The sequence below is a fragment of the Artibeus jamaicensis genome, unplaced genomic scaffold (assembly GCF_021234435.1).
Source record: "Artibeus jamaicensis isolate MK-2021 breed Jamaican fruit bat unplaced genomic scaffold, CSHL_Jam_final contig_3152, whole genome shotgun sequence".
Classification (NCBI taxonomy): domain Eukaryota; kingdom Metazoa; phylum Chordata; class Mammalia; order Chiroptera; family Phyllostomidae; genus Artibeus; species Artibeus jamaicensis.
The window spans coordinates 3,056,905-3,199,524 of NW_026521729.1; the positions used below are offsets into that span (position 1 = coordinate 3,056,905).

Here is a 142,620-nt window from a genome sequence, read left to right on the forward strand (position 1 = left end):
TAGGATCATGCGGATCATGCAAGGTGACGGCTGACCCAGCCACTTTCTGTAATTGGGATCAAGTGCCCTCTTGGTGTCTGGAGAGGAGGCGCTGGGGCACAGAGCGCCTGCTGAGGCCTGGCCTCTCAACTCCCCAGGAGGCTCCCCCCCCCCCCGTGTAGCCTCCTGCCTCAGCTGCCAGGCCCACGGGCTGGAGAGGAGGGGGTGGGGGCGAACTGGGAGCCCACTCCTCCCCGCACGAGGCAGTCCTCCCTCTTCCTCGGGCATCTCCTTCCACCTCTGGCACCGTTGGCACAGACACCTGCAGGAATCCGACGTGCCTGGGGCGCTGACCCCGCTGTGCCACTCACTGGCGAAAGGCAAGTCCCAGGCCTCCCTGAGCCTCAACATCAGCATCTGAAAAATGGGCGTCTTTAGATCCCCCAGCCAGTGTGGCTGAGAAGATTAAAAGAGATGACGGGCCCTGGCTGGTGTGGGTTGGTCGGTTAGAGCTCATCCTGTACACCCAAAGGTTTCGGGTTCAATCCCCAGTCAGGGCGCCTGGCTAGGTTGTAAGTTCCATCTGTGGGCGGGGCGTGAAAGGGAGAAAACCAATTCGTGTTTTCTTCTCACATCACTGTTTCTTTCTCTGTGTCTTTCTCCTTCTCCCTCCTCCCGCCTTCCTGTAGCTCTAAAACCAGTAAACATATTTTAAAACTAAAAAAAAAAGAGTCAATAAATGTTCCTACTCCTCATTCCCCACCCCCACCCCTGCATAACATGGGAAGAAAAATGCCAACCCCCCCCACCCTAATGTAGCAACCAGAGCGCATGCTCTCTGTCAGCTCTAAAATGCTGTGCGAATTTTCTTATCACAGCAACAGTGGACGTCGACATGGATAACAACGGTCGAGTCCTGTGAGGGTTGGACTCTGTGTCCCGAGTGTCCCGCACTGTGCGAAGTCAACACCTTTCCTCCCGTCGTCTGCCTGGACCCTCATATCAGCTCCATCCGTGGGTGCCGTGGTCGTTAGGAAGTGGAGCCAGAGACAGGTTGCGGAACCTGTTAAGATCATGGAGGGAGGAGGGAGCGGGCTAGAAGTGAGGCTGGATCTGACCCAGCCCAGGGTTTGCACACCGCACGGCCGAGTCCCCCTGCCCTCGTTAGCAGTACGCTATTTTTTATGGAGGCTCTAGGTCCCAGCCTCACGCCCTGCCCTCTGCCCTGCCCCTGGGGGTCTAGTTCTGCCCAGGAGCCAACCACCATCCCCCCATGATGCCCATCTCAGGGCCAGTGCACCGAGGTGCTGGCAGAGGCCCAGATGGCCAGTCCTGGGAAGGCCACAGTGACCCTGATCCCATTGGTCCCAGCAAACGCTCACTGGCAGCCCGCCATTGGGTGGAGAGCCAGCCACAGCCCCCTGCTTCCTGCCTCTCCCCATCACATTGGGTACTGCTGGACCCAACAGTGCTGGACGAGGTCTGGGGGAATGTGTCTCGTTCCCGCGATGACCACGCCATCTCTGCCTGGCATCCACTGTGCCTGAAAGGATGGGAAGACTTCCAGCATTTTCCAGATGCTGAAAACTTAGTGGGGGGAGAGAGGGAAAGTCAGGTGAGTGAGAAAGCCCAGGGCATTGCTGGAATCGGTGAAGTCTGGAGAGAGATGTAATATGGATGAGGCTGGTACCTAACAGCTCTGAATGCTAAACGGCTCACCTGCTCCACAGAGGCATCTCGACTTCACTCCATGCAGGACCGTGGGGACCGTGCCACAGGAGACTGACACTCGAAGTGATGACTTTTAGGAAGGGAACGTGAGGTGCCGTGACAGGGATTCATTCACCCCTTGCACAGACATTTATCGAGTGCCCACTATGTTTGTGAAGACCGACAGTGTCTTCACCCCGGTGGAGCTTACCTTCCAAGGGGAAAGCGCACCCCACACTGGGCCGGCTGGGAGGGTCAGAAGAGCTCTCAAGGGGGTTCGATTCTCCTCTTCCCACATTCCTATTCCTCCTCTCCAGCTCATGCAACCTCATCTTCCACCTGGCCCTGAGATTGCAGACCCCGCCCTGGAAACAGGTCGCCTTCTACCTGGGCAGCTCCCAGAGACCCGGAGCCACAGGGGACCCCAGCCTCCTTCCGGGAACTCTGAGCCCCTCCCTGTGCCCCAGACTCCTCTGCCAACACGCTGGCTTCTCGCTGGTCCGTGACCAGGTCCTACTGGCCCGTATCTTAGATTTCAATTGTGGTAAAATCCGTGTACCATAAAATTGATCATTTTAACCATTTTTTAAGGATACGCGCCTCATTGTGCAGCCAGTCTCCAAACCTTTTCATACCCTCTAACCCACAACTCTCCACTCCCTCCCCCTGCAGGCCCCTGGCAACCACCATTCCCCTTTCCGTCTCTATGAGTTTGATGGCTCTGGGAACCTCATAGTGGTGGAGTTGTACAGTATTTGCCTTCGCGTGACTGGGCGAGGTTCACCCATGCTGTAGCACGTGTCAGAATTCCCTTGCTTTTTAAGAGCATGTAACATAATTCCACGTATGGAAACACTACATTCTGTCTATCCATTCCTCCATCACTAGACACTTGCGTGGTTCACACCCATTGGCTGCCGTCGCTTTGAGTGTCTGCTTTCGGTTCTTTTGGACACGTACCTAGAAGTGGTGTTTGTATTTCTAATTTTTTGGTGAATGCTTGCCAGTGTTTTATGTTGAACCAGTTAGTGTAAAAAATGCACACTTGGCCATCTCCAAAGAGCACGCACAACAGGTCAAAAATCCATCTCTCGCCCGTGAACCATGCAAACAGGTCGCACACATCTCAGGAGGCTTTGCTTTTCAGGCTGAAGCCCCCAGGAGCAGCTGCTGCCTGCCCCTCCCCTGGAAGGAGAATTTTCAAACAGTGGTTCAAGTCTGCTCTCTTGGCCAGGGACAGGGACAATCATTTGTTGCTTCAGGTGGCCCTGACTGGTGATGTCTGTGTGTGAAGCCTGGGGAAGTCCCAGGAGCCATTCAAACCCATGGGCCTGCATCAAAGTTAAATGGCTCTAACCAGCAGCAAACAGATAAAGCGCCATTAACCTCTTCTAGACCATGTGGCCCAGAGTTTCCCCACTATTGACATTTGGGGGCCAGAGAGTTTTGCTGGGTGGCGGGTGGAACGTGCCCTCTGGATTGTGTGAGGCTGAGCGGCGTTCTTGGCCCCTACCTTTTAGATTCCAGCAAATGTGACAACCAAAAATGTCTCCCTGGGGGCGGCAGCGCAGAATCACCCCTGGTTGAGACGCATTGCTGTGGCCAGAGCACCCTTCGTCAGGGGCCACAGTGGACACTGGTGGTTAGGCGACAGTGAAAGTGTGTACATCTGAGCTAAAGCCAGCTGGGGGTCACCAGGTCAAGCACATTTGCAGAGAGAAGCACTGACCAGGACCATTGCGGTCCAGCAGGCAGCTCTGCAGAAGTTTCCTCTGAGGTTGCACTTGAAAATGGACTTGAGATCCAAACCCATGCACGAGACTGCAGGGGGCAGATTTGGCCTTCAGAACAAAACCGGCTTTTCTGGGCCGTGCATGCAAATTGTTGCTGCTAAGTGCTGGTTATAAATGATTGTGAATTCTTCTTCGCTGCTCTCGAAAGCAGGCTTTCATCACAGCCTCCGTTGCTCCCTATGTGAGTTGAAATGCGTGAGCCTGGATTTCAGTTACACCTCAGGAATGGGGCTGTCTGTGACGTGGGGTGCAGGTGGCCCTGTCGACTCTCCCATTGACCAACCCTGCCCTCAGCACACGTGCTAAGTGGGGAGGAACGGGGATCTCAGAGGGGCCTCTGGGTTCTCACTTCAGCCCATGGTTTCAGCATTCAGAAATCCATGCAGCTGTTCAGACGCATTACCTGAAGTGTAGCTGCATCAGGTCCCAGGCTTGGTCTGCTCTGTACAGACCATGGGGCCCCCCCACTTTACACTGAGCCCTGTGCCACCAAATTGCCAGAGCTGGATGCCACCACCACTGATGGTAGCATTGCATCAGTCCCAGCAGGGGACAGCACAGAGAGTCCTGTCTCACAGTCACATCAGCCAACAGGTTCACGGGCCAGCAGTAGGTCTCCAGTAGATTAAGCCAGGAGAGTCAGGTACAGTCTCCCCCTTGGGACATGGAGCAGAATGGAAGGGGCATTGGGGTGGAGAGGCTGAAGCTGAACGCCAAGTTTGTCAAACTTCCATCTAGCACAGGAGTTTAGAGCACAGACTCTGCCCTGCCAGGGTCCACGTTCCAAACCTAGTATGGCCATCGTGTTCCCCTGGGCTGGTCACTTCCCCCTCTGCACCTCAGATTCTCCACTGTAAGTGGAGCTAATGGCAGACCCACCCCCAGAGGATTTTGCGAGCACTCAATTTGCATATGGGAAGCACGAGAAAGCTCCCTCCGCATTCCAGACGCAGTGTGTAAGCCTGTCTTCCAGCGGTGCAGCCTCCAGCAAGGCATCCGAGGTTCTTGGAGCCTCGGTTTCCCGCTGTGTAAGGCGGAACCAGCCCTGCCTTCTGAAGAGGGGGAATCAGATAAGAAAACAGATGTGACGCGTGGGGTCCAGCACCTGGCACGTAGCAGGTGTTCGGTAATTGGCAGGAGCGATTTTTATTGACAACATCATGTCCCCGGCTTCTAATGCCTCTTCCTTGTCACTACGTTGCTTCCTCTGGCTGTTTTGTGCTTTCAGCCACTGTAGGTCCTTTCCATCAGAGAGGCCAGGCTAGGGGACAGCTGTCTGCCAGATCAGTGCCCTGTGTGAGCCCAGAGGTTGCTGATACTCCCCGCCCCCATCTCCTTGGCATTTCCTCTCCGGTGACAATTTCCATGAAAAGCAATTATGGCCGCTGAGCAGTTAATTAGAGAATGGCTCCATTTTCCTCTTCCAGCTGTGCAAATGTCGCAGCTGGTTTCCCATCCCTGAACACAGCGAATCCTCAGGAGGCACTCTGCCCATTGCTGGGGCAGAGATAGCGCCTCCTGTCAGTACGGAGAGGCTTCCAGCCGCTCCCTCCGGGGGCATGGCTCGGTCCCTAACTTGCCGGGTGACCCTGGGCCAATACTTCATCTCTCTGGGCTTCGTCTTCATCAGAAAACAACTAATAATAGGAGATCCCCAACCCTGTGTTAGGACTTGCAGGAGCCAAGACAAAGCGAGGGCATGGCCCCTCTGCTGTTATTCAGAGGAGGGTGAACGGGGTTGGAATTCAAGGGCTGTGGCTTCTCACCCAGGCAGGGTGACCTCAGACAAGCCACCCCACCTGCCCAGAACTTGTACTGCACGTCTATAAAGTAGACATGACACACATGAATCAGTTGTTTGTGTTCCTAGCTATTTATACCCCGCCTGCTTCCAAAAAGGATTCGAGACAGCTTGTAATCAGAGGCTGTGAAAATAGACATGGAAAATCAAAGACCAGGAGGACAGAGAGGAAGAGGCCAATATACCAGCCACATGGACCAACATAGTTTCTGTGGTTAATCTGACCCTTTTTGCCTTGGGTCCCAGGAAGCTCGGGGCTAAATTTATTATTCCGGAATTGCACAATCCAGACAATTACCTGTTTAAAAGAAAGGCCACGCTTACCCGTTGTTCAAGGGACACAAGCCTTTTTCCTGGAATTAAATTCTGAAAATAATCAGCAAAGATACCAAGCCTCGGAAAGTGGTCTATAAATGTTAGTCTTTATATCGATTCACTCAGTAACTATTTATCGTGCAGGTGTTGAGAATGTTGGGGACAAGGGGTGAACAAGCTCACCAAGTAGCTGCCCTCACAGAGTATATTTCGGTGAATGAAAACACACGAAATGTAATAAACAACACCAAGTAAGTAAACAAGAAAAGACGAGAAAATGTGAGGCTCTGGAAATGGTAGGGTAGGGAGGAGAGCGGGGATGCTACCTTGGAAGGTCAAAAAAGCATCTTTGTGAAAGTCGCTTTGGAGCTGAGAGCTGAATGGCCCACCAACAGAAGCCTTGACTGCATTTGAGGAGAGAGAATATTGCAAGCAGAACAAGCAAGTGCAAACGTCCTGGGGACGGAGGGAGAACTTGGCACTTCAGAGAAAGGGAAAGAAGCTTGATGAGGCATAAAATGAGAAGGAATAAGACAAGGTTATGGGATGAGAGCTGAGAAGCTAGGTTATGGAAGTCAGAAGTTTTCACTCCGGGCTTTGCACTCGAATCATGGGGGGAGCTCTCCAAACCACACCACACTCGAGCCCCGTCCTAGAGGTTCTGAAGCAACTGGTCTAAGGTAGGCTCCAGGTGACGGCATGTTTCAAAAGCACCCTGAGTGATTCTACAGAGCACCAGGGTGAGACCAGTGATGACAGACCTTGTGCACCCTTCTGAGGAATCTACCCAATGCAATAGAATCCACAGAAGGAATTTGAAAGTCTTCTTTGCTGTGGGGTGGACTCTGGATCGAAAATAGGGCAAGAGTGGAAGGAAAGGCAGGGCATGTCCAGGGAGCCCAGAGTATGCAGGGCAAATATTTTTCCAGGGTCTTCGTTTATGTAACTAATTTGAGCCATGCCGAATCAATGAGTCAGCCCCATTCGGGTGGCCAGAATTTACAGGATCCTGGGACAGAAACACTGCACTGGCCAGTGTGAGTGACCTGCTTGCCACATAGGCCTCCTGGGTCCATGGCCAGGCCGTGGGCCCCAGGACAACCATAGGTGTGATTTCAGGAAGTCCTTGGGGCATCTGGTCTACCCAATGCGTGTGATGGATAAGAATGGAGGATTTGGATCTAGCATCTAAAAAAGTCCCTGTCTGGATTCAGGGTGCCCAGTGGCACTGCTAGGCCCAGTTGCTTCCAGGCATTAGGAGGGGACTTAGACTTCACAAAGAGACAACAAAAAGACTCCAAAGCATGGGACTCCCCGAGGCCCAGGGCCCAGGACGGGTGTTAAGGATGGCATCAGGAGGGGAGGGGTGAAAGCAGACTGGGTTAGGGTAGTTGCAGAGCATGGAGAAAAGCGGACTCACCCAGGGATCTAGAATAGGCTAAGGGGGCAGAGCCGTTCTCAGGAGCAGAATTTATGACAACAGTAGTCATCAGGGCTGCTGAGAAATACTTGGCTTGCTTGTTCGGGGGCAAGTGATAGAACCACATTTCTTCACCTACCTGAACTTGTGCACAGTGAGTGGCTTTGGCCAGTGTAACAGGAGGGAAGTGATGTGTCACTTTGAACAGACATGTTGAGGCAACTCATAGTTTGCAATGCTTTCCTATCTACCTCTGTGAGATGGAGCCTCCATGAATGGGGGTCCCCAGAGTGGCTATGTTGAACAGAAGTGTCCCCACCCCCTGTGGACATGGTCCATGAGTGAAAACTCAGCTTTGCTCTTGGAAGCCTCTGAGATCAGGGGCTGGGTAGGTATTTGTTACTGCAGCATAACCAAGCCCATCCTGACTAATGCTGTGACTTTTGAGTGACTGAGGCTGGGATTTCTCTCATAGTTTCCTCTTATCCTTGGCCTTTCCAGCCTTACCTGGGACAAAGATAAGGATACTGGGGGGGCCATATTCTGGGCCTTCAGTGGTCCCCGGAATGGGAACAGGCTGGTAGAGAACACGTGCATGGCCCCCTGCAAGCTGGCCAGCCCCAGGCTCCCGAGCCCCACCCTGACTGTGGGTTCGTTAGATGAAAGTGCTATCACCTGTCAGACAAACTGCTAGAACTGTGATAAATTAATGATCAAATGGTACAGTCGGCGCAGCTACTGTACCGGCTCGGCTAGTTACAAGCCCTTAAAAAATGCAGCCAGCATTAAAAAAAAATCAGGTGTTAAAGGAAAATGTCACCCAGCTTTTCAAAAGGGTTTCTTTTAAAATGACCACAGACGGCTTGGTTTCAGGGTCTTTATTTGATTTCTGCAGCTTATATTTTGTTTTGTTGTTCACAAGGTGTAAAAGGGGGGGGGGTTGGTGCAGAGAGAACAGAGGGAAGGTTGGAATTTCTGGCAATTTTCACCAGCCTCCGGCCCTGCGGAGCGTTTGACAGGGAATTTGCCTGTTTTGATAAACACGGGGGAGATTCTTTCCGGGGCCTGGCCGGAATGATGTCTGACCAGTAATTACGATACAAACATAACAGTGTCCGTTATTTTGAACCAAGATCTTTGCTTTTCTTCTTTCATTTACTCATCCTCATGGCTGCAGAAGATGGATGTCAATATCCCCATCCATCAGACAAGAAAACTGACCCTCAGAAACTTGCTGTGGTTAATATTCTTTGAGTGCCACCTATGTATACGTTATATGCACCACCTCACACAAACGCCACCAGAGCCCTGACTAGACTCCCAGGTGACTGCCCTTTTAGGGGAGAAAAAAGGCAGGACCAGAGAGGTTAAGCGACTTGCCCACAGTCACACAGCCAATAAGTGGTAAAAGGAGGGATTCCACAGTGGCTTCTGGCTCCTGGGACTCCAGAATCTCATTCCTGGGGGTCTCTGTTGAGGGGGCAATTTCCAAAAAAGAGAGAGGGGGCACACTGCTCTTGACTGAAGGTGCAAAGCTGGACTCCCAGGCGTGGTAGGTTCTCAAGACATAAATGTACAGGTTTCCTCTGTGAGGGAGTCAGCCCCCCCTGGCCCTTCCACCTACATTTTTATGAGCTTAATTTATTCTTTTTAATATAAAATCTCATTACCTGAACATGATACCAGCACTTCCACTTTATCTTTGATATAAGAACAGAGAGAAACCTAAATCAAACCTTTAAATAAAGTCTATAATCATGCTGCATTTCCACTTGCTTTTCAAATTTCTAAACAAAATTAAGTCGAAATACCTTGAGGAGAGTAGCGTGGAGAGGGAAGTGGAGCAGGAGGGGTGGGGGGACCACGCACGTGGCTTCCCTGGGCGGCCACGGGGGATGTGGTTACTCGGGAAGAGGAACTCGGTCTGCCTGGCGCTCGGCTGCTGCTATATTCCGGCTCCCTGACCCCAGGTTTGGAGAGGAAATCAGAGGACGTGGGCCTCAGACCTGTGCGTGCCTGGGATTGATCTCAAAACGCCATTCGCCTCACCTTGATGTAGTTTTCAAGGCATTTCCTATCCAGCCATTAATTTTCATAAAGGGGAAATCGACGATTAGTTTAAAAAGACACAGTCAGGGGTTTTTATTCCCCAAGAGCCTGGGGTGGGCAAGTCGAGGTTGGGGGGCAGGGGGAGGGGTGTCTTGGCAGCTAAAGGTGGAAGGGGTTCCTGGGAGGAGGCAGGTTGGTCTGGGCTAGGAAGGAGCTGGTTGCCTAACTGAGGAAGGTTCATTCTGCAAAGAGCCGTAGTCTGAGCATCTGAGGGATAGAAGTGAAGAGACAGCAAGGCCCCCCGAGGCCACAGCTGCTTGGACAGGCCAGTGGGCACAGGCCAGCCCCTTGAAGGACAGAGGTGCTGCTCAGCAGGTCACCAGGCTCACTTTACTGGGAGGAGGGCCCAGGCTCCCGAAAGTTGGCCTCTTGTCTAAGGTCACACAGATTCCACCTGTGTTGGTCACAGGCGCAGAACAATGTCACAGAGGGGGAAGCAGCTCGGACTGGCGGTCGGCCTGGGTACCAGGACAACTGTGCCGCTTGCCTGTCAGGTAACCCTGGGCAAGGCAAGTCAGTGCTCGGGGTCTCCCTCAGTGTTCCTGCTTGTGAAATGGGAATGAATACTCCCCACTGCACGTACAATTATAATCACCTACGGAAGAGTGCCCGGCCCTGTTAAATCTGAGCACAGAAGAGCTGGGTCCCTTCTTTTCTTTCTTTAGAACATCCCTTATCCTTACACCAAGTCTGACCTCTTCCAGGAAGCCTTTCTCGATTACTGATGATGGATCTAAAATGTTCCAGGTTGGAATTTCTTCAGACCTTAGGTAAACAGCGTGCAGCATGGTGGAGTGAAGGGAACAGGCAGGCTGTGGTCCCAGCCTGCCCGGTCCCACACTCCAGCTCTGCATGTGCCCAGTCATGACCTTGGGGAAATCATGTAACCTCTGGTGCCTCTGTTTCTGTCCTATAAAATGGGGGAGGGCAGATTTTAATTCCTACTTTACAGATATGGTTCAGATTAAATTAGTTCATTGCTGTTAAACAGCTTAGAAAAGTGCCTGATACATAGCAAACTACAATAAGGGTAACTAAGAATATTACCGATATTATTGGTGTCATTCTCAAAGCAGCTCAGACGCCTATGCCTGGGTGTTTGTGTGTGTGCACATGTGTGCGTGTTAGTCTCACGCCTATTACTGTGTGTGTGTTAGTTTTGCACAGGTGATGTTTTTATTGAAGTATCTTATACAAACAGAAATTTAAACATGTCAAAATGCACAGCTCCAAGAATTTCCCCACAGCAAACACCTGTGTAGCCAGCTTCCAGATCAGACACAGAACAGTGCTGACCCCTCGGAAGAGCCCCCTGGGCATACACCCCGCCCCCCAGCACCCCCAAGAATCAGCATCTCCTGGAAGTCGCACCAGAGTAGACGAAACACAGGAAGAAGCCAGTAGGACGGTCAGTTGTAAACAAATACTTTCAAGTGTGTAGTAGCAGTTCCCGGCTGGAGGGACTGCAGTGACAGTCCGCACGGATGTTCCCCAGGGTCACACCCACATGCCGCGGCTGTCAGACTCCCCCTTCCTGTCCCCTGGACTTCCCCTTCCACACAGGGTGCGGGGGGAAGGCAGTTGGCTGAGATAGCCTCTCACAGCTCTGAGGGTAAATTTGGTCATTCGCTGACTTAAATATTCATTGAGTGCCTACCATGTGCCAGGCGCTGTTCTAGGGACTTGAGAGACAACGATACACAGAACAGATCCCCGTCCATGTTCTCGCAAATTCTACGTTCCAGCAGGAGGAAATGGACAAGAAGTAATCAGAAGAATAAATAAGTGATTACATGTGATTCTAGGAGAGTGCCCCAGCCAGAAAAGACACAGCAGCTGCCCCGTATCACGATAACCTTCCTTCTCCACGGCCCACTGCTCTGTGTCAGGCCAGGCACAGGGGGCTTCCACACTGATTTTCCTGAACCCTGTTCCCTGGAACGTGAGTGTCAGAGCATCTCCCAAAGGAGAGAAGGGTGCCGATAGGGGTTTGGCCACCTGTATCCTTTTTTCCAACTTGTTTTAATGAGGACAAAATACTTCAGACACACAAAAGGGAGAGAAATAGAAACAAGCAAGCCGAGCTAGCGGGGTGGTGTTGGAGCTCTCTGACCCCCATCCCCGACTGCCCGGAGGTTGATTTCTCCTCCTGGGAGCTCTGCCCCCCACCCCATGCTCTGTGGATTTGAAGGAACCAGTTCCCATAGCCCCTCGCACCTATCATTTTCCTGAAAATGAGCTCTTTGCCTTAGGGGTCTCCTGCTTTCTGCCCAGAGAACCATCTCATCAAATGCACGGAGGCCTTAGAGGGGTTCTCTCTGCAGGAGGAAAATCCCACTGCCTGCCTCTCCTGCAGGTAGGAGGCCGCGCTAGGCAGATGCGGCCTCGGCCCCGACCCAGTCTGGGTGGAGGAGGAGAGGAGAGGGTGGTGGGCGGTGGACTAAGTCAGGGGGACCCAGGAAAGGGCTGACCTGCACTATCTTAGAGGGGAGCCAGCTGACAAAAATGGTCCTTGCGTAACAGCATCAGGTGATAGTCTGAATATAATGAGCACACCTCTTGGGCCCCTACCAGCCTTCAGGAGCAAACTCTGGGTGGCCCACGCTGGGTTCAGCTTTCCCCTTTCATGGCTCCAACTGTGGCAAACCAGGGGTCCTAAGCATGGCCTGGGGCTGTGAGGTCGGGGGGTGGGGTGCTCAGAGCCTTCAGATAACAAGAAATCGCCAGCTGGCTGACACATTTTACTATCGTAACAAACAATGTGACCTGAGCTAGGACCGCGGAAGGAGACATGGGCCTTGATTGCAAAGAGCCAACAATGGCCCTGGAGGAAGAACTTTCATGCAGGACGCATACTTGAGTCCAGAAACTTCCAGCCCATCCTGAGTTTTGAGGGTCCAGCTTTACTCAAAGAACAGGTAAAAAGGCAGTTTGTCCACCTACCAGGCGATGTCCGGTGTGCAGTGGGCATTGGTTATATGATGGCCACCGTACTCCACAAACGGATTTGTTAAAAACATAGGGTGTTTTCCTAAAACGCTGTCGTGGGTTGTTAAGATTTCTAACTGGGGGAGTTGCCCGTAGAAATGTGAGCTCCCGGGTTCTTTTAGAACAGCAGACTATGGTGTAGCGGGGAGCCCAGCGCCAGCCCTCCGTGGTGCCTGTAGCAGGGTGGGGGCTTCTCCTCCCGATGACGTGTGCCCTCGGGTCCCCCTGGGGCCTCCGCCACCCACATTCTTCACTTATGTTTCCTGCCTGACCTTGAGTTTGCCACTTGCAAAAATTTGTAAACAGCAGAGCATTTGCAGCCAGAAGATCTCGGCTAATATCCTAATCCTGCCCTTCCCAAACTCCTGTAATTTCTCGGAATTTCAGCTACTCCACCTGTGAAACGCTGCTCATAATCATTTCTTCTTCAAGGGATGGTGCAAATCCCTGAGAGTCAGGGCCACAGGAGGGTAAAGAGCAGAGGCATCGGAATCAGAATGCATTTAAATCCTGAATGTGTCACTGCCCGACTGCATGACCTTGGACAAATCCCCTCACCTCCCCGTGCCTCATTTTCCTCCTCTGTAAAATGGACACAATAAAAGGTTGACCTGACAGGCAGCTGAGAGGATTCTGCCACAGCATGGATGGACCTGGAGAGTATTGTGCTAAGTGAAAAGAGCCAGTCAGAGAATGACAAGCACCCTCAGATCTCACTTGTACATGTGGAATCTAATGAACAAAATAAACTAACAAACAAAATAGAAACAGACCCACAGATAGAAAGAACAGACTGATGGTTGCCAGAGGGGAGGGGCGTTGGGGGGCTGGGTGAAAATGGTGAAGGGATTAAGAAGTACAGATTGGTGGTTACGGAATAGTCATGAGGATGCAGAGTACAGCACGGGAATACAGTCAGTAATACCCTAATAACTATGTGTGGTGCCAGGCGGGCGCTTGAAATATGGGGGAGATCACTTTGTAAAGGATACGATTGTCTAACCACTTGGCTAGGCCCCTGAAACTAATACAAAATGGTATTGAATGTAAACAGTAATTGGAAAATGAAATTAAAAAAATAAAATAGCGTGGCGGGTACCTGAATACTCAGTATTTACTGTGTCTTTGCTTGTGGGTGTGTTACTCGGAGACAGGGGCCCCGCCCTGGGCATCCACAAGTCTCACAGAGGCTGGCTCTCTGCAAGACATCCGTCTGCTCCTCCGGAGGCCTCCTCACCCAGACTGGGGGTTCTCTAAGGGCGGAAGAGTCTGCATCTTCTTGCCTACCGTAGTGACAAGTCCGGTGCCGGGGACTGCTTGTTGGCTTTCCCTGGTCGAGGTCACTCACTCCTCACCCCACTTGCTCTGTGGACAGCTGGGAGGGGCCTTCTCTGAAGGAGCTGTGTGAGAATGGGGGTCCCACATAGCCTTCCCCAGCAGGTCTCCCCGTGTGGGTCTGGGGGCTCTGGGACTTGAGGCCTGGGGGCAGCAAGCAGCCTTTTCCTGCGGTGCTTTGCCAGATCTGCCCTGTCTGATGGCCGCCACTCCAGGTCCACACAGGGTGCCTCAGAGTCATCTAGGAACCCGGAGCAGCGTCCAGATGGGACGGAAGCCTGTTTTTACCCGCTATTGATTTCCCTCACCCAGAAACCGTCATTACCCTGGTGTAAAATGGCAGTTCCCCACGGCAAAAGCCTTCTGGCTGCTCTGGCCGATGGGTGCCAAACAAACTGCTCCAAGCCACCAGGCGGGAAAACCAGAATAACTTTACAAGACAGCCGTCGGGCTCAGCCCTACTGGGGCTCTTGGAAAAAAAGCTAACTTTGAGTCTTTCTAACATTATCCGTAGCTTTTCTTGACTTGTCTTTTTTGAAACAAAGATGAAGCTAGTCTCTAATTGATCTGTGTCTGCGTTTCTTGGCTCTGCCTGGCAGCTGGACAGAAACACGGGGCCTTTGCCAGGGTTTAAGCCCAGCAGATGCTCTTTGTCATGGGGCTCTTGGTGACCCGGGGCTCTGGGCTCACAAAGGAGCCACAGGGGTTTCTCTAGACCAGACACTCCTCCTGGTAGACCAGGCGGGGACCAAGGAATAGGGGTAAGCCTTATTCCCTTGCACGTTAAAGCCAAACTCCTTCGCCCTGTCTAACTCCCTGAAATCAACCGTGCTCTTCTGCATGGGTAGAGGAGCAAGCTCACCCCTCACACATCCAGCCCTGCCCTGCACTGTGGGAGTCAGCAGGGGGGATGTGCAAACCCCTCTCACAATGGCACAGGCTAGGTAGCTGGGCAGCGTGAGTCCAGTCCCGTGGTGTGGTGCTGGTAAATGATCGACAACCCATTTTCTGGGGGAGGGCAGTAACCCTCATTCCTCGCATTTGCTGATTCCCGTGGTGTAAATATTACTGCTGTGGCTGATCTCAAGGCAGCAGCCAGACTCAATGCCGCGTTGGGCAGAGATACACGATGCGTGCGCTCAGCTCACGGGCTGGTGTGCACCGGCTCCGGCTCACCGCTGGCTCCAGCTCCCCCACGGGCTGCTCTGTCGCCTCGGACAAGTTACTTAACCTCTCTGTGTCTCAGTTTCCTCAAGTGTGAAACGGGAATAAGGATAGTGCCAACTTCTTAAGATTAATGTAAGATTTAAAAGGTAAGTTCCTGGAACACTCTTGGAGCTGTGCCTGGTACCTGGTAAGCAGTCAGTAAGTGTTGGGCGTGACTATTATTATGGGGTTATTATTATTGTGAAGGTCGTAACTGAGTTGGCAGGGTGACACTTGTGTGTGCACATAATGGACATGCACGCAGAGAGAGGTACAACACAGGGCATCACTAACCTGGGAAAGGCCAGGCAGGGAGAGATAAGCATTGGGTGGAGCAGTCCCCGGAGGCTTCTTGGAGGAGGTGAGAAGAAGAAAAGAAGTGAGCAGAAGGCTGGGGACCAGAACACAGAGAGAGGGGCACGTGAGGGCTCAGAGGCAGATGGTGGGAGTCCAGGAGACAAGGGGTCAGCACAGAACGCAGGCCCAAGCCCATCATACATGTGGGCACTGATGCATGAGGGCTGAGCCTCCTGAAACTCCCAACAGCCGGGTCTGGAGTGGAAGTCCAGACCAGGGGGAGTCTGGACAAAGCATCCACACCCTTGGGCGCCTCAGGTAGGCGATGTCCCAGAGAACTGGCCTCAGGAGCAGACACTGTAGCCCCGATGCCCAGACTCTGCTGCTCCGGCACAGCCGGCTGCCCTGACTCGGTAATTGCGAGTGATAATTATTGAGTGTGCACAAAGGCCTGGCTTGTTTGCTCTCGGGGGTGGGGGCCCGGGTGGCTTTGTTTGGGCCGGGAATTGTCGTGGGGCCTCTGTTTAGCCAGCGCTGTCTCCTCTTTGTTAACATTCCTCCCAGACTGTGGCTCCTCTGGGGCTGGAGAAGAGGGAGGGGAGGCGGCACCGGTGTCCTCTGGCTTCCGTGCCCGCTCCCAGCCCCTCCCACCCCTGGGAAACCTTGGCCTTGCTTTCTCCTCCCCAGCCCGCCCCACCGGGGACAGGAACGTGAAGCAGGCGATGGACAGGCCCAGAAATAACCCTGCTCACCTGGCAGGTGCAAGCCCCACATCTCAGGCAATTGCCTTAAACACGGGGCCTTTCCCGTTAGCCATTGTGGGCTGAAAACAGTCATTAGCTGTCACTTTCTATGGAGGCCTTCCCTCTCTTTTGGGGGGTAGGGGCGATAATTACATACCTGGGCCATTCACCACCTTGCACAGCCCCCAGGACAAATGCTACCTAGGTCCTCTCGGCACTGGAGCCCATTCCCACCCAGCACTTACACGGCCGACAAATGAATGTTTTTGCCTGTCCTCGGTTCACATAAATAGCCACAAATTCCTATAATTAACTACAGTAAGCTAGGCTGGGATTAAAACAAAGACGGGCTTGTTTATGGGATGTTCTGAAACAAGCAATTTTCAACATTACAGTGTTAACTGCTGTCTCGGTCTTTGTTAAGCAAGGCACGGGCTGAGGGGGGGTGGGCAGGCCTAGTGGTGAGGGGCCCCAGCTGGGACCTGGGAAGGGGGTAGGGGTGATCGCTTCTGATGTTTCAGCCAAAAGCCCTTTGTCCGTGGGTCACTGGACCCCTAAGCCCCCAAGGCCCCCGGAACCTGCAGGGAAAGGCAGTGGCGCTGGACCATAGCCCAGGAGACGCTGCGTGCTCTTCCCAGATGAGAGGGTGCGAGGGTCCCCACAGGGCTACCTCTCTCGTTCCTGGCAAAAGTGTCTCCTTCCACCCACCCAGCAAAATTCCTGAAATCTCCACCATAAGGTGGTGAAGTGCGTTAAAGCTCTGGAGACCGACCGCCTGGCCCAGGCCTTTCTTTCCCAGCTGGGGAAACTGAGCTCCAACCTCACCAGTGCCGCTCTTATCTCCTCGGGGAGCCAATGAACAAGCAGGGCCTGGAACCCGAGGGCCAGCGAGCTCGGGCTGGTCCCGCCTGCTGTCTGGTTTTTGTTGTTTTTTTTTCCTTAAGGCTGATGAGCCAAAAATAGTGTTTACATTTTTAAACGGTTGAAAAAATTAAGAATAACATGACATGGCTTGTGAAAATTAAGTGAAATTTGCGTCCATAAAAAAAAAAAAGAAGGAAAGAGAAAGGTTTGCTGGAACGCGCCTCCCGTCCATTTCCCTGCTCTCTCCAGCCGCTTCCAGCTACGAAGGCAGAGAGGAGTGAGTGCCGGCTGGTCTCCCAGGGCCCGCAGAGCACAGACTGGCCCCTCCCGGAGAAAGTCTGCCGATCCCTGTCCTAGGACCTTCTATGCTGCTTTCTTTTTAAAAATGTTAAAGAGCAGAGTTTGTTTCAAGTTTGTTTTCTGTTCTGCGAGATCCTTTCTTCACACCAAATCTTGGGCAGACACTCAGTGTGCAACCCTTCACGGCGCCTACTCCGTCAAGCTCAGAGCGGGGAGTGACTGAGAACCTGGAGGAGACCTTGAGGACTCCCCGTGTAGGTGGATGAGTGTCTGAAACCCCCAGGTGCAAACAGCGTCTCCTGCCAAGGCCTCCTCGTCACCCCAGCTGTGGGGTGTCCACGTGGCCTATGTTTCAGCCCTCAGAGGAGAAGCCCCCTGGCAGACCCCAAGGGAGGAAATTGCCAAGAGACCTTTCTGACAGGGTGGCCTCACTGTGCATGGGTTGGGCAAGTAAATTGAACATTCAAGAAACATGCCCTGAGACCCCTCTGTGCCAGGAGTGGGCTGAGCTTGGGGGGTACAGATGAGACAAGGTCACAGCCCTTGAGGGGCTGACAGTCTAGCAGAGAGACAGAGGGTGAAGACATTACATAATTAAGGTCAAGTAGCTACTCATTATAAGGAAGGAAAATAACGTAGAGTAAGGGTGCAATACTAGATAAAGGAGTGAAGTAAGGACTCTAAAGAGTAACATTTGAGCAGGGAATTGAATGAATTATAAAAGAGTAGAGAAAAAATCCAGAGTTTGGACAAGGCTGGAGCAACCTGGCCCACGTAAGTCACCCAATAGAAGCTTCAGGTAACCCTGGAGAGAGGTAGATCGGACACTGAAAAATGACCTTGAGAATCTAGAAATTTGTGCTGGGGAGGTAGGAGGTGGTCTCTGCTGCAGACACAACCTTAAAACCCTGGTCATCCAAACCAGAGCCCTGGAGAAGAACCCCAAACACAGATGCTGGTCCCCACTGGCAAGATCCAACACCCTGAGGCACCGAGAAGCGAGAGAAGTGAGGAAAGGTCCCCAGCTCCCTGGGGGGCCCTCCAGGGAGGTGGCTGCTGCAGGCCATGGGCAGTGATTCCGGCTCACGCCTTGCCCCTGTGCCCCAGGTCTGCGGCCTGTGCACCTGTGTGGAATTCTCCACTGTTCTGCCCCTTCTACCCGTACTTGTTGATCTCGATGACTTGCCACTGTGGTGCTGCCATAAAGGCCGCTTGGTGTGCATGTGGCAGAGTGGCAGCACTCGTAAAAAGCCAAGAAGGAATTTAACAGCCACCCAGGGGGGACGAGGGCTCTCGCCAGGGCTGCCTGCTGGCCGAGAGGCACAGTGGCTGCAAACACATTCGTCCAGGCCCGATTCAGAACCCAGGGTAGGCTCAGAGCGGGCACGCTCTGGGAAGGCCGGGGAAGTCGGGCAGTTCCACATAAGGTGGCCTCTCTGGGTCTCTGCTGTCACCTCTGAAAAATGGGGCTGGGTGTAGTGATGACAATACAGCCTCTCAGGGTTGTCAGGAAGGGTGGAGGAGGTGACATGCATGGTTGTCACCTCTTTACGGGATGTGCAGGTGCTGACCGTGAAACTGGTGGCAGAGGCAGGGCAGCGAGAGTCGTCTGGCTACAGGACGGCCACGGGCTGTCTGAGCACCAAGGGTCTTGTCAGACAACAGGCTGCATGTGCAGAATGAAGACATGGCCACTGGAGCCAGGCGGCCAGAGTTCCAGGCCCAGGCTGGGCTCAAACTGCAGCCCTGAACCCCAGGAGCCTCGCAATTGGGGCCAAGTGGCTTCATTTCTCAGGCTCTCAGTTTCATCACCTATAATGTGGAGATAATAATGGGACTGACCAGGATTTCTGCCAGAATCACCTGGGTTAGTTACATAAATAAAGCAGTTAGAAAGTGCTCAGTTCAAGGTCATTCACAGGGACCATCTTGGCTGTGGGTTCCGAAATCAGGAGATAGCTGGGCACATGGGAGGGCTGTTCTCACTGGTGTCCAAAGCTGTTTGGGGAACCGGGGGCTGCTGGGGGCTTTGCTTCTTGCTTTTCCCCCTTCTGGCTTTTCCCCACCAGCAGAAGCTGAAAACTGGCCAGGTCTGCTTTATGTCATGGTTTGCTTCTTCACCCGGTTGTTTGCTAATGTTGTGTTTCTCCAGCTCCAGGTACAAGTCTAGACACAGAGGATCCGGTGGGGACAAACAGACCAGGACCCCTGCCTGGGGAGCTGACTTGTAGTGGGACGGGTAACAAGAAGTACATCTGCAGACAGATACATAATGTTATGCCGGGCAGTGAGTGACAGGCACTATGAAGGAAAGGAAAGCAGGTAAGGGGCTCGTGGTGGGGCAGGGTGGTCAGTGGAGGTTTCCCTGAGGAGGTGATGTCCGGGGATGTCTGGCCCTCAGTCTCCCAATAGGCAAGGCCTGTGTGACAGAGAGACCTGGGTGAGATGTTCTCTTTGGTCACTTTACCCACTGTGCTGCTTGCTGCCCTCTTGGGGACAGTGCTACTCCAGACCCTGAGGTGTGGGTCCCTCTCGAGCCCAGGGGCCGGTGAGACGCAGGCACCTGGCTCCTCTGAACCACGGCTGCAATCAGCCCTGAGGAGAAGTATTTTTTTATTCGGACCAAAGGTGCAATTAACGGCCTCCGCTTGGGCCTCGCCCAGCCCCGGGGCCTCTGCTCACGCCTGACCGACCGGCAGGAGGGAGGGAGGGAGGGGGCCCTCCCAATACCCCTCAGTCCACTGCCAGGGCTATTTTGGTGACTGTTATTTGGGCAAGGAGTGGGCTAGTGGCTTGTGGGAAGGAGGAAAGGAGGGAAGATGCTAAAAATACTGAGGCCAGACTGAGGTGACCAGCCTCTACCCTGTCCGGGGCCCAGCCTCCCTTCCTGGGTGAGAAGAGCCTCATTCTTGCCTCCCAGGACAGGCCACTGAGGGCTCAAACCCACCCTGGAGCCCTTGCGTTTTGGCTAATGCGAGTCATGGCCACCATTAGTTGGAAGGTCCAGGGGGTTAAGTGGCCTGCCAAGGTCACGCAGGTGATAGGTGAAGGACAAATGCCAGGGATGTTGAGAAGCGGCTGTAAGTGAAACAAAGCCCAGCCCAGTCCGTGTGGCATCCTCTCAGGATACAGTCCGGGGAGAAAGCTGCCTGATGACGTCACCACCCATGCCCACCAGCCTTTCCCCACCTCTGCCTCTTCTCCACACCTCGAAATCCCCTAAGCCAAGGTCTCGATCTCCAGTCATCCATGGTCTCTCTCCACTCCCTGTTCACTCCTCTGCTAAGCAAGGGAGGCTCAGGGGACCAGGGGACTTTTCTGAACCTTCCATCCCACCTTGATCTTGGGCGATCTCAGACGTCTCACCCAACTTCCAGGTCTCGGCTCTTTGCTCTGACCCCCTTGGAGACAGCCCTGTGGCTCCAACTGAAAGGGTCTGTGGTGGAAGGTCCAAGTCCAGGGCCCACCTCTACCGGAGAAGATGGGGAACACAAGGGGAGGGAAGCTAAGAGGCCCTTAACCTTGGGGTCCCGTCATTCATTCACTCACTCGCTGGTTCCTCTGGTCGGTCGTCCCTTAAACCCTCCCTGAGGGCACACCGTCTGCATCTAGGGCATCCTTCCAGGCACTGGCAATGCAGGGCCGACCCAACCAAATCCCCACCTGGGCATGGAACCGACATTGCAGGAGGAATAGACAGACAGGCAGGAATAAGGGAAGCCACGTGGTTGGAGAAGACAGGTGCCATGCAAGTACATGAAGCCGGGTGAAAGAAGGAGGGGTGTGTTATGTAGGCATGTGTGTGTGCATGTGTGTGTGCATGTGTGTGTGAGATTGTGCAGGGGGCTGGGAGTCGAGATCTGGGAAGGTCATATTTGAACCAGGATGCCAAGGAAGTAAGAGTATTGAGCCATTTAAACACGGTGGAAGAGCATTCTGGGAGCAGGTATGAGGTACAGTGTGCTGAGGGAACAGAAGGGAAGGAGAGAGAAGGGAAGATCTCAGCCCCCCTAGGTCCTGAGGGCCGAGGCAGCCCCTGCCCTCTCTGTCACCCATCGCAGCCCCCCGTCCCCAGGGCAGTCTTCTCTGTTGTCTGAGCTCCTGGTGAACCTTCACCCTACAATTACCATCCTCTGCCCAGGGCTATTTCCTGAAGCCTTGTAAATAGAACCTCTTTCAGCTCCACACACATTATGGTTTGTCTAAAACGGTGTCAAAGGAGCCAATTTTCCTGAACGGGGACCATTGACAGAGGTAAAGTTTACAGAGGATTCCCGCAGGACCTGGGCCTGCAGCAGTGCAAAACAAGGGCCCGGGTGATGCCAGCGAGGGGCCCAGCCAGCTCGACAGAGGGGCAGGCCCCGCGCTTCACTCCGGTGGCTTTTGTTTGGGACATGGCAATAAATAAGGGGGTGGGGCCCCAGCCAGGCCAGCGTTATCAGGCAGGGGCCCCTGCTCGGGCTCAGGGAGGGGCAGAACCCAGTGCCAGGCCGGCTTCCAAGCTCTCTCCCTCTCCCTGGACCTCTGTAAGCAGGCAGCAGCCACACCTGACCTGGCAGCCATCTTGCAGAAGTGAAGGAAGTTTATAATCCAAAAGGCGAAAGAGGTGGGAAGAAAAGTTGAGGTGGTCCCAAGTCTTCCCCATCCGTGGCTGCTGGGCCTGTGTGATGTTTGTTAATAGAGAAAGTGGCGCAGGGAGTGGCTGAGTGGGAGGTGGGCTGGATTGGGGTCCCCCTGTGAGGTTGAGGTTACTATCTCCATCCTACAGATGAAGAAACTGAAGCCCAGAGTGATGTCACCCATGCAATCAATCCTCAAGGTCACACATTTGATGAGGGGCAGAGGGAAGATCTGGGCCACTTCTGCCCGACCCCAAAGCCCATGAGTCTTCCACACTCAGGAGGCCTCCCTGTCCTGCCCCTGCTTTGCCTTTGCAAGTTCTGGGCAGGGCTCTCTGGGCAGGAACCTCTGTGACCTTGACCCTCCAGTGGCCCCAGAGGAGCATCTGGGCCAGCTCCGCAGCCCTGGCCCTTTGCAGGGACCGGGCCTGAAGCCTACAAGACAGATGCTGCCCGCTTTGGCTCAGGTTCCCGCCTCACTTACGCTTCTATGAATAAAGGCTCAGAGAGCATTTTAGGAACCAAAACCACCTAGTAATCTTCCCTGCTTTTTTTTTTCTAACGAGACAAAAAGCTAGAACAGATGTTCGTGGAATAAACCTTCAAGCTAGAAAAGTGCACTCGGTGGGATTATATAAAGATGACCCAGGAAAGAGAGGCCCAGGATTAGGCTCTGGATCCGTATTCACCTCAAGGTCATTTAATTCTCTCCACCTCAGTTGTACCGATTACCAGATGGGATGGGTGTGGCTATCTGCCCTGTTAATATCCCATTTGCCTCCAGGAAGAGTCGGGTGGAAAGAGGACACGGTGGTCAAGGCCATGGTTTGAGGACCCAACAGACCTGGGTTCAGGGTTGAACTCTCAGCTCCATCACCTCCAGGCGTGTGATCCTTGGAGTCTGAGAGCCAGTCCCCTCTCCAGGGTCCGGCCTCCTTGGCTGCAAAACGGAACCTACAACCTTGCCCTGCCTCTCTGCCAGGATCCCGGTGAGGGGCCTGAGGAGAGTGTACCCGGCCGTAGGGTTTTCCTCCTCCCTCTGGGGACTTTTAGTCGTTAAAGATCTTTTTTATACAAATAACAAAATCATGTCAGATGATTGAATCAAATCAAAACAAATAACAAAATGCTTTGTCCTCTGCTAATGAGAGCACTAGTAAGATGTGACTACTGTTCTAAGGAGAATTCAAAGAACCCACATACATGGGCGATTGAGAAGCTCAAATAAATTTACAAACAGATGCAAAATAATCTATGCCCATGGCCTGAATCAACTGCACTCCCACCCAGCAAAATTCATTTGATTCTTACAAACAAGAACTGCTTGGATTATTATTAGTCTTCTACAACGTTCTGAGATGTTACCTGGTTCAAAGACGTAGCAACATGGAAGGAATCCAGGAGGGTGAGTTAGGAACCAGGGCAATTTTTTTTCCTGCCCATTTCAAAATCATTCTCGATTTTTCCTGACACAGTTATGGTGTGTCCCTTCACCCCCACTTCCCCAAAAGTCACGCAGACACATGTGCTGTTTGAGCCACTCAAGTCAAGGTGGCCAAGAAAGTTCATGTCAGACACCACTTCAGTTCACCAGTGGTGACTGCCATCCAGCTGGGGATGGGGGTGGCGCAAAGGTTCCATAGCGGCTCAGCTTCAAAGGGAATGGCTGTGGCCTGGGGGTGAATGGGGCACAGAGTTCTCTCGGAAACTCCTGACGCTGCGTGACGGTCCATACTCTTTCCTCCTCTGACTGACTGGCCCACAAAGGACCCCAGGCTGGCCTTGAAGTCAAAGGCTTCAAAGGAGAGCACCTCCCTTCCCCCTCACTCCCTTTTGGGGTGTGCCTTGGCTGAGCTGGGAGTGCCCTATGGGAGAAATAGCTGGGGTGACAGGAAGCATGCCGTGGTGGAAGCAGGGTTCTTTGAGGGTCACCATCTTGCAGAACTTGAAAATGCCCACGTTGGAGAAGTGTGGAAATGCGGTGTTGGGGGGAGGGGAGCCATCAGGAGGAGGAAGGTCATCCAGGGAGGTGTGGGGAGGGAGGATCAGGGAGCCACCCCAGTGAAGGTCTGAATTTGCTAGGGCTTCCCTGGAGCAAGGGAATGACCAAGTTGCTTATCGTTCCCCATCTTTATATCTGCCTCCTTGTCCTTTCTGAGAAGGAGCTGACCCTTCACTAAGGAACTCCAGATGTTTCCTTGGAAGCCTTGAGCCTTTGATCCGGCGGAGACCAGCTGCAGAGGTGGCATTCGAGTGGCAGGCAAGTGGCCAACGTCTCCATGTCTCTTCCTTTGGGGGCTGCAGCAGAGAGGAGCCTGGGGGAGAATCGCCCTTCCTGGTGGATCACAAGTGGTCACCACTCATTATCAGCAACAAGTGAGACTCACGGCCCCCAACTGCAGGCAGACAAGACCCTGGGGCGTAAAAGAACAAGCCTAGTTCCCCTATCGCCACCCTGCCATGGCCGAGGAGGGACATGGAAGGGCCTGGCTCGTGGTGGCGGGGGCTGACACATGTTTGCAGTTGTGGAGGCTCAAGGGCTGGCCCGACCATAAAATGAACACGTGGCAGGACACCAGTTCCCCTGGATGTGAGCACAGGATGCTTAGACAGATGCGGGATAGCTAGGGCAGGGGAGGGCTGGCCTTGCCCTGAGCAGACCCCTTCCGGGATGCTGGGGTGTCACGGGGGCAACAGCAAGCCTAGAATGAACAACCTCAACCCCAGAGCATGGGCGTTTTTGGCCCCACCGTGTACAGAATAAAATAGCAACTCCCTCCATGGTGAATGGTAGGGATGTAACGAGGGAAAGCAGAACAAAGATGAGAAAAATCTGGGTTCTGGTTCTTACCGCTATGAACTTTCTTTCTCTGTATCTCAGTTTCTATTTCTGTAAAATGAGACAGCAAAATTCCTCTTTCACAAGACTATTCCAACAGTGAAATGTGCACACGGAAAGCAGAGGCCTGAGAAGATGCTTGCTGCTATCATTATTGTTATGCCTATCAAATACTGTGACTCATCAGAGAAGCCATGAACTAGAATTGGAGTGAGGAGCTTGGAGACTTCAGAAGTGGGAATCTTTGTGCGTGGTCATGGCCCAGAGGACCCTTCTCTATTGTCCACGGACATGCCTCTCCCAGTGCCTGTTCTTGAGAGTGATCCTGGCGTGGTGGTTAATTTCATGTGCCCATTTGACTAGACTATGGTGACCAGCTGTTAGGTCAAATGCTTACCTAGTTGTTGCTGTAAAGATGTCTTTTACTCGACTGACTTTAACTAAAGCAGATTTGACCCATCATAATGCAATGGGCTTCATCAAGTCAGTTGAAGACCTTCAGAACAAAGACTGACATTCCTAAAGGAAGGACTTCTACCTCCAGAATGTAACACAGAAATTCTGTCTGTGTTGTCAGCCTCTGAATTCAAGGCAGCAACATCATCTTTTACCCGAATCCCCAGCCTACCAGCTTAGCCTCTGAATTTGGGGCTTGTCACCCCCCACGTTACAGGAGACAATTCCATAGAATAAAGCTCTTTGTGGATAGATATATAGATAGATCTTCATAAAACAAGGGATATAGATAGATATAAATGATGTAGATATATATAGACTAATATGTATAGTATTAGTATATACAGTGATATATTTGTGTACTTATATACCCGATTTCAGCCTAGATGTCTTGGCAAGCAGCCCCAAGTTGGAAATGTTCGGAGACCTGTAGCAAACACCTGTTTCTCAAATGTGAGTCTAGACTTGAGCTTTGAGAGCCCGATGAATGCAGCTTCACGTGGAAAAAATACTGGTTACACAGCCTCTGTCTGCTTCTAATCACATCCCCTAATATCATCCTCTGCCGAGCAACAGTGCGCCTGGCGGATCACCCTGCTGTTTTCCAGAGCCACCTGTCTGACAAGCCACATTATCTGCCTCCAGATGAGACGCTTGCTTCTCAAGGGAAGGTAGGTGGAGCCCACAAGCGTAGAGTCCCTCGCCTGCAGACTGAGTGGCCACCCACAGACGCAGGGACACACATCACTCTTGTAAACAGGTTTACAGCCTGAGACTGCTTCTTGGAATGGAAGCTCAATAGCTCCCAACACATCTATCATCTTGTCGACCTCCCTGGCTGTTGGAGGGAATTCGAGAACTGTGACTTTTTCAATTTACATATTCAGAATGCTTCCCTGTTAAAGTGGGGAAACTCTGAAGTGGAAATGCACTTGGCTCTCAGAACAGTCTCTTTCTTAGGTGGCTCTGCAAACTTGTACTCCAGCCACGGAGACATGCTGCGTTTTCCCTTAGCCTTGCTTGCTGGGTGCAGAGCCTCTGTCTTCTCAGCTGTATGAGTCACTGGGCAAGTGCGGGATTTGGGATGACTACACTGGGATTTGAGTTCCATGTCTGAGATTTTCTATCTGTCTGGCTTTGAGTAAGACCCTCGAACCCTCTGTGCCAGAGTTCTTTGTTGTGTAAAAAGGAGGTAACAGCAATCGTGACTCCTCCCTTACTAAGTCTATCAGTCAGCACAGGCTGGGTCATGCTGTGTAACAAACAACTTCAGAAGTGTGGGGATCGGAAGCAGTGCAGGCTCACTTGCTCATTCATACCACATGCCCATCAAATATTGGCTCAGAGCTCTGTTCCGTGCCATCTCCAGTCACAGAGGCTGACAGAGGCCCTGTCTGGAATGCCACTGGTTGTCGTGACGGGGGAAGGGAAAGTGACGAAGTGTGAATTAACTCTGAAGTGCTTCCACCCAGAAGTGGAAGACCATTCATTGGTCTGGGCAAGTCATAAAGTCATACCTAACCTTAAAGGGAGAAGGAAGTCTCTCACCTCCATGAGTCTGGAAGACAGGGAAGGGTGGACCTAAAACTTTGTCAAACAAGCGGGACTAGGATTGACCACACCGAAGTCGGAGCATCGGCCTTAGATCAGACTGGGAAAATCCCTTTGGTTGTGGCAGACCTTGGAGGCTGCAGTCTTCAATTGTGTAGCTGTGCTCAGGCTACTCTGGCCCCTGGGATGACCACCTGATAAGTAAGAATGGTCACGCATTCCGACGTCATGTCTACTTTTGTGTTTATAGTCACACTGGTGTCAAGAAGTCCAGCAGTGATCAAAGAGAAACAAAGAGAAAAGAAACAGAGCTAAACAACATAAAAGAAATGGAGGTAAACTTAAGATTAAAAGATGCATTAGTGCCAAATGAGAGCCAGTTGACAAATGCATCATGGACTCTTTCCAGAACTCAGGAGAGCATTGGGGTAGCCATCAGAACCATATGCTTATTTCAAGCAGTGATGTGGTTTTGGTAAAACAATATTATTCTTCATCGTAAATACTTTTACATTTTTGATTATTAATATTTTAAAATTTGAATGTTACTATTTTTTAGCTAAGTTTATATTTGATTCATTCATGTGTTTGCATTATATGGCTATATAAGAGCTATAAGCTAGTTTTATATTTATATTTTGCCAGGGACAGTTGATACCCTCTTTGTCAGCCAGCATTAGGATCCTCTTCCTATGACAGTGGAATCCCCATTTTATGACTCAAGGTCTACTTCCAAATGGAGAAGCTGAAAATGCTAGCAATTTGCATTCCTAGCCTCCCTTGCAGCTAGAGAAAAATCACATGATGTGGGCCCACCAATCACATGCCCTCTCACCCGACTGATCAGAAGATTGTGATGGGAAAAAGGAAACAGACTCTGTAGAAACCTTTCAGCAGAGGCTGGTGGCTGTGGTGGCTGCTACGCCTGAGTAGTGCCTAGGTGGTGTCGGCAGAGGAAACTCGGACCTCCGCACCAGCTGTGGCCCCACATCAGGCTGTGCAGTACCGGCTCTGTCATTCGATTTGGTGTTACGGGGACTCCATCCTTGTTCTCTAGTCTTCAGGGAGAGTCTGTTAGCCACTCTATAGCCTTTCATGAATGTTTTCCGCTTATACTAGCCACCGTTGTGGTGAAGTCACATTACAATAAAAATGATCTGTGTTAAACCTCAGCATCCACGAGAAGCACCCCCTCCCCAAAGAATTGAGTGTGTAATCTAAATTTGATAAGCGCTCATCTGGTGGGACTTATTTTAAAATGGAAAGACTGAGGATGTGACGGGGGAAAAACCCTGCCAGGATCCCACCCTGGGTGAATAATGGAGTCCGTTCCACACCCCAGATGTCTTGCCTTCGGTCTCCAAGTGCCTTTCAATGAAGCGGACCAGCTGGGGCACTGCTGGCCTTCTTAGGCCTTGGCAGGTGGAGAGGACTTGAGGCATGAACTGGGAACTGGGAATGAACTCTAGTGAAGGGTCTGCACCCCAGCAGCCGTTCCTCCAAGCATCCTGGCAAAGGCCCCCGAGGACTGAGCATTAGGATAGCGGCCACGGGCCCAAGAGCAAGTGGGGGGAGGCACCAGACCATCAGCCTGCAGCCCACAGCCCTCCTGTAAACAAGCCGCCGTGCCTGGGAGTACGTGATAATAGCAGGCCCTGCCATCCTGCCCTCTCCCTGTGTCGGGGACAGTCTGACAGTCTGACAGTCTGCAATTACCGTCTTAACTGACACAGATATGCCTCACAAAGGGCATACATTTGGTGAGGCTGCAGACAATTTCTGCAAACTCTCTCCTCCTCTCCCTATTCAAGGGCTGGGGCTTGGGCTCTCTCTCCCCAGGCCCGCCCCTCAAACTTCTCCTGTGAGGTCACTGGTGAGGCGTGCTTAGGGGACCGCAACCGCTGAGTGTCCTCAGCTGTAACCGACATCCGTGGCTGCCAACGTCATTAGGCTGGGGGCTCGGAGGGGTGGTGGCAGGGAGGTGGTGCAGAAAGGTCCCTGGCAAATGGTCCCTGCCAGACTGTCACTGTGCCCGGAATTTTTCCATCCAAGAACCAGTTTTTTGGTCAGTTGTGGCTCTCATCAAGTACCTGCTTGACAGTGATTATCTCTGGGGACACCAGAGACAACGTTTATCTTGGGGGACTTCTTCAGATGCCTAAATAAGAAGCATATTATACAGTATATCTGCACAGGCGTACGCTGGCTGTAGGGGGTGGTGAGTAGTCTCATCAGGCCAACTCTGGGTCTTGAAAAGCAGTCCTTGGCACCGACCACTCACTGTGACTGGAAGGCCCAGAAACTGGTATCGGGGAGTTGCCATGAAGAGGCTGGGAAGGAGAAAGAGCAGAAGCTGAGGGGACATCTGGGCCACAGAGGAATCTGCTGAGAGTGACTGAAGGGGACACAGCACGAGCCCCTTCATCTCTGTGTGCTTTAGCTTCCTCATCTGTATAACGGGGTGATGATTCCACCAATCTGGACAAGCTAGGTTACGCTGCAGTAACAAACAGCCCCGAAGCTCAATGGCTTCTGACAACACAGGATAATCTCTCCCTCAGGTGGCAAGACTCCTGTGGGTTGGCCAGAAGTTTCTACTCATTGACTTCAGAGCAGCTACTGACTCAAGTGTTGCTGGTTGATGAACCAGAAGGGAAAAGAATGATGGAGATCTTGATCCAATTATTATGCCCTGGCCTATAAGTAAAGTAACTACATCCTTTCTGTCCACACTCATTGGCCAGAATTAGTCTCCTGATCCATTCACCACAGGGGCCAGGAAGTGCAGTCCTACTGTGTGTTCTGGGAGAACAGAGCCAGAAATACTTGGTGAACAGCGTCAGTGCCTTCCACAATAATCATGGAATGTACTTCTAAGGTTGTTGAGGCAGATAAATGAATTAAATGTGTCATGACTTTTATGCTAAGTATAGGTTTTTCTTATTACAAAGACAATGATGATGGTGATGTTCATTATTGGTAAGAATATTAAAATATGGCCCTGGTAACCTATCAGTGGAGGGATAGTCACTGTTTTAAATTGCTAATAAAATAATAGAAAACTTGATGTCGTGTTAAGAAGGGCCGACAGATCCTAGCTCTGCCTCTCCTTGCTGTGTGACCTTAAGAAAGAGGCTGTCTGCCTCTGAGCTTACAGGTGCTCTTTTGTACAATAGAAAGCCTGAGCTCAATATCTGGGAAAGAACTTGAGGGGATAGATAGAGTATAAATCAAAGGAGTCAAGGGGCTGCCTTTGGCTCACCCCCACTCGTTGCGGTAGCACGCACCCCTTGATGCTGAGCCCAGGGAAATCTTTGACATCAGAGCTGTCTGCACTGGGCTTATGAATCTCAATCCCTAAATTATGGGTGACAGTGGCTTCTTAAAGAGGAAATGAATTGTTGCAACACAATCCATCCATGTTGTATCAATATGATTAGCTAGTTATCCATGGAGTGCAGTAATTTGCTTTGATTTTTAAGTATCCGTTAGCAGCCAAGTCCTAATGAGGCGGCTCTAAATTGATTAGATACTCCAAGATACAGCACAGCTCAGAGATTGTTTCAGAAAACTGTCAAGATCTCGAGACTGGCATTTCATTGGATTTAATGATTGCTGGAGAAGGTGTGCATCCCAGCCAGATACAATCACATTTGTCAGCATGATCCTTTTAAGCACAATTCAATTAAAGTGTTATTCTCTAATTTTATTAGAACCGGAGCCCAGAGCTAATGCAAGCTCCCGATATTGCGTCAGGAGGGAAGTGTGCACAATTTAATTTCCCTAATTGGAGTTTAGTGATCTAACATGCTTTTCATATCTTAATTCTTGGGATAATCTCCGGTTTTTGCACCTGCGACAATTCCTTTAATGGAAATAAGGGATCTGATGCAACCCTTACTACGCCGGGCATGGAATCACTGGGTCACATCAGCCTCATTGAAGGGAATTTGCACATCTGGATCCTTTGCTTTGACCTGATCGTTTGCCACTAATCTTGGCCTTGACTTGGATAAGCAACATCTCAAGCCCGGATCTGATCAGCCTTGCCAACCAGGCAGGTGGTCTGGGAAGGAAGGTGGTGGAAAGAACTTGGGCTAGTTTTGGGTCTCAGCTCCCTCATGTGTCCACCCATCCACTCAATCAATACTGAGTGGGGGACCACTATGTGCCAGGGGACCACTATGTGTTAGGGATGGAGTGTGCAAATGTGAGCAAATCAGATGTGGCCTCCAGCAACATGGGGCTTAGAGAGTGCTGGGGGAGAGGGTCATAAAATCATGCAAATAGTAGAAAAATCACCATTGCAATAGAAGACATGAAGGGAAAAACTATGTAGAAGAATTATACTCCAGGGCTGGCTGGTGTGGCTCAATGGATTGAGCGCCGGCCTATGGACCAAAGAGTTGCTGGTTCGATTCACAATCAGGGCACAAACCTGGATTGTGGACCAAGTTCCCACCCAGTAGGGGGTACATGAGAGGCAACCACATACGGATGTTCCTCTCCCTCTCTTTCTCCCTTCCTTCCCCTTTGTCAATAAATAAATAAATAAATAAAATATTTTAAAAAATATATACTCCAGTTTTAGGGAGGAGCTCTGAGGCTTTAGGCCAAGGCTCTAAGGAGTGCTGACGGCCTGAAGACCCTGGATGAGGACCACAGGAAGCCCTCAGACAGGACTCAGCCCCCCAGTCCCAGACAAGTTCCCTTCTCCAGGTCTTGGGCAGACCCCCAAGGTTTGGACAAGCCTCTCATTTTTTCAGAAAAATAAGCTGAAGTTCTAAGACCAGAACATACTCATCTAAGTCAGGAGAGCTGGGTTATAGGATTGCCTTTGACCATGAACAAAACAACAACAAAGAAATGCTACGTGACTAGAGGAGGCCAAACTGGTCAAGAGGGAAGAGACCTGGTCTGGGAGTCCAGCCGTTCTGCCAAACGGACTCTCGTGCCCATTCAGATATCCAGCCTCATGCTCCTTAATCGACTTGGTTCTGCCCCCGGTGGCCATTCCTGACCATGGCCGCTTGGTCATAGGAAGGCACCTGCCCCCAAAGTAGTGAACCCACTGAGTTGTCAGTGACGTGGTTTAAAGACGGAATCTGACCAATCCTATCCCCTGTCTTAGGGCCCAGGAAACACCAAGGGGAGGGGCAATGGCAGAAATACTGAGTGATGACAAAGAACAGAGGTGGGCACTGGGGCCTGTGGACTTGCTCTATTCAGACTTCAGAATAAAAGCTTAAAGCTCGCCCTGGCTGGTGTGGCTCACTGGACTGAGCGCGGGGCCTACAAACCAGAGGACTGCGGTTCGATTCCCAGTCAGGGCACATGCCTTGGTTGCAGGCCAGTTCCCAGTGGGAGACACACAGAGGCAACCATACATTGATTTCTCTCCCTCTCTCCTTCTCTTCCCCTCTAAAGATAAATGAATAAAATCTTATTTTTAAAAAAAGCTTAAAGATTGAATTAGTTGTTAGCATCACATGAAAACCCAGGTAGCTGCCTTTGCTTGAGAGATTGGATCAGGCAATGCGGGGCCTACACGTCTCCTGGCTCAGAGTGAAAACAAAACCCACTCCAGGAATCCAATGGGAAGGATTTAACGCAGCTAGTTAGCTACCAAGTTGTCATTAGAGGGGAGAATCATCCGAGGCACAAGGAGTAGCTTGTCCAAGGTCACACAGCTGATAGGTGGCAGTGCCTGGATTTGAACACACAAGACCTAGCTTTAGAATCTCTGCTCTTAACCTGCATTAGCTCCTTCAGCTTCCCAACCTGCTTGTGACGGAAGTACTGTCAGCACCTGCACTGTAGAGATAGGACAACTGAGCTTTAAGGAGGAAAAGTCATGTGCTCATGGTTTCAGCCTTTTCTTGTTGCTATCAGCTCATGGGCTTGTCCATTTTGGGTCCAGGACACAGCTCCCATGCACACCACCAGGATAAACACAGGAGATGACAGATACTGGTGACAACTGACATGGAATGTATCCTTGTAATGTGTCAGCCACTCTTCCAGATGCTTTGCAAGTAGTAACACATCCTTATATAAACCCTATAAAAGATAAAACTTACCCCTGTTACACATGTGAAGAACCAGAGGCCCAAATACCATATGATCTCACCTTTAACAGGAAGCTAAACAACAAAACAAACAAGCAAGCAGGATAAAAACAAAGACACTGAAATAGAGAACAAGGGGACAGTGACCAGAGGGGAAAGGGAAGGGAATTTAAGGGGGAACAAGGGGAGGGATTTGGAGGAACAAATAGGAAGGACACAGGGACGAGAACTAAGGGGGGTGGAAATGGGAGGGAGGTGGGAGCACAGGGCGGGGGGGGGCTGGGATGGGAGAAATAGGCAAAAAACTGTACTTGAAAAATAACTAAATAAAATTATTTTTAAAAAAAGAATGAAAAAAAAAGAAAAGAAAAAAAAAAAAAGAAACAGAGGCCCAGAGAGGTTAGGTAATTTGCCCAAGGTCACAGTGCTGGCTGCTGGCACAGTCTGGCTGCAGAGCCATTCTGCTTTTCTGCCTTGTCTCCTAGGCAGGGGCCCTCCACGGTCCGGGGGCCACTGAACACTGGGCACACGCAGCATTGAGGTAAGGGAAAAGGTACCAGGGCAACAATGGCCTTCCTGACTCCAAAAGGCCCCAATGAATAGTGGAGGCGGCGGGCACCCTCCACTGGGACGGCCGGGGATCTGAGAAGCAGACGCTCCTGTCCGAGGCTCCCCGGGGCTGGGCCTCTAATGGACACCCACAGGGTGTGCCCAAGGAAAGACACTGCTGATGGGGAAGGTGGGCACGGGGGTGATCGCACTGTCAGAAACGATTAGGGGTCAAGTTTGTCTGGGAGCCTGGCTCCAGGCCAAGGAGGGGGTGGTGGGGAATGGGAGTGGGAAGAGAAGAGAGGGAGGCTATTAAAACCGAAAGAGAGGCAGACAGAGAGGAGGGCAGGGGGAGGGGAGCGAGCGAGATTGAGGGAGAGGGGAAAGGAGGAGAGAGACATATTGAAGCAATTGGAAAAAAAGTAAAAGGAGAGAGAATCATTCCGAGCAAGCACTTTTCAATCTCCCCTCCCTAGCCAGTATCCCCGGCTCCATCCTCGTTTCCCGCCTTCCTCCAAGTTGGTGATTAAGTTATCCTGTAAATAACAAATAGGACGAGACCGGGGGCTTGGGAAATGATTTAGGAAAACAGTGAAATCATTGTCTTGGTGAACACTGGCCAGATGAAATGATTCTCTCCAACCTTTTCTTTCCCAGATCGGGCGGGGTGGTGGGGGGAAGGGAAGGGGACCAGGTCACCGGCCTGCTGGTGGAATTACCTCTCTGTCTCTCTCACGGCTGGTGAAGATTCATTTCATCTCATCATTGTGCCTGACTGTCCTGGCCAGGTAAGTGTTTGCGACAGTGAAAAATGACACGTGGCTCAGAAAGGGCACCAGAGAAGCAAAAGCGGACTCCATCCCCAAGTGAGAGCCCAAAAGCCAGCACCCAGGGCCATCCTGAGACTCCGGCGAAATCTGCAGCCTTAGGCTCCACAGTGTTAGGACAGGAGCCTCTGCTACCACCCTCCTGGCCCCTGGGAAAGAGAGGTTCACCTGCAGTTATGCCTCACCCCCAAAGAGTCGGGTAGGCTTCCGATGCTGCTGCTTGCATTTCATTAATTCAGGCAGAAAGGTTGCTTGTCTCCTAAAAGTGCTCTTTTGATAACACGATTTTCTCAATGAGTCTAAGTCCTAGTTTCCAGATAGAAGGCCTAGTTGGGGATGCGCCGCCTGTGAAAGTCTTCGCAGGTCACAGCCGGTGAGTTTCCTTTTTGTGGTTGTGTTTCACAGCAACATCACGAAGTAGCGGCCTCCCTCTTGGGTGGGGCTCTTGCCTTCCTCACCCTCTACCCCTTTCCTTCCTTCCTTTGCTCCTACCTTCCTTCCCTCCCTCTCTAGCTCCCTATTTCCCTTATTTGAACAAATGTTTACTGAGCACCTACTCTATGCCAAACCTTAAGCTCTGAGACTATAGCAGTAAGCAAGACAAACAAGGCCCCTGCCCTTGCGCCCTTCACATTCCATAAAACAGTTACAGACGATACACAAACAAACCCAAACAGCAATACTATAAATAGTGCTGAGCGCTATGGAAAAAAGTGTGCGTGCAAGAATCATGGGGTGGGCTGCCTGGAGGTCGAACAGCAGGGTTGGGATGGGGGTGGCTCTGAGGGGCGTCTGTGAGCAAACGGAAGAGTGGGGGGAGGGGAGGTCAGGACAGAGGATGGGTCAGATCACCCACGACCCAAATTTACTCTGGATGAGATGGGAGGCTACAGTCCAGGGGAGAGCCGGGCCAGGTGCAAGCAGTGCAAATGGTAAAACTGGGGGGGATCCTGGATGCATTTTGCAGGAGGGGCTGGTTGGAACTGCCCAGGGCTAAGAGGAAGAGTGGAACCATCCCTGGCTGAGGACAAGACAACCCCCCAGCTACCCTGAGCGGCTCAGAAGCTGTGGCAGGCCCCTCAGTGGTCCTCCCGCAGTGCCGGTGGCCGTCTGAGCAGGCACAGCTCACAGAACATGCACTCCCGTCACCCCTGCCGGATGCCTCTCTGCAAAGTGTTATTACCCTCTTTCGCACGGGGGAAAAAATACATATGCCTCGATTTCCATTGATCCATTCTGAATCAATGCTTTTAAAAAATCTCACGCACATTTGGCTTAAGAGCCAAAGCATGCATTTTATGTTTTGACACGGTGTCATCGATCGAGAGCACGCGTGCCTGCCCCACCTGCCGGAGCCCCCTGCCCACCCCGGCGGCCAGCCTGGTTGTACTGCGTCCTTAATGGCCTCACCCCCGCCTGCACCTCCAATGCCTCCCCTGGCCCTCGGCACCAGGCCGTTTCTTGGGTTTTTTGAAAAGATCGATAAGGTGCTGAGGCCTCCCACTGCTGCCTGTCACTCATACTCCGCCATACCATAAATTATGAATCCGCCTCTCTCTCTTTCTCTCTCTCTCTGGCTCTAATTTCTATAGTGGTCATCAGTGTCTCTGCGATGGCTGCTGCTTCTCAGCCTCAGAGGCAGGGGGCCGCTGAACTTTAGTGAGGACACTGTGAGGTCGGGGCGGCAGGCTTAGGAAGAGGGGCTGTGCTGTGCTGCTGTGAATGGAGAGGGAGGAGAGAGGAGCAGGTTGGGGCCGGGGCCGGGGCCGGGGCCGGGGCTGGGGCTGGGCCTCGGCAGGGCTGAGAGCTTCCTGTGGTCCTGGGGCCTTCTCAGTGGGTGGGTTTGGATCAGAACCCGCCTTCTCGGCCTCGGAAGAAAGAACCTATTTCTGGGCTAGAAGAGAGAGACTGAAGACGGCATAAAATGTCATCTCCTGCTGCGTCTCCCACTCTGGCTTTTAGGCCCCCCGGGGGTTTTGCTAAGGCTGGGGCAAGCCAAGGGTGCCAAAGACAGTGGGCGCAGCGTCGGTCTGGTGGGGCGTGGGCTCTCCTCATGCAGAAGCCTTCAGGCCACCCACCCAGAGTGATGCGTTAGAAGAGCAGGGGGCCCTGTCTCTCCTCCTTGCCTCCGGTGTGCCGAGGGACCAGCCTGCTCCCAGCTGCGGACGGCCAGGAGATCAGAGTAGCTGAGGCCAAAACTACCGGTTACTGAGAACTTATTTTGTACTGTCCCAGTTTGTCCTCACAACCACCCGGGGACAATCACATTTCCTATTTGCAGATGAGCACACTGATGCTGGAGAAGTTAAGTCAGTTGCCCAAGATCACACAGCTGGGAGGGAAGGAGACTCGAACCCAGGCCTACCCAGCTCCAGGGCCTGGGTTCCAGTCACTCCGTCTCCCTCCTCTCGTGGTTCCCAAGGCCCTTTCCTGCCAGCTTTCTCTCTGATTCTCTTAGAATCTGTCTCCATGGTCTCTGTCCTCTCGTCTCCCCTGCAATCACTCTCACCTCTCCAGCCCTTAGGGTCTTCCTCAGTGGCACAGGAGCCAGGCCTCACCTCCCTGCACCTTCTTTCCCCCACCCCCAATCCACATAACCCCCGTGGCCTCTGTTCTGTTGCTATGACAATGGTGGCTAATAGATTGGTATGTTTTCTCCACCTAGCATATTTTTGCAATGAAAAATAGAAAAAGACTTGAGCCAGAAGTCCAAGTTACAATCTCCACCTTGCCGTATGACCCAGAGAAAATCCATTCCTCCATTTTGCCCTTGGTTTTCTCATCTGTAAAATGGGTACAGGATAACGCATGTTTCACGTACTTTATAATGGAGATGGGAGGCGGGAGACACATGGGATCATTCTTCAAGATCAAAGTAGAATGTGAAACAGATTGGTGCAAATAGTTGTGCAAACATGAAGAGGGTTTTATTTTCACCCTAGGGAATAAGACTCTGACAGATGTTCTGGGTGACCTTGGAGGGGGAACTAGGAAGATAATCTAGTTTTGCAGCTACAACAACCTCTGTCTACTCATCTTGGGGTCCAACTGAGGCCTAGGGCAGCTCTTTGGACAATGAACAGTTTCCAGGTTGGGGACAATCACAATCTGCCCTAATCCGTGTTCCAGTGATATGAGTGGGTCTCGGTTAGACCAAGGTTAGCACTGGAACAGAGCACCCACACTTACCAGTCCCACAGCTGGTCTCCCAGGGAGGAGGGGCCTCCAACCCTGAGCTGGGAGCCAAGCAGAGGGACCCATTCCTTTGCCATTCATTCATCTATAGATCTTCATTCACGTGATGATCAAGTCAGTATCTATAAAGTACTCGGTGCAGTGCCTGGCACAGGGTAGTTGCTGTGGAAGTGCAGGACTCCGTCCTTCATTCATCCTTTCACTCAATCACAGGGCTGGTTTGCACACCTCTGGGTGTGCCACTCACATGTACGTGGGCCCCTCCTTGTTCCCTCCAGGAAACCAGGCCCTGGGCCGAGGGCTTCTGGCTTCACAGATAAATAAAGGAGTGTCCCCCCTCCCCAAGAACTTCACAGTCTGCAGCAGAGGAGATGAAGATGTTCATAGACATTAACAATCCCAACATAAGATAGAAGGTGAGAAATGGTCCCTCCAAGAAAAAAAAATAAAAAGAGGAGGAAGAGGAGTGTGAGGAAGAAGGGGAGGAGGAAAAGGAGGGCGAAGAAGGGGAGGGACAGAGGGAGGAGGAGGATGACCTGGAGGCTCAGGCAGGCAAAGTCCTTCAGGGAAGCACCAGAAGTAGAGAAATCTAGAAACGCCTGCCCCACCTGCAGGGGGCAGCAGTGACCTATCTCCAGATAATTGCTTTTGTTCGGGAATGTGGGGCCAGAATCAGCAGGTCTTCTGATTTATTTTAGAGAAGCAGGAAATTCCAAAACTTCTGGCAGTATTTTCTGACTTTTAAAAATAGGGTGCGGGTCAATCCGAAGAGCCTCTGGCTTGCAGCTCTGGTTGGAGGTTCACAAGAAGAAATCACTTTCTTCCCAGAAAAGGCTTCATGGTTGTGACTGAGCTTGCTCTTGAGGACTTGGTAAAACCGACATTCAAGTTGGGAAGAAAGAATGGATAATAGCTGAAACAAGTTCAGCTATTCCACGTCACCGATTAGGGAACTAAGGCCTAGGTGACTGAGTCCTTTTGGTCGCCAGTTAATAGGAGACATGAAAATGGGGAAGAGTTTGGAAAAGTAGGCTGGGGACAAGCAGTGGAGGACCTTGACTGTTGGGCTAAGGAATTAAATGTTTACTGTGTGCCAGGCTCCATGCACCGTCTTACTTAATCTTTATAATACAATCTCTATAGTTCCCATTTTACAGATGAGGAAGCTGAGGCTTAGCAAGTTTCAGAAGCCTGCCAAGTCCACACAGCTGGTGGATGGCAGAGCAGGTTCTCAGACGTAGGGCTTTCTGACTCCCAAATCGAGCACCAGGTCATGCTGCAAGAGGCAAACAAAGCAGAGGATTTTCGAGAGGTGTTCCATATTTTTAAATTCCTGAACTCATTGACTCTTGTTTTGTTTTTGTTTTTTTTTTGACCTGAAGATTAGGTTTCCACATTTCCTGAGAAGTCTCTCCCCTGCCCCTTTTTAAACACAGCTGTCTTTGAGGGTAGGGAGGAGGAGTGTTTTAAACAGGAGTTGTTTAACTAATTGCCAATTATCTCTGAATAGGGTATGGTTTCCAACAGCTGTAAGGGATTTTGGTCCCCGTCCATTGCCTACTGTTGCTGGTACTCGGAGTGTGTTGAGATATTCTTGGCCTCTTGCTTCAAAGAGACGAACCAGTGCCTCGCCCCCTCCTCTGCTCTCACAGACTGTGTCATCGCTGCTGACTGGCTGGCACAGGGGGAAACTGGCTGCTTCTGACTCTGAGAAGGTGGGTAAAGACCCTCTCTCTCTCTCTCTCAGGGAGTGGTTTGTGGCTTGGTCTTTGTGGGGGCAGAATCCTCCCCCAGGACTGGGTACCCGTGCTCTCATTTCCCAGCGTGTTTTCACATCCCCCTTGTATGTGGAAGGTGCTCGTTCAAATATGAGACCAGACTTTGCCTCTTGCATCCCAAATCCAGCAGAAAGCTCAAGTATGAGATGCCAGAAGACCACAGTGCAGATGGGTAATGTTAATTGTCCCTCCTGGCTCTGTCTGCTGGATTCCTGGGAACAGGCCGAGGGGTAAACCTTTGTAAATGTTAATCTCCTTATGTTTAAGATATCACACTGTCTTTGATGTTCCCAAACATGTTGACTCCTATCTTGGTTGAGGGTGTGTGGCCCAGACAGGCCAAATGCTTGTTTTGTCTTTTGTCTTTTTCCAGGAGGGCTGGATGATAATATGTTCACCTCCAGCTGAAATATGAATAAGTCCCTCTTCAAAGCCAGGTTTGGGGTGGGGGTGGGGGGACAAGATGCAGTGGCCCTCAGGGCCAATCAACCCCCAGCCCCAGAAACCAAACTTAACATGACTTATTTTCTCATCCAAGTCCCACTGGATTCAGGCAAATGACCCTGTGTACCAGGAGCTCCTCCCCCTGAAAGAGAAAGGGGCAGGGGGAGGAAAGATTTTTTAAAGGTCCATTCATATTTCTATAACCAAGGTAGCGCTAGTTGTAACAAAACCAAAAATGTATAATGGCTCAAATGCAATGCAAATTTGTTTCTCCCTGATGGCCAGTCCAGAATGAATGCTCCTGATTGGGGGTGAATTTCCTCCAGATGATGATTCAGAAACCCAGGTTCATTGCCTTGTGTTCCTGTTATCTTCAACAATGTTTGCCAAGGTTGTTGTGTTCATTTGTGACAAATGGTGGAAGGAGAAAGAGTGGGTAGAGAAGGTATACCATTTCTTAACTGCTTGTGCACTTTCTATCAGAGTCCATTGGCAAGAACTAGTCACATGACTTCACCTAGAGAGGAGGCTGGGAAATGTAGTCCTGGCAGCAGCTTCCCATGGAAAACCTATTGTACAGAAGAGGAAGCAGGAATCTGGAGTGGACGGTTAGCTTCTCTGCCACATACTTGAGGGTCAGGAGACAGCTGGGATACAGAGGAAGAGAAACCAGCAGAGCTGGAGTCTGAGGGTATGAGTTTGAGTTTCAGAGTCTGACTGCATCTGGTGGATGCATCCCTTCACTTTTCTGAGCCTCGGTTTCCTAATCTGTGAAATGGAGATAATGCGGAGAGCAAAGAGATAATGAGGATGACCCCAGGATAGACTATCAAAAATTCTGTCTGTGGCTGCTAAGTTTGGACATTACAGTATTTTAGGGGAAATGTGATATAGGACATTCATAGAAATGTGACAATTTCTATGAATTTTAACTCTTCCTGGAAAAAAAATTTGAAAGAACTAGCAACATACTCCTGGCTGGTGTGGCTCAGTGGATTGAGCACCAGCCTGCAAACCAAAGGGTCGCCAGTTCAATTCCCAGTCAGGGCATAGGCCTGGGTTGTCCCCCTGGCCAGGTCCCCAGTAGGAGGTATATGAGAGGCAACCACACATGGATGTTTCTCTCCCTCTCCTTCTCCGTCCCTCCCCCTCTCTCTAAAAATAAATAAGTACAATATTTAAAAAACAAAAAAAACTAGCAACACTGGGCCTGCGTTTCTGTCCGGTGACTATGAGCAAGAGTAGACTGTAGGGAGGCAGCACGGTGAGGTTCACTGCAGTCCCCGCCACTCCCATAAGGCCTGCCATGTGCCTGTTGACGTGGCCAGCCCGGCTTTGTCAGCAGTCAAGTTTGAGACACCAGAGCTATACGAGTGTCCTGTATGTTAACGATGATGATCGCATCCGGGCTTCAGAAGTGTTTGAGTTCTACTTTTCTGCTTTCCAAAGAACTCAGCCATGGCCAAGCCTCCACCCCAGCTGCAGAATCTTGAGCATTGGTCTAATTAACTGATCAGCTCTAGAAATTGCTTATTACACTGTAGGCCAACAGGGCCATTTTTTTAATGGTCAATTTTTTTCTTGGAAGAGCACTATGTTATGAATACCATAGCATAACCTTTGGGATCTTGTTAATTTTCATACAATAATGAATGGGAATTCCTGAAGAAGGTTTTATTCCAGAACTCAGAGCCCTGTGGGTCCAGTAATATGATTAGGAAGTTGGCCTGCTGAAGCCAGGGCTGGGAAGGATGACTGACTGACTGTTGGTATTGATTGGCATCGGTGGTGATGCCAGGGGCGTGGCTTTATAGGGGGTGGGTCATTATCTCGGCCAGTGTCCACTTGGAGGGGATGGAGGAGGAAGAGGAGGAGTGGGAAGAGGAAACGAATAATTCTGAGTATATTATTCGAGGTAGACTAAGGTTTGCTGTTATAACAAAGGACCCAGAATCTCAATGACTTGAAACAACAAAGATTTATTTCTTGCTCACAGTACATATCCATCGAGGGTCAGCAGGGGTCTCGGCTCCACGTTGTCCTCAGTCTGGGACACAGGCTGACGGAACCTCCACCTCCACCATCTGGAACATCGTTAAGGGAGGGAAAGAGAGAGAGTGGTGAATCACGCACTGACTTTTAAAGGGCCCACCCAGAAGTGGCATACCGTTTCCACTCACATTTCATTGTCAAAGAAATGCCACGCCTCACTTCCAATGAGTGGGAAGTACAATGTCAGCCTACCACGTGCCCAGGAGGAGAACAACTGGAAAGGCTGGGAACAGCCTTCCTATCTACCTCTCAGAAGATCCCAGGATTCTGGGTCTGGAAAGGATCTGTACTAATTGGGACTCTTTGGGTTGCAAAAGTAGAAGGTAAAACTCAAACTACTGAAACCAAAAGGAATTTATTGCCTCACAAAACCAAAAATCCAGCGGTAGCGCTGTCTGTCTTCAGACAAAACTTAATCCAAGGGCTCAAAGTCTCTAAGGTCTGGCCTCTTTCCATCTCTCAGCTCTGTTCCCTTCCATGTGGACTTTGTTCTCAGGTTTCATAGTCCTAGGGTTCAAGTTCAATGGAAAAAGAAGGCTTCTATCTTTCTTCAAAGTCAATAACATTTTAGATCTCAATTTTACTGAACCCAGCTAGGTCATACTCACATCCCTGAACCAATCACTGTATCCAGGGAGAGAGACTGTGGGTCAGGCCTAAATAATATGTCTTGCCCTAGAATCAGAGTTGTATTAACTTCATCCAAAGCATAGAAACCCAAAGGAAGGGAGAGATGGTTCCCGAGAAGATTAAGCATACTGGACAAGAGTAAGTGCTTAAAAATAGGCACAAATAAAATCACAGATGTCCTATAGGATATCCAACCCAGTGGATTTTCAAGTATTGTTTTCTAGAAGTGCTTCAGGGGCTGCCTGCAAAGGTTTGGATGGGGTTCCTGCACTCTCCATTCTCTCTTTAAATCAGAGCAATTGCATTTTATTTGTTTTATATATTAGGGTTCCATGTAAGATTTCTTTGAAACTAAAAAATAAAATTGAGATCCTCCTCTTTTAAAAAACCAGGGAGGAAGGAATTAAACCTTACTGTTTTTTGATCCCACCTCCTCATTTTATATCATCTTACAAAAGTATAGATTGAGATTCAGAAAGTAGATGTCTCCTCGTGCCTCATTGGCCAGAATTGGTCACATGACTACCTAGCTGCAAGAGATGCTGGAAAAGTGAGCATCTGGCAAAGAGGAATGGGACTATCTCAATTGGCCTAGACATAAGTGGTTCATCTACGAAGGCTGGGCACATTACCATCCCAAACAAAATTGGGGTTCCTCTATGAAAAACAAAAGCAAAGCAATGGCTTTGAAAGAACTGTTAGCCACAGTGGTATGAATCTGATCTCATGGAAAGTTCCTTAAGACTGGCACTAGGCCTATGCCTTTTTCTATTCCTCCAATAGTCAATAAAATTTACCTGTAATAATCTCCTTCAATCCTCACAATAATCCCTTGAGACACTAAATCATACATTGACTTATAAAACGCCCACTAGTATGCACTCTTATCACCATGACTGTGTCCCATTTTAAAGATGGAGAAACTGAACCTCAGAGGTGAATGAGGTACCCGAGGTCACACAACTTGTTAACATTGCTTAGCTCTTACTTTATATCTTTAGCACAGAGAGGGACAGAGCCCTGAAGGAAGGGGGAGCTTTAAGCACAGACCTTCTAGGATAGAGGAATCAACTGTAGAAAAATGGAGAGAGAGAGTGAAAACCCTGGACATGCCAGGCAGATGGAATCACATGTGCAAAAGCCCAGAGTCAAAATAGTGCATAGAAATGGCACAGTTTTACAGGTTTGGAGCATAAAATTTGAAGGGACATTGCACTTTGGAGTTTGGGCCTTATATGAGCCATTAAATATTCCAGGGATGGGAATGCAGTCTACCTTCTGTCGGGAACATTAGCTAACAGCAGGGAGCAGGACTAGTGCTGGGAGGTTACTAAGGAGGTAATGGATGACAGAGGCCTGGATTACAGCGATGGCAGGAGTAATGAAAGGGAGTCGGGACTCAGGATGTTGAATCCACCAAACTGCATCCAGATTTGGTAACTGGAGGTGACCATTTGGAGAAGACAGAGAAGGCTGAGGCTGACTCTCGGGTTTCTAGGTGGTGGTGTCATTGGCTGCGGTAGAGCCGGTGGTGGAGAGTGAGGAGGAACAGGACCCCAGAGAGCTCCATTCCCGAGCCTGCACTTAATCACGATGCGCTCTGAATCCCTGTCCTTGTCATTAAGTAGGAAAAAGTCAGGACTCAGGACTAGCCTGGGGATATTAAGCAAGCCCAGATTAAAGGGAAGAAACCCCTTCATTGGGTGTAGGTACATTGGAAGTCCCAAGTACTCATGAAGCCAGCTCCATAGCCTACAAAGAACACCTGACACAGGCAAATGCCTCTCTCAGGTCCCTGACTCACAGCCACGTGGGCCTTTGCCCCTCCCTTCCACCCAAGGGAAGACACCTGGGCCCTCAGGTCCACCTGAGCACTGGCTGCCAGGGTCCCCAGACAGATCCCGTGGGAATGCTGTGGCGCACTTTCCTCCTTTCTCACCCTGTATCCTTGGAGCATCCCCTGGGTGCTCTCAGCCCCTTTACCCTGAAGCTAAAGACCTGTGCCTAGCGCACTATTGAGAAATGATTTATACTCTTTGTGAAGCCTACAAATAGAAATGACTAAATACTTGATTAACTCAGCTACGACTTTGTGCGGGAATATAAATGCCCAGTCAATTAGTTCTGATGCAGAAGAGCCGTAACTAAGGACTGCCCTCCCAGGCCCTAAGACGCGCTGCAAAGCCCATAGTAAGCCGGACAGTAGGGTGCTGGCTTGAGACCAATAGACCACGAGAGCTCAGAACCAGGTCTATGCACTTGTGGAACCATAGGTGCCGAGACGAAAGGCCAGGTCAGAGCTCACGGAAATGTGGGCTTTTCGGAATCATCCCGGTTCCAGCCCTATATGCAGTCACTGAAAATGTCACTGGCTTTGTAGGCAGTGCTACAACAAACAACCTCTAAAGCACAGACGCGCTCCCAGGACACGGCTATTATTGTTGTTGTTACACTGTGGTGAGAGCGAGGCCCCGAGAAGTGGGACCACCTACCCAAGGTGACACAGCTGGTGTGTGGCAGAGGTGCGATGCCAGCCCAGCTTTCCCTGACCCCAGAGCCTGGGCACTCTGCTGTCTGTTCCTCAGCAGCAGCCCCCCATGGAGAGAAGGCAGTGTGATCAAGAGCCACTGAGAAACCTCTAGGAGCACTTGAGCTCAATCTCAGAAGTGAGTGGATTTAGACAGGTGATTGGGACAGGTCACTGGGAGGCAGAAGGACCAGCCTGGGAGGAGGACTTGGGGAGCAACTGCTGGGAAATGGGGTTGCGTAGGACAGTGCGGTCAGACACCTGAAGGGCTTCAAATGCCATAGAGAAGAATCAGGACTTTAATCTTTCGGAAGTGCAGCTTTGATTTTTGTCATTCTCCTGCTCTACAACCTCCCATGGCTCCCACCGGCCACTGTGCCTGGGCTAAGAAGGTGAGTATACACAGATGGAAAGGTGCAGGGAGAGCCTGGAGACAGAGAGACCTATTAGGAGGCTGGTGTCACCGTCTAAGAGGCGGTGGACGAGGACCTGGAGGGGAGAGAAGGAAGGAAGGGCACGTACTTGGGGGCAAGGTTTTACAACATGCACCCACCACACCCCGTGCCACCTCCTACTCCTGTCACCAAATGGGGGATCCCTGCCTCCCTGGAGCACCAGGTAACATATCCAGCTCAGAAAATAGCCGGCACCTTATTCTACTTGCAGTAGAATTGAGCCATGAATAGCCAGAAAAGTAGCTAATGCCTACAGCAGCAAAGAACAGCCGCCTTCTCCCTCCGGGCTGCATCTGGGCCCAGAAAGGGGGAGTCACACATTCCTAGGCTCATATCCCACTTTGACATCTTCTTACACAAGTAAACCTTTTAGTGCCTTAGTTTCCTCATCTGTCAAATGGGGATAATAATAGCACCTACTCCATAGCTTTGGTGAGGGTCTACCAAGATCGTGTCTGTAAAGAGTTTAGTATAATAACTAGCGTATACTAAGAGCTCAATGGGGTAGCTATTGCTATGGACAACAAAATATTTAGGTAATATGTGAACCCTGGAACTATCTGCTTAGTGGCTTTTAGCAAAGGACTTGGAATTCTCAAACATCATTTATTTTGTCTCCAAGACGGGGAGATGAGCCTTATGACTCGGAAATATCAGATGAATCAAATTGCGTTCCATTGGATTTAAGTAGTCATGAACTGTCTCTCCTCCTGTTGTGGAGATTGCTAATTGTAAATTGATAGAGGAACAGGTAGTGAATCATGAAAGCTGAAGATGTGTTTCCTTGCGTGAAGTATTGATGGCTGGTTTTTTTTTAAAGAAAGAAAAGGGAAGACAAACCTGTTCTCCCTCCACAAGCCCCCGCTTGTGCAATAGAAATCCATGGTGTCACCTCTAGTTACGGAGTTTTCATTATTCAGCAGAATTTGGAATGAGTGATTGATGTAATTAAAGTTATTGGTAAAGAAAGACTCAGTTCCCGAGAAACAGATGAGTCAGCAGAAAGTTTCAGTAATGAAATAATGTTCCAAGGAATCTTCAAATAAGCTTTTATTTTTTTTTTAACTCTAGACGCCTTCACCATTGCTGGTCAGCAAAAAGATGTCAAGTAGTTAAGAACTGGGGAAAATACACCACACATGTTTAGAAATTCTCAGAGTCCTTTTGGACGAGATGAAACCGTATTTATTGCGTAATCGTGGTGAGGTAAGGGGGAGTTAACCATGCACTTTTGGGGTCTTTGCTTTATCTCATTGGGTCCTCAGTCTCTGAGGTGGGTACTGTGACTAGTCCTGTTCTGTGGATAGGGACACTGAATTTCAGAGAGGGTAAGGAAGTTGGCCAGGGTTGCATAGCAGGCGCATGGCACAGACAGGGCAGTGCGGCACCTAAGCTCACCCTCTCCATCCCCACGGGTCCTGGGCCGCTCTGCCTAGATTTCCCAGTCATTTAACGTCTCACTAATGCACTCGGGATAACAGTGCAGTCAGGACTTGAAGTTACATCTGTGTGACCCCAGAACTGTTTCAAAATTCATTCTTTTATGGGAAAACACAAACAAGTGCATTGCCTTGGGGTCCATCTGTTGGCTTTCATCCCCACCGACATGTACTGAGGACTCAGGACACTCCAGGCTTTGGACCTCCCGGGGGTGTTATGGAGGTGGCTGGGGTAGGGAGCCGGCCAGGAGGGCAGGCTGCAGCCCGTAGGACAGGTGACGGAGGCTCGGAGGACAGCAGCGGGAGGGGAGGTAGTTGAAGGCAATCTCTTGGAAGGGTCTGCGGGGCTGGGGGCTCGAAGGCCTGTGAGGTGTTGGGGGGGCACAGTCAGCCTGTTTCTCGAGTCCTTCCACGGGGAGTGGCCACAGGACGAAGGGAGGCTGGAGACGATGGTCTGGGGTTGAGGGGAGAGGAGGACCCGTGGAGGGACGTGACTTCAGTCTGGGACCTTTTGCATCGGATTGGCTGTGGTCTCACTGGCTGGAGACGTGCTTCAGGTAGCCAGGTACATGTGGCCTGGAGCAGGGGTGAGTCAGGGCTGGGTGCCAGGACAGGCGTGAACTGTAGGACCACGGAGGGCCACGGCAGGCCATGGCGGGTGGGGGAGGTCCCACCTGATAAACGATGCTGAAGGTCTTTACCCAGGGACGAGAGAGAAGGGAGAGGGCAGGAGGGGGGGGTCTTGGCTTTGAGCGACATTAGAGCCAGGATCCCGGCACCCCTCCATTTTTTAGCACTGAAGAAGGTTACCCTGTGTCACGGGCGGGTGGCTTCGGGAGGGAGGGGCATAGGACGGAAACCTCCCTCTTGTGAGCATCGGAAGGGAGGGTCTGATGGACCAACCACATCCAGTCCCCCAGTGCACTAATCCCTCCTCCAGACTTTGCTCCTCCCCCCTTCATCCCCTGCAGAGGAAAGGGGCAGGGCCTGCGTCCTTTATGGTGTCAGAGAACATATTGGGTTGTGGGTCTTAGCCTCTTACCCTGACCCCCAGGCGTGACGCACAGACATGAAAAGGGGAGTGGGACCTTGCAGAACCAGTGGGATGGAAGGAACACCAGCTTAGCAGGTTTGCAGAGCACTCCCACCTCCCCAGAAGCCCCTGTGAGGAGGATCTGTGTGCACAGGAACATTAAGAAAGGGGCAGTGCCGGGGGGCACGGTGGGGACAGGGAGGTGGCCATCCCAGGCTTGGTCACCAGTCAACCCTGCCATCTTCAGCAAGTTGCTTTACCTTTCGGGGCCTCGGTTTCCATATATGGAAAATGAGCAGTTGCAGTTTTCCAAAGTGTGGCAAGTACATCTCTGGCTGGACATGCGATGACTTTAGTGGTGGGCTGGGGGTTGGGAGGAGAGACGCTCGCGTGGACCCCAGAACTTTGAGGGCAGCCGGCAAACAGGAAGGGATGGGGCTGGGGAAGCCTCCAGGAACAGCCAGAGAGGCTGAGAGATGCTTTCAAAGCTCAGGGGGCCAAGAATTTTATCTAATGAATTTGTTTTTTTTTTCTATTTGTCTTCTGTAAATGGCAAGTGATACTAATTTCTCAGTGACAGTCACGGTATCAATATTGCTCCCCAAATAAGTAAACAATGACAAAATGAGAAGGAAGTTATTCCATAAATGGCCGTTTTAACTGTGAGAGGCCAAGACGAATATCGGGAGGCCGGGGCTTGGAGAGGTCCATTTTGAGGGGCGCTGAGGGACCCTTCCTTGCTGTCTTCAGTTCTATGAAGCCTGCTCAGCCATTCCTACATGTTCTAGGAAGAAGAAGAAAAAAAAAGAATCTGGGCAGAAAAACAACACCAACCAAAATAAACCAGGCTGACGAATTTTTCTACCACACTCTTCGTGGGAGCGGAGAGGTGGTGTTTATTCCAAATGATCCCTTTTCTCTAAGTTGCCACTAATCCACTCTTTCATGTCATCCAGGAAAATCGGTCCTCAACGACCGAAGAACATCTGCACATATGAGCCTCTGGAAAAAGAGCCACAGGGTTTGGATTTAGATGCTGGCTACAAATAGAGGGCACACAAAACTAACAAACAAACAAAGAAATAAACCCCTGGTGGTTTGGCTCTAAAAAAAAAAAAATGTCTCAGAAATGACAACCGTGTGGTTAGTCGGATGTCAAACCGCGTTTGCTGGGAAGGTGTCTGAGATGCCCTGGAACGGCGCGGGCTGTGTAACCGAGGCCTAGCAGACGTCTCACTCTGCTTGAAAGATGTCAAGAAGCTGCTCCCAAGGGCCGGTGGGCTCCCTGGGGGACAAAGCCGCTGATAGTTTTACAGGAAAAAAAAAATCCCCAAGCTGACGAGCATCTAGACAACACAAGCAGTCAAGAAAAAGGAATGAGGAGGGAAAAAAACAGTCAAGTTGAGACATGAGAGGGGGGGAAAAAAAGAAAGAGAAGAGAAGAGAAGAAATTCAAATAAATGCACCAAAGAGCCATAACTCAGGAAGTTGCCCCCAGCTTAAATCTTTCTTTGATGGGAGTTGGTCTATAAAGTGAGAGGCAAAGGAACGTTAAATTTTGCTCGCATTATGTGAGATCATGGTGGGCAGGGGGAGAATCGCTTCCAACAGGAGAACTGAGCAAATGTCTTTGGAGAGCAACTAATTAGGGGCAGACACCCTCCCCGGCAGGGGCGACGGCCAACAGTCCCTGCTCCTCCTTGCTGTTCAGTGTCAGGAGAGGGATGGCCCTGTCCTAGCTTTCCTCTCATCTGTACTTCACACACGGAGTCCCAAGGAGGCAGCCTACTGCAGCAGATGCTCGGGAGGGCTAAGAGGTTTCTCAGCCCAGCCTAAAAATATCTCCCTTGACAGCCTGTCACGGTGTCTGGGACTCCACCATTATAAATTCATTCCTCTCTGTTAAGGCATTTTGTTTCCAGGAGTTCTCTGTGAAAATAGAGATATCCCAGGAAGCTTCGATTGGGTGAGGCAGAGTGGGAAAGCCAAGAGGTCAGGAGACCTGGGTTTCCAATTGGGTTCTGTTCATCATCTCACTGCGTGAGCCTGGGACAGGCATGTTCACTTCCTGAGCCTCAGTTTCCCCACTGAGAAAAGAGAAGAAAGACGTGGTGGTCCGAGAGCTCTGAGCTCTGGTGCCAGGAGAGAAGATGTGTTTACCGTAGGGTTTGCCCTGGACCCTGTGAACTTAGTGAATACCACGCCGCCCAAGCCCCTGGGTGTTTCAGGCCTAACTCCTCGGGGGCATCCAGAATGCCCCTCCCATCACCCCTCACATCCACTCCACCAGCAAAGCCTGTTGATTCTATCTTCAAGATACGGGTCAAATCTGACCATTTGTCCCCATCTCCCCGGCTACCTCCCTGGTGTGAGGCAGCATTACCTGCCCCCAGATTCTCCATCGGCCTCCTCTCTGGTCCCTGCTTCTATGCTTGCCCTCCAAAAGCCTCAGCTCCTCACACCTGACTTTAAACCATAAATTACGTCCTGCCACTCCCCTCAACACCCTCCTGCTCTTCTTCTCTGTCTGTCTCTCATCATTAAACCCGAAGATCTCATCAGGATCAACCAGGACCTGTATGTAGAACCCGGCTTTGCCTTGGCCTCACCCAGTCCCACAAAGGTCTCCTCGCTGCTGTCCAAACCCATTCCCACCTCAGGATCTTTGCCCTTGCCCTGCCTTCGGCCCAGAGCTCTCCCCCCTCCCCCAAATTCTCCAGGGCCTAGCCCCCAACTTTTCCAGATCTCCAATCAAAAGCTACCTCCTAAGAGGCCATTCCTGGGCTGCCCTCACAAAAGGAACACGCTCCCTTCCACGTCCTCACCCTCCTTCATTTTTCTCCTTCATTTTTCTCCTTTTCTGCCTTTTCTCCCATTTTTCACCTGGGCTTTCTGATAAGCCATCCGCACACTCTGTGTTTACCTTCCATCTTTCCTCTGAATTGTAAACTTCAGGAGGGCAGGGACTTTGTTTTGCTCATCTCTGCCTCATGGGGACACAGAGCCCCGAATCCGGGATATTACTGGAGCTCAGTTAGTGTGTGTTGGAAGCAGAGAAGGGAACAGGTGAGGTGGAACTGCACTAAATGGAGGCCAGCCTCAGTGTTCCGTTGGAGAGGTCAATGCCAAGGTCTCTCCGGTGCTGTTTCACCAGGGCGGCATGTGCTAGGAAGTCAAAGGTACACCGATCTTAGGAGATCTGGGTGGGCCTATTGGTGGGGGGAGGGGAGCGAGGTAGGCAGGGTAGTTAAAGAATCCCAGCTGAATTTACAAGTTCATAAGGCTGCAGGTTCTTGACCAGAGGAAGTAGCTGAAAGGCCCTTGCGGACAGCTTCTGAAACATAGGAGCCGGTGTGGGCTCCGGTACACAGGAGAAGCTCTGAATTGCCCTGGGAACCGACCTGAACTTCAACTCTACTCCATGGGCTCCAGTCAGCTCCACGAAGTTGAGCCCTAATCAGGTCACTCCACTGTCGAAGTGCCTTTCAGCCTCTCCAGTGTCCCCCCCCCCCCCACGCCCCTGGGACGTGGCCAGAAGGGGTGGAGAAGAGGGAGGGGCTGCTAAGGAGCATCAGCCGTTCCAGCAGGATCTGCCCCAAGTCAGAACCCAAAGCCTCTGTCCCGCCCCTTCCCTTCCGCGGGCTCTGGCTAGTGTGTCCCCAGTGGAGTCTTAAGACAGAGTGACCCCGATAATTTTATTATTGAACAACAACTATATGCCACCCACTAGGATCCTCACAAAAGCAAGCCCCCTTTTTACAGACGAAGCCACTGAGGTTCAGAGAGGTTATTTGATCTGTCCAAGATGCACAGCTTAGTCAATTGCAGAGGTAAGACTGAGGCACCAAGGCCCAAGCACCCAACCTGGAAGCCATCACGCGTCTCCATCTTCACACTGCCCGAGGTGCCCTGGACCCACTCAGGTCCCCTTTTCTACGAGGCTGAGGACGCCTAAGAGGCCCCCCGTGCCCCTCTAGGCCTGCAGCCACAGTAGCCCCGGCCTCCCCCAAGCCTGCGCAGCCAGCCCGCAGGGGGCGATAGTGGCACAGGTAGAACCAGCGGCCCGCATCCAGTGGGCCGGCAGAAAGCAGCTAAAGTCAACGAAAGCATCCAGGGCCCGGCCCCACGCTCAGGGAAGCCCTCGTGGGCCGGAGCCTGGGAGGCCCAACGCGGCTGTGTTGAGCGCCGCCGCCAGGCCGCCGGTGCGCACCGGAGCTCTCCATCCCTTGTTTGATGAGCAGCGGCCAATAAATTCATTAATCATCATTTTATGCCTCATCAAACCCCCTCCAAGCCCCTCCATGGGAGTTACACAAATTAGCCCCTGAAAAGACAGTAATTTCAGTTTAGCGAGGTAAGTGCTTTCTGATGGGCTCAGCGCACAGAGCTCTCCTGACAAGCCAATCCATCAGCACGTCGGGGACCGCCTCACCCCGGACGGCCCCGGCCAGCCCCGCCCCCTCATCCCCCCGGAGGCTACTGGGCTAGGGTCTCCGAGGGTGCCCCCTTTGCCCGACTCCTTTGCACCCATCCTCCGGCTTTTTCATCTGACTTCTTGCTCTCACCCACACCGACATCCTCCCCGGCCCTTCTGAGCAGAAGAGAAACTTTTTGGGGGAAATCGAGGCCCCCAAATTGGGGAACGAACCTGAGGGTGGCGGAGGAGGACGCTCTGGCACTGAAGTTCTGAACTCCAACCCCTGGGAGGAAAGCGTCAGGAAGCCCTCTCCCCTCATAGCGTCTGGATGTCGGGGCTCCACGACCCCTTGAAATTACCGAAGGGCTGCGTATATTGAACGTGTACATCATTGGGCGTAGGGGATAATCCACAGTTTCCTGACGATTCTGAAAGAAACCCCAGGTTCCAGAGGAGGGGCATCTAGCAACAGAGAAGGGGGTCCTTTCGTCTAAAGGGCGGCTTCACGGGCCCCTGGTGGTCAGGAGTGGGTACGCGCCTCGTCTTTCTCCGTGGCCCTCACGTCCTTCTCTCAAAATGCCACCCGGAGTGAAAGACTACGCCTGGGGTCTTCTATGCCTGGGCCCGGCCGGTCGGATTCCTGCGTGCAGAGTTGGTTAAGAAAAGGACAAGAGAACTAGACGGAGAACGTTGTGGTGAGGACAGAGGTGCTTGCGCGCGCGAAGCGGAGGCCCCGGCGTTCTCACTTTCTGGTCCTGGTGCACAGAAGGTCCCGCGGGGACCCTCTCCGACGGCAGGGCGCATGCAAAGGCGAACGAGGAGGAGCCGCGGCTCCAGCCTAGCGGACCGGCCGGCGCTCTGCCGTGGCCGGTCGCTGGAGCGCCGAGTGCTGCGCAGCGCCTTCATTGGCTTCTCCTCCACGCGGCGCTGCATGCCTCGGAAAATAAGTTAGCAAACGGGGAGCCGTTTATCTCTTTTATCTTGGGGCCTGATCCAATTAAATAAGTGCACATTTACATTTGCATCCATCAGGCGGGAGCGCTGAGAGCCCGAGGTTTGCTCGGAGCAAATAAAAGCAGATTTCACTGGGAAAAGTGGCGTCTGGGTCCGCCGGGCTCCTCCGGGCGCTGGAAACAAGAGCGGCCCAGCCGGCGGCCTTGAGGATCCGGAGCTGGACCCTGAGGCCGACAGGAGGCCAGAGACCCCATAGCCCTAAGAGGCAGGGCAGAGCAAAGGGGCGAAAGCAGAGCAAGGGGCGCAGCCAGAGCCGCAGCACCGCGGAAGCAATCCCCTGTTCGCCCACAACCTGGGCCACGCCTCGTGCTCGGCACCTAAGTCGCAGGTAGCACGCAAACGAAAAGGAGGCCAGCTCTAGCCTGGTCACAAAGGGAGACCCGCGGGGTGGGTCGAGGGACAGTCCTGCAACTTTAGCCAGTTTGGGGGGCGGGCGGGCGGCAAGGTGCTAGTCAGGCCCGATTTTCCTTCTGTCCGGTGGCCGTGTGTCCGGGGAGGCTAAGAGCCACGCCGAGGGTGCGCCCTCGTTTCCCACGATATACCGGCACCAGCGGGGAGGCCAGTGACGCTGCACGTTAGCGCTTTTGGAGGGGCGAAGGGGGTCGCCCAGTGAGCACCTCCTGCCTTGCCACGTCGACCTCATGAAAGTTCCTTTCGAAATGGAAGGCTTTGAAGCACTAGAAAGCAGGTTTTTTTTTTTTCTTTTCCTACCCACACGCCAAAACACAGAAACGGCCTTTGGGCCAAGGTTGCCTGATAGACCCCAGATACCCCGAACCGCGTGGGTTGTAGAGCCCTGGGCGGCAGAAACGCCAGTGCTGGCGCCCGAAGCGGTGCGGGCGCTCCGGGGCCCAGCCGAGGACGCACGCAGCCGCGGCCCCCACCCGCAGGCTGTTTCAGCCACGCGCATAGTTCTCAATAGTCTCCCGCCTCATTTTCCAGACCGTGCCCAAGCCCTGGCGGGGAATACGCAGGATTAAAACAGTTCTAGTCTCGGGCCCTGGTCCAAACCCCCAGTGCTAAGTGCGTTCTGGATCCCGGGCCGCAGCGAGTGGGGTGTGGAGCAGGGAAGGTTTGACCCGCTTGGGGTTCAGAACTGCGGTACAGCTGTGGGTAGGGGCGCAGCTTGGCGTCGCCTAACTCCTCCTCCCTGTGAACCGCGCGGCGCCCAGGGACCAGTAGGCGGCGCCCTTCCTAAACGGAATCCGCGTCCGGCTCTCTCTTGAGAGCGCAATCACATTCCTTTCACTTCGGGCGCTTTGCAAAGCGCTATTCTGTGCCTCGGCCGGGTTGGCAGCCAGCTGCGGGCCGGGGGAGGTGAGCTGGGAGGCACCGCCTGTTTTGAAACTACACACACGACGACCCCCCCACCCACCCACCCACCTTCCACGCTCCGAGAGCTGCGCACTTCCCCAAGAGTGAGAGGTCCCCCAAGGGCTTTGCAAACTAGGAGGCCTCCATGCAGGCGCCGCACCCAGGCCGGGGAACATTTTAGGGCCTGGCGCTCCGAGCCGAGGGGCTTGGGAAGGAAAGGTCCCCTTCCGCAGGCCCGGCATGCCCCCGTAGGCGCCCTCGGGGACTGACTGGGCCATTCGTTCCTCACCGCCAAGTCCCAGGAACGGATTCCGCCCCGCGCAAGGGGGTAAAGGAAAGAACCCAGCCCCTTCCCCGTCTGGCGCTGCCTCTGGGGGACTGACTGCATAGACCCCACTCAGTGACCCTGCGGCTTCCACTACCAGGGACTCGGCGCCTCCTAGTTCCTAAGTGCCAACCTAGACACCCCGAGGGGGCTGATACACTGCAGCCGAGCACAGGTGGCAAGTACCTGCGCAGCCCCGGAACGGGGGTGTCTTAGGCGCTGCCTCCTCTACTTCCGCGCCCCAGTCCGAGCCTGAGAAAGACCCGGATCCTGGAAGGTGCCTCCAGCTCGTCCAAGGCGCATTGCCTTTGACGCTGCCCAAGATGCGACTGAGCGGAGGCTCCAGGAGACGTGGGGCGTACAGACACGCAACCATTTCGGGGATTAAACGCCGGAGACATTTCCTAAACGCCCGAACCTCGATGTGCCCAGCAGGCCACCCCAAACTGGAACAACTCCGGACACCGGAGAAACCACTAGCCACCGAACACCCAGCTCTGCAAAGAAGAAAACCCTAAACTTAATCCAAAGACGAAGTACGCAAAGAAAACTGTAGACCCCGCAGAGGCCAAGGGCAGGAGGGATGCGAGTAGAGGCGGCGCCTAGGGCACCAGCCGTCCAGCCCCTGGCGGTTTCGCTCCGCAGCAGTCCCCGCACTGGAGAGAAACGCCGCGGGCTCCCGGGTGCACGGTTCCCGGTCCCAGGCAGCCCTGCGGGTGTTCGCCACCCATCCCCAAGTCTCGGCAACCAGAAGGGAGAGGCCCGAGTTGCACCGTTTACATACTCCCGGGAACATGGGAGGCCTGTAATTTTCTCTTTAAAATCTTTGGGTAGGATTTAGGGCCAGGGCTTCGAAAACCTCGCAGAGTTGATGGCGTCCTTAAAGTTTCTCTGTCGAGCTGAGGACTGGCCTATCTTTTTTAGAAGACAAGGTGACCGCTGGGGCTGCATATTCAACAGGGGGCAACAAACTGATTGTGAACCGGGCTGTCGGGGGGTGGGGATGGGTGGAGGGGGCAGGGGCGCGAGGGCGTGCAAGTCATCTCTGGAATTCAATTGTTTAAAAAAAATCATTTATAATTAAAGGGACAAAATAAAATACGATTGTCTCATGGATATTTAATCGTTCACACTTTCAGCTTGGAAACCATTTTCCCTCTGTGAATTTTCTCACTAATTTAAACTCTAAAGTCGACTGCTGTTTGGGGGCTGGGGGGAGCGGGGAGCACATCTGGACAATGCTTTCGAACTCTTTTAAATTCGAATAAACTACAGGAGCCCGTTTCAGTTAAAAAAACAACTAGCAAAAGTCTAAACAGTGGAAGTTTGGGGAGTGTTTATAAAAGCCAGTAAGTTAAAGTAATCTTGAGTAAGAATGCAAATAAGTGCATTTTGATTTAGCCTAATTAAACCGGCGTTATGTGCAAACACATTCTCTCCACAATCCGGCTTCAGTTTAATAGAGCAAATTAATTCCCCTCTCTGGAGTATGTTTTTTCAGTAAACCCTCCCCTCCCCCGACCCCTGAAAATTTCCCACGAAGTAAAATACATCCAAGGTTCCACCTCTTCTCGGCGAAATGGAGGCGCGAACACCGACAGTGTAGGCTGGTACAGGACGCGGGGCCGTATCTCCTCCTCATTTGGGATTGACACGCATTCTGACCCTTCGTTTTGAGATGAAATACGCGGGATTAAAACGAGAATATAAAAAAATTCCAAAACACTTTTGTAGCTATTCGAACTCTCTAATCGGAAATATAAAAAAAAAAAAGTGCTAACGCGGCGACAAGCCTGATCGAGGGCACAGAGGCCGCCTTATCGAGGCAAATGTCCTCGCGCTTTGGAAGGCGGCTGGTCCAAGGTGGGGCTCTCGGGGTCGGTCTGGGCTCCACTGCCTTCCCTCCCCCCGAGCTCCTGCGGCGTCCCCTCCCCTACTTCCGCCCACTCACTCCCGGTCTCCGACTCTGCAAAGTGCAGGCTGGAAACTCAGGACAAGTGTGACACCTACCTGTGAAAGGGGGGAACCGTCCCCTCGCCGGCCCCGCGGCCGCTCCGAGATCTGCGGGGCGGCCTACCATCCATCCACACCAGCGTGGACAGAACATTCACTAATTTACTCAAACCCATCGCAGTGATCAATGAATGCCCAGTTTTGGATGGGTAGAGGCGACAGTGACTTGGGAGGGCCTTCTTGGCACACCCTCATGCTTCCCGCCCGCATTAGCCCGCAGCACCTTTGAAATAGTAATAAGGGCTAAATCCGGCATAAAATCGAACTCATTAGCAAAGTTCACCAGCTGATTGCTTTGCATAAAACACGACACTGATTGAAAGTAATTAGGTTAAGCGATGGAGCTCGGGTGGTGCGTGTCTCTGGCTCACTTGGCCATCCTTTCTCCCTTCTGGGCATACACTTGGGTCTCTCTCCTCCTTCCTCCGAGGTCCAATCTCCCCCAAGCAGCCCCGCATCAGTGATCCAAACCTGCATTTCGGGGCAGAGCCACGTTCCCCCGGGACTCGCAGCCTAATTACAAACCCTTGGCACGGTGAGGTTCTATGGAACCTTGAATTCCCCAGTTGGAAAAAAAAAAAAAAAAGTTCAGTTTGCACCTTTTGTCCAAGGCGATGGACAGTTTATTGAGGCTTCTAAAAAGTAATAAGTGGCTCTGATTATGTTAAAATCTCTTTTAATTAAATATTTTGCATTTTACAAAGGTGGCTGCAGTTTCTTTGACTTTTTAAATCTAAGAGTATAACCTGTTTCCTTTCTGTAATAATACTTTAGCTCATACCCAGAAAAATCAATAGGTGTAAAAAATTAAATTAAACTTGTATCTTTAAACTATGAAACAGTTTGGGGGGAAACACAAATGCATATGCTTATATTACAAAAAAAACATTAAATGCCTGTACAGGTGTCTTAATTTCATAATTTACTTCAAAGATATTGAATTATCAATTTAAATACAAAATGCTACATTAAATATACAGAATAAGATTTAATACAAATCCTTTCTTTTAATTTTTCTTTTCGGTTGGTTAAGACATTTTGTGTGTGTGGAGATGTTTACATTTTTATGTCGTCCATCTCCAGGAACTATAAACTTTTTAATAGGAGGGGTAGTTTTTTTTTTCTCTCTTGTTGATGGAAAAATAACTGCCAAGGCCGTGATTTCTAATAAATTAGGAAAGTCCGGGACCCACGCAGCCCGCGTTAAATGTCCGACATACCTTTCTTCAGTTCATAGGGGGAGTCTTTGCACAGGTCTAGCTGGGGTTGGTTCCGCAACACTTTCGGGTCTTTAGCCAAAGCGTCCGCTCGGTTCAACACCGTCTGGTTTAATCCATTGAAATGCGAGCCCGGACCGGTCGTGGGGCCTGGCCCGGGCCCCGGGTGGCCGTGAAGGTGTCCGAAGGAGCCATAGTTCGTGTAGCCAGGATAGAAGGGCGTGGTGTAGTAGAGAGGCCGGGAGAGTACCGTCCCGCCGGGAAAGGGACACTGCCCGGAGGGCGAGCGCGATGGCGCCGGGGCCGGCGACCCGCGGCTGCCTCCAAGGGCTTGCCCAGCCACGGGCCCCGGGCAAGGTGCGCAGGGAGAGCCCTCGCTCCCGCCGCCCCCATCCTTGACCTTGTCCGAGGATGTGGCGATCTCGGCCAGAGACCACAGTTTGGGCTTGGCGAGCACCGCCTGTGGCGGCGGCGGTGGAGGCGAGTGTATGACCGAGGGCCCGCCGGGGCCCGGGGGCAGCTCTGCGGCCGCTGGGTGAGGGCCCGGAGCTGGCGCGCCCGAGGGGTAGTGAGGACCCTGGTCCTCCGCCAGCCGCGCCGCCACTGGCCCCGCCGGGGAGGGCCCTCTGGCCCGGGGGGGCCCAGGCAGCGTGTCGAGGCGGCCCTCGGATGGCGGCTCCTTAAAATCCGAGTCGCTGAGGCTCCCCTCGGTGTCCTTGCCGGCAGGAGTGGACGGCCCTTGCAGCCTTTCGCAGCCTGAGGCCGCTTTCGGCTCCGCTCCTCCTGCAGGCGAAACCCAGGCCATCAGAGGTGCAGAGGCCGATTGGCGGGGCCCAGGTCCCCGACCGCTAAGGCAAAGACCCCAGACCCTACCCCTAGGCCCTGTGCGCCCCCCTCTCCAGACCCCCCTTTTCCATCTTACTCCTCCACACACCCTTTCCCGCGCCCACCAACCTGCTTCGGGGCCCTCGGGGTCGCCCTTGTCCTCAGGCTTCTGGGGCTCATCCTCGTCATTTTTCTCTAGATCAATGTTCTCCTCCTCCTCCTCGTCCTCGCTGCGGTTCCTCGGAGTCCACGTCATCTTGTTCTCCTTCTTGAGGCGCCGGCGCGCGTTGGCGAACCAGGTGGACACCTGGGTGAGGGTCATCTTGGTGATGATGGCCAGCATGATCTTCTCGCCCTTGGTGGGGTAGGGGTTCTTGCGGTGCTCGTTGAGCCAGGCCTTGAGTGTAGCGGTGGCGTCTCGGGTGGCGTTCTTCCGGTACGCCGGGTCCCCGTAAGGGTATGAGCCCAGGGGAGCCGCGTAAGGGTGGTACCCCAAGGAGCCTGCCATGCCGGGTGTATGGTCGTAGGGAGAGCCCTGCAGGGAACAGGCAGAAAGAAGGTGAGAATGGGCCACGATCCCCACTGCCACCTGGGTGACCAAAGCACCCTGTCCCTGGGACCCGAGGTCGGAGGCCCGAACTCCGCTAGGGTAGGGCCGGCCCGCTCAGACCCAAGGGCAACCCCTCCCCTTTCTCGGAAAGCAGCCGGAGCGCCAATTCCCGAGTCCAATTCCCGAGTCCGGTTCGGCAGGGGCCTTTGAAGCCGTCCTGGCCTCACCGGTCCCTGGTAGGCCCCGTCTCCCGGGGCATGTTCGTCTCCGGTGCTCAGATACAACCACCGTGGCCAGGCCTCCACCCAGAGAGAGAGAGAGGCCCGGGCAGCGGTGGCGACTCTGCGCTCAAAGCCCCGGTGGCTGGCTGCATGTAAGGAAGGAGAGCAAGAGAAGTAAAGGCATTCCCCAACCCCCCCCCCCCAAAGAAAGACAAACGAAAAGCTGAACCTCGTCCGGCACACCCACTCCTCCAAAAATGTTACCCTAAACCGAAGCCGAAAGCGCTTCATCAGAAAGTGCACCCGGCCGAAAAATCCCGGATGCACCGCAGCTCTGCCGACTTTTCAGAAATTTAATACCTCCAAATCGGATTGTGAAGATAGGATTACGGATTTGCAACATTTTGGAGGACTAATTAAAGGCGAGGCCAAACGCTTTTACACAAACTAAGCATGCTTTGCTAGGACTTCGGGTCTATTTCTTTTGAACTAGTTTTCCAAAATTGCAAAACTTAAAAAAAAAAGATAAAAATTGAAGGGCGATCTGAAGTTCATGTTTGAATGAACGCAGCGACCTCTCCTCTCGAAACACGTTCCGCCAGCTCAACGAACCCAGCGAGACGCGGTACTGCTTCCCGAGCAACTCTGTAGCCCGAGGCCGGGCCGCAGCAGAGCGAGACAATCGCTCAAGTTTGCAAGGGCCGGGAAGCTTGGCGGGGGGCGGCCTGCGGTGGCGCTGAGGCCCGTGTGCCCGCAGCCCGCAGCCCGCGCCCGCCCCGCGCGGGCCCAGCTGCGCTCTCCCGCCGCGGCTCCCGCTCACTTACCACATACGAAGAGAAGGCGGCTGCCGCGGCCGCCGCTGGGTCGGCGCCGTACTGGAGGTGTGAGTTGTAGCCTGGCGAGGGTGCCGTGAAGGCGGTGGAGCCGGCGTAGGGCGAGAATGCAGAGCCCGACGACGAGCGGCCGAGCTCATCCGTGCGGGGCCCCGAGATGACGCTGGTGCTGTACGCGGGGCACGAGTAAAGGGCTAGCGAGGCGGACGGCTGGTACAAGTAGCCCTGCGGGTAGGACATGGCCACACACGGGCATGGGGCGCTCCGCGCCGCTGCCGCCAACGAGCCGGGCGGCGCCCTGCGAGGGCGAGCGGGCCGGCACCTGGCCTCCGGCTGCCCCGGGCCGCCGCTCCTCGGGCCCGGCTCCCGGGTTCCGGCTCGCAGCACCTCCTCCCTGGCTTCCCGCGCGCCTCCGGCTGCGACCGCCGAGCCCGCTCCTCTGCGCGCCTCACTCGCCCCGGCTGGATTCTCCCCCCCCCTCCCTTACTGCTTTCTCTTTTCCCCCCTCGCTCTTTGCACCGGGGGGCTCTGCTTTTGGCTTCGCAAAGGTCCTGCCAAGATGCTAAGTTGGAAATTGAGGATTCTGACGCCTTGTGCGCGCCTGAAGCTCCTCCTTCCCGGGGTGTATTCGGTGGTTGGACTGGCAGGAGCCTCTGGGCGGCCGCAGCCAACCCGGCCGCCAGGCGAGCCTCGCCCTCTCCCTCTTCCTCTCCGGCTCCCTCTCCGGCTCGCTGGCTCTTTCCTCGCCCCTCCCTCGTGCCCGCCTCTCCTCTGAAGCCCTCGTCTCCACCCCCCTTTTTCTCTGTCCCCTCCCTTCTCTGGTCTCTCCCTCTCTGACTCTCGAGCGCCGGCCCCAGGATGACAATCACATCCCAGGCGCACCGCTCTCTTCCAACTTTCCTCCTTGGCTAAGTCCGGGTGGAGCGGCCGTTCCGACGCACCACAGGCCCTGGTGGCAAGTCTGGCCGACCCAAAGCACAAAAGAACAGAGGCGAAGGACTGCGCGTAGGCTCTGCTCTCACCTCCCCATAGTAAACCACGGACTTAGCGGATATCTTGTTGGCCAGGAGGCTGGGCTCCAAGGCGGATCGCCACCCTGTCGCCCCTGGCTTCTCCCCTAAAGCAGGGGCCCCGAAAGTGAGTTCAAGATCCGGAATGAAGGTCCCCGGAAGAGTCCGATGAATGCCCTAGTTCAAGGCGAGGGAGTCCGGGTGACTATCCTTCGCCAGCAGCAGCAGCAGCAGCAGCAGGTGGGCGAGAGACAGGCCTTGGACATCTGCACGTATCGGATCCGGCCTTTCTTCCACCAGATTGAGAGGCAGAAGACACTGGGGGCCCGGGACGTGTGGTGGTAGCGTTTCTTTAGAGGGGAGGCAGTGGGCAAGAGCTGCTGGACGGAGAAGCAGCTACACCAGAATAGGTCTCTGGACCCCCTCCCCTTCCCACCTGGCCCAAGCCTCGCTGCTTCGTTCTTGGCGCTTTCCATGCGAAGCTCTCTCCGCCAAGGCCGGTGGTGGTAGTGGTGGTGGGGGATGCGGGTCCCCTTCCCCTTCGCGCTCTCACACCTGCGCGTACTGCACTGTAAACACTCCGCAGAGTAGTGACCAACCCTGCCGCTGTTTGTTCAGCAAGGCGCTGGCAAGGTAAACACACCACTGAGTCACAGGCAGAGCCATTGACCATGATGGCCACACAGTGAAAGTACAAAATAACCATCTGCCAGTCCCTCCACCTCGCGCTGCCACAAGCCACAGACGCTTTCGATCTCGGGGACAGACAGGGGCGCTGGTGAACCAGGACAAGGGCAGGAGCATGGTTGGACACTCCACCAGAGCCTGATATATCAGGGAATGTGTGGCCTTTTATAATGGGGTCACGCGCAAGCCGAAGCACGACTATACACAAAGTGCCCCGCAATGATTTTGACGGGCAGGACACACTGATTTCCCGACCTCCGGCCCCCGCATTCAAACCCACTGGGCACACAAGCATCCGCTCAGAGGGGCGACTTAGCGCACGCGCCCTGGCTCCTCCCCGTCAGCTTCTTTAGGCTCCGCCCCTCGAGCGCTATTCTCCGGGACCCTTTGGATCCCCTCGGCCTTTTCTCCCTGCCTTCACCTCTAATTGGGCGCTGGCCTCCACCGACAACGTCCCTGGAAGACTTGAGCCCGCCTCCCACCCAGCCCAACGCTGAGGGGGCGGGACTGGGCGGGGCTTCGGCGCCCTATTGTCATGGAGACGGAAAGCCGGTGGCAGCGGTGGCGGGCTCAGCCGGGCAGAGGTGGCTGTGAGCCAGCCGAAGCTGGGCCCAGACAACCTAACGGGGAGGGAGCGCGGAGCCGGCGAGCAGCTCAGGGGCCATGTCCTGCCGGACGCAGCTAGACCGGGGTGGTCGCAGGGTGCGCCTCCGAGCGTCCCCGCACTGCGGCCTTGTCCCCCCCCACACCCGCACCGGGTCCCCCGCCTCTCGCAGCCCCTCCGCTCCCGAGCGACCGCCCCCAGCTCCGCCCGCCGCCGTTCAGCCCCTCGCGGTAACGGTCGGTAGCGGCCCGCGCGCGCCGCCCGCCGGGGGCTCGCGTTGGCCACGAGGGAGCGTCCTCGGCCCGCGCTCCCGCGACGCGGAGGAGAGGTGAGCCCTGCGCCCCCATCTCGCCCGGTCCCCCACCCCGTCGCACCCAGGCTTCCCGCCCCTCGAGCGGCAGCCACGGACTCTCATGAACCGGCTAGACGCGGCGGAGCGCCGCGGAGCGCCCGGCGGGCAGAGGCCGCGTGAGTTGGGGGCGGGCTTCTCCTGGTGTCACGGACCCCGGGCGAGCGAGAGTGGGTCCCCTCCCTCCACGCGCAACGGCTGCACCCTCTCGGCTCTCGTCCGGGATGCTGAGTGCCGAAATGGAGCCATGGAGGTTTGTGCCGCCGAGGATCCGAGTCTGCCCGCAGACAGCCTCATTCCATCCTGCCGCCACTTCGGGCCGCTAGGCGGTTCCCCTCCCCCAACCCCTATCCGCTCTTGCGTCTCCTTTCGGGCGTCAGGGCCTGGAGAGAACCCCGAAAGACAGGGAAGCATTTAGAGTTTACGGTTCTGTTGCTGCGGTTGTCACCTCCACTCTACGTCAAATTTAAGACTCATTTCTTAAGGATGTCTCTATTTTCTGCGTTATTTACATTCGGGCCGCTGCGCGACGTCTGCCGTAGATCCGGGCTCCGGCACTGAAGGGAGGAGCGGGTCCAGAGCAGGCGGCAGGGATTCGGGGAGCATCTGGCGGATTTCTCCGTCTTCCTGCGAAAGCTTTCACTTTTTTTTTTCCCGGTAAATGCGAGCTTTTTACTTTTTATCTCGGTAGGGGTGGCAGTACGTTACCCTCCCCCATTTCCCGCTCCCCCCCTTTATTCACGGGCTTTTCCGTGTGGGACCCTGCGGACTTGTTGGTCGTAGTTTCCTTGGGCTGTTGTCATGTCACTGAAGCGTCCTCCCCCAGCAGAGGTGGCAATTACTTCCCTCGTCTCGTTACCAAGACGATTTATTTTGGGGGTGGAGGAGCTTACTATTGCGTTTTCTTTCTGAACCTTTTTAATTTAGACTAGGGACCGGTAGGTATGTCCTGGTTGTTTTTCACGCCGGAGTTTAAGTTTCTTAATTTTACAGCTCCCCAAGGATTTATGAGTTTGTCATGTCTGCACCGATCCAGTTAGGCATCACTTTAAACCTGTGAAAAATAAGATGCACCATTGTATGGCTCAGACATGGCCGTAGAGCTCGCTCTTTGAGTTTTCGGCTGTACAGCCGTCATTGTTTCAATCGGGTGCAAAAGGAGGTTATTCCTGTTTGTTTAGCGTAATAACTGTTTACAGTGAAAACTTTGAAGACTTGTGAAAGTAGGCCTGCTGTCTTTTGAAGATCTCATCATTCTTGAGAGAGAGACACAACACCGGCGCTTGGAGAGGCAACAGATTGCTTCCGTCCTATCACTTTGCTGTTTCGGAGTGTACTTAAAGGATTATGATTGATAAGGCTGTCCTACCAGGGACTGTTGACACAGGTGTGCATCGTTATCCTAATTAAGATCCTGAGAAAGTGTTGTCTGTAAAGCCGTGACACAAGGAGGGCCACATATTTCTGTACAGTGTTGCTTTTGGAGAATTTAATTGCACTCGAAACCCGTCTTTGAGCTTCCAGATTTTTGTGAGCACTTTGGCAACAGAAGTTTTAGCGAGAAATGAGAGTTCCACGAGAAGTGTTCCGGCATGTACTCCCTGCTACTTGTGGCTTTGGGACAGCGCCTTTGTCGGCCTTCTTTGTGCTCTGCCTTGGTGGTTACTAATTGAGAAATAAAAGCGTGGAGCAGTATATTAAGCAAATGCTTACTAGTGCTGGGAATAAATCTGTAGAGAAAGGCATGCTTCATGTGTAGAAACAGGAATCAAAAGGTAAATATTTCAGGCATTTAGGCCACTTCATTTTTTTTTTTTTTTTGGAAAACATTCTTCTAGAATGTTTTAATGATCGAAAACAGTTTCTCTTTTTCATACCATCAGGTACTTAGCTACATTGCTTATGGAATGTCTTGTTTTTATTTCCGGAAAGAGAAAGCAAACTGTTTTATTTTTCCAAAACACTGTGCTGTAGATTCGAATTGATGAGTAAGTACAGATGGCACATTTAGCCTCTTAATAGTTTAAGGATCTGAAACGTACCCTGGGTGACCACTATATTCATGTTACTGTCCTTGGCTTGCAATCTCTGAATGGAGAAACAATAGGACGGATACTGTCCATCACATTACCCTTGGCTCACCCAGAACCTAATACCCTTTCACATCAGTATCGCATTAAGATTTCCCCCCTCTCTTTGTAGATCACGATTTCCTGGAAGTCGGCTGTCTATCAGTGCGTACGTGAGACGTGTGAGTGTTTTTGTTTAATGTGAAAACTCACTGGAGAAAGAGGAAATGAAAGTGGAGGATGCCGTGGGCACAGTGACGGGAGAGGCCAGGTGTGGGGTCACAGCTCAGTGCTGACTCCAGGGGTAATTAGCCAACTAGCACTACCCGGGAAACTAAAACCAAAGACAGACGTGTTTAGATTTGTTTGCTGAAATTAAAACGAAAGCATGAATTTTGAGGATAATTGCTTTATTTATCTCCCAACACCCCCATCAGAATTTTTTTTTTTCCTGGCAGCTAAAAAAATTAAGATCAGCACCCATATGCTATTTCCCTTATATTTTAAAATTTGACATGCCGTGTCAAAAGAAATGAAAAAGGAATATATGAATTAATTACCTATCATTCATTTTTATTAATAATAAATCATTGTTCATTTATGTTTACATTATAGAACTCTTAGGGAAAATGTAAATGTTCTTTAGTTGAAAACATGCAAGTAAATGAGATTGTATAATCCTGAGTGAATTATAGATTATGAAAACAGTATTATATCTTGAAGTAATGTTTTAACTCTGAGATAGCACTGCCTGTTTTGTGTAGTAATATCTCAATATCTGTATATATCCCTTCAATTTCTATGTTTTGTCAGCTTCTGTATTTTTAACCTTTTTTTGGTATGATTATTCGCTGTTTTATAGAGAATAACTGTTTTGAATAGAATAGCAGTTGCTACAACTCAAAGAGGATGTAAAATCTCATAATCTTCTCTTTTTCACTAATGACCCTGGTTTGCTTTTACAGCACTATTCTGAAATGTGATTCTTATGACTTACTTCTGCATAAACCTGCAGTATTTTTATAGCCAGAGTATACCTAACCACCAATTCAGCTTGGCAAATTAACTTAGATGCTTCAAAATTGAAAACCAGTATATTCTAATGTAGTTTGAATTTAAGTCTTTATTAGTAAGGATGTACTTAACATTTGTTCAGGAGAAGGGAATATAATTTTCTCTTGCAGTTGTCATTTACGTAATTCAGTTTTCTAGCCTTTTCTCAGGCTCATGATATTCCATACCTTGATAGGGCCTTTATTTGTTTACTTGCCATAATATGAAGTGATTCCTTGGAGAAAATTAGATTAGATATTCGTGTCTAATATCCCCAAAGTATTTAACTAGTCTTCCGTGTTTCCCTAAACAGAATCTGTGCAGGTGGTAAGTGTGATGCTTCCATGATACAATTGGATGTTTTCTGCTAAGTTGACTTCCGAACTGTGGGGTTCCTCCAAATGCTGGCTGAACTTGTCCTTGCACATCCCCAGGCTCATCTGCAAGTGAGTGTCTGCATGGCACGTGTGCGTGGACTGAGGCCCAGGTAGCATCTGTGTTGGCTTTACGAAAGTGCTCGCGTTACTGTCAGGCACCGAGCGCAGACAGTCAGTCACTTCCGGCCTTCAGTCCTGTAATTGCACTAGTGCGTTAAACAGGTAGAGGAATAGAAAACATTTTGATTTATGGAAACACTCTGAATAATCTGTTTTTAATGATATCATTAGGTAAAAGTGCTTTTCATAAAAATCAAGATCGAGGTTATAGTGGTAAAAAAAATAGAATGATTGTTTAAAGAAATAATCTGTTTGGGCCAAATTGCAGTTTTTGATTCTTTTCATCACCCAGTTCTTTCCAGAGTGAATGTAGTGGGAGCGTCAGCCCCAGGCATGAGTGCCAAACTCTTCCAATAACTAAGAGTGCACAGTTGTGTGTAAAACGTGTCATTTCTAGGCAAAATGGGGGCTGCTGACGACCGCAGGTGAGAAAAGCTGGGAGAAGAAATGATTTTGCAAAATACTTGTGTGTGTAGTCAGGAGGGCTAAGGACTGGATTTGATGAGAGAGAGCATTTCATTAAGTAAAAAGAAATGGTTGTGTGACCAAAAAAAGCAAATTTTACAGAAGACTTCTGTAGTTAGCAGAGCCTGCAGCGGAACAGATGCTTCTCTGTGAATTCTTTCAAAAGCATGAAAGTGATTTTTAATGTCATGCAAAGTAATATATAATTGCACTTAAAAAACACACTTGTGTTCCCCTATTGCCGATTAGGTCTGATGGACACGGGGTTTCATAGATGACCAAGAGCTGAAGCATTACAACAAGTTAGAAAATGCACGACAGAAATGTACAGAAATGTTAAGGAGTGAGTATTCGGATTTCTCTCTGTGTTTCTTTAACCTTCCCCCCCCACCCCTGTATTGTTTTAACCACGTGTAAAGTTGCAGAATTTAAAAGGTGAGAGTACTGGGGTTTTTTTCCTCCTAAGAATAAATATGGGAAAAATCTAAACATATATGTGAATTGGCTGAGTTTTATATTTGCTGTCAGCCAAAATACATTATTAAGTTGAATATGTCATGTATATTAATGATATTCAAACATATTAAAACAAAAACTCCTTTTACATAAAATAGGTATGTGGGGGGGTGGCTGGCGGGACATTCCCCACTCTTTTGAGATATGAAGAAAACACGTTCCTTTTAGCAGTACTAGATTGTGGCTGATTAATTGAGGAGGTTGTCCTAAATGTTCTCTGGTGGAAATAGCTGGAGTATACTCTTTGAGAAATGTATAATTCAGGAATAGAATCAATTGAGGTGTTGGTAATTAAATTGTAATTCCATGAAGGATGGAAGTGTAGGAAAGATGAGGCTAACTATTGCTGTTTTTCTTTTCAAGACTCTGCAGTTCATGACGGGTCTACTGTACTGGCTATTGGAAGGAGGAGATTCTGAAATAGGGAGGTAATATTATCTTTTCTTTCTTTTTTTTTTTAAGAATACTTTCCTCTATAATCCTAAGCCCTTATTACACATAAGAACTTTATCCAGTAGACAGCAATTTCTTTACTTCGGAGATAGGAAAGTGATCTGATTTTTTTTCCCCCGTGCTAAGTTTTGAGCTGCTTCTCCTAGGGCCATGGGTTGTGCCGGGAGAGCTGAGAAATCCCATCGGGGCCTACACAACACCCTTAAAATAGCATCTTTCTGGGAATCCGGACTGTGGCGGTGGCCGCACAGTTCTGCGAGATGCCGTGTTACTTTGCCACTGATGTGGACGCAGGTAGCGGGTTGCTTAGCTGCCCTCGTTCGCCTCCCAGCCTTTGTTGCCTTATCTGAGTGAGCACGCTCTCTGCCTGTGTTGCCTGCCACAGGCAAACCCTGAGTGGGAGATGGGTGCTTGGCTCCTGGTTCCAGGGCTCGGCCCCGCCTGGGCTCCTCCAGGGCCGCCGCAGGCTGGGAGCCCACCCTCAAGGGTCCTTCTCCTCATTCGTGGCTTTGAGTCCCTTTCCGTGTTTCGCGTAATCCTAGGCTACCGGTCATACTTCCCTTTTCCTCTCATTAGGTTGGCCTGTTGCGCCCTTTGCAGCTGTTGCAGGGACTCACGTGGAGTGGAGAACTCTGTATTGTTCTGGAGGATATCTTTGATCATTTATTTGCGTGCCGTTTCATTTTCAAGAACCTAACGTTGGTGTTCCGGAATGAGTCTAAGATTGTTGAAGAACAAATGTTATGTTCAATTTGTATCCATAAGAAAAGCTTCTATCTTCTCATACCGTGTTACCATATGGAATACCCAGGTGAAATTGAAAATGTGAAAGCCTTTTATAAGGGGCTGGTCAGTACATCTAAAAATGTGTATGAAGGGTTAAATTGAGTCACGGTGTTTGTATATTTTTCACTTTTAAGAAAAAGGATACACTTCTCTAGTCATCAAAAATATCTACTCACTGAATTATATCTGTGGGAAGATATTAGTAGAACAATAAAGGGCTTCATGATGATGACTAATTAAATAATGAGGACATTGGTAAGCAAGGTGGTAATTAAAATTAATTTCCTTTAAAGGAGCTAGGGTACATTTTAAAACAAAAACCTTCAAGAAATCCTCTTTAATCTTTAGATCAAGTGATGTGTTTGGTTAACACAACAGGAAGGGGAAAATAGACCAATCTCAAAGATTCTTTCATTTGTGCCTAGGTAGAGGTTGTAAGCAGCTGAAGGAGCCATTCAAATGGAGCCGAGAAAACATGGTGATGTCAAAGTGATTACTTAGAAAGCAGTTTACGTTTGCGAAGCAGTTCAGTGTTAGGACCTTGACCGACTTCTACACTTTGTGTACTTGGGTTATCACTCCAGTTTGTGAAAACCGGGCCCTGGGATAGCTTTGGGTAGAATGCAAGAGTCTTTTTGAATTGGCTAATATCTCTTGCTGGTCACCTTAAAATATGCCACAGGTTTACAAAGTTAAAATGTAATATTTATTAATAGAAGGGAAATATAAAATTTAATATCTGGGCAACTGAGACCTTTAAACCTATTTTAAAAGTATAATCTTGACATCTGTAACACTATTTTTTGTCTTTGTTATGTAGATAGAATTATGGCTATTCTACATTTCAAATGTTTTATTTATTAGTACTAAATTTTATTCTCCATATTGGACTTTTCAAATAAAAGCTGCACACGCTTCAGAGAGTAAAATTTTGAGTCACGGGCTAGTTGATTAAGCATTAGTACGTAGAAAAACAGCCTTGATTAATTTAGAACCCCGGAAGGGGCGGGTAAAACTGGTTTCAGCTGCAGTCTCCTAATGCAGCAACCCTTTAAATGAAATGTTTGTTAACAGAACAGCGGCGGTGTTTTCTCCTCCTCCTCCTCATGGTTTTGTCCAGCGAGATGTTGCGGTGGCAGTCGCACTGACTGTTAAGTGTTTAAATGATGACACCATTATGTGAAGTGATTTTGAAATGAGAGATTCCAGCCAAGAATTACATCTGCCCCCGTCTCCTTCACATCATCCTCCCGGGCGTGCAGATGATGATTGATTTGTTTGTGACAGATTGCAGGAAACAGTCATTGATTTTTCAATATTTTACCTTAAAATTATTTACAGTTGTAACCATGGGGAGGTGTTTCCATGGGCTGTCAGCCCCTGAAAGACTAGGGTAATATTCCCTGCTCTCTGACAAGACAAATTACCTGTAATGAGTGCAGTAGCTGAAGGGTATACTTTTATTTTAAAATATGTCAATAACCCCAGTGACTAAACGAATATTGATTTAGCATAATGAAGCCTGAGTAATGGGAAAATGAGCTTTTTCAGGGGGCAATGGTAAAAGACTTTCTTTTCGGCTGGTCGGAAGGGGCTTTTCATTCTCTTCAACCAGCTCGTGGAGATAAAGGGTTTTATATGCAAACCAGCAGGAGTGGCAGTGTCTTCTGTGAGAACCAGGGTCCACATATTGTGCCCTTGCTCTTAGCGATTCTTTTTCCAATCTCATTTGGACTCTTACTTTTTAGTCATAGGATAGCTACTGATTTGCTCGAGCTGATCTTTAACCCACTGAATATTTTTACAACTTCAACATATTTTGCATTAGACCTTCGGTAATGAATATTAAAATGTAACTATATGTACAGTTATTTGTAGGTGACATGATGATTACCTTAAGACATTTCAGATGGGTCATTGTAGTATTTAATGTGCCGTATTTTATGGTAGAATAACTCCGGGTCCCTGGACATCAGATTGCTTTCAGGGGGAATGAAGATTAATTTACTTGGGTCCCGATATTGTACATGCCAGTGCATGTTTTCATTTTTGTCAGATTTCTCCCCCTTTTAAACATGTTAATTCTCACCTTTTTATGGATTAAGATCTCAGTACATAAGGTCTTTCATGCGGGAATTCTCAGCAATGAAGTATACAGCTTTATTTTGTAGTCCATCAAGAAGCCTGAGATTTTATTGCCTGAACAAGTATCTCCATATCTAACTTGATAAGGAGAAATAAGGCAAACAACGGCAGTAATATATAGCAGAGAAGTGAGTATTTGAACAAGATGTCAAACTGATATTTCATGGGAACCTAACATGTTTTATGATAACTAATAAGAATAAAACCCTATTAAAAAGCAGTTGGTGGAATCCCTTTAGAAATTAAATAGCAGTTATGATTGCAAGGAAATTCAGGTGGCTCTTCGTGAGTGCTAGTTCTTCTGTGGTGTTGGCAGTAGGAATGTTGCGATAAAGTGAAAACTATAAACATATGTTTTCATGGAAAATGGGGTGGCCTCTAGAACAAAAAGTGACCATTTGATTTTCCCCAAGTAGTTGCCGAAGGCTGGGACACAGAGGACCTCTGCCACTGGGCTTGGGTGTGTCCCGCAGTGAGCCGGGGGGGGGGGGGGGGGGTTCTAAAATGCTGGTTTCGTGGTTCTAAATGCTGTGGGACTTCATTTCTGCATCACCCTGCCCACACGTCCTTCCCCTTTTTCTATAAAAGAGCCTTTGAAAACAGAAATACGAGGGACGTACCACCATCGTATTATAAAACTGGCGGCCCAAATCCTTCAACCATTAATTTGGTTTATCGTTTTTTAAGTCGATGTAGTATCTATCCATAGAACTTACCTATGGACAAGACATTCAGATATGCCTTCCAGGAAAAAGAGTTTTTCATAGTTTTTTAAAATAAAGCATAGTTTCTTCAGAGAAATCTATTCTAAGGAAAACATCTGTATTGATGTACTTAGTTTATTTTGGAGTGAAATAATAAATACATTGTATTCAGTACCTCTTGGCCTCAGCATTATTTGAAACCTGTTTGTTCATTTTACAGTACGTGTATAGGGCTGTTTATGTGAATTAAATTTAATAAACACATAGATCCAGTAAAGCTTTTCCTGGGCAAATTATTTCTCTTTTGGGTACCGTGCCCTTCTCCACTTCTTCTGTCCTCCTGAAAAAAGAAGTGACCTGCCTTTGTTCTCCTTAAGGGAAAAACTGTGTAAATGTTTTTAAATCATGCAAGTCGTTGCCTTGGGTTGGTTAAAACATTTATTTATCGAAGAGGAGACAATGTCCATTTGAAAAATATTTATTGTATTTAGATCTCTTAAGAGGAACGGTTTACGTTGCTGTGGTACAGGCCAACCAACTTAGTTAATATTTTTTCAGAATTCATTTTACTGTGTTTGGTTGGATCTTCTGTGACAACTTAATATACGAACAAATCAGCATATAATTCCATTTTCTAGGCGATCTCAGCCTGTTGAAGAGTTACATGACTATGGGTGGGGGTGGGGGGAGGGCAGTTTGATAGTCAGTGCAGACGGGAGCAGTGTTTGTAAATGCCCCGTGCGTCCTGGCTGGTGCGTTTTCTCCTGCGTTTCAAAGTGAGCAGTGAGGAGAGTTCCCCTGGCACGAAGTTATTAAAATGCCTCCTACAGGTGGTGTGTTTAATTAGTGTACGTAATCGATCAGCGACTCCTCGTCTCCCAAAGTAATGTGGCTTCGGGAAGTTCAGTGCAGTGGGTGAGGCGGAAGATGCCAGAGACTGAAGGTGACAACGACTGTGACAGCTAAACGGACTTCGTTTCTTTTAGATTCAGCCCTTGGTCTGAAACTGCCTATGGCCTCTCCAATCTAGATGCAAAGGCCAGGGGGAAAATCAAGTGCTGGAGCGGTTTGAATGTGTTTGGATGCTCCTGTTTATAGACTACAGTGTTTCCCAATGAAAACGTTCACTTGTCATTCAGGAAAAGGTTACGCACTTCCTGATCATCAATTTTAAATGCTTAAATGCTTAGCATTATGGCATATTACCAAGCGTTTTCTGTTTTAATCAAAGTACAGGAAACAATCAATTTTATATATTGGCTTTTTTCCCCTAAAATGCCTTTATTGGGTTGAATGAATGTTCGCACCTGAAAGAGAAGTCTCCAGAACACCCCCTTCTCCATCTCGGAAATCCCGACAGTCCAGTATCGTCAGAGGAGGTTTAAAGTCACTTCCTAGCGTGAGCACGCTGTAGTCTGGGAAAAGACTTGGCATGTGTCTGTGTGTACACACGCACGCACATTTTAATTCTCTATATTTAGTGCCTCTGGAATAGGATATTTTCTCCGTCGCCTGAGCTGGCGGAGCGTCTGTTATGTGTTCAAACGCTCAGGGCACAGAGGAGGTTGGCATCCAGTTTTCACCCTCGCATTCCTTCCCTTTGAGGGGCGGGAGGGGCAGAGCTGCCTTCCCACAGGGCAGTCCTGATGGCCTCTGGGGTGGCCGTGGGGCAGCGGGAGGGTAATTCCGTGAACACAGGGGGGAGGGGTGTGTCTGGCCGGAGGGCGCCTGCAGCTAGGGACCTGGGGGGCTTGCACGTGCCGGTGCGGCCATGCAAACTGCCGTGCGGTGCAGCGTCGTGGGGAGGCCGGTTTGCGGTTCGTCCACGTCCACGTCTGCCTTTTACAGAGCCTCCAGGTGATGTGATGAGAGCTTAAGTGCAGATTGCAGTATGGTGAAGTTAATTTATTGGGTTAGAGTATTTTTTTTAGTTTTTATTTTTAATTAGATTCTATATTTTGAGGTGACTGTGTATTTCACATGCAGTCGTGTCTTGGATCCCGGCCCCTGGGGTCCACAGCCTTATGGATGAGACGACACAAGTTCACAGGGACCACCCAGTCCTGTGGAGGAAAAGGGATGGGGCGGCCACTCTCTCAGGAGGCGAGCACCTGCACCGTTGCCTTGACAAGCTTTTACTGGGCTCAGTTTTCCACAGGAATCCAGGGCGTCTATGTAAAGCTGGTCAGTCAGAAATCATTAAACAATAGATGACATTCAAAGGACTCTGAGGGCTTATTCTGAGTCAGAGTCAGATAGTTAAAGGGCCATAAAACTTTGGAGAACAAACTCACTTCTGGCTTGGACCCTTATCATTTCAGTTGAGGGTATTAGCAAAGTAGGTTTCATAGAATTTTATGCTTTTTTCCTTAGGCCTGATCACCCTAGGGGACCCGCCCTTTCCAGCCCAGGGCCTCACCCATCTCCAGCATTGTTTCAGGCTTAAGTCAGGCAGGGGAAGTAAGGCAGCCAAGAGATTAGGAGATTTCTTGCAGACAGAATGAAGACTCAGGCTGTGTCAAAGCCAAGGGGCAGGGGTTCATCAGCCCCTTTTTCTATAGTCCCCCAAGTCCTTCCCTGAGGGCCCTTTTGTGACAGTGCCTGTCTTAGGTCGTCTCTCTTCTAAGGACTCTTACCCATCATTGACTAACCAGTCATCCTCTTGGGGCCAAGCAGGATAAGAGAAAGGGGGCAGAGGTGGTGCTCCTACAAGGAACATAAGCTTTGTCTCCTAAGTGTCTTATGGCCAAGGTCCTTTACTCAGCCTTAGCCACAGAGGGATTACAGCTTCTGAAACCAGGCAGGGCGGTTCCCACACAGTTGTACTAAATAATGGATAGCTCCTTGTACCCGTTACCAGTATCTCCCCGTAGTAACGTGTTGCAGTGTAGAGTGCAGTATCATGGCCTGGACACTGACTCGGACACAGGGCACTTCTCCCATCACCAGGAGGCCTCCTCGCCCTGGCCAGTTGGCTCAGTTGGTTACAGCATTGTCCTGATACGGCAAGTTCATGGGCTTGATCCCTGGTCAGGGCACATACAAAAATCTACCAGCGAATGAATGCATAAATAAACAGAACAACAATTCGATGTTTTGCTCACTCTCTTCCCCCCAAAAAAATTAATGCAAAAAATTTTAGAAAAAGAATTCCTCTTATCGCCCCTCTACATCCATACACCTTTCCCACCCTCTGCCCAACCCCAGCAGCCACCAGTCTGTTCTCCAGGTGGATAATTTTGTCTTTGCAAGCGTGTGATGTCAATGGAACCATGCACTATACAACCTTCTGGCATGGCTTTTGTTGCTCAGCATCACCTTATAGAGATTTCAACTTGCATACACGATACTTTGTTCTTTTTTACACTTGGGTAGTATCCCAAGGTGTGATTGGCCCACGGTTTGCTTAACCATTCACCAGCTGGGACAGGTTGTTTTAGTTTTTGATTATTACAAATAAAACTGCTATAAACATTCGTGTGCAGGTTTTTGTGTGAATGTAAGTTTTCATTTTCTTGGCGTAAATGCCCAGGAATGCAATTGTGGTTCATATGAAATTACATACAGCACTTTTTTAAGACTAGAATTGGTTTTTGTGTGTATGGAAGGGAAAACAGGACATCTACTACATTTTTGTGGTGTTTTGCTTTAACTGAATCTGTTAAGGATTTTAAAACACGCGGACTGTCGTAAATAACCTGTTGACAAGTGTCAACGAACAATTTTCCACAGCCTACATATTTTCTTATTTTTAGGGAAATACTTCTTCAAAAATTACTTCTTTTGCCTGGGGTGGGGGTGTAAACAGTTTCTATGTAAAGGAATAAATATAGACACACATTACAGAAAAGGTGTTGCAGAGCCGACAGGTTACGTGGAGAAATTTTTGGAGGATTTTCCAGGTGTTGATGAAGGCTTGGCACTCGGGGACCCATGGTGATAGTTTCCGTACCCACGGACTCTTGAGCTGTTGTTGCCGTCATCCTCCCTGCATTGTTATTTGTAGATTTGATCATCTTGACAGTTCGTGTTCAGTGCTGTTGCATTTACTGCTCAGGTAATTCTGCTCTACACACTGAACAGGGAAGAGGGAAAAAATGAGGTGTTTTGTTCCTAGAACACGGCTCCAAAAGACAAGGTGTTTAAGGGCAGAAACCGCTCTGTTCCCTGTCCCAGTGGAGGCTGTGCGGTCACATCCTCCTCACTGAGACGTAGGGGAAGTGCCTGCGGAACCACATACGCTGTATTGGGGGGAGACCCGCTGAAAGGCTGGTTTTCACTCTCATTTTTCAGCACATACGTTGACTTTAGAACTCTTACAGAAGATGTAGCTCTTTTTTTTTTTTTTTGAAACATTGGATGTGGTTAACTGGTTAAATGACCCTTCTAATCCAAGTCAGTATCATCAGTCTTTAGCTTGTTTGAATGAGGCACTACGCTCAGGGGATCCCCATCTTTCAACGTTTCTAAACATTGGTTCTTTCATCTGTAGCCCATTATGGTCATGACCCTGGTGGTACAAATGACATAGGATAATAGAAATCCTTGCTCTTAAGAACGACCTGGGTAAAGATAGGACACGCTCATGGACTCTTTCTGTACCAGCGGTCATTCATCTGCAGGCGGCTCTTGAAGCACCCACTGTCTAGCTCTTCCAGCCACTGGGAACCTAAGTGTAAAGTAGAGCAGCACCGTCCTCATAGGGCTTCGCTTGGGCAGTGGGGATGGTGGACGTAAAAGGGCACGGAGCCAGAGACCAACTCGGTCATGCCCTGCTAGAAACCGAGAACCTTCAGGGTTCAAGGAGAGAGGCTAGGACAGCTGAGGCCCCTGCAGCTGGCCTCACAGGAAGTGACCAGTGTGAATGCTGAAGGAGTGTATAGGTGCTAGGGGGGAGGACACCAGCTGGGGGAGGGGGAGGGGCCTGAGGGTGGCTTGTTGCAAAGAAGCTGGAATCTGGTCCCGCTGGAATTGCCGGGGGCAGCCAGGGGTGTGTCACTGTCTCCAAGTGTCTTTAACAGCTTTCCTGGCTTTAGCAACTCACCAGAAGTAAGGTGTGCTGTTTTTTTGGAGAGTAATATTTGAATTTAAACATGTGGGTTTGAATGAAAAAACAAATAGATGCTCTTTCGCCTCAAAGTATGCTTGGAAGTTAGGTGACGAGGCTCGAGCTGGTTGTTATTTTTATGTTTAGTAAAGAATATGATATTTTATACTTTTCTGTTATCTTAAATGCATAATCTGTAAGGTGATCATACTTTATAAAATTTAAGTTTATTTAGGCTTAAAATAACAGAATAACCTAAAGATCTTTTGAAGAACTCCAAGGTTAAAACCGTAAGATCACATATAGATACAAAGTTACGTGAAGCATGCATTTGTAAGTTTATATATAAATCTGATGGCCTTAACTAAAAAAAAACACTGAGCAGCCCAAGAAAGTACAAGTATTTCTGTGCATTATTTTTTTAAACTGTGCAAGGTAGTAGTTGAGCTAAGAGCCTTTGTAAATATGCATCTAATTTTAGGCGGCTAAAATAGGAAGCTGTAATATGACTGAGGCCCCTTTAACTCTTGAACTTGGAAAGAGAAAGACGCAGGGTCTCTTGCAGTTTCTTTAAGTCGAGTGTCGAGCTGGTGATGCAGACAGCACAGTGAAGATGTGTAAGAACACTGGGGTTTTATGTGTAAGAACACTGCTCCCAGCAGCCCCCGCTCGGTAGCACTGCCAACGGGGAAGCCAAAATGAATTGTCTTGAGAAAGAGCTGCAGGAGGTGGTGACTCGAAAGGTCGGGGTGTATAGGACGATCAAGCATTGTGGGGTCATCCTGTCCTGCTGCTCGACTAGCCGGTAAAGAAAAAAGAAAAGAAAAGAAAAGAATGTGGTGCAATTTTAGATGGTGTTTTAAAATTTTTTTACAAACGCTACAAATCACAGGTTGGTCCACTAGCTTCCTGGCCCTGCCACGCCTGCTGTGTTCTGTGTATGTGCTTGTAAAGCACCAGGCCTTTATAATTTTCTCTATAGTTGTTTATGTACATTTTCTCCATAGAATGTTTTTAGAACAACTTAGTGCTAAATCCCCTTTAGCCCACTTGTCCTCGTTAAACTGTGTGCATGAGTGCACTCAAGTGTCAGTCGCAAGACACATTAGTAGACTATTTTATTTCTTCCAGGAGCCTTATTATTCAAAACACCTTTCAAACTCCATGCATAAAAATAGCAGGCCACTTCCACTTGCAGGCTTTCGAAGCTGGAGGAGGTTTGCTTTTCCTATGAAGAAGCTGGGGGGCCCTGGAAGATGAAATAACTTGCTAGTAAGTGATAATGAGGATCTTTTGACTCCAGAGCACTAGCCGCCGACTTGCAGAGGCATGTCCCCGGTTCTGGAAATTAGGCCTACAGATGCTTGGGTCACAGCCCTGTTCCTAGCAATGCTCTTCCCTTACATATGGTAGAAGTAAAGGTCTCCTGTTGCCTGTCATCTGAACGTTTTGGCACGGAACACGGGTATAAGTAGCAAGTTAAAGGGTGCTAATCTCAGAACTGAATTTTAACCAATACAGTGTTCTATTTATTCATCATCGTTTATGCTCACCTACCGTGTTTTAGTGTCGTGAGCAATCCAGGGAAGCAAACGTGAATACGACATATTCCCCGAATCTAACAGCGTGGGCGCCGGGCCCAGGCCCGGAGGGAAAGCGGCGAACAGCAGTCAGTGTTTGCTCTTGTGGAGCCTGGAGCTTAGCATCTGCTGTACAGAGAGAGGTGTGAACGGGCCATTTGTCACAGCACGGTACGAGGGAAAGGCTGGGTTCTGTGGGACCGACCACAGGGGGCCTTCCGTGACCAAGCCTGACAGGGTGGGCAGGGCCAAGGAAGGCTTCCTGGAGGAGAGGGCCTTTGGGGTTGAGCCCTGAAGGAAGAGAGCTCCAGACAGGGGAGGGCACTGTGCATTAGGAGTCTGCAGGTGGTTGAGAAGGAGGAGTGCGTACAGAGGTGGGAAAGAGCAGGCAGGTAAGTGGGGGCCGCGCCTCGGAGGGCCTGTTAGATGCCCGAGAAGCCCACACTGAACTTTCCCCGTGCCCGATCAGGTCTGTGTTTCGGGGAACGTCCCGTTTGGTGGTGGCGAGGGAAGTGCATGGCAGGCCAGCAAGATCGGATGGTGAGAGACAAGTAAGGTGATTTTGCAAGTGATTGTCCAGGCGAGAGAATAGGTGCCTGTCCGCCGCCCCCCCCCCCCCGCAGAGAGTGGCCAGGGAGGGAGAGCTATCTGCGAGATGATGGGAGATGCTAAGGTGCTAGGAGGAAAAGGACTTGGTGGCTGGATACACACGAGGGGTAAGGAGAAGCATGTGAGCAGGGATGTCCGGAGGGCTCCAGCCACCAGTCATGGGGTGGTGACCGGAGACGGGTCTGGTGGGGAGAGAAGGCACAGTGTGGGTGGGCTGAGCGGTTGGTTGGGAGGCGCTGGGAGACGCCCCTCGGGGTTTGGAACACGCAGCTTAGTAGCCGGTCGGGAACAGAATAGGCTTTCGTAGTGGTATGTGCTTTATTCTCAAAGAGCAGGTTCCTCAACAACCGAATTTCCTGTCCTGAGTTTCTCGCTGCACGGTAGAGCCGTAGTGGGCTGTGAGAAGCAGGGCTGGGTGAACCGATCGGCCTTAGTTTCTTTTGAGCGAGATGGGGCTCAGACCGTGAAGAGTGAGGGGAGTGAGAGTGCTCCGAGCCATCCTTGTCCCTGGAACATCTCAGTGAACACAGTGCAGGGAATTTCAACTGGGCGTAGGAATTCTAGGGCTGGGAGCGGCACAGCATTTCCAAGAGAAAAGGCTCTGGAGGGTATTTTTGTTTTCAGAAATGGATGAGTTTGGATGACACCAATGCTTAAGTAATTAGCAGGTGATGTTATCTGGATCTTATTACCTCAAACATTCATCCCATGAGCACTTAGCGCCTGCCTGATGCTGGGTACCGGGCAACACTGGCCGTAGAGTGGGAGCCACAGTGCCCCTTGGCTGGGTCCTTCCCTCACCTACTGTACGGTCCAGCAGACGGACTTGAAATCCTGAAGGTAGGTCTTCATGATATTCCCGTCGGTGTCTGCTTAATATACTTGACGTACGTCGTGAGGACAGTGAGACTCTCAAATCCCATAGCAATAAATATGTGCACCTCCAGAGGCACTGCCATGTTCACAGGAGGAAAAAAAGGATTGAGTCCGGCCTCGACTTTCTCCCTGGTGAGGTGGGCGTGGTGGGGTGGCTTCTGGGAGCCCGGGACTGGGGCGGGTGCAGACAGTGCCTTCCGGTGTTCACCAGCAGCTAAGGAATAAAGGCTTGTTTGCTTAAAAGGGTAAGGGCCAGAGACAAACAAACACTTGAGATTGTGTACACAGGTTTTAGAGTTAGAAGGAAATCAGAACCTAGTAATTCCTTGAAATTTTGACTTTGAACACTTGACATCCAATGAGAAGCTGAACTAATGCAGATTTAAAAAATTTTAAAAGCAAATGAAATTACTTTTGAGCAAACCACAATGCATTATTGCTACACTTTTCCCAGTGTGCTTCATTTTGGGGGGGGAATGGCTGTCTCTCCCTCCTCCTGTCTGACGTTTTTCCATCTCCTCTCCGCTCTTTACCCTGAAGTCCTCCTGCTACACTTTATCCCTTCTCCTCAGTTGCTCCCATTCTGAAGTCCCCTCCTGACCCGTCCCCGCTCCAGGCCCCACTCAGAGTGTGTCCCCCTCCTCTGCAGAGCCCATGGCAAGACGCATGGTGGAAACGTGTGTGTGCTGGTTTTCTCCGCTCTCTCGTTCCTCCCTACCCCATCTGGGTTTCCAGGTCCCTAGGGGCCCAGTTGCTAAATCTGAGGGTTTTCCGTTTTACCTTGCTCTTGGCCGCTGAGCTGCTGCCACCCCCGGGCTCTTTGACCCCCAACTCTTGCTTTTGCTGGCCACCCTTCTAGGTGAACCTCTCAGAGTTTGCTGGTCCCCAGGGCACGGCCCTTCACTTCAGCGTCACTCCCTTGTCCACACCCTGTCCGGGGTTTCAGCTGTCTGCTGTCCTCTCTGTGCTGAGCCTCCTTTTTTCCATCTCCCCTCACCGTTTCGCCTTGGTTCGTGCCTCGCTCCTGCCCTGGGTACCAAACCGGGTCACTGTCACCCTCAGAGATTCTCTCAGGGCAGGTCAGGTTTTCCTTCCAAAGCCTCCCCATCCTGCACCGGAGTCCATTCCCACTGTAAGAGACAATGGGGGGCAAGGTTGAGGAATCGAGGTCCTTGTACCTCAAAAGCCACCGTCCGCAGTGTGACAGTAAGTGTGGTCCCTGAACGGGACAGGCCACAGACTTTTAAACAGCACTCTTTGTTTCGAAAGCAGTTTTGGGTTCACAGTGGAGAGTACAGAGATTTTCTGTGTATCTCCTGGCCCCACACTTGCCTAACCTCCCCCTTTACTGCCGTCACCAACCAGAGTGGTGCATGTTTTACAGCTGACAAATCAAACTGACGTCATGCTCACCTGAAGTCCATAGTCCGCACTGGGGTCCCTCTCGGTCTATACTCTGGGGAGGACTGTATATTGGCATGCGTCCATGAATACAGTGTCCCACTATCAGGCAGAATAGTTTCACCACTCAAAACACCCTCTGATCCTGCCTGCTTACCCCCGCCTCCTCGCTAACCCCTGGCAGCCACTGACTTGTCTTTCTCCGTAGTTTTGCCTTTTCCGGAATGTTGCACAGTTGGACTCACACAGTAGATAGGCTTTTTCAGATTGGATGCTTTTACTTAGTAGTACGCAGGTAAGGTTCCTCCATGTTTTTTCATGGCTCGATAGTCTGTTTCATTGTCTGGATGAACGCAGTTCGTCCATTCACCTAATGATGGACATTTTGGTTGCTTCCAAGTCTTAGCAATTATAAAGTTGCTATATGTAGGTGTTTGTATGAATACAAGTTTTCAACACATTGGGGTAAAAACCAAGGTGCACAATAGATCCCTGGGTCACTGAGACTTCATTGCTCAGATAGTCAATATACATAACTAGTTTTGGGGGCGGTCAGTTGAGAGAGGTGTTGGGATCTCCCACTGCGACTATGGCTCAATCACATAAGCACATTTATTTGACCTTCACTTGTTCCTTTAGCCGTGCTCATCCTTTCGTGTGTACATATGAGTTTCTGAACTTTATCTTTTTTCTTTTCTGTAAAAAACTTCCAACACTTCTTGCAAGACAGGTCTACTGTCAAGTTCTCTCAATTTTTGTTTTTCTAACAAAGTCGTTCTTTCTCCTTCACTTTTGATGGATAGTTTTTTAGGGTGCAGAATTCTAGATTGGTGAGGTTTTTTTCTCTCTCAACTCTGTTTCACTCCACTCTCTTCTGCTTGCATGATTCTAAGAAGTCACGTATAATCCTTATCTTCATTCCTCTATAGGTAAGTTCTCCCCCCCCCCCCCCATTCTTTCAGGATTTTTTTCTTTATCTCTGCTTTTCTGAAATTTAAGTATAATATGTCTACATGTAGTTTTTGTAGGTTGGCGTTTGTTTGTTTGTTTTGCATTTACCCTGCTTGTTGTTCCCAGTTTCTGGGATGTATGGATTGATATCTGACATTAATTTGGGGACATTCTCGGTAGTTATTGCTCCATGCATTTCCCCTGTTCCTTTCTTCTCCTGGTATATTCTCTGTGCCTATGTGTTCCTGTCGTACTTCTCCCACAGTTCTTAGATACTCTGTTTTTTTCTCTCTGTTGGTTCAGTTTCAGAGGTTCCTACTGAGATGTCTTCAAGCTCACAGATTCTTTCCTCAGCCAATGTCCAGTCTGCTAATAAGCCCATTCGAGGCACCCTTAATTTCTGTTACAGTGTTTTTGATCTCTAGCATTTCTTTTTTGATTTTTTCTTAGAATTTCTCTCTCTCTGCTTATATTACCCATCTGTTCTTGCATGCTGTCTGCTTTACCCATTAGAGTTTTTATCATTTAATCATAGTTGTTTTAAACTTCTGATCTAAGAATTCCAACGTACCAGTCACATCTGAGTCTGGTTCTAAAGCTTGTTCTGTCTCTTCAAACTCTGCTTTTATTTTCCTTTTAGTATGTCTCGTGACGTTTTCTCGGAGCTAGACGTGATGTCCCAGTAAAAGGACTATTGTAAGTGGGCCTCAGTAGTGGGGTGATAAGGCATGGCGGTGGGGAAGCACTTACTAGCCCCATGATTGGGTCTCAGTCTTTTAGTGAGCCTGGTGCCTGAACTTCAGAAGTGCTTCTTTGTCACCTCCTCCCTGCCCCTCCCTTTGCCCTGCCTGCAGTGGGCCAGAATGACTGAAATGACCCGGAGTTTTATATTTCTCTTCCTCTGCGGGGAAGGGTGGAGCCACCTAGGAGTGGGTGCTTCCTTCCCCCAGGCCGCTGGGCTCCGGAGAAGCCGCAGCAGGCCAGGTGCTGCTACAACGGTCTCTCCTGCGAGTGGATCTTGTTAAGAACAGGATGCTCTGGTACTTTGCAAAGGGATTTCTTTTCCTCTCCCGCTGTCTGAAATTCAGGGGAATTTTTCTCTGCTATTCACTGTGAGAAGCTGGTTGAACTCCTGGAGGGAAAACTCACAAAAGTGTGGGCACCCCCTGTGACTGCATCCCCTGGAGTTCTTTTTACCATGAAGAGTCGTCTACACTGAGCCCCCAGCAATCTGTCAATAATAATGTAGGTTCTCCTACCGCCCCCACGCTTGGCCTTGATTCCCATGGAGCTAAGCTGTGATTCTCTGTGCGCACCTGTCTGTCTACAATTTGGGCAGATCAGGGGGCGGGGCAGTGATTTGCCTTGTGACCTCGCTACTCTTACAGAGCTGAGAGGGTCTGGCGAGTTTTCAGTTTGCTCACCTTCTGTCATTTGGGTGGAGGGTGGGTGACCCCCAAGCTGCTCCTGCGTCAGACCAGGAACCAGAAGTGGACAAACTGTTTTTATCTGCCTGTGACAAAATAGGTGCCAAAAATAAGAGAAAGCACTTGGGAACTCCTAGAGCAATTTGACAATTCCGCGATATCCAGATACACGAATTTGTGTTTTACGCAAACACTGGCCGGCAGAAATCAGTTGCTGAGATGTGAAACATGGAGGACCAGCAAGCGATTGGCCCTTCGCTCCAGGTAACAGGGCAGCACGGGACCAGGCCACAGCCAGGAAAGCAATGACTGGGGGTGGCAACGGTGCCATTTTTGTAGTTTTCCAGAGTCACTCTGAGTTGTCTGGGTAAGCAGGCCAAACCGCCTAGAGTGCACGGGGAAGGACATGGCAGGTTTCTGAGCAGACACAGTGGGTGCCTACGGCGGCCTGTGGGCAGCAGAGGCATCTCCGCCCCCCCCCCGCCCCACTGTCAGAATGATCTTCCTGAAGCGCAGGTCTGGCCGCGTCACACCCTTGCTACGATCCCCGGGAGACACCCTCCTGCCTGACACCTCAACCCCTCAGCGCCATTCACACGCCCACTCACCACCTGCCCTGAGGGCTCCCACCTCTTTTCTACCGCTGCGGCCCTTGCCCCCTTGTCTCACGCAGCTGGTTTTCCTAGAGACCCCACACTGCCACCTGGGACCTGGGCTTCTCCCACCTCTTTCGTGTACAAGGCTCACTCTCTGGTGAAATCCCGCACATCCTCTGACGTCCTCTTCCCCCCTCCTTGAGGTCAGGTGCACAGGCCGGGCAGGCCCAGGTGCTCAGCCAGGGCGGCGTGAGTGTGGAGCTGCCAAGAGAAGTTAAATGCAGCCACACCTCTGACAGTGCCTTGGCCCTGTCTCTTCCCTGGGCCTCTCACAGCTGGAAAGGGGATGTGGTTTAGGCCCTGAGGTCGGGGGGACTACCAAGGAGCACTGCAGTCAGCATCTGGGCCTCCCAGGATTGGGGGAGAGCAGGGGTGGGGGTGGGGAGGCAGCTGTCCAGGGTAGAAGCAGATTCCTGGGATGTCCGTCCTCAGAGAGACCCTCTGAAGCAGGGCTTGGCCAACCTTTCCTCTGAAGGCCCATGTAGGAATATTTTAGGCCTTGTGGGCCAGACAGTGTCTGTTGCGACTGTTCTGTTATTGCAACGCAAAAGCAGCCTTAGACAGTGGGTGTGGCTGGGTTCCAATGACACTTTTACAGAAGTGTTCCACAACCGTTGACGAAGACGGGCTGCAGGCCCGATTTAGTCCACGGGCTGCGGTTTGCCAAGCCCTGCTGGGGGGGGGGGGAAGAATGTGTCCCTTCTTCAGCCCGGTCTCTAAATAGCCTTGGAGGCTCTGCGAGGTTTGCCTTTAGAGTTTCTAAATCCCTGGGTGTTTTTTCTCTAAAAGAGCATAAATGATGAGTCATCTGCTCCTGCTCACCAATCAGTTGCCGAGACATGAAATGCAGCACGAAAGATACTTTACAAGCAGTGACCGTGGTGTAGGTGTTTGTAAAATTAGAATGTGACCCAGTGCTTTATGAGACAGACAGATGGATTCTTACTCTGAAACTATTTGAGGACCAAAACTTCGCCATGAGGAGACTTTGTAATTTTAGCGGTGTCTGCCCGTGTTTTGATGGGACGTGAAGAATGGAGTTAAGCTTTTCATAAACTGGGTAAGGCTGGGCACCTAGAGGACACCAGTGTCCTACGTCTGGTATACTGTCTTGGACTTACAGCCCAGGGGGACAAACGGCACAGGTTACTAGTACCTTTCAGTTAATAGAGTGGTAGACAGTAGAGCAATTGTAAGTTAAGCCAGCAGACGTTGAAGGCAGACTTGCCAGCTTCTGTGAGCATATACACTCTATGAAATGCCCAAACTGAGTAGCCATGTAACGAATATCTGAAACAATGGACTTTACTAAGACTCAGGCATCATGGGCACCAGGGGTGGTGCAGAAGGCTTGCTGATGACACGCAGAGACTTTGTCACCTCCCTCTGCCCTTGCAGTGCCAGGCGAACTGTGAGGCTGGGACTTTGTCCCTGTCACCTTCTGGTGCTTGGTTGAGTGCCTTCAGGTGAGCACCGTCTCCCACGCCTCAAGCCACCCTGAACCGGGCCTTGTTCAGCCGGCAGCCTTTGCCCCAGGTGCCATCGTCTGGCGTGTGCTTCACGGCCAACACGGGGGCACTTTCCTCTAAAATCTCAGACTCTCCCCTTTGCTTGTGTCTTGTGTGTCCGACGCCACCCTCAGCTGGTATTCTTCCCGCTAGCTGCCACCTTTTATCCATATGACGTCCAAGCCACTTAATGGAATATAGTTCAATTCAACAACAATTTATTGAGCACCTACTATGTCTTTATGATATGAGATCAAATGAGAGAGGTATAGAAAATTACTCGATCATCATACAGGTGCAAAAGCCAGGTTTGTTTTCCGATAGCCGCTTCTCATGGGTGTAGAAATATGCATATTATTTGGATTTCATCAGTAGGGTTTAAGTGAGCAATTTTACACTTCCTTTCTCACCATTTACCTTTGGACAGTTAGCTTTTTATTTTGAAGGTCCATTTTAAATAAATTTATTATTAGTTTGGAAGAGGACTCTTTCTAGTTTATTTTGATGTCATGGGTTTGGTTATTGACCTAATTTATTATACTTGTCATTTTATGACATATTTTCAGTGGAAACACTTAAGCTAAGCTATATTTATTTATACCATGGTACATTAACTATAAAACTATCTACCTACAGCAAAACCATGATATTGTGGAACCCTGAGGGTGTGGGTTATTCAAGATAGCCAAGTTTTATTAATGTAATAAAAAAATTAGCATTGATCATTTGTGATGGAAACCTTTTAAAATTGGATTATAACTTCCCCTCTTGTCTTGAAAACTATAGGAGTTTCCCTGAACCTTGATGGTAACTCGTGGTCACCAGTGAGAATTGACTGTAAAACTCAGCTCCCATTAAAGGACTTAAGTATTTTGTTTTAGTTTTTTTTTTTTTTTTTTTTTTTTTAACTATTCATTGGCATTTCTTAGAGTAGTTCTGTTTCCATTGCTGTCAGCTGTATTCTCGCTGGCCCACCTGTAACCCTCCATCTGCCCTTGACATTGCTGCCCTGATGCTTCGTGGACTTGTAGACCAGGTGATAGAGCTTATTCTAATACAGGGTGGGGCGAAGGCTGGTCTACAGTTGTTCTCATGGAAGATAATACAATAATCAACAAATAACAGTGCAAGAATAAACTCCATGTTTCACATACAGCTTTAACCCTGTTTTGCCCCCCCTGGGTAGGCAGGCAGGATAAAGGCCCTCTGAGACCCAGGAACTGGCAGTTGCATGTTAACCGTAAGCAGGGCTTGTTTCCCTGGAAATCTTCGTTCCCTTCCATGCCAGCTCTTCCACACCAGCTGTCCGCGTGGTTCACCCAGGCTGGGTGATGTGACGGGGGATCTCTGTTGTGATGTGTCCCTTCAACACGCTCTCGCTTCACCGAGTCCCCGGGAGCTCACTCTGGCCGGGATGGGGGAGCTCTGGGCTGTGGGTCTGGGAACTAAGGTGGCTGGTGGGACAATCTTTAGAAAAAAAGGTTGAAAACAGATTTTATTTTAAGTTCATAGTTTATGAAATTATGCCTATATGGTGATAATAGCCTACTCATTTCCCTTCTTTATTCTATTAGTGCTTTTTCCTTTAAAAAAATAAATTGATAAACATACGTTCTTTTGGCTTGTAATTTATTGGGAGTAAAGCTAAAGCCTTAATTCTTTAAAAAAAAAAAAAGCACCTTTAGTCAAAACTGTAGAGTCCTAAATGATTCTTTTTATTTTATTTTATTTTTTAAATTATTCTTTTTACTTTTAAAGATTTTATTTATTTATCTTTAGAGGGGAAGGGAAAGAGAGAGGGAGGGAAATATCAGTGTATGATTGCCTCTCATGTGTCCTTTACTGGGAACTGGCCTGCAACCCAGGCATGTGCCCTGACGGAATCAAATGCAGGCCCGTGCTCAATCCACTGAGCTACACCAGCCAGGGCAAATGATTCTTTTTAAATGCACATTATTATGGATGTGTGACATTCATTTTTTACTTTAGGTTCTTGCACAATAAAACAATGGAAAAGGCTTTGTTAAAGGTGCTGGCAGGTGCACGCTAGACCCTGGTTCTTTACCCCTTCTCCCTGTGTTTGTTGTGTTTTCTCATTGGATCTTCAGAACAGCCAAGGAACTGTATTGTCCCCCACGTCAGAACCAGGAGACCAGAGGTGCAGAGGCATCCAGTGACCTGCGCAAGGTCATACCATTGTTAGCGTTCTCGGGGTTGGGCCCGGATCCTATGCTTCCAACACCAGTGGGTTTCTCCCATTAGCCCCCACTAGTAATCATATTGGTAGGTAACAGCTGAGACTTAGTTCTCAGTGTGCAGACTGGGGCTGCCAGCTCTCCTGAGAATTTGAAGTGTCAGATCTTCCAGAGCAAGAGGGGGGAAACTTGATTGGCATGTGACCCCTCAGGGGGGAAAGTCTCTCATCTGAAGCTTTCAATGATTCTGTTGCTGCAGGGACAGGGGGAAGATGGCCCACTGGGATCTGAGGGTCACCTGCTCAGTTGGGTGCAGTAATGTGGGGACCCTTGGGATCAAATATAGTGGCTTTCGTTAAGTTGACCTTAAACAAATAGCCAGATATTTCTTCAGATAAATGGGTTTATTGGGGAATGACAAAGAATTGCATCTTGGGTCATGCAGTCTAATGCAGGCCACATGCAACTTCTGAGAACAAAGGAGAGGAGTGTTCTTTTATGGACTTGGGAGGAGATACTATGAGTGAAGAATCTATCGGAGGAAACTGAAAGTTTGAAGAACAGTGACTTTTCTTTGGCTATGTTATAGTGGCTTCCCATTGGCTGAGCTGTTACTGGCTAGGAGGAATCTTTTCTTCTCCCTGCTGAGGGAGCAAGGTAGCACCCCATCCTGTGGAGATGCAAACCACTCTTCCCTATGGGGTCAGTCTTGTGCATTGAGTGACATATGTGAGTCTTCTCCCTTCTACCCCACCAACTGCATTTTAGGGGAGGATAAGGTTTATTTATCTGTTTTCACATTTCCCCCTTCTGGTCAAGATCTGTCTCTGAAAGTGCTGCTGATCAAGAGTTCAATTTTTCTGGATTCAGAGGCCTTTTGTCCCTCAATGCCAGGAAGGACGTTTCCTGGGTGTCATGTCTCACTCTGGAGGGAAGGTGCACAGGTGGGAAACCCACTGTGGTTCCATTTGAGTAACAGAGGAACAGAAGGGAGATCGTTCGGGCATTTTCCATCTAAAGTCTGTAGCTGAGAATATTGACATAGCAAAGGTACACGCAGAACTGAAAGCATTGAATGCTTTGGGAAGACACAATACAAGAGGAAAACATGAAGCAATTAAACATATTGTCATCTCGGAAGAAATGCTTTGGGACAAAATGTCTTATCAATAATAAGCCTGCAGCTCGCAAATCAGAGACAATGACTTTGGATAAGGATCCAGGTGAAAGACAGACTTCAGTAACTTTTAAACCTTCTAAATGGCCCGGTCTGAACATCATGGGAAAGCTCTCTCCTCAGGTGTCATCTGCCTACAAGGGGAACCTTCAGGCCAGTGAGCAAACACGCAGACCAAGACCGGAACACACCTGCCCGTGAGCTGGGGGAGGAAGCAGTACGAAGTCTATTTGCCAAACCTCAAGTCATCCGTTAGGCGATGAAATACGTCCGGGAGTGTGCAGACAGGTTTTCCGGGGTTCGAGTTGTACTTCGGACAAGTGGGACGAGTGAGGTAGGTGCTCTTTCGTGCCCTTATTCACCTTTTCCCACCAGTCTCACTGCACACACGCTCTTGTTTTGCCGGTGGACAGTGGTCTAATACGCACACAGCAGTAGTTAGCGGTGGGGATTTTACAGTCCCGGCTGGGACCGGTTCTTATTTGGCCCAACACGTAGCTCTTTTTATCCAACAGCTGGATTTCCAATCCTGTTTTTCCTTTCCTGAGGCCAATGGTTGGGCCTCTCTAGCTAGTTTTTCTGAGTTATTATTGTGGGGAATATCCCTTCGGACCACGACGGGGGTTCGATGGGTGTCGGGTCCTTTGAGGGCCGCATGCTTTGCTAAAGTGTCAGCAGGTGACTTGCCTTCGCTTCCAGGCGGTCAGGTTTGGAATGCAGCGGGTCAGATGCAGCACCCAGTAATTTCCGAACATACCGGCCACTTTTAATGTTGCTACCACCGGAAGTGAGGAATGTTGCTTCCACAGCGTTCCAAACCCACGAGCTACTCCCACAGCATCCGCGCTATCAGTGAGAACGCTGGCGGTCTCACCCGCAGCCGGGGTGCAGGCCTGTGTGAGTGCAGATAGTTCCGGGCCGCAGCAGCCAAAGGCCAAGGTGCTACTTCAGTTCTATCAGAGGGTGTTGATGTGGCACGTGTGGCCCAATGTTCGCCATGGTCACCTGCGCAGTAAGAGCTGTTGGCATAATGAGAAGTCGGTGACTCCACGGGGTTTCCTGCAGGTCATCATGAGGGGTCAGCCAGGAGGTGACCTGTCGGTGTTGGGCTCTGTGAGGGGCTTTGTCAGTAACGGAGTAAGGGGCTAATGTTATTACAGCATGAAAGAGTCATGTGAGGAGCAGCTCACGAGAGGATTTTGTAGAAGGTGAGGCAGCCGACTGGACAGCGTTGGTGTGATGGGGCTTCGGAGGCCTTTGACTGCATGGGGTGTGCTGATTTCCTGGGTGGCCGTGACCACAGGGCAGTGGCAGTGATGCCTGTAAGGCTAGGGCCACATCCAGGTGCCACAGGGTCCGGTGTTGGCTCTCACACCCTGTGGTTGGATGTCGGTCCCCTTGTTCTGGGTAAGTACCCCAAAAGCATTTCCTCATTTTCATACACAAAAAAGGAAAAGGGGAATCTAATCATTGAGACATCTAAAGGCGGGTGGGTGCATTACAATCTTATTTAAACCTTTAGAGGCTACGTCATCCCGTTCTTCCCACTAAATCGGGTCAGGGTTGTCGTTCTTCAGTGAAGCACAGAGCTTTGGCCATAGGGGTCCAGTTTGGGCGATCACCACCGCGCCCGTGGAGGGCTTGTAGCTGATGCTCAGTTTGGCTTTGAGGAAACAGGACAGCAGGAAGCCCACCTGGATCTAGGTGACAGCACGAAGCCCACCTGGATCTAGGTGAAGCCCTGTGCTGATAGGAGATGCCCTAAATCTCCAACTGGGGTTTGGGCAAATGCAGTTTTTTCCTTGGCAATCTTATGTCCCTTCAAGGCTAAACTCTTTAGCAGTTGGATTGGTATCTTCCTGTGGGCAATTTGGGGAAAGCAAAGAGGCAAGTTGTGGACATTCTGCAATAAATGAAACCCGCAGGGAGCTCCGTCTCATCCAGATCGGCCTTCAGGATTTGTGAGAAATAAGATGGGCTCTCAATGGGCTCTCATGGCCCCGAGCCATTACCGTCCAGGTGAATGGTTTTCCTTTCCAAGTGAGGGCAAGAGGTATTGGCCAGCTCCGGCAACTGGAGTGCGAAAGACCGCTCCTCATGAATCGATGGCAGGGAAGCGTTTCCTTTTGGTTGGGACAGATGACAGTGGCATTCAGAACAGTGGGGTGCGGAGAGATGACAATGCCGGTCAGGTGCAAAGGTCCTGGACGACCCTCCACCCTTGGCCCTCGGATTTCGGGGCAGGAAAGGTAGGAGTATTACAGGAACTGGTGCACGAGATAATGGGGCCCCGAGTCCTGTAGTCATTCATTACGTGCCTTCTGCCTTGAAGGACTTCTTTGTTTATGAGGCACTGATGGATTTAGAGAAGAGATTTTGAGAGATCTATGGCAGTGTTGATTGGAGGGGCACTGTAGATTCTGCTAGTGTGGGTTGAAGATTTTGGCCGTAAAGAGGATGATAGCTGATTCGAAAAAGACCAGTGATCAGTGCTCCCAGACTCGGCTATGGTGCCTTCAGAAACGAAGCAAAGAAAAGATGTCAAGAGTCATTTGATTCATCCGATTGGCCATTTTGATGACTCCTGTCAAATTCCAGAATTATTCCCCCCTGTTGGCAGAAAGAAATTGCTGCACGATACTTTTCTAAGAAGTCTCCACCTGATAAATGAAGGGGCGTAGGGGAGGAGCCAAGGAGCAAAGAGCCGATGTCTCTCACAGGGCCCAAATTAAAATGTGGAGGGGGTTAGAGACCCCCACTGTTTGATGGGGTGCTCCAAGGCCCCCGAGCTTTGAAGCACTGGGGTTGGGCACCCAGAGTGCGAATAAGGACAGAGAGAGACTCATTGCCCATCCGGAGAGTGGTTTCTTCCAGCCGATTAGGAGGGGGGTGCCGAAGAGCCCCTCTAGGTGCTGGGAGGCTGTCACTGGGAATTAGGAGGCCACTGAAGGGTTGGCTAGAAGGCCAAAGACACCGAAACGCTAAAGTTTCGCTGAAGTTCTCGACCATCTCCTTTCCAGTGCCTGGCTCCGTGCAATGACAGCAGGCTGTTGTTTTGGGGTGTGAATAAGGACCTTGTTTGTCAGAGCTGAAAATTCAGAATTTTAGTGCTTTCTCGTTAAGGTGACTCAATCTGGCTTGCCAGACCCACCAAAACCAGGCTGGACGTGCGTGGCCTTTCATTTCACCCCGGCCCTATTAACTACAAGAGGAAGGTCTCAGTGCACTCAGTTAATAAGCTGAAAAGCTGTGTGAGTGGAATCGGCATCGGAAGGAAGACCCGAGTTCTCTTTGAAAACAATTTGAAGTTGGTCTTGGTAGTCCTAAATAGGTTGCTCATCTAATTTTTGTGAGCAAGGCCTAAGTTTTATTCCATTCAACAGGCTTTGCAAAAGCCCTAGGAATTGCCCCATGAGGTTGCTCAGCAATTGCACAAACCTCATTGTATCATAAATAAATCCACAGGTTAGCCTCTGGCTGTAATCCCAGAGACCTTGAGAGTCTAAGTCAGAGAAATCAGGCCGGTACATTCCGATTCCTCAGCACACTGGTGGGGATCCCCAGCTCCTTGAGGAAGATCCTTGACTATGGTTTACAGTGTTGCTGTATTTTAGTCCAGGGAATGTAAGAAATTGGGGCTTCAGCCTTTCAGTCCTTGGAAGGCTTGCTTTGAAAGGGACAGGCTTTGAGGGGTTCAGAGAAGGAGGAAGGGGGGGTTGCCTGAGACAGAGAGCGGGGCAGGGGCATGAGGCTTCAGGGCCCTTTTGTCTTTCTTTAATCACTGTTGGCTTCAGTGAGTCTTAAAACTTTATTTCGCAGAGGCAAGTTGAAACTCCTAGTAATATTTGGAAGCCTCAGAATTCCAATAGGAATATTCAGTTTTGACAATTTCTGGCCTATGGTTGTCCAATTCGGTTTCAAGAACAGAAAGTCTGGGGGATTTGAAATTACTTTTGCTCAAATTGGTCTCTGTAGGTCGGAGAAATGCGCAGGAGGAGGCTGCAGGGCTTCGGTCGGGCGGTGGCCCGCAAAGTATTTCCATAACTGGGGTCCTGTTCCTCAGCAGCTTCCGCAGAGCCAAAGCCTGCACAGCCCGCAGGCCAAATACCAACACAGCTGCGCTGGGCACAGTTCAGTTTCAGAAAAGCCGGACCGAAGGCTGAGCAGCACAGTCGCAGTAGGGACAGTCTGTCCCCAAAGGAACCAGTCAGGTCGAAGTCCAGCGCTGTTCCAGTGCAGGGGCAGCCTGGTCTCCGAAGAGTCGGCCAAGGTGCCAACCAAGTGCTTGTGGGCAAAGCCAGTCCTTCACTGGAAAGGGAGGAGCCTTGCCTTGGAGCCCAGCCCCAGCCCGGGGAGCTTTGAGCACAGAGCGCAGGAGCCGGGACCCAGGAGAGAGGCTGACCCTCCAGGTCCAGGCACTGTTTTTCAAACTGTTTTGGAATAAATTATGACTCATTTCTTCATGCAAACGATATCTGTATGATGTGTAACGAAAGCATAGGTTTTCTTCATTTTTACTTTTAGATTTTAGAATGTAACTGTTCTTTGGGTTGGAAAAAATAGTCGTTGGTGAAAAAATTTGCATAACCGGACTTAATGCCTTTAACCAATTTTATGGCTTTTTGTGTTAAGAATTTTTATTGATAAGGTTATATTAAGCCAATGATTTTGAAGGTCTATTAAGATGTTACATTACATATAGAATAATATTTAAATAAACCTTAAGCAAATTTATATATTTATTATTAGTGTGTGTGTGTGTGTTTGCTGATGGCGTGGCAATCACTCCCTGAGAAGTCAACCCAACTCCAACTCTAAAATGTTCTCATTATTCAGTTTGGTTTTAAAAATTAGAAATTTAGGCTGATTTACTTATATTAACAGACTGGCACCACCAGGTTCATTCTGTAATTAAAAGTCACTTCTCAAAGATGTTACTAAAATCTTAGAAATATTACAGCTTTAAACCCTAAAGATTGGCATGGAGATAATGAAATTTTCCCCATTATGTCCCCCCTCTCTCCCAGAGTGATTAATTTCCCTCCCTGTGTCTTCCTCCATGAGCCGAAATGCTTTTGCCAAGATTCCTAATTCGGTGAAACCTGTTTTGGGGATCATCTCTGTTAAGAGGACAGCTGCCAAAAAGGTATTCGCTCTCTGAGCATGGATTTTAGATTATGACCAATCAAGACTCGAAGCTGAGGAACACCTGTCAGGAGACGTTTTTTCTACAAGGAGATGGTCTCTTTAATCAGATTTCATTGCACTGCAGAAAAACAATTCATTTTAAAATGTGGGTAGAACGGCATCTGCTTTTATGATTCATCCTCACCGTACTTTTAAAAGGGAAAAACCAATTCAGAGCTTGTTTATGACGTTGTTTCTCTGGTAGAGGGAGAAAGCACAGCAAAGTGTTTAAAAAGGAAGGATTTTCCCAGATGTCTGATTTGGAACTTTCTGTTGGGAAAGAGGTCTAACATTTTATTTTTGAACTTTCTATGTGACTGTAATTAACGACAGGAATTCTCATGGCAAACTTTTAAAATGTTGAAGCCAAATTGTGAATACACGTAGTAAATGAAACTGGGAAAATTTCCCTCCCTTGGAATCCGCTGCCTTTATCTGTGAACAATGCAAAGTATTATTGGCGCTGACTGGTGTTTAGAGGAACCGCTCTCGCCTTTCCACTCAGCTCTAATTAGAAGCACCGTTAAGTACATAAAACACAGGTACTTTCTCACATCTGCAAACTATATTGAGGGTAACTATTAGAAGACAAACTTCATTTCTCAAACTGTAATTTAATGGTATAACAGCGTGCAGACCGGAATATCAGTTAATTTTCAAAACATTTTATTCTACACCAATTAGCTCAGGTCCTGGAGGGCAAAATGACAAGAGGTTACTCGCTCACTATGTATTTAGTTAATTGAAAAATGCTCAAATTGCTCTTACAGTTGTTATTAAAAAGTAGAATCAGTGTTGCCAGTGCTCAACCATAATTGGAACCCCAGGGAATTAAATATTTAGCATTAGTAATGTAACAGCACTCAGGACACAAATTTCTATTTTCGTAATGAAAGCTGTACACTGTGAGAGCAAGCGGCCGAGACGACAGCTGTGACAAGTGAGGCGGCCTGGGATATTTCAATAAGACACCTCATTGGACAGCGAGTCTCACCACATTACTCGTTGGTAAGAGATCTGCAAGTTTAATTCCCAGTAGGAGCCCGTTACCCAAGTATTTAGATTTCTAATTGCATGCAGGACGAGGCGCTGGGCAAATGTCTTGCCGTGAGTGGATGAAGTGTACAGCGCTTTCTAAATAATCCCATGTTAAGTTCATGCCTTTGTCAATTTAAAAATAGCGGAACTGTCAGGGAATGAAGTCCTTGTTTGTTTTAAGTTTAATTACATTTTAAGCACAAACGCTTTCAGTGTCACGACGAGGAAAGTTGGATATCGGGCGCTAATGAGCTGCGGCGGTCGGCGGCGGCAGACCCTCGGGGATTCCCCACGTAAACGGCTGCATAGAAGTACTTGGCTGGGACTCGGTGGATGGCTGAGCCGTTCCTAAAGCCCAGTCACCGAGCTGCCTCTCACTCCTGTTTTCATTAGAAACAGCCCTGCAGAGACTGGAGCAGCCGCCTGTTACAACTGTTCAGCTTGTCAAAATGTATTACATTACTCCACTAATAAACAGTATTAAAGGGCATTGGACTTCACTTCTCCTTTTCAGGGGGGATCAGGTTAATCAACACAACTGGCTTAGGCTGGTCTTATTTTAATTTGTTTATGTCATCTAAGTAACATCGAAGGTCCGGCATTTGAGTTTTTAAAGCATTCTTTTCCTGGGGTTGTAAAACTTACACAATGTTACGGACAGTGGAAACAATTAACAGAGGCGATTTATTGCCATCTTTGTGCTTGAAAGATGTGTGGCTTGGACATTTGTAGCCTGCATTCGAAGTGTGTGAAAACCATAGCTAACCGGGCCTTCTTCAAAGCATAACTAACTAATGCCGTTCCTGACCATTCTATCTTTCCTTGGAGAACAAGCTGACTTCATGATTTTCTTCTGCTTACCATTGTTTCTGTGGCAGTGTTTTGGGGAGTTAGTCTAACCCATCAAGATTCCTGTTTGTTTGTTAATTTTTAGAACAATACATGCTTACATTTACCAAAAAAACCAGAACACTGTAGATGTTTATTTGATAAACTCTCCCTTTGCCCCTCCTCCCATTCCTGCGTCCCTCCCTTTCGGGATCTTTGCTAACACTTTGATAACAAATCAGATGTTCATAACCTTTCTGTGCATATTGTACATGTGCACACACAGCTATGTATGTATGTGTGTATTAAATACATATTGCATATTTAAAGAGTGTACATTCTGGAGAAGTCTGCCACTTGCTTTTTTCCCCACTCAATTTATCATAGACATTTTTCTGTATTGGGGCCCAGACCTTTCTCATTCTTTTTAATAGTTAATCATCATTCCAGGTTTTGGAGGTAAAAAACTAATTTACTCACTGCCTACCGATGTCATTTACAGTCACCTCCAGGTTTTTGCTGTGGCAACTGATATGGCCCTGAGCTCCTGAGCCTGCCTGTGTGTGTGCGCCTTTGTGCTCATGTCGTAATGAACTGCGGGACTAACATTGATTACTCTGTGTCCGGCAACATTCTAAGCACTCGACACATACTTACTGATTATGTCTTTGCAACGAGGAGTTAAGACGTTTGGCAATCCCCGTTTTACGTGTAGGGAAGCCGAGACACAGGGAGGTGAAGTAACTTGCCCACAGCCACGGGCCAGTGATCAGCAGAACCTGGCGTCAAACCCAGGGGGTTTGGCACGCTGGAGTCTAAGTGCTTTTTTTTTTTTAGAGTATATTTATTAAAGCTGCAGACAATGAAGCAAGGAAGAGCTTAGGATAGAAGCAGCAGCAGGAGAGTGCCTGGCTGGGGCTGCTTTGCCTCTCGGGAGGGTTAGAGGAGAGAAGGGAGCCACGGCGGGGCTGCTGCTGGTCAGTGGGAAGTCACAGCAATGGAGAGAGGCGGAGGGGCGTAGCCCACTCACCTGCTGCTGCCCGCTGCCCTTGTGTAGGCAGTCTCGTGGGGACCCTTGGAGTTCAGGAGAGAAAAGCAAAGGTGCCCTCCAGAGAGGGAGAGAGGTGTGGGCAGGGGAGAGAGCACACCCAGGGGCTCGGTCCTTAACCAACGAGGTGTACCTGCAGGAGAGCCTCGTCTTCTCCTTGGAATTAGCTTTTCCTTATCAGCAAGTTTGAATGTGGTTTTATTTACTCACTGTCTCTACATTTCTTCTTCTGAGAAGTGTCCTGTTCATGTCTTTTGCTCATTTTTCTATAGTGCGTTCAAAAGATCTCTATGGGCTCTTTGTTACACTTTATCAAATATTCTTTTTCTGTCGCTTATCTTCTTACTTTGTTTTGTTTTAATATTACCAAGTTTTGCTTTATGAACTGAAGTATAAGGAAGCCTTTCGCCACCCCAATATTGCTAGTCTATTTTCTGACATTTTCTTCTTTTTTTAAGCTTTAATCTTTAACCCATGGGTGATTTATTTGCGTGTGTAGTGTGAGGAAAAGCTCAAACCTTTTATTTTCCAGCAGCACTCACGGGTTCATTTTGTAAGGGGTTCACTTTTTGTCTCTGTGGTTTGCAATGCAGGCTTTGTCCAATGCAATGTGCTACCTGTCTGCACGTGCTGGTTCTTTAGAATATTCCATTCGTCCAATCCTGCAACATCACACTTGTTCGCATCATAATGTAAATGTAAGTTTAAACCTTCACAACTTTAAAATTAAACACCTACGAAATTCTTTTATCCACCTTGAATTTATTTTGGTATATGGTGTAAGTTGGTGCTCAAGTTTCATTTTTTTGCACGTAGCTGTCCAGTTCTCCCAGCACCATTTGTTGAAGAGGCTATTTTTACTCCATTTTATGTTACTGCCCCCTTCGTCGAGTATTCATTGACTATAGAAACTTGGGTTTATTTCTGGACTCTCTGTTCTGTTCCATTGGTCTATGCGCCTGTTTTTATGCCAGTACCAGGCTGTTTCGATTAGAGTGGCCTTGTAATGCAGTTTAATATAAGGTATTGTGATCCCTCCTACTTTGTTTTTTCTCAGAATTGTAGCTGCTATTTGGGGTCGTTTATGGTTCCATATAAATTTTTGAAGTGTTTGTTCTATGTCTGTGAAATATGCCATTGGTACTTTAATAAGTACTGCATTGAATCTCTTACTCTCAAAATATAAAAAGTGATATAATTTATGTTAACACATACAAATAGTTTAGAAATATATGAAGCTATAGCAGGCAAAGACGTCCACATCCTAATTCCTGGAACTGCGAATATGCTCCATCACATGGCGAAGGGAAATGCAGGTGCAGGTGGCATTAAAGTCACTCACCAGTTGACCTTAAATAGGGACATTATCCTGGATCATGCGGGTAGGCCCAGGGTAATCACAGGAGTTTTTAAATGACCAAGAGAGAGGCAGAAGGGCCAGCGTGATGCCACAGGGGAACAAGTCAGCTGAGCACTGTTGTTTGCTGGCTTTGCAGCCGAGGAGCAGAGGCGGAAGCCAAGAATTGTGGGCAACCACCGGATGCTGAACCAGACGAGAGGCAGTCTCTTCTGCAGCCCCAGAAAGAACCAAGCCCTGCTGACACCCTGATTTTTGCCCTGTGAGGACCAATTTGGGCTTCTGACCTCCAGAACTGTAAGGTAATATACTTTCATGTTTTTTTAGATAGCCAAGTTTGTGACCATTTATTATAGTAGCAATAGAAAAAAAGTAGGTTTATAGTTGTAATACAAATAACACAATCAGTAATGAATAATAATACAAGCATAGACTCTGTGTTTTGTGTGCTCACACTGTAGTGTTTGCAGGTCTTGCAGGACTTGCAAGTTCAGCGCCTTCCTGAACTTGGCCTCCTGGGTGCCTCGCCTAGTCCCAGCCCCGAGAACAGAGTCCATTGCTCTCCATGCAGGGCATTCAGGGGCCGTGAAATATCATCCACCTACTCTGGGTCTTTCATACTTGTCACTGGGGCCATGAAATTCTTACGCTGAAGCATCTCAGAGGAAGAGGTTTGGGGTGAGGAATGGGAGAATGAATGCATCGGGGGAAAAAGAGGACTAGTTCAAGTTTCTGAGTTGCCTACTTGTAATTACTGTACAACTTAGAATTTCTGCACCTGTCAATAACAAATTCCGAGGAAAGGGGAGGGCTGTAGACAAAGCAAATATGCAGGGAGTGGAAGCCCCGCCAGCTCCCCCTCCCAACCAGCTCTTTCTTGCGATGTGGGTTCATGCAGGGCAGTGTTACCTGTGGCCATTTTCCAGGTGTGAAAACTGCTGAGACCACTTAAGATTTGGGTCTGATCTGCGCCAGTTTCACTGCAGACGGTACCTCAGTTGAACTAGTAAACAGCTGTAGAGGCTCTCGGAGTTGCTGGTACGCATGTTCTCAGCTCTGCGGGCAGGCGTGGTGGTGGGCTCCATGGGGACGCGTCTGGAAAGAGGTGTCCCTCGCCACTGGCCACTGGCCGGCCACCCCAGATGCTTGCTGTGCCTCATCGATGTTTCCTGATCTTCTGAGTTCCCTTTCCCACCTCTGGCCCTTATGTTCTCTTTGCCTGGAACTCTGGTCTCAGCCTCAGGCCTCAGCCGCCCTCTCACCCCCTGAGAGAGTCCCTCCTGGTTCTCCGTTTTCTCTACCAGCCTCACCCCCTCTAGGCTGCAAGCTTTGTCTTTACTCTCTGCTCATTAAGTGTTTGTTGAATGAATACAGCTAACCAAATGCAGGGCTAGGTTGTTCTAGACTGGAGGAAGTGTGCCATGTACCTTCTGCCCGGCCTGGAGGAAGCTGCCACCAGAGACACACTGCCTTGTGACGTGCCAGGTTCCTAGTGCTCTGTGAAGGGGCGAGGTTGGGAGCCACCTGGAGAGGCCACTGCTGCCTGCCCCTGACCCGCCCCCCACAGCTGTCTTCCAGCTGTGAGGACTTAAGCTCTGTCCCTGCTGGAGAAAAGTGTGTAGACCAGTGCTGCAGGGTTGGAAGTTGAAAGTGCCAGCAAAGAGAGCCCAGACATATTGAGCACTTACTATGTGCCGGGTGCCTTGCTGCATGTGTAACACGCACCCCCTTGTTTAATTCCCACAAGGAAGTAGAGTAGCCCTATGGTTCCTATTTTGACGGGTGAGGAAATGGAGGCTCGGAGAAGACGAGCTCATGGGATTCATGAATGAGAGAACTAGGACTTGTGCTGGGACCGACTGACGCTGAAGCCTCTGCTGGCAGCGCTGTGCCCCACTGTTCCCTGTAGCGTCTCCTCCCTCTGCCTGCAGCACCACGGAAGGGCCGGCTGGAGTGCTGACATCTCCGAGGGAGAGAAGGTTACGGAGGTCGCTGATGCTGTCCACAGCATTATGGATGAGATGAGGCAAATTCACATGGACCATCGAGTCCTGTGGAGATAAAAGGGTGGCATGGCCACTCTCTCAAGGGGAGAGCACCTTGACCTCTGCCTTGACAAGCTTTTATTGGGTTCAATTTGCACAGGAATACCCGGTGTATATGTAAAGCTCATCAATCACTATCAGGCAGAAATGATTAAACAATAGTTAACATTCAAAGAACTCTGAGGGCTTATTCTGAGTCAGGGTCAGATAGCTAAAGGGCCATAAAACTTTGGGGAACAAACTCATTTCCTTCTTGAACCCTTATCGTTTCAGTTGAGGGTATTAGCAAAGCAGGTCTCATAGGATTTTATGCATTCTTCCTTAGGCCTGATCACCCTAGGGGACCCGCCCTTTCCAGCACAGGGCCACACCTAGCTCCAGCATTGTTTCAGGCTTAAGTCAGGCAGGGGAAGTAAGGCAGCCAAGAGATTAGGAGATTTCTTGCAGACAGAATGAAGACTCAGGCTGTGTCAAAGCCAAGGGGCAAGGGTCCATCACCCCCTTTTCCTATAGCCCCCCAAGTCCTTCCCTGAGGGCCCCTTTGTGACCATGCCTGTCTTGGGTTGTCCCTCTTTTGAGGACTCTTACCCATCATTGGCTAACCAGTCATCTGCCCAGAGCCAAGCAGGGTGAAGAGAAAGGGGGCAGAGGCGGTGCTCCTACAAGGAAGATAAGCTTTGTCTCCTAAGTGGCTTATGGTCCCAAGGTCCTTCACTCAGCCTTAGCTACAGGGGATTACAGCTTCTAAAACCACGCAGGGCAGTTCCCAACAGGTCACCTCTCTGAGCCCCTCCTGGTGGCATTGAGGAGAAAACATAAGCCTGACATTTGCAGCCACTGACCATTTTGCCATCGATTCTTCTCTCGGCACAGTAGGAATTGAATCTGTAGCTGGCCCGGGCGAAGAGCCAGAGCCAGTCCCAGATCGCTTTGGGCAAATGCACACAGCCTTTCGTCCACAGGATGAGGGAAGCTATACTCTCGAGAACTTAAATGAGTGTAGCGCCTACCCTGAGAAAGACACCTGGGGGAAGTCCTCTGACATTTATTTCCTCAGACTCACAATTAATGTAAAACACCTAATATTTTAGTGGCTGGCTTTCCAACTCCCCTGAGCCACTGGGCTTTGAGTTCAATGCAACACTCTTGCAGCCCGAGATTGCGGACTCACGGGACCACGTGAAACAAAAACAGCAGAACACGGGTCCAAGATTTACTGTACCATTCCAATTTGGTACTAAAATCACAAGACGTTTCTCCCCACCCTCCCTGCAAGTCCACCCACTCCCAGGGTTCCGTGGGTTTGAAAAGATTCAGGGGCAAGGGAAATGGCATTGAAGTAGCAGGTTTCACATCCTAGTGATGCTTTTGGAGCTGCCACATGTGGCCCAGTGTTAAGTAGCTGAACGTTTTGCTCACTGGCCGCCACAGGCAGCCCTGCCCTCCTAGGGAGCCCCTCCTGACTTCAACAGCACTTCCCAGGGTTGCAGAAGGGAGGAAAGGTGGGAGGGGCTACCACGCAGGCTGCCCAAATTCATTCTCATCTCTGTGCTTTCTGGCTGTTAGAGCCGTGCAGAAGGCAGGACCGTGGAGGAATTTGAAGGGTGTCTTCAGATGATGTGCTGGAGACCCTGGTATTTGCATGAGGGCTCACATTCTCCTGCCAGCAACATTTTAAGGCATAACTAAATGTGATTTCAGCTGGGAAGGGTCACAGCTCAGACGTGCAAGGGATGCTGGGTCAGTTAAAGGATCCTGGTTACACATGAAAGCTCATCTCTGCATTTCTCAGGACAAAAGCCGTCACTTGGACTATCTTCCACGGTCCAGGGCCTCTGCTGGGGGCAGGCCAAGCCAGCCCGGGACGGCACTGCTTACAGAATGGCACGTGAAGCGCGTCATTTACGCACCCTCACTGCGCGCAGCTGGGAAGCGTGAAGGAGGCCGGAGTGAATACCAGCTGGACACCCCCGATCTGGGAAGTCCGTGGTGGCCAGCCTGTCCTTTTTCATTCCTTTTCTCGTCCGTCAGACTTTCTCAGAGCTTGAAGAGTTCTTTGAAGTCTTCTAGATCGTTTTCTATAGTGCAAATAAACCAAGATAATTGTTAGTTTGTTCTACTTTATATTCTGAATGACAATTTGAAGTAATATAATAATTAACAAAAGGCCATATGATCTCATGAAAACAACAAATAAGCAAAATAGAACCAGAGGCACAGAAACAAGGAACAGACTGAGGGTGACAAGGGGGGGGCTGAGGGAGCAACAAAGGGGGCGGGACTAGTCAGGGAAAAGGTAGAAATGACCCATGGGCGTGGACACCAGTGTGGGGATTGACCGTGGGAGTGGGGGTTGGGTGGGTCCGTGGAGAGCGCAGGGGGAAAATTGGGACAACTGTCATAGAACAGCAATCAAATATTCAATAAAAAGTTTTCAAACTTTTGGCAGAATTTTTAGCACAGTACAGTATGTTACTGAGTGAGTCAACCTGCTCCAACCAAGTTAACATACATGTCAGCCTAATTCGTTAGCTTAAATGAACGGTAATAGGCTGGCTTTTGTTTTATAATGTTATCAGTCCACAAACATTGACGGCGCAGCAGCTCTTTGTGGGAGGAAGCGTGTCGGCTGCTGCAGGGCCTTGCACATCTGGGCTGAAATGACCCGGAACATCGAAGATCCTCTTTTGTTTCCCGACTATGGTGACACGTGGAGTCTTGGCCAGGGCGTGGCTGTGACTGCCCCGGGGAACACAGGGTGGGCAGGGGACTGTCAGTCGGTGGGGCCTGTGCTTGGCATTGTCCCACGGAGAGCTGAGCTTGGCCTGAGTCTGTTCTTGGTCCCTCGTTTGTCCCTCTCTCCCCTGCTAACCAGTAGGGAGCTTCGGGTTTCTCTGTGTGAAGCTAATTGGCCCATTTGGAGCTTTAACTCAGATTCTTAACTTCTTAGCACCTTTCTTTAGGCAACCGGGCTTGGCACTTTGGGTGCAAATGCTAATTGCTAATCACTGGGAATGGCTTTCTTGAGGGTGGGAGTCACAGAGGGGAGGGGGCTCCCTGCTGCCACCTCAGCATCCGCCCTGACTCGCCACAGCTGGAGCCTTGGTCCACAGTGTGGAAGCAGAGTTCAGGCGTTACCGGGACGATTTGTCCCCTGTCACGTTCCAGGGAACAGCTCAGTGGGCCACACACTTCCTGACCTAGCCTACTGCGCAATAAGCACAATTTTCGGGAGTCACGTGGCACCTAGACGGCCACTGATGCCAGTGTGTGAGCCACAGGCCTGCTCTGTGGCGGCAGCCCCAGGGCTCCCGCCCCTGTTATATTACTGTAAAAGCCCAACCTCCACGCACGGTCACTCTAACGTGCTGGGGGTCAGGGCATCGACACGTCCCCTTGGGGCGGGGGGCGCGACTTAGCTCCCAACTGGCGAAGCCTCGCAATATTTGGAATAAAGACACCATCATTATCTTCTGAGATAGGTGCCCAGAAGCCGAGGCCCTTGCCCGCTGACCTTCCTGCAGCAGGTCTCGCTCACCATCCAGATGCTCGGCAGTTCTTCCCCAGCTGCACACGTCAGAGGGATGATGGAGTTCATGGCGTGAGTTCAGAAAGGCCCATTGCAATTTCTAGATTCCTTCCGGTGGCGTATATGTCAAGGTTGTTAATGGAGCTTCTGCTGCTTACCGGCTGTGTGACCTCTGGCAGGTCACTTCGCCTCTCTGGCTCTTGGTTTTCTGATCTACCAAACGGGGATGTTGTTGGTACCCACCTGAGGGGGCTGTTGTAGGGCAGATGTGAGACCATGTGCAGGAAGTCTTCAAGTCACATCTGTACACAGCAGGTAGTAAGTCCTTGTTAATAGTTATCATTGTACTATTCCGAGGAGGATGCCTTTTGACAATGTGACAAAGTGATTATCATCATTCTATGTTGACACTGTTATTCCATGCTGGCGGTTTGGATCTGTAGGTTATCACAGGCGCATAGTATCATTTTCAGGCTGTTGTGTCGTTTCACGTTGGCAACATGTCAGAGGCTGGCATAATGTGTCGAAAGTGATTTGATTCATCGGCCGAGTGTCATAAATGTGACACGGCACCGAGAACCAGAACAGCACTCCCTGCTTCTCACACGCGGTGGGCGTGCCAGCCAGGTTCCCTTGGACTTAGCTGACAGGCCGAGCTGCTGCAGCTGCCCACCAGTCTTCCTGGGGAGAGGTGGTATTTAGTCCCCGAAAACCAGTTTTCCAGTTGCCCCACCCCCAGAGGGCTCTGCATTCTCTGTGCTGTGCAGAGGCCTCAACTGGGTGAACAGAACATCATCGAACGAGGCCCGGGACAGAACGAGACCCAGCACAGCCCTTGTGGAACGGCGGAGGCGGCTCAGCTTCCAAAACACAGCCTTTTGGGCTGCAGCTTTTACTCTTTAAAAGGCAAATCGAAGGCAAAGGAAGTGAGTGAAGGAGTATTCGAATGCTTTGTCCTTGGGAGAGGTCGGCTGCCGGTGAATCTGCGGCTTCGGTTATCCTGCTGTGAATGTTGCTTTTTTCTTTAGAGAAAATAATTGAAATAAATGGGCTGACTTACTTAGATAAATTATTTTGATAAAGAGGCAGTGTAAAATTATATCCTCATATCACAAATTGTTCCTTTTAGAAGGCTACAACTGAAAATATGAACTCTCAAAAAGGAGTATCTTTGTCATTAGTGAGATTCTAGAGGGAAGATGTAAAATTAAGAGTTTCGTAGTTCAAGTCCATTTCTTTGCAGCCACTGAAAAAATTGCATGATGGGCAGAAGTGGATCATCGTTTCTTGGAGCATCAGCTTCTAGAAGGTAGTGCGTAGCCGCTACTGCCGAGGGCTGGGCGCAGTGCCTGCCCAGGACGACTGGGTGCATGCGGTCGGATGGAGGAGCGGGCGCGCTGCGTTTACGGGCAGATGCGGCCAGGGGACTAGAAAGCGCAACTGTAGTGAGACGGACTGTTGTCGCCTGCTTCCAGGGCTGCATGGGACATTCCTGAGTCTTCGTCTTTCTTCCCTTCACTCCAGGGGTTAAAGATGAATTACATCACATTTAAAATATATGATATGGCTGTCACTTATGTATGGATTGAACACGCTTTACCAAACTAAAGGCAGTTTCATCCCGTGGTGGTCACACGTACGCCGGTGCAGCCAGTTAGAGATGTGCTGCAGAGATGTTGGGTTTGCTGTTCCTGTGAAGTATCGTGGGCACTTCTGCGCTTCGTTGGCTGCTGGGATCAGACCAGGAAAGTGACGTCATGTACCTCTGTCCAGGCGTCTCACTGGGATGCGACCGCCGGGCGGTGGTGACCAGGCCTTTCTGAGCAGGTTTCCACTGCCCCTGCCACCCTGAGCGTCATACCCCATGACTTGCTGATTCTTGCACACCCACTGACACCCCGGGTGTCACCCCCCCAGAGCCAAGGTTCCTCCCTGGGATCCAGGGACATGCTGACGGGCGCTTGCTCACACCGCTGCCGTGCTTCGCTCCCTGAGGACCTGGTGTCCCCACAACTGAACGAGCCTCTCCAGTGGCCCAACGCAGCGGAGTCGTTGACTTCACTGAACAGACTCGAACACCGTTTCCGGAGTGCCTGCTGCGCGTGAGGTGCATTCTCACGCAACCCTGCAGCAGCACCGTCAGGCAGGCTGCCCAGGCGAGGACACCGGGTATAGCCGAGACAGCTCCATGTGCTGCGCACGTCCCGTTTTGCAAACGCCGAACTCCCCAGCGGCCTGTGCTGAGTTTGGGGCCACGTAACTAGTTCTGGCCAGTGGTAAATGGAAATGACGGGTGTCCCTTCCAGAAGCAGTAGAGAAGGGTGCGTGTGAGAGCTGCGCTCTCCCTCCCCCTGTCATGGCGAGCTGGGAGCCGTGGGTTGAGCTGGCAAAGTCACCAGAGAGAGGCTGGATTGCTGAGTCCTCCCCTGGAGGGCAGCTACCCTGGAAGCGTGTGACGCACAGAGGAATTGATAGGAATAAAATAAACGTGCATTGTATTTAACCACTGACATTTTGAGGTTTATTTGTTACTAAAGCATGACCCAAGCTCTCCTGACTCGTACATTGAGTTCCAGAGGAAATAGGTTGCCCGGCCATGGTTATATGGATGCTGATCTCAGATCTGTGGCTCCCAGGCTCCCTTTCTTCCTTCTAACATTACCTCTTTACTTAGAATAGGGAGAACCAAAGTCCAGGATGCAAAGTTCAATGTCCCCGGATGTGCTGGTATGGGACATTACACTGTAATTTTCTTTGTCTCCTTACTCCTCACCAGCCACAGTGGCGATGGGAGGAAGCAAGCCAGGGGTGAGTGGATGTGCAAATGATGCTTATTCCCTCCTTCCCAGAGGGATTGGCTTAAGGCTGGATCCGCCTCTCGACCTGGGACTTCACCAGAGGACTGAGTGAGGTGGAAAAGGAATCAGAGCCTTGGACTGGGGACATCACACGTGAGGTCCATGCAGTCCCCTTAGAGCGTCTACTGCGTGACTCCAAGAGGCACAGCGCCCATGGTGCGGTGGGGCCAGAAAGATGGCTGTGCTGCCGGGGTGGGTCACACCTGCGTTGCTGGTGGTTGTGCACAGAGATTTAGTAGTTTACATGAGACATCCATGCACGTGTCTATTGTCATTTTTTATTGTTTTCGGATGTCGAAAAAAAAAAATGGGTAAAACCAGTACTTACCCAGTAGGAGCTGAGCACCTTGAGGCCAAATCAGACAAACAAACAGCTACAACCCAGCACAACAGGCACCATGCATCCCAGAGACAAGCATGGAGCGCGATGGCCTTGCCAAAGCAGGCCCCGGGTTCGGCTGAGCTGGGCACGGGCGAGTCAGGACAGCTTGCCCAGAGGAGCAGCCCCTGGCAGAGTCTCGAAGCCTGACTAGTCTGAAAAGGAGCTGTGCGTGAAATGATAGAGTCAGTGCCATTCTGACCTTGAGATTCTCTAGGGCAGCTAATTGTTAACCTCGGGGCCTGGATCTCCCACAATCCATGGACTAGGGGTTCTGTAACCCCCCCAAAGTGGACCCAGAATTTTGTCTGCAACTACGCTTTTTTTTTTATCATACTTTTACTAGATTCTCAGAGCTTCTCATGACCTCCAAAAATGTTGTCAGTATTGCTCCAGAGAACTGGGCAATTCTTGGGGAAATCTAGCTACTTTGTGGTTGAGAAATCTCCTCGCCTATGGAAGTTCGATGGTAGAGATGAGCTCGTGGAAGATGATTTCACTTCAAAGAGTTTTCCCCGATATTCTCACATCCAGACCTTAATAAAAACACAGCGGTGTATGACCTCAATGCCGAGGAGCTGCTAGGTCACATGCATGCTGTACATACATGTGTGCCCACGCACACGCTCACATTTCTAGAAAATTCCTAAGATAGGGCTGAACATGTAACTAAAGTGAAAGGCTTTCTCCCACCCCTCGTCCCTCCCACAAAGGTGAACACTCGTAGCCGGTTGTTGCATTTCCAGGAAAGCGGTGGTATGAATTGCACACCAATGTACGTGTAGAATAACTGGGCCACCTCCGAGGTCATTCTGTGTCGGCTCGTCCCCTTGCCGGCCGCACTGTCTCGGACGTCCGGTCCCCAGTGGCGTGCTCCTCGAGGTCACTTCCAGACACCCAGTCCCGCAGACAGCATCGCACTGTGTATCCCCACCCATCTCACCCCAGGCACTTTTGTAAGTATTTTCTTAGATTAGATTCCTAGCAGTGGACGTGTTGGGTTCGAGGGCATTTCATTCACAGTTTTGATAGAGCTGACCAAATCGCCCTTCAAAATATGAAGACATTAAAACTCTTTGAGGCAGCTTTAACTATTTGACGATATAGCTGTCAACTTTTTGTAAAACATGGGTCACCAGACTCAGTAAGCTTTTACAGCTAGAAAACTCAAACTGTTAAGGAAAACTCAGTTATCTAGATTACAGGGCGTCTCAAGACTTGAGGTGCAGACGGCTCACCTGGGATCTCGTTAGGATGCAAATCCTGGTGGGCAGGGGGCGCGGGCAGAGGGGCTCAGATTCTGCATTCCTAATGGGCTGCTTGTCCCAGACTCCAGGGCAGCCCGGATGAAAACGCGCGGCTCCTGGACATTCCCCTCCCCACCTGACCTCCCCACCCCTGTGCGCAGCCTCTCTCTCTTTTTCTCATAGTACTTACGTGTACATATGCGCATGCTTTATGTGTGTCTATATTTCTGCTTCCTAACACCTTAATTGAGAAATAGGCCATTGTTACAGAAACCACAGCGAACTTCATGGAGAACTATTGGTTACAAAGGCAAAAGCGTTAACAGATTGATACTTTCTTGCTTGGTCATGCCTGATTTAAGAAAATGAACCCCAAATAGGCTGTCTGAATTGGAAATTGACTTCTGCCACATTTAAATTGTTCTCCTTTAAAATATTAGCAGCTGAGTGTGTAAACCAATATTTATTTTCTAATCAAAGGCTTGCGGCAAATGAATGAAAGAAATGATGGGAGACTGCTTTGAAATGTTTCCAGTAATAGAAATGCAAATAGGATTTCTTTTTATGTCTTTAAATGGCAGGCCCAGACCTCAGCTAAAACCATGCTGCCCCAGGAAGAGGAGATTGTGGGAGAAACTGACCATTCTCTGAAAGTCCAGGGCCAGCGCCTCTCTGCCAGCGATCATAATAAAATATTATTCGGTGGGAAAAGCGGAAGGTCCAGCCACATTAAGGGAGAATCTATTAACAGAATAATTGTATAGAGAAGACCTCTTAAGAAAAGCTTCCAGAATTCCATTATCTTAACTGTCACTCGCCACTCGGAGTTGTCTCCGCGCAGTGTGTTTTCAGGAATTACCCGGCTGTTTGTTTTCCCTTTATCAGTCATCACCTTGTCAGCTGGGCCATTCATAACAACTTTTGGCAGCTCATCAGGGGAGTTCAGAGCTTGAATGAGGACCCTATCAACTCTCACACCTCATTGTGTGAAACTGTTTACCAGCATTGCCTTTTCCTGTAAATATTACAAGCAGAGCCCTGGAAGGAGAGGCGCGAGAAAACGGAACGGCCTGACCTTGTAGCAGCGGCCGCCTGCCGGCTGTGGCGGGTCCCGGCCGGCCGAGGATCCGCAGGTCCTGGCGTCCCATTTTGTTCTACTGAGTAGTGCCCAGGCGCTGGCCTGCGAGTCTTGTGTATGCCGGTTAATTAGACAATCTTTAATGTGACTTAACATTTGTGTCAGCTTGGTAAACGTGAGACGCGGTAATTAGGGAGTACAGATTGGGTTTCTGTCACAGTCCCACTCTCCTACTCTAATGTGATGCACACTTTCCCCGTGCCTTGTCACACTCGATGGGCCCAGTCCCCCCCTGTCTTTTATGCTTGGCTAGTAAGTAACAAGGTGGCCCGCATTATGCAACCAACGGCAAATGGACTGAGTCTCCTGGCCCTCACCGCCCCGGTCGCGCCAGATGCGCCCATCAGAAACAGTTTCCTATTTGAAATGAGTGTCAGCAACTCTGTCGCAGCCAACAACACCACTAACTTGCAAATGGGTGCGATCTTTGTGTGTGTGTGTGTGTGTGTGTGGTCTTTATTTGCACAGAAGTTACATATGCCTGGATTTTAAAGTGTCAAATAGTCCCTAATTGTGTGAGAGAAGCAGTCATCTCCCCAAGGAAACCACTTTCAGCTCTCATGGCAGATTCTTTAGAAAATAATTTCACAGTGAGAAATAGGTTATTTGCTTTGCCTGTTTTTGAATGTTGTATGAATGGAATTATATTGTTGTGACTTGCTCTTTTCACTTATAATTAAGGTATTTTTTTAAAAAACCCTTTTTAAAAAAAACCAAGGTGTACATTATGCACCATGAAATGCACAGATTTTAAAGGCGCAGTTCAGTGGTGTTTTAACAAGTGAGCACACCCGTGCGACTGTACACCAGTCACACTGTGGAATGTCTCCTCCCCCCCGGAAAGTCCCCTTGTTGAGTTGGCAAGCCTCCCCCCCAGGCAGCGGTCACGTACGGCTCTGTATGTCTCTCATCATGTTCCGTCGTTGCAGGTCCGATTTACCTGCTCGCTACGGCATCGTGCGGTAGGTACTTTGTCCAAATGACGTCTTTGAGAGCCATGCAGAAACTTCTTTTCACTACCAAACAGCATTTCACTGTCCGAGTATTGCCACCGTTGGTTTATAAACTCACTTGGTGGTGTTAACCTCAGTGGTGTCCAGTTTGGGGCTATTGAGTTGTCTTTTTGTTGTTCATTTCTAGAAGGTCTTCTCTGTTCGAAATGATAACGAGGTTTTTTTCTGTCAGAAATAGGCTTGCAAACATTTCTCCCAGTCTGTGTCTTGTCTCATTTTCTTAATGGTGTTGTTGGATAAGCAGAAAACCTGACCTTGGATTATGTCTGAATTATGATCTTTTTTATGATTAGTGCTTTCTGTATCCTGTCCAAGAAATCTTTGCCAACCTCAAGTTTACCCAGATACTCCCTGTTTTCTTTCAGAAGAAAGAAATCAGCTTCAGAAAACACTGAGGCTGTACAGTTTCTAATTGTACATCCACATCGTCCTTCTGTCTCTCTCTGATTTCTGTGTGTGGTGAAAGGTATCGGTCGTGGGTGTTTGTTTTGTTTTATAAATATGGGTATCCAATTGTTCTAGCATCATTTGTTGCAAGAACTTCTCTGTCCCCACTGCGTGTGTGTGCATGTGTGCACGTACACCTTTGTTCAAAATCAACTGACCATACACAAAACAGATGGGGATATGTTTCAGCACCTAGTTCTGTTTCACTGATTTGTTGGTCTATCTTTGTGCAAATAACAGTGTCGTACTCATTGTGATTTTATAGCAGGCAGCATAAGTCTTCAAAACTTTCAAGGTGATTTTGACAGTTCGTCTTTTGCATTTTCATATATATTTTGCAGTGAGCTTGTTAATGTCTACCAAAAGCCTCCTGGAATTTTGATTGGGGTTACACTGAATCGATAGATCAATTTGAGGAGCATCAATACTTTAGCAATATTAATATTTCCAATCCATAAGCATGTGTTATGTTTTAAATTTTTTATTTAACATCTTTCTGCAATATGTGGTAGTCTCCAGAATATGTTATACATATCCTTTTTAAAATTTATTTTTGAGTAGTGTATATTTTTCCTGAGAGTATAAGTAAATCACTTTTTACTTTTGCTTTCTAATTGTTTGCTGGTAAAAAATGGAAATGTATTTAAATTTTGTATGTTGACCTTGATTCCTGTGACTTTCCTAAACGTGCTTTTCAGTTCTGATAGTTGGGGGGGGGGGGGTGATGCGGATATGTTTTGTAAGAAGTTTTCTATGTACCATCATGGCATTTGCAAGAAAAACCACTTTGCTTTTTTATTTTTAACTTGTCGACTTTTTTATTTCTTCCATTGTCGTGCTAGCTAGGACCTCCGGTGCACCGCTGAGCGGAAGTGGACGGAGCGGCGTCTTTCTCCAGGGTGTGGGAGCATTCGATGGTCCACCATCAACACGGACATGAACCCGCGGGGTTTGACATGCGCATTCTGAGGCTGACAGAATGCCCTTTCCTGGTCTTTTCAGACATTTTTCATTAGCGGGTGTGAAATATTGCCCAAAATGCTTTTGTATCACTTGAGATGTTATTGTTTCCTCTTTGATTCTGTTAATGTGATGAATTACGAATATTAATTTTCTAATGTGAAACCCATCCTACAATCCTGGCATAAGCCCTGTTTATAAATACCCTGAATCCTTTTCATATGATACCAAACTTAGAGTTTCAACATTTTAGTGAGGGCTTTATGTTTATTTGCACAAGATATCGGTCAATGATTTTTTCTTCTTGTGATGTCTTTGTCGGGTTTGCCACCAGCCTCATGCCAGCCTTGTTAAATCACTTAGAAAGTACTTCCTTTGTGTTTCTCAAAGAGTTTGTGTAAACGCTGATTCTGGGGTTTTTGTGAAAACTTTGATAAAATTTATGAGGAGAGCCACCTGTACCTGGGCTTTTCTTTGTTGTGAGATTTTTAATTACGAATTCAATTTTAAAAATACATATGAAGGCATTCAAAGGTTTCTATTTCTTCATGGGTAATTTTGGTAAGATGTGCTTTTCAAGGAATTTGTTCATTTGCTCTAAACTGTTGAATTTATAGGCACAAAATCATGAATGTTTTTGTCTTTGGGGGAAATTATGTAACAGCCCTCTATCACTGGTGATATTTTTTTGTCTGAAGTCTACTTTGATTTTAAAAAAGCGTTTTCAGCTTTCTTTTGAGTATTGTCTGTGTGGTGTATCTTTTTCTTACTTTTATTTTTACCCAGTCTATGTTTTTTATTTAAAGTGGTATTTCTGTAGGTTGCATATAGTTTGGTCTGGCTTTTTATCTAATCTAACGATCTATGTTTGATTTAGTATGGTTTATATTTAATGTGATTATTGATATGGTTGAATTAAAATCTACCATCTAACCAGCTGTTTTCTATTTGCCTTTTTTTCTGATTAATTGAAAATATTTTATGATTTAATGTTATTTCCACTGTGGAATTATCATGTATTCATTCCTCTTTTGAAAAAATGTAGTAGTTACATTAAGACTTACTATACATACCTTATTTAATCCAAGTCTACTTTTAAATAATATTCTGTTCCATGTCTAGTACAAGGACCACGACGTGTCCCCAGTTCTCCTTCCCACTCTTGTTCTGCTGTTGCTACATATTTACTCTTACATTGGCTGTAAAAACACAATACTCCTATTTTGCTTTAAATATTATTTTTCAAAACAATGAAAGAATAAAAAAATGAGTTCTAAGCTTCGCTTACCTCTAGTTATTCTTGTCTTGTGTTCTTCATTCCTTTGTGTAGGTACAGATTTCTGTCTGCTGTTATATTCCCTCTGCCCGAAGAATGTTTTATTGTTCATTGTTTTTTTTTTTTTTTAACATTACCTAGTGTGGGTCCACTGGCAATGAATTCACTCAGATATATATTTTTTTAATTTTAGTTTTGGATTTTGGTTCAGGGAAGTCTGCGTTTCTACCTCCTTTTTGAAAGATATTTTTGCTGGGTGTGGAATTCTGACTTGACAAGTTTTTGTTATTGTTCGGCAACAGAGATACCATTCCGTTACCTTCCGTCTCATCAAAGTTTCTCGTGGGAAGTCTGTTGTAATTCTTACTGTTCGTTCTTATTCTTCCGTGTGGAACGTGTCTTTTCCCACTTCCTTCGTCATTTTCTCTTGGTCTCTGGTACTCAGCAGTTTGAACAGGATATGCCTGTGCCATGAGGGTCCTTTGGGGAGGGGAGCTTTTATTGTTCTTGATACTCTTTCGAGTGTCTTGGAACTGCTGTTTGGTCTCTGCCATTTCATTTTTGAAAATTCTCTGTGCTATTTCTCCTTACCTTTTCTCCCTGGGATGCCAGGTACACACAGGTAGACCTTTCGGTTCTGTCCCGTATCTCTTGGATGCTCAGGTGTGTTTTTCCTTCCACACTGCCTCCTGCCCTTCTATTCGGTCGCCGGTGCCAGACGGTTCTAAGTCCTGTTCTGTAGTGATGGTCCAACTTGTTTATCCTCCAAATCCTTGTGGGTTTATTACTGTAAAAGGTTGTTTCCTGCCGTTTCAGTGATCTCGGAAGTGAATGGGAGTAGATGCAAGCGTGCGATCTGCAATCTGTCAAGTTTCAATTTCGTTATTTAAATTAAGCTTACGTGGGGGAGGATTGAATGATAGGGGGGTGGGCAGGGCAGGGGAGAGCAACAGAGGAAAATGGGGACAACCGAAATTGAACAACAATAAAAACACTTAAAGAAATAAATCAAGCTTTAGTGGTTAAAAAGGACTAAATGAAGGGGTGATAAGGGCTAAATTTTCTATTTTTGAAATTAATTAATCTAACATACCTTACATCTCATTTTAATGGACTTTGCATTCTCAGATTTAAGAGAAAAATCACAAATGATTACAGCTACATTTATTATGCACTTATCACATGCCGGCATCACCAACACCGCGCTGTGCGAACTAATTTCATTCTCACAACTTCACCGCACACACACCGTCATCCTTAGGTTCACAGTCAAGGCTAAACCGTGGCACAGGAAGACTAAGTAGTTCATTTAAGGATGCAGAGATAGAAAACGGCAGACTTGGCTTCTTAACTTCTGCATCCTCACTGCCTTCAACAAATGGGAAGGTAATGGCCTTTAGGTGACATCTCTGCCCTTGGTCTCTGCTCTCCTTCACGTATCGCTGTTGCCTCTCCAAGAATCCGAATCTAGTAATCAGGAAGTACATATTTAGTACCCGTTATGCGCCCCAAATGATTTTTGTCTACAAATACAGTAAATGAATTATTTTATGGTAGGGCTATTTCCTTCTCTTCTAAAGAGAAGACCCCCACCCGCCCACCCCCCAAAAACTGAAAAGAAGCTTATGGTACAGAATGGAATCACCATTCAGCCAAAGGAAAGCGTGATTTGATGTGGATGCCCAGAAACCATGGAAAACACATTCAAAATAATGACGTTATTCCAGAGTTTGCTCAGCTTCTGGATTACCCATGCTCAGTGGTCAGACCATGTCCCTCGGAGGCCTGCAGACATGGGTTCTAGTCCCATCTCTGATAGTTACTGGCTAGCTGTGTAACCTCAGGAAAGTCGTTTGACTTCTCCAAGTCTCAACTTCCTGGTCTTCCAATTTGGAGCGGTGACGGTATTTCACGTGTTTCCACACTAAGACCTCATGTCATGGCATCACAGTGCTCAGCTAACAGCAAATGAATACTTCCTGTTACACACAGAGCACGGGAGTTGAGGCCCTGACCATTCGCATCTGTAAAGAGTCCTGACGTGGTGGAGAAACCAGAACAGAGGTGTCGGCATGCGTGCTCTTTCTTGCTTTAGGAATGTTGACTGACGAGTTTGGGCCTATGGGTATGTGGGCACAGAGGGGGTGGGGTGGGGGCTAGATTCTTCCCCGTTTTGGAGAAACGCCCCCTACCAAGGATGTATGCAGATAGGGGAGCATGGGCCCGCTCACTCAACCGAGGATGGAAACAGCCGGAGACCACGGGGTACGACTCGGTAATGGGTTTGCATCTGTCAGGGGTCAGCTTGCCAGTACAGTCTAAGGGCACGGTGTTCGGTAAGCCCTATAAAATCGGTGATAACAATGCCGTGCACACGGCAGTTTCTCCTGTGGTTTCACGGCACCTCCACACGCAACGTTTTTATTCCACCATGATGCTGCAAGGCCACGGAGATAAACGTTACCATTCCCATTTCATAGATGAGTGAGTGCATTGGGAACTAGCATGACCACGTCCAAGGTCATGCAACAATAGCAATTGACCGGAGACTCAACCCAAGACCTTGCTTTGGGTTCATTATTACTTTTTCATGGGACTGAGCAGCCTGCTCTACCGATTCCGTTTATGTTGGTTATTAAGTGTGTTTGCACACCTGCTAGACCCTAGAGGACCTGTGTGTCTGTAAGGTCATTTAGTAACCTGTAGCAGCAGCAGTACAACCAGGCAGGCTGTTTTTAAATTTGGCCCGGTGTCTCTCTTTGGTCCGACAGGGAACTGTTTGTCATCCTGACGCACTGAATCTCTCATGACGTCAATAAGGCAGCATCCGTGCCCTTCGGTTAAAAGACTCAGCCTCCCAGGACTGCTGGCTGTCTGGAGGAGGCCGCGGTTCTTCTGGCACAGCACGAGGGTGTGCTTGTTCCCACCAGCCACTCCACGGAAGGTCTGAAGCTGCTCAGTAAAACGACTCTGTGATAGACAGCAGCGGGGCTCCAAAAGGTGCGGCCTCCGCAGCAAGTAAGGTATTGGTGAGGTATTGGTCCTTTTGGTCTCAGTTTGTGTTTTAAGTTGTTTATGTGGAATAAATGCTACTGATTCTGATTAATGCGCTCATCATCTTTGTTTTAACTGGAAAATAAAGGGGGAAATATCGGTACCCTTCTCCCCGCCCAGGAAATCTGCCTGAAGTGGAATCTCTTTCTCTATCGTGAATAACATTAATCTTTCCAGTTCTCCAAAGTAACTATTGTATAGTTGGCTTCCTGTTTGTTTGAAATGGTGTTATCCGTTATGAGTTTCCAGGTGACAACTTGTTTCAGGAAGAATTCTCTCCAGAATCCATTTTTAAGATTATTATCAGATTTCTTAATGAAGCATTAGAAGCCAAGCTGGCTAGGCTAACTGTACAGGCAGCCAGCTGGCAGCAGGCCGGTCCCATCCCTCCCGGGTTCTGAACGGTCCGAGGGGACTGGTGAGTGAAGCTGCAGAGGGCGCACTGTCCAGGCCAAGCCTCCCAGGGCGAGGGTGGCGGCCCTGCCGCGGTCTCATGCTGACCCCGGGGCCGTCTGGTACATTTCAGGGCACATAGGTGTGTGGTCCCTGCACACAGCCGTACCCTTGGAGGAGCCAGTGCGTGGTGGCACCAGTGAACCCAAGGTCGTCATTCCCTGTGAACATGCTACGTTCTCCACGTAACCTCGTTTCATGTCAACAACAACCATTTGAAATGGAAAGAATCACTGTATTTTACACATTTTGAAACAAGGGCTCAAATAGATCGTGCACCTTGTCCAAGATCACACAGCTGTCAAATGGCCAGGTAGGGACCCTACCTGGTTGGCGGCCCTCAGCCATCACCCTCATTCCCTCTACCAAGATCATGGCCCCCCTGCTGTGACCGTGGCCTGAGAGAACTGGTAAATAATGGAAGTTACGACTCTTTGCATTACCGACATTCTTATTTAAAAAAAAAAACCAGAACACTTTATGAATATATTTATTTAACATCTGTATACAATATTTACATTTACAAAAAGCTTTCTAGTATAACAGGGGAGGCAGAAATTTTTATTTGGGCACATAATTGTCTTCCATATTCATTTATGCCTTTGATTTATATAGTATGTTTTCGTACAATAGTAATTATTGCTCTTCTGAGATCACCGACGATGATAACACATCTAAAATAAGATCAATAAAAGATTACTTCCTGTCGCTCTGAGGGAAAACTGACTAGGACCACGCCAGTCTCCGAGCTTCATCCAAAAGAGCCTGAGAAGGTCCCTGGAAAACTTACCGTCTGTAATACCAGCTGCGCTTGTTTGTGGTGCTTTTGAACTACATTCAGCTCCTATCCCTCACGCATTTCATGGTGTCCACCTTCTGCCCTTCATGTGGTTGGAGTCACCAACATTTTGGATAAGAAGCTGCCCTTGAGCATCATCCGAAGGAGCCTCCCCGGGCCCTCCCCTCACAGATCACGAAGCAAGAACCCTCCAGGGAACCTTCCTGTTGACAGTGCCCTGTGCCTGAAACCTTCCTTCCCCGAGGGCCACCCCACTCCTCATTGGGGCACGACCGAGGGGCACCTTCCCGGAGAAGCCTGGTCTGACCGCGCATCCAAAAGAACGCGGTCTGTGCATGTGATACTCTGCGTTAAGAAGCCTCTAGTCCCAGGGTTTGGTGAGAACACGATTTTTTTAAGTTATTCGTAAGCTAACGTTTTATCATCGTTAACTTGCTGTCAGCGGCTGAAAGGTTAATTAAGAAATCTCTTCAGCTTAAAGGAATACCTGAAGGCTTATAATACACCCTCTGTTTTTTAAGGAATCAGATCTTCACTGTGGAGGACATGCAGATATTGGGGGTTGGGGGTGAACGCCTATATCTTGTCACCTTACAGGTTCTAAATAAACTGTGTGTGTAATCAGTAGATTAAAATGTTTTTCTCAAGAAGTTTTCCCATCCTTGTATACAGTCGTGTGTTGCCTGATGACAGGGATATTGTAGGTTCTAAGAAATGTGTCATTGGGTGATTTTGTCATTGTGAGGACATTGGCTACACGGTGGACCAATGGTCCCTAGGCCACAAGCCTGCACCACATGTTACTGTGCTGAACACTGAAGGCAATTGTACCCAATGGTAAGTACTTATGTATCTCAAAATAGATCAACGTAGGAAGTGTGGCAAAAATACAGCTTAAAGGATCAAGTGTGTGTGTGTGTGTGTGTGTGTGTGTGTGTGCAGGTATGTTGGGGGCCCGGGAGAGCTGTGGAGGGAGGCGTAGGAAGCAGAGTAGACATCAGGAAGGGGAGAGGAAGGGAGGGCCGGGAATGAAAGAGACCCTGAGAGAGAAAGCTCGAGATGGAAATAATAAAAGGCAGAGGGGAGGAAAGAGTGAGAGACTCAGAGAGAGCAAGAAAGGGGGAGGGGGCGGGGGAGGGAAGAGAAGAGGGAGGGAAAGAGGCGAGGAGGGGAATGGGTCTGGGGGGCAAGACAGCGAAATGGTGGGAAGGGAAGTGAGTTTGTGAGCAGGCGTCAGTATCTGTGTGAGTCGGGGAGGGGGGCTCCTGGGCTCCCCTTCTCCCCAGCCCACTCCTCTTCCTCACGGGGGTTGGGGCGGCGGGGGCAGGGGGTCAAGGTGGGTGGACAACATGCTGAGAGCCCTCTTCCGTTGCACCCACCCAGAGCCACCAGTAAATTCAGCATCTTATTGGATCCAGTCCTTCAATATCACAAACACATTTTGATTATAATTTATTATAATCTTATGGGACCACCATGAAGCATCAAAAAGCTTGTGCTTTTTGTGACGAGATGTGTGCAAATTGTTTACATAGGATAATAACGGAACTTCAGAGTGCTCCTCCCAAGCGTGAACCGAGTAGAGGATGGACTTGGATGCCATCCTGGCAAAGACGCATGAGCCCGCGGTGCCGCGCTGCCTTTGCCCAGGCCAGTGGGCAGTTGTCGGGCTGCAACCACCATGGTCGGGGTGGGAGGAACCCCTGTGGACGTGGTTGTCAGGGGCCCCAAGTTCATTACCTCGCTCCGGGCATAGGGCTTCCCCTCTCCAAGTCTCCTCTCCTCCAGGCCCCTGGCAGGTGGTACTTCCCTGCCCTCTGGGACATGAATGAAAAGGTCACCTGTCACTCATGGAAGCAATCAAGAGCCGCCACTCTACCTGTGTTCTTTCCCTCTGACAACAAACCGCCGACCTCATGTGGAGACGGCATCAGCAAAAGATGGTGCAGCCTCGGGACCCTGAGCGACCGACTTGAACACAGCCACCCAGTGGACAGGTGGTGTGAAGGGACATACGGTGCTAAGCAAGAGAGCTTTGAGGGTAATTTTCATTGCCACAGAGCCCAGCCTATCCTGACTACTTCAAGGATTTTCCCCGTGCATGTGTCCCTGTGAACTCTCCAGAGCTTTAATTTACCTGTAGCCTGGAAAAGGAGAGAGAAGCAAATTTTTCATCATGGAAAGTTCCTGGCATTATCCACCTATGTTCCTCTAAGGCAGTAGACTCAGGCAGGGGGAAGAATAAAGGAGAACTAACATTTGGAGACTTCTGCTCTGGACCAGGTACCGTGCTGGATGCTGCCGTCAGCCTTTAAAAGAGTCTGTTTAGAGGGTTTCGATTTTTACATTACAGGTGAAGATGAAGAGCTCAAAAGAGGAAAAAGTATTTGCCTAAAAATCACACGCATGGCTAGTAGGTGTCAGAGTCAGGACAAGAACCCAAGTTCATCAGACTTCAGAATTGATGTTCTTTCCCTGTATTATACACACGCCAGTGATGAGGTTTGAATCCCTTACAGCCAGTTGGTATGTTACACCTAATTGTGATCTCTTTCAAATAAACTTTCGCTGGATCGATTTACTATTCAGAGCTATTATTCTCAGAACTATTTTGTCCGGTTCACCTAGGTTTGTTTTTGCTGATCTTTGGGACCCTAGGTGCTACAAATCTGTGTGTTTGTTTAAACTCCAATCAAACACACTCGTGTTTGTTTTAAGTCAGAATACCACCACCAGGATGTGGCTACGGGTTTTAAAAAATGTGAGGCTTGCCCTTTATGGCGGGGACCTCGGAGGGAAATAGGTTGCCCCATAGCGGGGGCAGGTTTATTTGTGAAGAGAGGAGATGAAGGCCAGCTTCCAGGAACACGGACCCTGTGGTCCTCAGAGTCTTTGCAGCTGCCATCTTTGCGACCCTTAGAACCGCACAGCGCCTCCCATTTAGGAAAGCCCCAGTGTCTCCCACTGGGTCTTCCCCCAAAAATCGCAATGCAAATTCACAACTCGCCTGGGCTCTGCTCAGGGGACGGTTCCCTGGGCTGTTCCCCGGCAACCGAAGCCCTCAGCCGAGAGTTCCGTGGAGGGCACGCCTCTTCCTGTACCCTCTGCCTCCCAACACGCTGCTCCAGGGAGAGCCAGGGCTTTCCTCCCAGGGTAACAGTATTAATTATCGAGTCACTTTAAAACACGTGTGATGTATGTGTGCATTTATTTCACAGGAATGGTATAAAGATTAAATACTTAATGAATCCATTTTTCATATCAAGGGTGTATTTGCCCTACGCCTAAATATATCTCTCCCTCCTGTTTCTCGTGAGAAATATGGCTATCTTTATTATGTAATCAGTAATATATCATTCCTTCTAAGCAGGATCTAATTTTAGCAGCATGATGAATGGCCCAGGAATGTGTTCCGCTGCCCTCTGCAGAGCGCAATATACATCAGACCTGCTCAGGTGTGTGTCATTTCTCTATACCGGGAGCTTTCAACTCCCCAAGTGGCAGGCTCGATTTTTCTGGCGGAAAGCCCCAAGAGCTGTCTCTGCTCGGGCTCGCACAGACAGCGATCGGAAACGGCCATGTGTGAGCAATAACCAGGTCTGCGAGCTGCAGCCAATGAGCGCCGAGGCTCCCCTGCGCCTGGGTTTATTGCACCAGCTAGAAAATGACCAACTGGGTTTTTCCTTCAATTCATTTCTGTGGAAGGTCTGCTTCCGTCGGACTACACGCAAGTCCTTCCACACCGCCAGCTCCCATTTCCCCCGCTATTTTGTCTTTCAGTGGCAACATTTCTCGAAAATGCAGGAATCATTCCGGCTTGACTACCAGTGTAAGGAATCGGTGGCTTCGTTTTTCTTGAGCTTCCAAGAAGAAAACTTCATTTTTCTCTTATGCTACCTCTGAGTTTTATAGCTGCCCGTGCACATCTAAAGCAACTTACTTCTCTGTAACGTTTTAATTTTGAAACGATTTTGAATTTATCTTTAATTGATCCTCAGTAAAATCAAAGCAGTACCTTATCTACATTTCAGATGTGAAATTTGAGGCTCGGAGAGATCAAATGACCTGCTCATGTTCTGGGACGTGGCCTGGTAAGGAATTAAACCTAAAACTCCAAACCACACTGCTGCCTTTACTTAGTTTTAAATGCCATCTGCGGAACATGGAAAAGACCGTTAGAAGGGCTTAGTTTTGCCACAGTTACATTCATGAAGCTCTGAAGTTCTTTGTGTAGCTATGACATGTTTTGATTTTACAATCTACTTTTTTTCTTGTGTGTGTGTCTGGAACTGTGACGTGTGTTGTGATCAGTGGGGTCTCATAGTCTAGTTGGCAGTATTTTTTTTCTCTGTGCTTACAGCAGATGGACTCTTAAAATGTCCTGAATCTTCACCCTCCTCTCTCTCCACGCCCTTTTCAATGCCACTTGGAAACTCCTTCCGCCCAATGCCTGGTTTATCTCTCCGCGTCCTGCAAGTGGCTTTATCTTTATCTTCTCCTGTAGAGGGCGCTGTATGTGCCCCGCCCATTCCATTCTGTGCAAACCACTGCAGCCACCACTGCAGCTGGCCTGGCTTCTGAATGCACCTGCATTTCTTTGCCTCAGGCCTGTCTCTGGCTGCCAAAGCCCGCTTTGCTTGCTATGATGGCTTAAAAATATGTTCACAGATGCTTTGACACTCCTCCCTCCTCTCCTCTTGAATATAAGCCAGACTTCGTGACTTGGCTTGCTTCTGCCAAATGGAATGTGGCAGAAACAATGGTGGGACTTTCAAGACTAGGTCATAAAAGGCGCTGTGGCCTTGCTGTCTCTCAGATCACTCACTTTTGGGGCAAGCCACATGCCTCATCCTGAGGACACGCAAGTGTTCAGACTTGGTACGAGAGGTCGACACGGTATGAAATTGAGCATTGACTGGCCGGGCAAGTGAGTGAGCCGTCTCAGAAGCAGATCTTTACGTCTTCGTCTTCACATAACTAAAGCCCTGCGGTTGTTAAGTATAACCTCATGAGGAACCATAAGCCAGAACGAAGTGGCTAAGCTTATTCCAAAATCCCTGACCCTTATAAGCAATATGAGATAATAAATATTGTATTAAGCCACTAAGTTTTGGGATAATTTATTGCACATCAATATATAAATAAACTCATCCACGTGGCAGGCTGGAAATGTTAGCGGATTACCTCTTGGAAGCATCCCTTAGCCAATGACCTGCAGTGGCTTGTATAAATGCCACAGCTTCCTCACCCCTCTCGGGTAGGATAACGAAACTCCTGGAGTTTCCCCAGGGGGATTAAGTTCCAGTGTCTCAGAATAGTAACTGGATTGATAACACCTTTCAGGGCCCACTTTTCCTTCCCTGTCTCACTTCTTCACTTCCCTGTTGGTATTTTCTTTCTTTCCACCGTTAATTGTTCTTAAATCCTTGTCTCAGAATCTCTTTTTTTGGGGGGTGGGGGGTGGGGATGAGAACTAGATCAGTTCCATGGAATTATGTTCCAAATTCTCTGCATTATTCATATAAAATTTTCTTCCCATGGCTACGGTTCCATAGCACCAACCTGAGATGCTAAAAACAAAAAGACGAAACAAAACAATAATGTTTTCACTTTACACTTATGTAAAGATTGGTGAAAATATACCCTTTCCCCCCATTCTTAACACAGTTTTAAACTCAAAATGAAGAAAAGAAGACCCTGAACGGCCAGAAACAAAGCGAAGGCCCACAGTTGCAGTGCTAACAGGAAGGTGAAGTGGAAATGCTCATGCGTGAGTCAGGAGGAGAGAGAGGCTGTAGCAGCTGAGGGTTTGAAGTTCTATGAACAAAATTATGTAGCCCTGAGCCCCATGAGTGCCAGAGGTGGGAACCAGACTCCCTGCATGAAGCCAGGGGTCCTGAAGCCCCAATCTATGAGACCACAGGACAATCCATTAGCCAGAAAGCTTGTTGTTTTCCTGAGCCATGATGGTAATATAAATCAATCAATCTATCAAATCAAACCAAATCAAATCTACAAATGTAAAAGGCCTGAGTTCCTATTACTCGTGTGCCGCAGAAACCCAAAACTAGGAAATTATCCTCAAATCTTGTCCACAATTGGTAAATGTAAGACACTCCCACAGGAACTCTCTGGGAGGTTATTGTGGACTCCCCTTTCTTTCTCATCTCCAGAAAGAAGAGTCACCTGAGAGAAAAAGAAGAGAAAGAAAAAAAGAAAGGGAAAAGAAAGACACAGCGGGAGCCATGAGATGAACCAGGTGGGGGAATTTTTGTCTCAAGAACTGGAAATAATAAAGCAATCTAAAAAAGACTTTACCTGCTTGAAAACATTTCAAGACATGGAGAGAGGAACAGAAACAGCACAGTGAAGAATACAACTATCTGGAAACAAGCAGAGTTAGGGAAAATTCTAAGAATTAAAAAAGACAGTAATTGAAATGAAAACCGAATGGACCAGTTGGGCTATAAAGTAGACACCGCTGATGAGATAGGAAGTGAATTGGAAGACAGACCTCAGGAAATCACCCCAAATATAACAGTGAAGACAAAGAGGTGGAACATTTGAGAGTCAATCCAATGATGAGGTTCTCTGTATGTTTACTAAGTGTTCCAAACAGAAAAAATAAAGAGGCAGAGATAATAGTCAATATTTATCACCTAAGACACTAGACTTCAGATTAAAGAAGTACACCAGGTCTCAGGGTGCATAATTAGAAACAAACTCACTTGTAATCACAGTAGTTCAACTTAGAGTACCAGCCTTAAAAGCTACCAGAGAGAAAAAACAAATTACCTACAAATGGATGATAATTAGACTGAGAAGCATACTTCCCCAAAGCAACAGTAGCTGGCAGAATATAGCTATTATGCTATAAATGCAGTTACAAGCTCACAGGAATAATGTATTTAAGTTTCTGAGCTAAAACGACCACTCCAGAGTGAAAATACAGTAAATGGATATCAGATATCAAAAGGCCATTTTGGCAAGTAGTACATAAAGACTCAGCTCGTGAAAAAAACAGGGGAAATAAGTATTCCATGTGAAGATATGACGCATAGTGAAAACCCTCAGTAAATGTAAGCTGGGCTCATTATTAGCTAAAATACATAAACCACCATGCATGAGATAACCCAGCTCTCTCCCATCCCCTTCGCCAGCCCGTGATAGAATTCATCTTCCCTGTAGTAGCTGTGTTCTTTGTATTCACCACTGAAATGAAAGCATAATGACCCATGCATTTTCCTACAAAATTTTTAGGGCCTATTGAGCAATCTGACACTTCCCGGTGCCCTCCACAGGGACCACAGAGGCCTGAGCTGAGATGGAGCCCTTGTCAGCCTGGGTTTCCAAACGCCCACGCTGAGCTGAGCTCTCCTGCATTCCACATGTCAAGTAAAATGAATGAGAAACTGTTGCTGTGTTAAGACCCCTGAGATTTCGCAGTTGTTTGTTCCTGTGGCAAAACCTATCCCATCCTGACTAATATTAAAAGTCAAAACATTTTTTTCCCTTTCAGGGAAAAACAAGAAAAAAACTACCTAAAGCCATGCCTGAGCACACACTTGATCTTACTTAAAAATAATTCTATTCTACCTGCTTACATGGTTTCCCATTTCACAGAATGGTAGGAGATGCCACCAGGGGTTGGCACTGACCCTGGTGAGAAGGAAAAGGGACGTGCTGATCCCCGTGGACTGTGGACTGACTGTATGTTGGGAACCGCCCCGCCTGGTTTCAGAAGCTGTAATCCCCCGTGGCCAAGGCTGAGTAAAGGACCTTGGGACCATAAGCCACTTAGGAGACAAAGCTTATCTTCCTAGTAGGGGCACTGCCTCTGCCCCCTTTCTCTTCACCCTGCTTGGCTCTGGGCAGATGACTGGTTAGCCAATGATGGGTAAGAGTCCTTAAAAGAGGGACAACCCAAGACAGGCATGGTCACAAAGGGGCCCTCAGGGAAGGACTTGGGGGGCTATAGGAAAAGGGGGTGATGGACCCTTGCCCCTTGGCTTTGACACAGCCTGAGTCTTCATTCTGTCTGCAAGAAATCTCCTAATCTCTTGGCTGCCTTACTTCCCCTGCCTGACTTAAGCCTGAAACAATGCTGGAGCTAGGTGTGGCCCTGTGCTGGAAAGGGCGGGTCCCCTAGGGTGATCAGGCTTAAGAAAGAATGCATAAAATCCTATGAGACCTGCTTTGCTAATACCTTCAACTGAAATGATAAGGGTCCAAGCAGGAAGTGAGTTTGTTCCCAAAAGTTTTATGGTCCTTTAGCTATCTGATCCTGAGTCAGAATGAGCCCTCAGAGTCCTTTGAATGTCATCTATTGTTTGATGACTTCTGCCTGACAGTGATTGATGAGCTTTATGTGTATGCCCTATAGTCTAGTGCAAACTGAACCCAATAAAATTGCCAAGGCAGGGGTCAAGGCTCTCTCCCCTTGAGAGAGTGGCCACAGCACCCCTTTTCCTCCACAGGACTCAGTAGTCCCTGTGAATTTGTTTTATCTCTTTTATAACGCTGCAGACCCGGGGAGCTGGGATCCACCTGGATGGTAACAACAAAAGTTAAGAAAAACATGAAAAGAAGATAAGGAACTCAAAAACCATGAGGATCTACGGCCACATGTGCTGGGTGAAGTTCATGTGTTCCCTGGAAAGCCTCTGAGGACCCCTCTGTGTCTCAGTAATGCTCTTCCAGTGCATCCTAGGTTTATTGCATTTTGATTTTGCTGGTCAGTGTTTTATTAAACATTTCATTTTTAGTGCACATGTTTAATGCTTAATTGTCTCCCAAGTGACATGCTGAACATTTTAAACATGTGGCAAGTCACTTACCCCTCCCAGTCTCTCTCAGAGGCAGCCGGTTACAGCCCATCTCTGTGGACGGGGGCATGGTGTCTCCCAGAGGTCTGTGAGCACCCCAGGTTCATGGCCAATATGGCGGCGGCGGCGGCGGCGGGGTTTGTGTGAGCCCAGCCTCTGCGATCCCAGGGTCCTCTCAGCAACCTGCTTCCCGTGCACTAGCAGAACGCCACGGGATGACCCCCAAGAAAGGCTAACGTATGTTTCAGAAAAGTCTGTTTGGAGAGGCTGGGAAACATGTGTGATATTTTGGAAATTTTTTCTATCCAAAAAAAAAAAGATTCAATTTTAACAAGTGTTGGTGCTTCAAAGGGTATAAAGTGTGGGTTATCAGGAGAAACCACATGTGGGAAGCAGCTCTCTACCATTGCTAGATAAATGAGACAGTCTTGAATTTCAATGATCTTATAAATGCAACATGAGTGATAAATTATAAATCTATTAAAGCTCTTTCATTTAGAATGAGGAATCTGTATTCTTTGACCATATAACATTTTTTTTTTTTACTGCATCTTTCAAACAGAAATATTTGCTTGCCATTGATGAGTCACTTCTTTGGTTCTTTACAAGGTGAGGAGACAGGACCAAAGGTGGGGGTGGGGTGGGGGAGGGCTGGCGGAAAGGTAGAGCTCTCTGCCGCCGTGCAAATGGTTGCCAGAGAGGCCCCAGGTTGCCATTTCATCTCTGTAGTTGCTTCCTTATGCGGAGGACGGCTGCCGGCACCCAGGGTCTTCCGTGAGTGAAAGAGCAGAGGGCGGTGGCGTTTGGACTCTGGAGAAGGCCCCTTCCCTGACAGGCCCTGGGCGGGGGGGACATTTCTTCTAGGACCAGCATTTCTTCCTCACCCCCAGAACAGCACCCCGGGTTCCCTCACCTGCTCTGAGACCCCACATTGCCCCCCACCTGCCACAGCCAGGGTTTCATGGGAAATTTTATTTTTGTTTTAAGCTTTGGGTGACCATTCAGAGGTAAATGCACCCAGTTGTCACAGGGAAAAATGGGGAGAGCAATTTCGGTTCTCTAGAGGGACCCTGGAGAACACGGAGTCCCTTCTCCCCGAGCTGTGTTTTCGTGCCCTGGGACGGCGGGTACCGTGCACCCACGAACCTTCAGAGCAGTTGGATAGGGCAGAGAGGGGCGGGTGGGGGAGGGGGGCTGACTGCAAATGCTTACTATCGGGCTACTTCTGACAATTCCTAATGTAATCCATATCCTACCCATACATTCTGGTTACACAATTTATGAGGTATAACAAGGGGAGAGAAGTGAAGCTGGGATGTAATTGTGACTGATGTGAAACAGACATGTAGAATGAATGGCCTTACAACATTTTCTTTGAAGTTTGTTAAAAGCAGTAAAGTGATACTCACTCTAAGTGAAACCTGCTGTTCCAGATATCCACCGGCTTCGGGACAGTTTCTTTTTACTTTATTTCTTGAATTTTAATTCGCCACTTGAAGTTTTTGAAAACCTTTCTTTCCTTGTGCCGCGGGAAAGAAGAGAAAGGGAGGAAAGATGGGGGAGCACCTACTGTGTGTCCGTCCTGTGTCAGGCAACTGACGCCGGCGCCGACTTGGGAGCCACCGTAGATGCGGCGCCTGGAGCCCATGGGGATGTTTTCATTTTAATTTCATTTAAAACCAGAAGAAAACAATGAATATAATGATACTGTAATATATGAATATATTAATCAATGCATATAATAAAATTAAAAATTAATACACTAATAACGTAGCACAAATCCAATCTGGACTCTATTTGCCTTTAATATATATATATATATATATATATATATATATATATATATATATATATAATATTTTTTTTTATGGAAAAGAAGCCCACAAAGAGTGCCGAGGGCCTGCAGGTTTCATAATGTGGCCCTGGTTGACATAAATTAGCTCATTGAATTCTCCTGAGTAATTGTAAAAGACTGGGGGGCACAGGGAAGGGACGCTTCGGAGACCAGAAATTCTCCTGAGGTCCTACAGCCAGGAAGTGGGCGAGCCAGGTTTTCGGGCTATTGTCCAACCCCTTCTGCCAAAGAGCAGCTTCCTGCGCAGGCAGTTTGACAATTCGGGGAACACTGGCACCCGGAATGAAAAATGTCATTGGTGCTTTTGTCACCACCGAAGAGATGAAGGCAAAATCTCTTCTGAGGCGGCCATGTGTTTTCCCAAACAATAGAAGAAGATGTCTAGAAATATATGTAACCCAGATGTTCCCAAGTTTACCTGCCTCAAGGTCAGGGCTCGTCTGTAACATTCAGAGAATCTAAGCTCCTGCAGGAGATCCTGGCTTCATTCTGTCCCCACTGTCATCCCTGTCTCTTTCCTGGGGTCTCTGAAGTCCATCTAGTGCGTCCCCCAAATCAGTCGTGGTCAATACTAACGGTCTCAGTCAATGGCTTCCCACCAGGTTATGAAAGTCACCTTCGGGGCAGGTGGCCACAGTGCTCTCCACACACAGGGATGTGTGCCCCTCCCTCTGTTCCCCAAAGCGCAGCTAAGACAGAGCTGGGACGGCCGACCAGGTTTTATTGAAGTCTCTCGGGAGTCGGCGGAATAACACAAAGGTGACATATGACTAATACCTAGTTGACTGAGTGTCCCAGTTTGCCAGGACCAAAGGAGTTCCCGGGAACTTTCCGTTTAAAAACTGGGATAGTCTAGGAAAAACCCGGACAAGTTGTCCACCCTGCTAATAACCCAGGTGTCTCGTTTTGAACCCAAAGCCCTGGTGTGACGTCACCTAGGACCCCACCTTTGCCACTGGTCTTTCCTCTTGGCTGCCTTGTCCCCATCCCTGTAAACTCCAAACACGCTGCTTCCAAGCCCAACTTTTCCTGGCCCCGGGAAGAGGAAGAAATCTCTCTTCTAGTTTAGGCCTGACCTCCTTTCCTGCCTCAGTCTGACCAGTATCCAGAACATCCCTTCCCTGGGGGGAAAGACCTGTGTCCCTGCTTTAGCAGGTCGCTAAACCCCCATGGCCTGGCCAAGACCAGCCCAGAGGTTCAGCCCAGGATCCTTCCTGAACACACAGTGGTTCGCTGTCTTCCCTGGTGGGGAGTGACTGCTAATGATGGGTATGTAGGTGCTTTGTTTTGTGGGGGAGTGATAAAAATATTTTGGAAATAGTGGTGGTGATGATTGCAAAATTTTGTGAGTACAGTAAGTCCTCATGCGATGTTGTCAATAGGCTCTTAGAAACTTTAGGCAAAAAGATTCCTAACAGAATGAAGTTTTCCAGGCCAACTGATATAATCAAGAGTGAAATTCCTAGGGCATATTTCTGGTCACCAAAACACCACTGAACTTCTACGGAAAGGCCCTAAAACACTTCTAATGTTAAACACTGAAATAAATGTGAGCTACCCTGACATTTATGAGAGATTAACAAAACAAGTAAGATCATTATTTTCCAACCCACTTATTCCAGGTCAGGGTCACGAGCATCAGGAGCTTCTCCAGGTAGCTCAGGGTGCAGGGTGGGACCCACACTGGACAGGGCACCCCTCCATCACAGGGCCACCCACGCCCACACGCCCCCAGACAGGGAGAACGCAGACACACCAGCTCACCTCACCTGCACACCTTCGGGGAGTGGGAGGAGACTGGAGTCCCCAGAGAAATCCCACGCAGATGTGGGGAGAACCTGGCAACTCCACTCACACGGGGGCCCCGCCTGGGAATCGATTTATTTTCTCATGAATGTTGTAACAAAACGACATTGAATGATAACAGCATTGTCTAGGGACCTGCTGTATCATGAACATCCCTGAACTGTACACTTTAAAGGAGAACATTTTATCATATATAAATTATATCTAATACACACTGTAACGTCAAACTGAGCAATGATTGCCTCAGAGTCAGGGTGTGGATGGGGATGGACGGAAAGGATAAGAAGCCATTTTCTGACTTGATGGACATGCTCCGTATTTTGTTAGGGGTGTGAATTACATGCATTTTTCAAAACTCACCAAACTCTAACAAGATCTGTGCATTTCACAGGTAAGTTTTTGCCTCAACCACAACGAACAAATGAAAGGCAAAAAAAAAGAACTTAGCAAAGTTGCAATTGAATACTCAATTTAGGTATGCCAATTTTATTAATATCGTATATAATCTCAAATCAGTGATCAACACCTTGCTCACCACTTAGCCCACTGGCATCTGTACGGCTGGAAATCAGGCCAATAGGTCCATATCATAGGAATGATATGTTTTAACAAGGTTCTGCCAGCACAGTTAGCGAAAATAAGAAATGGATTTTCTGTATTAGAAAGAAGGCAGCAAAAAGAAAGGTTATTTACAGTTAATGAAATGGTCCTCCTGACCAACTGAATAAATACCATGAAATTGTTAGAACTAAGAGAGTTTACTATCCTAATTGCAAAACCAGTAGCTTTCCCATAAAGATCGCAAACAAGTAAACACTTTAGGATATATAATGACTAAAACAATCCCATTTAAAAGATTAACAAAACCCCCAAACACTCGAGACCAATGTAAAGCAAGTCATTAAAAACTCCCGAGCGACACAAAAGTAACTTGAATAATTCAAGGGTCCTTCTCATCTTTGCATGGGTGCATGAAGCATTACAAAGCTCCCACTTCTCTTCAAGTTCATGTGCGTATCCAGGCCCCAGAAAATCCCAGCAAGGTTTTTTTCCCAAATCTTGGAAAAAGAATGACTCTAAAATGAACATGGAAGCATAAATGTGCAGGAACAGCCAGAGAAAGGAGAAGAATGAGGGTGAACTTTCTTCTGCCAAGTGCAGAAATTCATTCATTAAAGTCAGTACCGGACTGGCCCAGGTGGAGAGAGTCCCTGATGGAGCAAGACAGAACCCCCAGCATCGGTAGGAATTGGGACGAGGCACAGGTGACACAAAAACAATTGGAAAAAGCCTGGGTTGTTCACCAAATCACAATGGGAGTGGCCTGAAGTTGAGGAAGCCATGTTGGTGGCCTGTAGCCCAGTCAAATTAACAGTTTTCCATCCCGCCAAATTAACAGTTCCCCACTCCCCAGAAATAGCTGCTTCTCTGATGGCTCCCCCAGGGAGGCTTCTGGAGGGGTTTTAGCTCAGCCTGGGTCCCAGGTCAATCAATGAATAATCCCTGTATCTGGAAGGTTTCTTTCACTTTTGTTCCTGCTTCTCTTCTGTTCCTAGATTCGTGTGGATTCTACCCACTGATGTTTCTGGCCAGACATGGACCGTGGGTGACTGCTGGGGCGGGGAAAAGAGTAGGTCTGGGCCCTACAAAATACCTGGAATGCATTTTTTTTTTAGCTGATTACCCAGAATGATTCTGTTATCAGAAGAAAGAGAAGAGCTGCTAAGAGACAAAACCCGCAGATGTTCACTAACAGGTATCAAAAGTTCTCACAGACTGATAAGAACTATTCTTCTCCGGCTGGAAAGAAGTATTCCAAGTCATGAAATCCAAAGACCTACAACCAAGATTGCTCTATCCAGCAAAGTTCTCATTTAGAATGGAAGGGCAGATAAAGTGCTTCTCAGATAAGGTCAAGTTCAAAGGAGTTCATCATCACCACGCCCTTATTATATGAAATGTTAAAGGGACTTACCTAAGAAAAAGAAGTTAAAAAAGATGAACAGTGAAAGGACAGCAAACTCGCAGTTATCAACAACCACACCTAAAACAAAAGCAAATTAAGAGGACAGCTAGATCAGGAGTGAACCGTAGAAATGAAGATCACGTGGAGGGTTAGCAACAGGGGAGTGGGAGAAGGAGAAGGGGGGAGAAGGTACAGAAAATAAGTAGCATAGACAGTAGATAGAAAATAGATAGGGGGAGGGTAAGAATAGTGGGGGAAATACAGAATCTAAAGAACTTGAGACACATGTTCATGAACTAAATGGGGGGGAATGGTGGGGGAGGGGAGTGCAGGGTGAAGGGGAATGGAGGGGGGAAATAGAACAAATGTAATGGCATAATAAAAAAAAGGAAAAAATAATTAAATTTAAAAAAAGAATATGTGTTAAAACTCATAGCTATGTACATTAAAAAAAGGAAAATGTTACTATACGCGCATTAAAAAAATTTAATGTAAAAAAAAAAGAACTATTCTTCAAAAAAAACACAAAAAGCCATGAGGATTCATCCTGAATGCTAATTCACTTTTCCTGAGCTCTGTTCTTTCCTATTTCTGTGGAGTGCTCTCCACGGTGGTAGTTGGCTAATTTGACAAATTAAGCTGTAATAATTTATCACAAGACACTAATATATGATAAAGAGCTTTACTCTTCTCTTGAGTAACATGTAGATTATGGAGACCTTCTGATGAAAATGTGCTCATTCAAAGTAGTGTCTCCTTGTGAGGATGTGAGCCATGATGACCGAGCTTCGGTCCCCGGGGCGGCAGGAAGGCTGGAATCTGCATTTCGCTGGGACTCAGTCAGTCTTCTTTCATCTTCGAAAAGTAAGGGAGGCCTTGTTCTTATGATTAAAAAAAAAAAACCTATAATTTTGCAGTGATTTTATGTGCAAATTTTCTTAAATGTACTTTGGGATCTGAACTCCACTGACTTTGTTTTAAATTTGGTTTGTCTCATTGAAAGGAAAAAATAGATGATCATCTTTATATGTTTTGCATGTATTTTTACGATTATGAAATTTTACCTATTAGATTTCATGTTCCTGCATGGAAAAATGTATAATATGCATGTGTCAGAACTCTGTGGGGAGATTGATAGAAGATAAGCTTAATTTTTGAGAAAACAGAGCATTCTATCAACTCAGAATCCTAAAACCTATGAAGCACAATTATTTTGCTTTTATAAATATTGTACATCATTTTTATGAGTGATTGGGAGAGAGAGCAGTGGAGGAAGGGAGAATGGGTGAGAGAGAGAGAGGACCCCCAGAGCAGGGAGTTAATGCAAGAGAACCCCCCAAGGTTGTGTTCCACTGAGCAGGTGAAAGTATAAGCTCCCCCGCTTACAAACTAATTGTGTGCTTGGAGTTATTCATCCCCCCGGGGTCTCAGGTTCATCATTTATGAATGGGGATTACAACAGTACCCACCTTACAGGGTGGTTTTAAGGATGCAATGAGTTGACGCACTTTGAACAGCACCGGGCCTGAAGTAAGTGCACAGTCATTCAGCCACAGCCATTATTTTGTGTCATTTCTAGCCATTGTCCAGCCTGACGACTACAGCTGATGCTTTGTGAGGTTACGTAGCCCCTGAAGAACAGAACGCAGTTCAATAGAATCAGGAAAGTTTATTTCCTCAAACTCAAATTCTTTGGAAATAGACGTTTCATCTATGATTAAATAAATGGTGACTACCATTCATCAGAATCGTGATGAGGACTCGAAAACTCCTTATAACTTTACTGTAGGTTTTATTCTCCAGGGCTTTATCCACTGATATTTCCATTTCCTCTCCTAGTCTGTGAACTCCAAGGGCTATGATTTATTTACTATTAATTCCTCTGAATCTACTATGGCCCTATCACAGAGGGGCTCACGGAATATTTGCTGAATAGATAAGCGGATGAATCAGCAAATGCAGAAATGACTGAACTGGCGTGAGACGCCCCAACCGTCCTATTTAAATACTACTCTCCTGTCTGGTTTGAGCAGCGTGCAAGTCAGAACTAGAAGCCCCACAGGCTAACTGCCGGGATGGCAATGAGACATGTTTCATCTACGTGAGATCTATTAAAAGGTCATCCTTCAAAAATTCCTTCAAGCTTCTTAAGAAGAGGAAATTCCATCCTCATCTGTGCTCCAGCCAATGAATTTCAAATTTTCTCCTTTGAAAAAACATGAAATATTATCCCAACGTAGATAAAATCTTTTGACTACTTGTGTTGGTTATTCATGCATATATACTACTAAAGATGAAACAGAATTGAAAGGTGGTGACCAAAAGGGAATGTGACTTAATTTAGGGGCATTAAAAGGATGAGATAGAGGCAATAAATACAGTTCAATTTGCTGAATATGTTTTCAGGCTTGGAAGAAAAAAATCACCTGATATGTATTTGATACTAGAACAGAATAAAATATCAGAAAATATTTCAAAGATCTCACTTGTTTTAATGAAATAAGTAAGACTTTTTTTAAAGAAAATTTACTCAGTTCTGTTTGAATGGCCCTTTGGTTCTATTTCTCTTTTGTAAAACTTTATTTGTTTCAGGTTGAGAACAAGGAGCAGCTGGGTTCGGCGTGGCCGGTGGCATGTTTTGTACCAGTGCTGTTGTGATTATTGTTTACACGCTGGCTCAGTTCCTGCCTCCAGCACTGAGGTGGGACTCAGGGTCCTCTCCTGGATCAATACATGGAGATCCCAAATGAGTTCAAACGGAGCGGGCTCCTTAGATTTTTTTTTTTTAAATGTCAGCTGAAGGAGGAAGACTTTCTGTAGGTTCCGACAGTGGTCCAGGGGCCCATTATTCAGCTCAGAGCTAAAAGGGAGCAGGCAACCCATTGGACTTTCAGAAGGGGCTAATTGAAACCCTTTGCCTTCTAAGTTCAGAATTAATGAAGAAATCGTTGCAAGAATCAGATCAATGAAGATCAAAACATCATCTTAACGTAGGCACCCCTCCCTGAGAAAATGTGGCTGGGGTCAGTGGTGCAACAGCGGGTTTTCATATCTTGCTTCTCACACCTTCCTTCAAGAGAAGGTGTTAGGAAGCGCCCCCAGCTCAACCCCCGGTTCAAATAAATGTTTATTGAATGGATGGGCTCTACACGCATGTGCTCCTATTTTGTTCTGGTTACTTTCTAAATGAATGTGTACATTTTTTAATTTCCCACCTCCATTCTCTTCTGCCTGCCCCTCTGCCTCTGGTAATAAATATGCTGTTGTCTGTGTCTATAAGGGTTTTTTTTTTTTAATTCCCTTCACTGTTTTCACCCAGTGTTATTTACAATTGCTCAGATATGGAAGCAGCCCAAGTGTCCATCAATAGTATATGAGTGGATTAAAAAAGCTGTGGTACATTCACACAACCGAATACTAAATACTACTCAGTCACACACACACAAAAAAGGAGAACAGTTACCCTTTGTGAGAACATGGATGGACCTGGAGGGTATTACACTAAGTGACACAAGCCCGTCAGAGAAAGACAAGTACCACATGATCTCACTCACAAGTGGAGTCTACTAAAAAAATGAACTAACAAACAAAATCTTTGTATATCTTTTGTATGTTTTTCGTTTGTGGTTGCGATGAGATTTATGTATAGCATTTAAAAGTCTGTAGCTCTCTATTTTAAGCTGATAGACAGTTAAGTTTGAATATATTCTATAAAGACTCTATTTTTATTCCCCCTTTATGCTTTTATTGGTGTCATGCTGTAAATCATTAGTGTTGTGTATCTCCTAACTACTTAATGTCGTTTGAGTCGAGTTTGATCCTTGTTTCTTTTACCCTTCGTGGTAACTTTTCAAAGGCCTGATTGGCTGCACTTGTTGAATGTGTGGCTTTACCGGTGAGGTTTTTTCCCTTTCTCATATTTTCCAGTTATGGCCTTTCCTTTTCTATGAAAGAAGACCCTTCCACAGCTCCCCTAAAGCTGGTTTAAGGATGATGAACTCCTTTAGGTTTTAGCTTGTCTGGGAATCTCTCTCTCCCTTTCAATTCTGAATGATGACCTTGCTGGGTAAAGTGTTCCAGGTTGTGGAGCACTTTGCAGACACCCTGCCACTCCCTCTGGCCTGTGCGGTTGCTGCTGAGAAGCCAGACGACAGCCTTAGGGGGTTTCCTTGGTGTTGAACTTGTTTTTCTCTCACGTCATTCCAGCTTCTCTCTGTGTGTTTAACGTTTGCCATTGGAACTCCAATGCCGTATGTCTTGGTGTGGATCTCTCCGGATCTGTCTTATTTTGTGCTTTCTGTGCTTCCTGGGTCCGGATCTGTTTCCTTCTCCAGATTAGGAGGGTTTTCAGCCACTGTTTTTTTTTAAATAATGGTTCTTTTCTTTTATTCTCTTTCACCTCCTTTTGTGATCCCTTTAATGTGAGAGTTGGTGTGTTTGATGTGATCCCAAAGTTCCCTTCAACTAATTTTATTTATTTTTTATTCTTTCCCTGCCTGCTGTTCTGATTGGTTGGTTTCTTCCAGGTCCCTGATCCATTTTTCTGAGGGAGCTAATCTACTGTTGATCCCTTCTGAGGTGTGTGTCATTTCACTTGGTTGTACTCTTCAGGTCTGTACAGTTCTCTCTTACATTTTCAAACTCTTTGTTGACGCTCTCCCTATTTTCCACTCTCAAGGTTGGTGAGCATCTTTCTGAACCATTCTTTGAATTCTTTATCAGGCATATTACTTATTTCTATTTCCTTAGAGTTCCCCCCACCCCAACCTGGGGATTTTTCCTATGTCTTCATTTGAGAGACGGTCTTCTCTTTTCATTTTTTGGGATTTTCTATAGATTTTTACACGCATTCGACAAAATAGCTGTCTCTTCTAGCCTTGTAAAGGTGGCTTGGTATAGAAGTAGGCTGAGTATAGACCACGAGTGGGGTAGCTTGCTGGGACAGTAGGAGCTGAGTGGGTACCTATGGTGTCTGGGCACTGGCCTCCGGAGCCGGGGCAGCTGTGGGTGGGGAGAGCAGGTGGGTGCAGTAATGCCCTGCCGATCCTGCCTGCTCCCTTCGTTGCGGCCTAAATAGGCTCAGGTGGGAACACGTGGCGGAGAACCTGTGGGTGAGCCAGAGCCCCTGCCCGCCCTGCGGAGGGAGCACGGATATAATCAACAGTGCTCACCAGCCTTTCTGGCTGGAGGACACTTGCCGTCCCGGGACAGCATTCCCCCGTCTCTCCTGCCCCCATATACAGCCTCTGCCTGGTTTGTCGTACCGCCAGTGGTCCTGTGAAGAAGCAACCTCTGCAACTTGGAGCTGACAGGTATTTCTGGCACCTGGGGCCCAAGAAGGCACTTCCGGCTGGGGGAGAGGGAACACCTCAGCCACTAGCCTGATGCCTGGAGCAGCTCTCTGCAGGGCACCCAAGCGGGTGTGAAGGTGCCCTGACCTTTGCCCTTGCTCCCTTTGCTGGGAGACAGAAGGCTCAGGCAATGTAGCTGGGACCGTGCTGCAGGGACCCTGCAGGTGGGCCACAGCCCCTTAGAGCTCCCTCCCATTGGTGGAGGTGGAGGGAGTCCTTTCTTCATTCACTCACTGATCTTTAGGGAGTATGCTTGGCACTGTGCCGAGCCCTGGGGTTACCAAGAGGAATAACTCTCCATTCTGGCTTTGCGAAGTCAGTCTGGGGGGCAGGGGGGCATAGAGACATTTTACAACATGGCCAGGTGAGTCGGATTACCGGGGCACACAGACTTGTGTGAGCACACTGGCCTCGGGTGAGGGGCCCCGAACCTAGGCCTTGAATGAAGGGTGAGGGCGAGGGACCCACGTAGGGAGAAGGTGGGCAGTTTGGTGGGGGCCTGGTCTCCTCCAGGGGGGAAGAGGAGCAGGAGGTGCAGCACGAGAGGTGAAGGGCAGGCAGGGCCCAGTCTCGGGGAGGCTGCGGAAGACAGGAAGGTGCTTAACTTTATTCCATAAGCAGCGGGAAGCTGGAGGAGGTTTTAAGCAGAGGTGTAAGTCCACCAGCTTTTTTTTTTTTTCAAATCAGAATGACAACTCTGCATGGAAGGGATGGGGATTCATTCTTACGAAAGTTAATCCTTAAAGGGCAACAGGCATTTGGCTGCGGAGAAGCCAGGCTTTTAGCTTAGTGTTTGGAGGGTCTCGAGTGATATTGATGTAATTGAGCTTTTAGCAAAAAAAAAAAAAAAAAAAAAGATGAAATCGTAATAGCCAATATGTCTAAAATGAAAAGAACGTGATTTGCCTTATAATGCTGCACTCCCCCCACCCCAAAATAAATCTTTAATTCAACCTATGAATCTTTAATGCCAAGCACGCAGCCTAATACTTTGAAATTGAAACTTGAGAGGCGGGTACTGCAAAATCAGCCCTCGGGTGGGTTTGGGGCAGACAAATTGAGCAGCACGAACTGTTGACACCTCCTGGTGGCAGCAGATGTGTGCTGGTTACCTGGTCAGAACAAGGGGGAAATGAATCAAAGGCATTAAAAATGAATAACGCTGGCAGCCCAGAAGGAAGGGACGGGAGGATTGACATGGTCCCAGTCACGAGACCAACCTGGTGGAGACCTCTGCCTGTCTTGGGCTGAGGGGGCCGAGGGGGGTGTCTAGGAACGGGGGACAGGACCCCAGCACGGGCACTTCCAACAAATTTAAAAACCAAAGGTGGAACACAGAGGTAGGTGTTTCCGAATGCCCGCTGGCCTGGCGGTTTGTAAAAGAAATTGTTTCCATTTTTCAGTTCTAAGCATCCAGCCTTGTACATTGTATCTCATAATAATCTCTCTCAGCTGTTATAAGCATCGTCTGACCTTCTGTTGACTTTCTGAGGACCTTTTTGTGTGTGCACGGCTGTATTTTTTTATGTGGCCGACTTTTTGTTAGGATTACGCCTTTAGACAAATAATGATGTGAGCGGTTTTACCTGGCGATGTATACAAATCAGTACACACAAAAACTCGGGAGAACTAGGGAGAAGGGCCACAAAAGGAAGGACTCGCAACTAGTTTTGGAGTCCACCAGGGTGCTGATGGCAGAGGACCAGAGGCGCTCCAGAACCCCGCCTTTTTATGACAAAAGGCTTTAAAGTTAAACAAAATGTACTGGGCTGAAGACACAGGACCGAGTTCTCACAGGCTCGAACAAGACTGGTTTCGTGAAATGTCAGGGAAGGCTGGCCCAGGACAGAAGCACAGACACGCAAACACATTTCACATCTCGCATATAAAAAGTGCCAATGCAAGGGAAGAGTCTCCTAGAATCCTTGTATTTCTCACTTGGGCTTTTCCTATTTGCATTATTTTAAATGTCAGGACAGTCACTAGCGAGGTGCTGATGGGCAAATGCGGCGGGAGCCAGTCAAACACTGTTGGAGGGGGCGCTCCACCGGCTCACAGTGGGACCCTTGAGAAGGGACTGATGGAAGCAGCCAGGGGTCTCCGACTTGTTGGTTTGGGTTTGGAAATGGCCCAGGAGTGAGGTGGGAGGACCGAGGACCAGCGTTTAATCATTCCTTTGCTGGAGGACCTCACCCTCTCCAAGCCTCAGTTTCTCTCTGGGTGCAGTGAGCAGATAGACCCCAAATGATTTCTAGGATCTGTGGGGTGCAGGGCCGTTTCACCTATGCCCTGGCTGGTACGCCTCTCACGGCCCCCTCCACCATGAAAAAATAAAAATTATATTCTATTACCGCTCTAGTAGCCTAGAAATGTAATTGGGTCTGGATTAGATCTGGTTTTATACCAACGGTCTAAGGAGGCATAGTGCTTATTGCAAGAAGCAAAGTACGTGCGGGGTGGCGGGCCTGAGCCTTGTGCCCACTGCGCCTGCGTGGTGGTCGTTGGGTGGTGGTGGGGTGGGGGGCGGGAGACGCAAAATACTGCAGAGGTTAAGAGTGTGAGCTTAGCTTTACAGGGGCCTCGAATCACACTTGCGCTCCGCCACTTACTAGCTCTCTGGCTTCAGGCAAGTTATTTAACCTTTCCGAGCCTCCAGTTTCTCCACTGCAAAATGAGGATAATAAATCATGGCAACTCTGAGGCACTTCTGCGAGGGTTATGTGAGACAGCCTCCGTATTCAGGCCTTCCTCAGCGCAGCACCCGACACGTAGTTGAGTGGTGGTCGCTGCCTCCCCGGTAAGGGGCTGCCCAGTTGGGGCGGTGTGGTCCCTCAGCTCAGAGCGGGGCAGCCACGTGTGTGTGCCTCGCTGCGTCCTCCCCAGCGAGGTGGACAAGGATCCTACCTCCCACAGGCGTGGGACCTAACTCACAGTAGCAGAAATAGGGCTCCTCTTCCCAAGAGCATGAGGGACGGTCAGGCTGAAGGGCCAGCTGGTGGCTGTCCCCCACCCTGGGCACAAGCTAGTGAACCTTGCCTGCGCTCCTGGTCCGGGAGGGCTGCGGCAGCAGTAGTGCTCCTGCGTGTCTCTGCAGAGAGCGTCGTCCTGTTCCAGGGTGCTGGAAGGCCGGGATAATTATTTACCACCTTCGGGGTAGCAGTTTTCAAGCTTTTGTTTTTGCACTATGTGCGCAGATTATTATAATTGAGACAACAGTACAAGATTTGAATGCCTGAGCCTGTCATCTCCCATTATTACTAGAGAGTAAAAATGTTCTGTGAAACGTGTGTGTGCACGTGTGTGCATGTATGCATGTGCGTGTCAGGTCTTTTGCTCTCCTAAAGTTTCCATACCCACAACCATTTAAGATTCTGTGGGTAGGGAAAGCTTGCATTGTTGATTTTTTTTTTTCTTACCAAAAGCCAATCGCACAGGTCAGTGGCCCCCCTTGCTCACCCGCTATTCTTTGGGCATTAATTTTAATGTTTAAATAGCAAGTGCATTTTCCAAAGGCTGCATAAAGCCCTAGATAAGTAGAAGACCACTGGTTTGGGAAGGGCAAATGCTCAGTGAAGCCTTTCGCGTAGAGAATACTGAATATCCCCACCGTTATTTAGCATAGGAATCAGTTATGGTTGTCTGACTGATGGACAATTTTTTCCCTGACCTGCTCTCTTTCCAAGTAACCTATGCTGTCTAGACAGTTGCATATTATTTATACATTCATTTCAGATTTTATGGGGGGTTTTTTTTGTCCCTAAAGTTGTGCAGATTTCATGCAGCCAAGAAACTATTGAAAATGTACTTCATGAAGAAGCACATCACCACACCAGGTGAATACTTGCTGTCTGAGAGTGTGTCACCGTTAAAATTAAAAAAAAAAAAATTTGTGTTTTATTTTTGAAAGACCATCAGATGTGCTCCGGAAAGAAAAATGAACCAAACTCCTCCACCTCTGCCCCAAACACACACACACACACACACACACACACACACACACCATTGCCAGAGCACTAGAAGCGGGCCATGGAGAGAATTAAAGACAGCTAATTTCAAAGGTTCTTAATCAATTCAAGTTGATCCCATTTGTTGATTAGGGAGTCAAAATGCATTATTTGCATTCTGTTTCAAATTCAGAATTTTCTTGTGGAGGTTGGAGGCTGGAGGCTGGAGAAATCTCTCTCAGAGCGATCCCCTTGGGCAGAAAGGAAGTTAATTCAAAAACTCTGGCGCATCTGACGGGCTGTGAAAGTTCCAGATGAAACAGAATGGCTTCTTTCCGGGTGGTGGGATTGTGGGGCGGCGGCGTGTGCGCGTGTGGCCTTCAGTAGTCTCGAACCTCTGGCTGACACTTTGTGGAATTACCTGGGTAGCCAGCAGAACACCCCGTTTCCATCTGGATACCTGGTTGTGGGTAGACATCACGGCCAGAGGCAGAACAGGGCCATGTTGAGCGGGATGAAGGGAGGGGTGCCCCCTCCCCGGGCGCACCTGAAGCTGGGGGCTAGTGCTGGGTGGTCTGCAACAATCCCACTGCTCTGGTGTCCAGTTTGGGCCCCTGAGTTCTCCTGGCCTCCCTGTGGGGTTACTTTCAACGTGACACTGAAGTCTGACATTGGTCCCTTCAAGCCGGGGACCTGCTGAGCTCCGGGCAACGGGCCCCTGCCTGAGGCCCAGGAAGTGAACCTGAGGCTCGGGTCTCTTGGGCGAGCGTGCTCAGAGCAGCCAGAAGTCAGGGCCCGCACCTGGGAGGCCCGCCCCTCGCACGCATCCCGCAGCCCGTTGCGTTTGGCGAGGAAAATCCCAGCCCTGCTTAGAAGTGTGTTGAGGAGTGTGCCCTGCGTGTTGGGAAGACACTAGTTCTTTGGGGCAAGCGCGGACATTAACCTATTTGCACGTCATTTCCGTCAACTGGGGAAGGTGAGGGCGAACATTTCATAGGAATTACATGAAGGAAAAAGCTCCAGCTGGATAAATTGGTTCCCTATTTTGGAACCTCACACCCAACCCCCAAATACCTACCCACTCCCACGGTTTCCTCGGTCCCACTGGGAGTCATGTTAACATCTAAAGTTTACCCTGGGCACCCAGCGGTCAACTGTGTTCTGTTCATCAGCCACCACCCACATTAAAAATGGTAAAACTTGCTTATCCTGTGGCTGAAGTGATTGGAGATGTAAAAAAATAAAATAAAAATCACAGTAAGCAGAGCACGCAGCTCCCCACGCTCTGCAAAGGGGAGAAAGTTTTACTTGCCTCCATACCAATTCTAAAACACACCATTTCCTTCGATAACAACGCGGACCGGCCCTTTTCAAAGGCCGTTTCTTTCTGAGCCTCGACTT

General features: G+C 49.0%; 1 protein-coding gene and 1 long non-coding RNA gene across 11 annotated transcripts; one reads left to right on the top strand and one right to left on the bottom strand.

Moving 5' to 3' along the window:
* Nucleotides 1–41,186: 41,186 nt before the first annotated feature.
* IRX5 (iroquois homeobox 5) lies at nt 41,187–60,746 on the bottom strand. 4 transcript variants are annotated; one of them, XM_037141543.2, is made up of 5 exons: nt 60,043–60,746; nt 58,577–58,982; nt 57,626–58,405; nt 55,958–56,058; nt 41,187–41,270 (listed from the first exon to the last, which is right to left on the bottom strand). In XM_037141543.2, the coding sequence occupies exons 1-5, from the start codon at nt 60,289–60,291 to the stop codon at nt 41,229–41,231; spliced, it is 1,578 nt and encodes a 525-aa protein (XP_036997438.2). In that variant the 5' UTR covers nt 60,292–60,746; the 3' UTR covers nt 41,187–41,228. The 4 variants fall into 4 exon arrangements, with proteins under 4 accessions (XP_036997438.2, XP_036997439.1, XP_036997437.1 ...); XM_037141544.2 differs by lacking the exon at nt 55,958–56,058; XM_037141542.2 differs by lacking the exon at nt 41,187–41,270 and having other exon boundaries at nt 55,512–56,058.
* Nucleotides 60,747–62,289: 1,543 nt separating this feature from the next.
* LOC119046446 (uncharacterized) lies at nt 62,290–116,243 on the top strand. 7 transcript variants are annotated; one of them, XR_008391157.1, is made up of 8 exons: nt 62,290–62,680; nt 64,904–64,952; nt 66,137–66,269; nt 67,035–67,128; nt 67,665–67,729; nt 88,940–89,150; nt 98,414–98,576; nt 115,938–116,243. It is a non-coding gene; the product is annotated as an uncharacterized LOC119046446 (long non-coding RNA). The 7 variants fall into 7 exon arrangements; XR_008391155.1 differs by lacking the exon at nt 115,938–116,243 and adding an exon at nt 111,777–113,105; XR_008391151.1 differs by lacking the exon at nt 115,938–116,243 and adding an exon at nt 111,773–113,105 and having other exon boundaries at nt 62,291–62,680.
* The last annotated feature ends 26,377 nt before the right edge of the window (nt 116,244–142,620 follow it).

Coding starts and splice junctions, on each gene's coding strand:
- IRX5 (XM_037141542.2), bottom strand. CDS start 60,291: ATGTCCTACCCGCAGGGCTACTTGTACCAGCCGTCCGCCTCGCTAGCC. Junction 58,983..60,042: donor CCGCCTTCTCTTCGTATGTG/GTAAGTGAGCGG, acceptor TGTTCCCTGCAG/GGCTCTCCCTACGACCATAC. Junction 56,059..57,625: donor CCCCTATGAACTGAAGAAAG/GTATGTCGGACA, acceptor CTCAAAACGAAG/GGTCAGAATGCGTGTCAATC.